This window comes from Amaranthus tricolor, chromosome 9, assembly GCF_026212465.1.
Source record: "Amaranthus tricolor cultivar Red isolate AtriRed21 chromosome 9, ASM2621246v1, whole genome shotgun sequence".
Lineage (NCBI taxonomy): Eukaryota > Viridiplantae > Streptophyta > Magnoliopsida > Caryophyllales > Amaranthaceae > Amaranthus > Amaranthus tricolor.
In genome coordinates, this window is record NC_080055.1 from 10,127,233 (window position 1) to 10,260,183 (window position 132,951).

The 132,951-nt window shown below is 32.5% G+C and overlaps 8 protein-coding genes and 1 non-coding gene across 12 annotated transcripts; 6 read left to right on the plus strand and 3 right to left on the minus strand.

Annotated features, from left to right (window-relative positions):
• Window positions 1–11,445: 11,445 nt before the first annotated feature.
• On the minus strand, window positions 11,446–11,553 carry LOC130824700 (small nucleolar RNA R71). Its single transcript, XR_009046791.1, has one exon. It is a non-coding gene; the product is annotated as a small nucleolar RNA R71 (small nucleolar RNA).
• Window positions 11,554–23,108: 11,555 nt separating this feature from the next.
• Window positions 23,109–24,700, plus strand: LOC130823130 (36.4 kDa proline-rich protein-like). Its single transcript, XM_057687750.1, has one exon. The coding sequence runs from the start codon at window positions 23,207–23,209 to the stop codon at window positions 24,446–24,448; it is 1,242 nt and encodes a 413-aa protein (XP_057543733.1). The 5' UTR covers window positions 23,109–23,206; the 3' UTR covers window positions 24,449–24,700.
• A 13,641-nt stretch (window positions 24,701–38,341) lies between these two features.
• On the plus strand, window positions 38,342–41,397 carry LOC130823226 (uncharacterized). The gene is made up of 4 exons (XM_057687853.1): window positions 38,342–38,356; window positions 38,473–38,565; window positions 39,011–39,711; window positions 41,205–41,397. The coding sequence occupies exons 1-4, from the start codon at window positions 38,342–38,344 to the stop codon at window positions 41,395–41,397; spliced, it is 1,002 nt and encodes a 333-aa protein (XP_057543836.1).
• Window positions 41,398–44,306: 2,909 nt separating this feature from the next.
• LOC130823131 (succinate--CoA ligase [ADP-forming] subunit beta, mitochondrial) lies at window positions 44,307–53,208 on the plus strand. Its single transcript, XM_057687751.1, has 12 exons — window positions 44,307–44,604; window positions 45,175–45,285; window positions 46,108–46,219; window positions 46,806–46,870; window positions 48,179–48,256; window positions 49,693–49,767; window positions 49,847–49,999; window positions 50,077–50,211; window positions 51,243–51,407; window positions 51,627–51,749; window positions 52,585–52,656; window positions 52,762–53,208. The coding sequence occupies exons 1-12, from the start codon at window positions 44,503–44,505 to the stop codon at window positions 52,837–52,839; spliced, it is 1,269 nt and encodes a 422-aa protein (XP_057543734.1). The 5' UTR covers window positions 44,307–44,502; the 3' UTR covers window positions 52,840–53,208.
• Window positions 53,209–58,241: 5,033 nt separating this feature from the next.
• Window positions 58,242–59,513, plus strand: LOC130823227 (LRR receptor-like serine/threonine-protein kinase RGI1). Its single transcript, XM_057687854.1, has one exon. It carries the CDS (start codon window positions 58,242–58,244, stop codon window positions 59,511–59,513), a length of 1,272 nt encoding a protein of 423 aa, XP_057543837.1.
• A 2,758-nt stretch (window positions 59,514–62,271) lies between these two features.
• Window positions 62,272–68,272, minus strand: LOC130823132 (RCC1 domain-containing protein RUG3, mitochondrial). Of its 2 annotated transcripts, none has more exons than XM_057687753.1 (6): window positions 67,676–68,272; window positions 65,644–65,790; window positions 64,428–64,622; window positions 63,263–63,391; window positions 63,003–63,158; window positions 62,272–62,796 (listed from the first exon to the last, which is right to left on the minus strand). In XM_057687753.1, exons 1-6 carry the CDS (start codon window positions 68,238–68,240, stop codon window positions 62,597–62,599), a joined length of 1,392 nt encoding a protein of 463 aa, XP_057543736.1. In that variant the 5' UTR covers window positions 68,241–68,272; the 3' UTR covers window positions 62,272–62,596. The 2 variants fall into 2 exon arrangements, with proteins under 2 accessions (XP_057543736.1, XP_057543735.1); XM_057687752.1 differs by having other exon boundaries at window positions 65,644–65,783; window positions 67,627–68,271.
• Window positions 68,273–72,740: 4,468 nt separating this feature from the next.
• Window positions 72,741–80,433, plus strand: LOC130823133 (pentatricopeptide repeat-containing protein At1g30610, chloroplastic). The gene is made up of 11 exons (XM_057687754.1): window positions 72,741–72,959; window positions 73,080–73,141; window positions 74,367–75,511; window positions 76,093–76,281; window positions 76,703–76,784; window positions 76,911–77,099; window positions 77,719–77,832; window positions 77,971–78,061; window positions 78,147–78,304; window positions 78,898–79,320; window positions 79,925–80,433. The coding sequence occupies exons 1-11, from the start codon at window positions 72,917–72,919 to the stop codon at window positions 80,258–80,260; spliced, it is 2,832 nt and encodes a 943-aa protein (XP_057543737.1). The 5' UTR covers window positions 72,741–72,916; the 3' UTR covers window positions 80,261–80,433.
• A 1,775-nt stretch (window positions 80,434–82,208) lies between these two features.
• LOC130823135 (DEAD-box ATP-dependent RNA helicase 3, chloroplastic-like) lies at window positions 82,209–89,743 on the minus strand. The gene is made up of 10 exons (XM_057687755.1): window positions 89,056–89,743; window positions 87,303–87,439; window positions 86,818–87,229; window positions 85,943–86,041; window positions 85,047–85,271; window positions 84,592–84,969; window positions 83,691–83,834; window positions 83,510–83,605; window positions 83,060–83,388; window positions 82,209–82,728 (listed from the first exon to the last, which is right to left on the minus strand). Exons 1-10 carry the CDS (start codon window positions 89,659–89,661, stop codon window positions 82,662–82,664), a joined length of 2,493 nt encoding a protein of 830 aa, XP_057543738.1. The 5' UTR covers window positions 89,662–89,743; the 3' UTR covers window positions 82,209–82,661.
• Window positions 89,744–99,781: 10,038 nt separating this feature from the next.
• On the plus strand, window positions 99,782–106,289 carry LOC130823136 (uncharacterized). Of its 3 annotated transcripts, none has more exons than XM_057687756.1 (8): window positions 99,782–99,972; window positions 100,251–100,358; window positions 100,440–100,615; window positions 102,181–102,254; window positions 103,357–103,506; window positions 103,676–103,961; window positions 104,760–104,993; window positions 105,540–106,289. In XM_057687756.1, the coding sequence occupies exons 3-8, from the start codon at window positions 100,469–100,471 to the stop codon at window positions 105,900–105,902; spliced, it is 1,254 nt and encodes a 417-aa protein (XP_057543739.1). In that variant the 5' UTR covers window positions 99,782–99,972; window positions 100,251–100,358; window positions 100,440–100,468; the 3' UTR covers window positions 105,903–106,289. The 3 variants fall into 3 exon arrangements, with proteins under 3 accessions (XP_057543739.1, XP_057543740.1, XP_057543741.1); XM_057687757.1 differs by having other exon boundaries at window positions 100,289–100,358; XM_057687758.1 differs by having other exon boundaries at window positions 99,791–99,972; window positions 100,258–100,358.
• The last annotated feature ends 26,662 nt before the right edge of the window (window positions 106,290–132,951 follow it).

Consider the following 132,951-nt stretch of genomic DNA (forward strand, 5'->3'; position numbering starts at 1 on the left):
TCATACTCAGGATCATACCTGTTAGGAGCCATTCCTCTTGTACTTCGAGGGGGCAGATTATATTTCAGGGGAGAACAACACTACTTGGCACAATATGGTCAGTGGATATATCAATGGAAGGAGCAGTAGGACTCGGTGTTACCTCTTGTTCGGCCGGATGCTCAGGGACTGGAGTAGTGGTCTGAGGAGATGATTCAGTAACAATGTCAGTGGTAATATCGGTGGTAGTGCCAACTTGCTCTTTGGGAGCTTGACTGTCAGCCAAGGGATGAGTCAACCAGCTGAGATCCTCACTCATAATCTCCCCCTGAGATTGAGGCTGGGTGTAGTAAGGAGATTGTTCAAAAAAGTCACAGTCCATGGTGGTATAAAGTTTGTGATGCACAGGATCATAACATCGATAGCCCTTTTGTGTAGTGCCATACCCAAGAAACACACATTTGACTGCCCGAGGTTCAAACTTTGTTCGGACTCTAGATGGGAGATGAATATACACAACACAACCAAAGATTCGAGGTGGAAGGGAGTGAGAGGAGGGAACAAGAGTAAATGTATTGAGTGTGGCAAGAGGAGTCTGGAATTTGAGGATTTTGTTGGGTAGGCGGTTGGTGAGATAAGTGGAAGTAGCAATAGCCTCAGGCCAATATTTGACAGGTACATGAGTGTCAAACATGAGAGACCATGCTACCTCAAGAAGGGTATGGTTTTTGCGTTCAGCAACCCCATTTTGTTGTGGAGTGTCAGGGCAGGATGTTTGATGAATAAGACCATGATCAAGAAAAAATTGTTTCATTGCCAGAGAGATATATTCGCCACCATTATCTGAGCGAAGGATCTTAGGTTTGGCATTGCACTGAGTGAGGATCATGTTATAGTATTTGACAAAGACTTCAAAAACCTCAGATTTGTGTTTCAAAAAATAAACCCAGCACATTCGAGAACAATCATCAATAAATAACACAAAATATGAAAAACCATGAGAGTCAGTTTGTGGGGCTGGGCCCCATACATCAGAATGCACTACATCAAAGGGTGTGGGAGCACGAGTATTACTAGGAGAATAAGAATGTTTATGACTCTTAGCTAGTACACAAGTTTCACAATCTAAGGATTTAGTACAACTATTAAGAGAAGGAAAAAGTTGTTTTAGATAACCTAAAGATGGATGTCCTAAACGACGATGCCAAGTCCTCAATTGGTGAGCAGGAGATCCATGAGCAAGCATTGCACCACTATTTGTAATCACCTCTTCGACATAGTACAGTCCACCTCGTTCAGTACCACGCCCAATGATCGTTGTGGGCACGTAAAATTTAATTGTTGTATTTGATTGTAAAATCATATGATCCTTTAAAATAACATAAATTTATTAAAAATAATCAATATATGTATAAATTATTTCATATTATGAGATCAAGAATCCTAGAAGTAAAAACTAAATTGATAATCTTATACAAGAATTATAAGATTATAATATATATTACAATTTTATTAACGTACATTAATACATTAAAAAAATATACTAACATAAAGAATTTGTCTATTTTAAAACTATGCATAATGTAAAAAGAAAAAACATTTGTTTCTTTAGACCAAATATTATTTTAAGATGTTAATATTTCATTAGGTATTTGTTTGTGTCAAGCACAGAGGGCGAAGATTTCTAAGATTTTTTGTACGAATCCAAGCACTTATTAAAATTAACATCGTTTGATTGAACCAAGTTTTAGAAATAAACTAATAATCTTTTGAGTAGATTTATTTAGTCTTTGACCTATTTAACACCATGACCGTCCATCAGTAACCGAGCTATCGACTAATTTTTTAAGGCCTAAAAATATCTTTTCATGTATAAGGTTTATATTAAATTGAATTAAAGTTAAATATATTTACATTTTTCTACCTAATATGAATTATTAAGACTTTTTTTATAAAAATAATTAAAATATTAACAATACAAAATAAAATAAGTACTATTATATTATTTATATTACGCATTAAATTTTTCAAAATTCACTTTTATCTTTCACTTTAAAAGTCAAAAATAACGAGACTGCCCGTTTAACACCCTTTTAATTATGTAGATATCAATTCACTAAGAGATATTATTACCTCTTGTAATGCAAACATAAAAATCTTCAACCCTATCAATTAAATCTCTGTTTTTATTTTCTTTGAATAAAAAATTCCAAATATTTTTTTTCTTTCTAAAAATCCTCCAATAAAGATACGACATCGTTTGATCTTACATACATAAACCAATGGTGTTAACTATAGCAATATCTTCCTTGACTTTTTTCAAATCACAAGATCAACCCAACATTTCCCACTAATAGTTGTTGCACAAGCTAGCCAAAGTAAATATGGAATTTGAAATAAAGTTAAAAACGTAAATAATTAAATAACATCAACTCAGAATATTATTATAATGACTTCATAGAGAAGTTCATTGAATACTTAATGTCCTTGCTATAATTAACAACATTCAATCATACGTTCTAATAAAATCATCATATCATACAATCTAATAAAAGAGTAGAAAAATTACACATGTCATTCTTATAAAAGCTCGGTTGGTGAAAAAATTTATTTGTCAATGTTGGCTTATTTGGCAAATATAATTAACTAACATGCTATTTTTGGCCCTACAAAAATTTATTAAACTAAGTAACTTACCATTTTAAAAATAAAATAAATTGAATTATTCTTGGTAGATTGAGCTATCATACAATCATACAATCTAAAAAATCATACAATCATATAATCTAATAAAAATGTTGGAAAATTACACGTGTCATCCTTATAAAAGCCTGCTAGATGGAAAATTTTATCATTCAATCTAATAAAAAGGTTGAAAAATTACACGTGTCATTGTTGTAAAAGTCTGCTAGATGAAAAAATTTTATTGGTCGATGTTGGCTTATTACTTGGCAAATATAATTAACTAACGTTATTTTTAGCCCTACCAAAAATTTATTAATCTGAGTAACTTACATCATACATCATACCATACAATCTAATAAAAAGGTTGAAAAATTACACATGTCATCCTTATAAAAGCCCGCTAGATGAAAAATTTTATTGGTCGATGTTGGCTTACTTGGTAAATATAATTAACAAACATGTTATTTTTAGCCTTACCAAAGATTTATTAAACCGAGTAAATTACAATTTTAAAAACAAAATAAATTGAATATTCTTGCTTAGATTGAGCTATATAAAATAAATTATTGATTGAAATTTATCACATACCATAAGATTACCATTTTTAAAAAAATAAATAATTTGAATATTTTTATAAAACTAATCAGCTAAAAAATTTTGTTGCTGCATAGAATGATATAAGCAATGTCATATATATATATATATATATTAACAATTATTACTTCATATTTAATATATAATGTGTTTATGATTACATACCTTTCAAAATTATACTTACATATATCTTCATATTAAGAAATCCGTGCATTGCACGGGGTTTTATACTAGTATTATTATAATGGATTAAAAGATAATTTGGATGCGATTTTACGTTTTGGTAAATTGTTCCATTTCTTTTAGTCGATGGATGGATAATGATAGAGTTTAAAAGACTTATAATCATATGAAGGAATCAAAACAATTGCATTCTTATATCCAAATCCAAACTCTTTTAAAACCACCGTTTGATATCGAAATAAACACGACTATGAACCTTTAGTTCATAACGAATCAAAATACGGCTATAACTTTACAAGTTAATAGCGAAATCAAAATACGGCTATTACTTTATAAGTCAATAGCGAAAAAATACGGCAAATGAAACATATGCTTTCATTGCGAAACAAACAAAACTTTATATACCAAAAATATTTATTTAAAACTCATTAAAACAATAATGTAGCAATAGTTTAAAACGTGGGAATATATGGACCGTCAGGAAGTAGGCTTGATCTAAATCCTGAGAACATGGGTGATCGTCATCACCGAAATACTGTTCTTGCAAGAATGTAACGGGATCGGGGGCTCGAGACCGATCCGAATAACCATTACCTATTATCAAGCTATAGGATTTCATAATAGTCCGGATATAAATATCCGTTGCCAATTCCCTAAAACGGAAATTTTCAATGTCGAACATTTCAATATAATGCGAATCAATAAATCACTTGATTTTCTTTGAAATCAATAACCATAACTCATTTTCATAGTACAATATATTTAAAAGCTCATATTTATAAAGCTATGAACATACAAAATATAATTTTGATCAAGGACTAGAAGCAAAGTCAAACGAAGTCAAATTCTAAAATTTCGAACACCAAAAATCAAATCAGAAAACCAAAGAACTTCATTGATGCATTTGAACAAACACCTTGTGTACATCAACTTATAATGCCAAAAGATAACAATCCAAGCTCCCTTTTTCATCATCATCAATAATACTCAACAAACTCATACTATCCAGAATTACCCAATTGATGTAAAAATTAATCTAAATAACCATTACTAATCAACATTAAACAAGAACCCAAAACTTGATAAAAACTCAATTTGATACTAGAACCCTAACTTGATATCATAATCAAAATTACCTAAATAAATCTAATTGATACTCAAACTATAACCCAAAAACAAGATCATAATACCCAAGTTCAATCATGAAGTTTAAACTCAATAATCTCGACAATAACTTAGTCATCACAACTCAAAGCATAATAAACAGATTTTCAACAATAACAATATATTGAATCAAAATCAGTCATAAATCAAATGAATTTGATATATAAAATCAATTACTCAAAATCAAACTTTAAAAGCTTTACTAACTGTGTCTAACCTCTTTTATGAGCAAATCTCCATTACAACTTAACATACAAGATTTTAGAAAATCATGAATGAATCACCTCTTCAATGATCAACTTTATTATCTTTCAATGGAGCTTCAAATTTAAAAAAAAAGGGGGGGAGAAGAGGGAGAGGTGTGCGTCAGGCTGGCGGCTGGGTAGGCCGTACTTCCACCTGCGGCTGGTCGTGAGGTGGTGTTGCTGGTGGTGGCTGCTGGGTTGTTTTTTGAGGAAGGGAGATGGGTGAGGAAGAGAGAAGGCAATGGAAGTAAGGGAGAGGGGAGCCTGTTGATTTCCTATATTTTTATAAAAAAAAATGAAGGAAGATGAGTAATTTGATATTGTTTAAGGTTTGACACCTCGTATGTTTATGTGTCTAACCATGACACACATACTTTTTACCCTATTTTCATCGTATAACTTATTTTTATCCCAAATTTAATACGATTGATTTCCTTAAATAATAAAATATTATTTCGTGTCTCAATAAAATAACATACTTAAAATTTAATAACCCAAATGTATTAAAATATTATACTAAGTCCTAATAAAATATCAACCTGAAGAAATACTAATCCCAGATACACTTAATTAATTACAATTAATTAAGCGGCTAATTTTTGAGCTATTTCAGTCACCTTTTTTCCAAAGTAAGAAGACTTGTTACTTTTGTTAAGATAAAAGTAAGCGATTTTCCTCTCATACAAGTGGGTATATAGTAGCTTTGTTCCATTTTTGTCATGCATTTGATATTACGTGCATTGAAAGATTTTGTTAATGGAAGGTGGGAAACCTAAAATAACAATTCTTAGATCCAAACACGTACAAACATAAGCAAAATAATATAGATATCAATCATAGGCAAGAATTCCTAAACAGGCAAAGATAGGTATCGATGGTTTGTGATGCTAATTTGACATCTCCAACTAGTTCTATCCTTAACTAAGTCCTCAGAATGGTGCAACGGGTTCATGTCATTCCTAATTTACTCCTCCCACCTTTTGTTACACATACCGCGACTTTCCTTTCCATCAACCTTGATGTTTTCAGCCCTTATAACAGGCGCAACAATGGTCTTCTTTCGCACATGTCCAAACCATCTCAATCTACTTTCATGCATGTTTTAAAAGATGTGTGCAACCCTTATTCTCTCTCAAACTTGGTTTTTCATTATCCATTTTGGTTTTTCTACACATCCACCTTATCTACTACTTTTATTTTATTCTTATCTCTTCTTAACTTGCCAACACTATGTCCCATAGGGCTGCACACGGTCCGGTCTGGTCTGGTTTGACAGAAAAATCAGACCAGACCAGAAATTCCGGTCTGAAAATTTTTCAGACCAGACCAGACCAGTCAAAAGACCAGACCGTTCTAGAACGGTCTGGTCTAGAACGGTCTGGTCTGGTCTGGTCTACGGTTTTTTTTTTTTTTTTTTTGAAATTTTTTTAATTGAGTGAGAATCTAAGATAAACGATAATCTGTAAACAAAATACATCATCAAATCCAAAATACATCATCATCAAATACATCAGCAATATCCTCCATCAAATACATCATCAAAATACATCTCCAGTAACATTAATAAATATGAAAACAAAAATTAATCATACACTTGATTCTACACTTGATGCAAATTTCATATACATCTCCAGTAATTTCATATACATCTCATAGTCAAAGACATAAATGCAAATTTCAAAGTTTAAATTCTCCAGCAACATTAATAAATATGAAAACAAAAATTAATCATACACTTGATTCTACAATTGATGCAAATTTCATATACATCTCCAGTAATTTCATATACATCTCACAGTCAAAGACATAAATGCAAATTTCAAAGTTTAAATTCTCCAGCAACATTAATAAATATGAAAACAAAAATTAATCATACACTTGATTCTACACTTGATGCAAATTTCATATACATCTCCAGTAATTTCATATACATCTCACAGTTAAAGACATAAATGCAAATTTCAAAGTTTAAATTCTCCAGCAACATTAATAAATATGAAAACAAAAATTATTATATAGAATAGCCCATACTCACAATCACAAAACCTGTAAATTTTTAACCAAAAAAATCAAAAACCCTAAAAATCAAAAATTGATAAAAAAAACCCTAAAAATCAAAAAAATCAACCAATATACTTACATTACGAGATTCTACACTTGATTCCGTGGTGAATGGTGAGATTGGAGAATGAAGAACCACTGAAGCCTCGAAGAACCACAGAAGCAGAGGCGTCTTTGAAGGAGGTCGTTTGTCGATTGGCGTCTGGCGTCTGTCGAGTGTCGATTGTCGATGCTTGAAGAGTTGAAGGAAGCGAGGCGAGGCGACTGTGTCTGTCGACTTCAGAGATTTCAGATACTCAGGCGAGGCGAGGAAGAGAGAAGAATGGGAGAAGGAAGCAGTCAAGCAGAGGTCGAGGTCTGATTCAGGAAATAAGGATTAAGGAATATAAGCCCTAAATCTAATCCCTAGACCATTAGAGTTTATTACGGTTTATTGGTCCGGTTTGGTCTACAAAATAAAAAACCGGGACCGGACCGTAAACCGTTTAAAAAAAAAAAAAAACCGGACCAGACCATTCAGACCGTATACCAGACCAAATAGTTAAATTACGGTTTGGTCCGGTTTGGTTTACGGTTTAGACCAAACTGTGTTCAGCCCTAATGTCCCATACATCAAGATGAGGCTAAATGCAACTTGAGAGAATTTACCTTTCAATCTTGTTGGAAATACCCTATCACATAGCACCTCAACGGATGCTCTCCATTTCGGTCATCCAGCTTGGCATCGATGCATTACATCTTAATCAATCTCCCCCATTACTATGATTTCTAACCTTAAATATTTAAACTTGGTTGATTTCGTAACAACTTCCTCTCCATCGATCACCAGAAGTTCTCCCACATGCTCTCCCCATTATAATTGCATTGTAAGTATTCTTTTTAAAATCACTTAATTGCATCTATTTTCATTCTAAAATCATCCATTAATCATCGACCGTTGCATTAACTTCTTCAATAGTTGTAGTTACGGTCATAATATCGTCAGCAAAAAGCATACAACAAGGAAACACTCACGAATAGATTTAGATAACTCATCAAGTATCATAGCAAATACGAAAGGATACAAACTGACTTTTGCCATAGTAGGCGCAATTACCCTTACAGGTGAATGACTGTTAGTCGTGATTCCATTATACATATCTTGTATTGCCTTGATATACCGCAATGATATTCCTTTAGCTTTGAGGTAATTCAATGTAATGGTCTGTGGTCGATTATCATAAGCCTTTTCTCGATCAATGAACACCATAGACGTACATATCCTTCTTTCTTTCCTTATACTCCTCTGTCAAGCTCCTTAGGACATGAATAGCTTTAGTAGTGGATCCTTCTAGCATGAATCAAAAATTGATACTCTCTATTTTCTATTTTCTCCTGATTTTCCTCTCTATTACTCTCACCCAATATTTTATTATGTGGCAGAGGATTTTTATCCCTATGTGATTCCAACATAATTAGGCATCTCCTTTGTTTTATATTGTGGAATAAGCGTGATTTTCCTTCATTTTCCAGGCATCCTTGTTGTCCTCAAAACAATAATAAAATCATCTTATTATTCTTTAACATTATTGTGATCGCTTCTCCTTTCATATTCTCCTATAGAACTTTTGCTCAAACTCTTTTTCCTCTTGACCACTTTATTCCTCATAGTGAATTCCAATACTAACAACTTGTGCTGAGATGCCAATTTTAGTCTCGATGGGACATAATAATCTCAGCACATAGATTGATCCCTTCTAAGTACCAAAAAATAATCTATTTGAGTAGTATGACCTCTACCCTTGTATATATGTAATCAAATGCTCGTCATTTTTACCTGAAGAAGAAGCTTTTGATCACCATAACATGTTGCTGAAGCCAAATCTAGTGATCGCCCTCCATTTTTGTTCTGCACCCCATAAACTAATTGTCCATGCACTAAATTAATTATATTTGTATGCTTCTCTTCATATATGTCCATTGAAATTTCCCCAGAAAAATTGCTTTTCATTCTCTAAAATGCTCTCCACAAGGTTATCCAAATATTAAACAATTATTAATAAATAGAGATATATTTAATTAATTTTCATATCATTATTTCTTATATAACACCTATATAAAATCAGTGGAGTAGTACACACACTAATTAAATAAACTAATAATTAGATAAGTCTATATCATCAAGACACTTGTACTTTTAGGATTCGATATAGTTTATTAGTACTACAAATACAATTTAATTTGGAGACAAAGTGGAATTCTGATGAAAGAGGTTTACCGACAAAATGCATTATCGCAGGCTTGCGACAAAACCTTTTTTGTCGCTATAATTTTTTTTTTGTAGCTAACTTTGTCGCCAAATTCAATTGGCAGGAAAAAAAATTAGCATTTCAGAAATATTATATTTGCCGCCAATGTTGTCGCCAAGTTCAATCTTTGTTTATAAACACAGTGTACAGATGAATGTAAAGTTCATTAGTGATGTATGCACTTTATACTATATTTTTATGCTCCTTTCCCTTGCATTTTATGGCATTTTGATGTGTGATTTCGCATTTTCCATGTGGTTTTACGCTTGGTTGGAGTTTTTGTGTGTCTTTGATTATTTCAGGCCATTTTACTCCACTCTTGTATTGGAAGCGGATCACTTCTGAGCATTAGGATGCGTGCTTCGAGATTTGGCAGAGTTCGAGACCGCACTACGGCACTTTTGTGAGCTCACGGGTCCATTCGGATATGCTTTTAGTCCCATTGGGTCTCGTTTGTACTTTTGCCGTGTTCTAATGAAGAAAAATAAGCACATGATGATGGGCCCGGCGGGTATTTTCATACCCGAGCGATTTCAATTGAGAAATAGGAATGTAAGCCTCCAAGCCCAGGACCCGGTCGGGTATACTCTAACCCGGTCGGGTCTGTCAATAATCACTTGCATGAATGCTCAGCTTACGGACCCGGTCCGGTCTTGCCAAAACCCGGTCGGGTCCTGCGATTTCTGCTCTCTGAAAACTTCCAGTATACGGACCCGGTCCGGTCCTGCTTTAATAACCGTTTTTCGCACGGTTTATATTTTATCATTAGGGAATGTAATAGAAGGAGGGACGTTGTTCCTTTTTCTTTTTTTCTCTGTTTTGAGGGTTTGGTATTGAAAGGGATTTATCATATTACTTGCCTTGAGGGATTGTTAATCAACGCTTCGACATTGTAATATAATTATATTGAAGGTATTAATTTCAATTCAAATTTCTTGTTCTTGGTTATTATTGTTATCTTTGAATGCTTGTTTCTCTATTAAATTTGAATTTGATTTTCTCCATGAATTTAATTGTTGAATCTCTTGTTAGTTTTAATATGCTTAGTGAGTAGTTTTATTTCTAGGGTTTGGTGAAACTATGCAAAAGGTCATGATTTTTGTTTGATTTTAGGATTTAAATTTGGTTTGTCTAGGCGATTCAATTGATGGGTTTTAGATTGATTGCATGTTTGGCCAATTTGCAAGTTTTATTCGCTCAACTCTATAAGCGAGAGTTGCGAGTTTGAGTGAACGATTTCCTTCTTTGAATAATTAAGCTTTAATCGCGATAGCTTGTTTTATTGTTTGATTGTCGAATTTGTTTGCGAGAGCAACATCTTCCTTCGCCTATATTCATTCCTATCCCAATTGTTGTTCATGAATCATGATCGATGCATAGTGAATCCTTTTAGCCCTAGGTTTTTAATTATTGAATTTTATTCATCTCTTATTTTTGCGTTCTACTTAGATAAACAAAAATCCAACATTTGATCGTTAGCAATAGTGAACTTGGTTCAAATTGTGACTTTATTTGTCCTTCCACAGTGGTTCGACCCTACTTTCCCAACTATACTAGTTAGGTGAATTAGGAATTATTTTTGGTAGTAAAACGACCTATCAAAATTTGGCGCCGTTGCCGGGGAGGGTCAACAATTTTACTTTTTGAATTCAGTGTTTGCTTTTGCTAACCCACTCGAGGAACAACTGTTCTTCGAGCGTATTTACGTTTGTTCTAGTGCTTTTGTGCATAACCAGGAGTACCAACAAGCAACCTTTGCTTTTTGATCCTGAGGTTGAGGCAACTGCTCGTAGAACACACGCAAGTGCAAAGAAAAAGAGGGCGGAGGCTCGTAAACAAGCTAAACAGGCCTCTCAATCTCTTGACATGGCGGCTCAGGCTCCCGAGAGAACTCTTAGGCAGTCTACACAGCCCAAGGCTAGCAATGTTACCGCGGGGATTAGAATGCCGACTACTAATGCTGGAAACTTTGACATCAAATCCCATGTTATGAATATGATCATGGGAAATCAGTTCTATGGTCTTGACAATGAAGAACCCGTTGATCATCTGCAAAAATTCCTTCAAGCATGTTCTTTACAAAAGATTACTGGGATGACTGACGACGAGCTCTACTTGTACCTCTTTCGTTTCTCTTTGGCAGGCAAGGCTCAATGTTGGTATAACTCTCTTCCCAACACCATTACTACTTGGGCGCAACTGTCTGATGCTTTTCTAGTGAAGTATTATCCCGGTTATAAGACTCATGACTACAGAGTTAAGCTCTATAGTTTCTCACAAGATGCGGGGGAGACTTTTCATGATGCGTAGGAGAGATTCAAAGATTACCAATATATGTGCCCTCATCACGGTATTGAGAAGGAATTTCTTATGCAATCTTTTTATAATGGTCTTGATAATGAGACTAAGAGGATGGTAGATGGTGCGGCTGGCGGCTCTTTCATGAACAAACAAACTTCTGAGGCTATTTCACTCTTGGATACTCTTGCTGAAAATCAATGGAATAGCTCATCTAGGCGCGCAGCTCAAGCACCAAGGAAGGGGAAGCATGAAGTTGAAACTTATTCCCTTCTATCATCACAAATCTCAGCTTTGAATGCGAAAATCGATGGGATGCGCATGAATGCTAATACATCTATGCCCGTCAATGCTATGGCTACCTCTAGCCAAGGTGGAGTTGCTTGTGATTATTGCGGTATGCATGGTCATTCTCTAATGGAGTGTTCTGTTAATCCCAATGGAGCTATGGGAGTGCCAGAGCAAGTCAATGCTTTTCAAGCTCGCCCTCCTTTCAACAACAATAGCTACTATCCTGGAATTCGGAATCATCCTAACTTGTCATATCGCAGCAACAATGTGCTAAATCCTCAACAACAACACTTTCCACCACGAGCACCACAACAACAATATGGGCAACATCAGCAATTTCAGCCCAATCAAGGACCACCCGGTTTCCAAAGGCCTCCTCAAGGCCATCAACAGCAGCAATTTCAGAACCAACAACCCCAATCCGAATTGGGGTAATTGAAAAACATGATGGCCCAAATGGCCAAACAGCTTGAGCAACTCGGTACTCACAATAAAATGCTTGAAACTCAAGTCGCTCAATTAGCTGCATCTAGCTCCTCTAGACAAGCAGGAGCATTGCCCGGCCAACCCACTCAACCACATGGCAAGGAGACCGCCAATGCAATCACTACAAGGAGCGGGTTGAGTTATGATGAGCCACCCATGCCTCACAATGAAGAGTCAAATTCGAAAGATGTGGGCATTCCTGAAGTGGTTATTGATGAAGCACCTTCTGAGGCAGTGCACGAGAAAGAGAAAGCAAAAGAAGAGGCATTGCAAGTGCCTCCCATCACACTTCCTTTCCCCAACCGCCAATTGAATAACAAACTTGACAAGCAGTTCGGTAAGTTCTTGGAGGTGGTTAAGAATTTGCAGGTAACAGTTCCTTTTACTGAATTAATCACACAAGTGCCTGCTTATGCTAAATTCATAAAGGACATATTGATTAGGAAAAGAGCTTTTAGTGAGGTGGAAACGGTTGCTTTTACTGAACAATGTAGTGCTTTGCTACAAAATAAATCCCCTCCAAAACTGAAAGATCCTGGTAGTTTCTCCATCCCTTGTCACATTGGAAAAATGTTTATTGATAAAGCTTTATGTGACTTAGGAGCTAGTGTTAGTGTGATGCCCTTTTCTGTCTGTTCTAAACTGAAAATGGGTGATCTAAAAGTTACTAATATTACTCTACAAATGGCTGACCGTTCTGTTAAATATCCTTTGGGTATTTTAGAGGACGTCCCTGTTAGGGTAGGTAAGTTTTATATCGCTGTTGATTTTGTTGTTCTTGATATGGAGGAAGATCGACAAATTCCTATTATTTTAGGAAGACCTTTCCTTCATACGGCAGGAGCAGTTATTGATGTGAAAAATGGTAGACTTACACTTTCTGTGGGGGATGACAATGTAACTTTCAATTTGAGCAATGCTTTGAAAGGTCCCATGCTTGAGGAAAAATGCTATGCTATTGATGTAGTTGATGTGATTTGTCATGATAACTTGCCCCTAACTCTTATGAAAGATCCTTTGGAGGCCGTTCTTTGTCTTGAATCTTCTACAGGTGATGCTAGCATTTGGAAGACTGAAATTGATGCTATTGAACAAGCCCTTTGTAATGAAGAGCTTAGTCACAGCAAGAGCAAGAGAGTGCAAAGGTTAGTCCGGCCTATATGCAAGGTTGAGGTAAAGAAGCCCGAACTAAAACCTCTCCCTTCCCAACTTTTGGATGTTCTGAAAACTCATAAGAAGGCCATTGGGTATAGTATTGATGACATCAAGGGTATTAATCCCTCATTCTGCACTCATAAGATGCGGTCCTTCTGGTTCTGGAGGTGGTGGTTCAAGCCAGTAATCATTTATTTGATCTTGTGCCAAACACTGAGGACCGTGCTTGGACTGGCTTGGGGGGGATAATCACTTCTCATTCACTCTCTCACTCATGCATCTGTATAATTTTATTATTTTCAGCATATAGAGTTAGGTTTTGTTTCTCGCATACAAAAAAAAAAAAAAGTGTTATGGCTTGATGAGAACTGTTGGAATCTCCTGTATACAAGTAACACTGTCCTTTCCCCTAAAATGAATTTTGCAAAATGTTTTGACTGGTATTTTGGCATGTGATACTGTTATCTGGATGTCAGAGGCAAACCGTAGACACTCCTAATTTGTGAACCAGTTAAGTGGCATTTAATTGCCTCATGAGCATGAGTAGGTTAGCTGGTGAGTAAACCTAATCAAATGTGTGTGCATTATCTGCTAGGATGCCCATTAGGGGCTAGACTAATCTTGACTTTGCTTTACTCCTCCTAGAATTTGACTAGATGTACCTTGTTGAAAATGATTTTCAGGCTTAGATGTTACTTGAAACCACATGGACTAAAAAGCCACCTTGCACTACTTTACTTTAGGTTTTTGCCCTCTTGGGACATAATAATCTCAGCAAATAGATTGATCCCTTCTAAGTACCAAAAAATAATCTATTTGAGTAGTATGACCTCTACCCTTGTATATATGTAATCATATGCTCGTCATTTTTACCTGAAGAAGAAGCTTTTGATCACCATAACATGTTGCTGAAGCCAAATCTAGTGATCGCCCTCCATTTTTGCTCTGCACCCCATAAACTAATTGTCCATGCACTAAATTAATTATATTTGTATGCTTCTCTTCATATATGTCCATTGAAATTTCCCCAGAAAAATTGCTTTTCATTCTCTAAAATGCTCTCCACAAGGTTATCCAAATATTAAACAATTATTAATAAATAGAGATATATTTAATTAATTTTCATATCATTATTTCTTATATAACACCTTTATAAAATCAGTGGAGTAGTACACACACTAATTAAATAAACTAATAATTAGATAAGTCTATATCATCAAGACACTTGTACTTTTAGGATTCGATATAGTTTATTAGCACTACAAATACAATTTAATTTGGAGACAAAGTGGAATTCTGATGAAAGAGGTTTAACGACAAAATGCATTGTCGCAGGCTTGCGACAAAACCTTTTTGTCGCTATAATTTTTTTTTTGTAGCTAACTTTGTCGCCAAATTCAATTGGCAGGAAAAAAAATTAGCATTTCAGAAATATTATATTTTCCGCCAATGTTGTCGCCAAGTTCAATCTTTGTTTATAAACACAGTGTACAGATGAATGTAAAGTTCATTAGTGATGTATGCACTTTATACTATATTTTTATGCTCCTTTCCCTTGCATTTTATGGCATTTTGATGTGTGATTTCGCATTTTCCATGTGGTTTTACGCTTGGTTGGAGTTTTTGTGTGTCTTTGATTATTTCAGGCCATTTTACTCCACTCTTGTATTGGAAGCGGATCACTTCTGAGCATTAGGATGCGTGCTTCGAGATTTGGCAGAGTTCGAGACCGCACTACGGCACTTTTGTGAGCTCACGGGTCCATTCGGATATGCTTTTAGTCCCATTGGGTCTCGTTTGTACTTTTGCCGTGTTCTAATGAAGAAAAATAAGCACATGATGATGGGCCCGGGCGGGTATTTTCATACCCGAGCGATTTCAATTGAGAAATAGGAATGTAAGCCTCCAAGCCCAGGACCCGGTCGGGTATACTCTAACCCGATCGGGTCTGTCAATAATCACTTGCATGAATGCTCAGATTACGAACCCGGTCCGGTCTTGCCTAAACCCGGTCGGGTCCTGCGATTTCTGCTCTCTGAAAACTCCCAGCATACAGACCCGGTCCGGTCCTGCTTTAATAACCGTTTTTCGCACGGTTTATATTTTATCATTAGGGAATGTAATAGAAGGAGGGACGTTGTTCCTTTTTCTTTTTTTCTCTGTTTTGAGGGTTTGGTATTGAAAGGGATTTATCATATTACTTGCCTTGAGGGATTGTTAATCAACGCTTCGACATGGTAATTTTAATTATATTGAAGGTATTAATTTCAATTCAAATTTCTTGTTCTTGGTTATTATTGTTATCTTTGAATGCTTGTTTCTCTATTAAATTTGAATTTGATTTTCTCCATGAATTTAATTGTTGAATCTCTTGTTAGTTTTAATATGCTTAGTGAGTAGTTTTATTTCTAGGGTTTGGTGAAACTATGCAAAAGGTCATGATTCTTGTTTGATTTTAGGATTTAAATTTGGTTTGTCTAGGCGATTCAATTGATGGGTTTTAGATTGATTGCATGTTTGGCCAATTTGTAAGTTTTATTCGCTCAACTCTATAAGCGAGAGTTGCGAGTTTGAGTGAACGATTTCCTTCTTTGAACAATTAAGCTTTAATCGCGATAGCTTGTTTGATTGTTTGATTGTCGAATTTGTTTGCGAGAGCAACATCTTCCTTCGCCTATATTCATTCCTATCCCAATTGTTGTTCATGAATCATGATCGATGCATAGTGAATCCTTTTAGCCCTAGGTTTTTAATTATTGAATTTTATTCATCTCTTGTTTTTGCGTTCTACTTCGATAAACAAAAATCCAACATTTGATCGTTAGCAATAGTGAACTTGGTTCAAATTGTGACTTTATTTGTCCTTCCACAGTGGTTCGACCCTACTTTCCCAACTATACTAGTTAGGTGAATTAGGAATTATTTTTGGTAGTAAAACGACCTATCAATTAGCACAAGTTTTTTTTCATTCTAGTATTTTCTGAAAATTTATGTCCAAATGTAGTATTTCTTTGCGAAAGGAGAAAAATTTCTTGAACTAGAAGGTATGTTTTTAATTTTATTGTTATTTATTTATTTATTTATTTATTTTATTTATGTATGATTAATTTGCATGTAATTTTTTTAAGGTATTTGTATAAAATTATATTTTTTGTGTTATTTGTTTTATAAATGTATGATTATTATATGTTATATTTTTTGGTTTTGATATGTAAAATTATATTTTTTTAAGGTATTTCTAGTCATTATTTGTATAATAGAAATTGAATGTATCAAAGAGAATTTGACGACGGGGCATTTAATTTAGAATTCATAAGGGGATTAGAAGAATTTTTTAAATTCACAATTTCAAAAAGTCGGTCAACGAAAATTAGATGTCCTTGTGCGAAGTGCAAAAATATTGTTTTTAAAACCTAAATGATATGAGAGATTATTTGTTACGGAAAGGATTTGTGGAAGATTATAACGATTGGAGGTATTATTACGATATCGCCGCTGGTGAAAGTAGCAGCGCAATTATGTGTTTGTTAGGAAAGAAGTACAAGTCCTTCTCCCACACATAACCCGAGGAAAAAATTACGTTCGTATGGATCATGATGCTGCTGCGAGTAGATTTCCAAACACTTACCAAAACTTATTTCCACAAAATGAGTACAGTAACGTGGAGGAACTGTCGCCTGTAGATTCAATACCTGAAGAGCCGAATCCTAAGGCCAAAAAATTTTTCGAAATGCCAAGTGCTACAAACAGTTCGCTGTATGATGGGTGCAAAAATTACTCTCATATGTAGATTGTAGGGAGAATGACGAATCTAAAGAAATATCATAATTGTTTAGAGAGGATGTACGGCGATATGTGCAGTTTGATGCGGGAGGCCTTAGCGACAAACATATTAGCGATAAAGGGTTTTATTGCCTATTTTGTCGCTAAACCCCTTTTGTGACGAAATAAATGACAAAAACCATTAGTCGCTAAATGGTTTTCTATTTGTTGCGTAGTTTCAATTGAGTGAGTCAAATTATTCCATATTACCTACTTATTTGTCCCTCTAAACTCTAGTCTATTTCGATAATTTTTTAAACATTTTAAAATGAAAATAATCCTACTACTTTTAACGCAATACTAAACTAATATTAAACGATCATTTCAAAAAAAAAAAAAAACTAATGTTAAATCATTCTTTCTCCTCAATAACACACCAAATGTGTACATAAAAACTAAGAACGGGAGCTATGACGATATGACGCTTCAATATAAGTGTTGTTGTGTGGATGAAAGGATATCATAGAACCGTATCCCGTAGCCTCATTGCGAGGAAGTTTAATGCACGGTGGTTTTTTTTTAATGTAGCAAAATTAATGAGACTAAAGAGAAGATTATCATAAATTCACGTGGCTTCTAAGACAATTTTAGTCACGGACTGAATAGTTCAAGTCTTTTCACTACCAATAAAGCACTACAAGATGAAATTCATGTCTGAATCATTCAACACATTTTCTTAAATTTATGTTACTAAAAAAAATTTTAAAATATTTTTTTTAATTGGTTGTTTTTTTTCTAAAAAAGGGTCTTGACTTTGTGTAACCAAGAGCTCTCCATTAGCAAAAAGCCAAATCTTGATTTCAACTTGTAACGCGTCTTATTAATTTGTAGTCAATAAAAAAATTAAACAATGGAAAAACACAATAAATATTAATTCTAATAAATCCAATGATGATAAGATAATTTTATTGGAATCCAAAAGAGGCATTATCTGTTTACTAATTTGATGTAATTTACAATTAGCGTAATAAACTACTAAATAATATAATTATATCATATCATACAATATAATAAACAAAAAAGTTAGAAAATAACAAATGACAAAATCTTAAAGTCTTGCCAAATTAATTAATTTAATTAGTAAGTAAATAAAATAAATTAAAAATTATATTATTAAATTTTTTAAAATTATATTAATCACCAAACTAACATTAAATTGTTCATTGCATTGGGACCTATACTTTTGACCGATAAAAATAAACACTTTTATTGTATGTCTAAACATAAAGTGAATAACTAAAAATTGAAATTTGGGTCAGTTGGAATATATATCACTTTTCTCGTTGTCCTTTATCGATAATGGCCAAAATCGCAGCAAATAATGGCCCAAACCGCAGCAAATAATGGCCAAAAAATCGCAGCAAATGAAGTTTTTTCCACTAGTGATCTAACCCTCAACTTCTCCCGGTCTGTCATGCACTTAAAAAAGAGATATATCTCCAATAACTTATATATTAAATTCAAGTAAAATGATACTTCTATAATTTAGTAATCATATTTAATAAAATATACATAACTTAGCAATAATGATTTATGTTTAGTTAATTATAAAGAAGAAAATATTAGAAGTCGATGAATATATGTTCAATTCGTTAATAGTCCAAGTAGTATAGAGAAAATATCCCTCGAAATATATATATATATATATATATATATATATATATATATATATATATATATATATATATATATATATATATATATATATATATAAAGTAAATGAATAAAACAACAAATAACCAAAACAAACCTTACAACACTTAATAGTATACTCATTTGTCCTCTTAGATTTACCATATGTGTTTTCATAATTTGTAATTTAGTTTGGAAAGAATATAACAAAATATTAAAATGAGTGGATGAAATAATATAACAATAGAATGCAGAATAATTTTCAAAATAGAAAATATATTAAATTTAATAGGAAAAATTACCTAGAATAATCTAATTTTTTCATGGATTTCCTACAATAATCTCATCTATTGATTAACCATGAATAATCCCAACTTTGCAAGGTATTTTCCTAGGGTAAACCTAATAACCTGATGACTTGTTATAACAAGTTTTTTTTTTTAAAAAAGATAAATTAAAATATAATATCGAAAAAAATGTTTTAAAAATTCTAATTGTTTTTATTATTCAGAACTTTTATGTAAATTTTCAGAATTTTTCTCTAGTTTTTCATTAATATTTTAGTTTACTTTTTTGGTGAATTACTTACTATAGCAGGTCATCGGGTTACCCAAGTTTATTCTAGGAAAATACCCTCTAAAGTTGGGATTATTAATGGTTAATTAATAGGTGGGATTATTGTAGGAAAATCATGAAAAAATTAGATTATTCTAGGTAATTTTTTCAATTTAATATGACAAATAAAAAAAGTTTAGTAAAATCAAAAAGATATACAATATATACTTTTGTATTATGCTAACATTTAGGGATCGCTTGGATTGAGAGCAAATATTTAAAGGGTTAAATAAAAGTCAAACTAGAAAAACAAAGTTAGTTAGATGATTAAAAGAATTTGATTGTTAGAGATGTGAAAGAATTAATTAGAAGGTAATGAAAAATAGAGAAAATAACAATTAGTTCCCTTATATAGGGTATAAATTTACCCTAAGGAGGTGGGGGAATTCTTTACCTTCAAATGATGGAATCAACCTCTTTTTTTATTCATCTTTATAAATTTACACTCATTCTATCTCTATTGCAATTATTTCTACTATACCTTTATTTGCATCTCTAATTACCTTTGTTATATTAATTAGACTTTTTTATCCCCTTAAATATTTATTCTCAATTTAAGGGATGGACATGAATATAAGATGACTCTCTAGACTCTACGCAAACCCTATCAAACGCAATCCCAATATAAGTGTTTTGAGTTTAATTTGACATACATTATAAAAGAAAAATTACCCATAATAATTTAATTTTTTACTAATTTTGCTACAATAATCTCAATTTTTATTAATCATGAATAATTTCAACTTAAGAAGTGTTTGCCAAGAATAATCCCAGGTGACCTTTAACTTGTTTTACATGTTATTTTGTAAAATAAAAAAGAATAAAAAATTAAAATTGAGAAAAACATCTAAAACTCCTTTCCTCACTTGCCCACCACCACCAATATCAGTACTCAACGGAAAAATTCTCAAACCTTTGTTCTACAACCAAAAAGTTCTAAAAATTTCTACTACAATGGTAGGATGGATTTGTTTCGTTCTCACCATCATCAACTCATATTATGTTCAAACCTCAAATAAAAACGACAATTACATAAATTCTACAACCAAAAATTATTTCCGAATTTAAATGTCATAGTTAATTGGATGGTGGTGGCAAGGGTGATCCAAGGATGAGGGGAAGAGGGTGGTGTTAGTTCTTAAGGATGGTGGTTGTGGTGGGTAGTATTAGAGTTTATGGTTTCGTAGTGCCAAGTGTAACCGGAGTCCGAAGGTGGGACTCGCCGTCGGTGAGGTAGGGGAGGGGACCATTCGTCGTCGCAAAATTTGAGAGGGGAAGGGTGGCAATGGTGGAGTGGAGAGGAAAGGTGGGGTGGCTGTGATAGAGGAGGGTTTGGGGTTTTTTTTTGTAATTTTATATATTTTTTTCTTTTTTTTAATCTAGAAGAAGAGGTTACCAATTGGAAAACAATATTTATGGGCAAATAATATAATAGTTGAGATTATTGTAAGAAAATCTGTAAAAGGTTGGATTATTATGGGTAAATTTTCCTATCGTAAATTCAGGTTCAGAATTGATTCTAAGTGGTAAAAAATTATCTATTTATCTCTTTGAGTTTGCATTTTAAGACTAAGAAATATTCTCAAATATTTGAATCTTGTGGTGCAAAATTAAATCACAAGAGAGAATATTTCAGAAAATTTCCAAATACTATGTTTGATAATAATGATTTCATTTGCAAATATAGATTTGACTCAAATTTAATGTTTTGCAAATAACAAAAATTCAAATTTGAATTTGAGTGAAATCCACTATTGTTATAAAAGTCGTTAAAGATGAAGATTTAAGAATGGCATTCCAAGCTTTCTCATTCTCAAATTCTTCATTATGATTTCATATTTGAAATCTATAATTTGAAATGAAATATATGTTCCCAATGCATTCTAAAGTAAACCCAAGTAATTGGATGACATACTATAGGAGGTAATTTACCAAAAAAGTAAACTGAAAATTAATGTAATATGAAAATTTAGAAAATTTATATAAAAAGTTTTTGATTTATATAAAAATCAGAAGAAAAATTTAACATTTTCAAAACATTTTTTTGACATTTTATTTTAATTTATTTTTTTTTAAAAATAAAACTTGCTATAGCAAGTAATATGGTTATCGAGTTTACTCTAGGCAAATACACCTTAAAGTTTGGATTATTATTGATTAACTAATAGATGAAATTATTATAGGAAAATCATGATAATGTTGAATTATTCTAGATAATTTTTTTTTAAAATCATTTTTCCAAAATGTGTTAAGATAATAAATTTTAACCTATTTTCGAACCTTAAACTCACAAATTCTAAGGGTATGTTTAATAACACGAGTTAAAATCGAAAACAAAAGAATTAAAGAGAATTAATTTACTATTACTAATATCAGCGAGGTGCAATTTTCTTTTTAATGAAGTTGATTTGCTTGAGCTTCTTTTTGATATATGCTTTTCATAGAATAGTTTTATGATTGGTGAAATTCGAATTAATACTGAGGACAAAATTCGTCTACAACCTCCTTAAATAGCTATCAATTGTATAGTTTTTAACGTGCTAGCTATAACTTAAAAATGGTATAGAGAAACCTTCAAAGTATTTATTTTATAAATTTAAAATTTTAAAATCATTAACTCACCATTTCAATTTATTAGTTATACCTCCATTTTCATCCTACTAAGTTTTCTTTTTAGATTCGCAAATAATTTAGAGTAAATTTTCTTGAGTGAAATCCATCAAAATACCCATGACTATTTATTAATCTTGACCATTACAAATAAATCCAAAAAAAAAAGTTTCTTATACGTTTTTTTTTTCCGACCCATAATTTAAGGTTTGTAATTGTAACCCATTTCATTTGTTGAGTTGGCACCATCATTAATAGTTATTACTCGCTAAAGGTTATAGTACTGAAAAAATTCTAATTTGTAAATCACTGTAAAAATACAAAATAAATACCTGTAAAGTAAATAAAAAGAAAAAAAAATAAATTAAAATCCTAAAAGTCTTACCCTATCAAAATTTTCCACATAACGGCGATTTATCAATACTACAAATTACCGTTATTTACTTAGACTACCTCTACACTAGCTAATATCATCGGTACGGTATCGCATGAATGGTTGTATGACTTGTATCGGTACATTTGAAGTATAATTCTAATTTTTAATAAAAATTAGTTATTTTAATTAATATTTCCTCTTATTTACTATTATTGTCTCATTTAATTTTGACACGTTTGCCAAAGCTTTATTTCCATCTTTAATATCGCTACTTGAGTTTGAGTAAATATTATAACAAGTTTATATTAATATAATTTACATTAAAACGATTTAAACAAGATTGCACTTTTCTATATTTTAATTTATAGATTAATAATAAAATACAAATTAAGAATAATCGATTAATAGTATTTAAAAAAACAAATAAGACAATAATAATAAATAGGAAGGAGTATCACTTTTAAAAAAATATATCTAGAATTTACATTAATTTCGACTTATAATTAATTGTAAATTATTTTAACTTAAAAAACCATCCACATGAGTAAATTATACCATGTACTTGCAATAATCCATCAATAGAGGCTAACTTTTTTTGATATGATTATTCATTCTTGGCTTGTGACTCCAAATTTCACGTTAGCTTTTCCCTATAAGAAGCCTTGTTATGCTCTTCACTTCTTTCACTCATTTAAGTGGTTTTAAGTCACATTCCCTACAAAATGGGGAGTTTTCCATTGGTTAAACTTCTTATTATTCTTCTTAACTTTGGCACCCTTTTCACTTCTTTGGCTTGCCCTACTTGCACTTACATTCCTCCTCCTGAACCACCAGTTGTGCCTTGTCCTCCACCACAGTCTCCTCCACACACAAAGCCACCGTATTCGCCCGTCGTCAAACCACCTTCTCACCCACATAAACCTATTGTCAAACCATCTCACCCTCAACCACCCTTTGTAAAACCACCTCACCCTTACAAACCTCCAAAACCACCTGTCATAAAACCACCTCATCCTTACAAACCTCCAAAACCACCTGTCACAAAACCACCTCATCCTTACAAACCTCCTAAACCACCAGTTGTAACCCCACCATACAGTCCACCCTATACACCAAAACCTCCTGTTGTAAGCCCACCATACACCCCAAAACCACCAATTGTGAGCCCACCTTACACCCCAAAACCACCAGTTGTAAGCCCACCGTATACTCCAAAACCACCAGTTGTTAGCCCACCATATAGCCCACCCTACACTCCTAAACCACCAGTTGTAAGCCCACCATACACCCCAAAACCACCAATTGTGAGCCCACCTTACACCCCAAAACCACCAGTTGTAAGCCCACCCTATACCCCAAAACCACCAGTTGTAAGCCCACCCTACACGCCTAAACCCCCTGTTGTGAGCCCACCTTACAGTCCACCCTACACACCAAAACCACCAGTAGTGACCCCACCTTACAGCCCTCCCTACACTCCAAAACCACCTGTTGTGAGCCCACCATATAGTCCACCCTACACACCAAGCCCACCTGTTGTGACCCCACCTACTCCAATAACTCCACCAGTAACCCCACCACACTCACCAACTCCACCTGTTGTGGTCCCACCTTACGTACCGGCACCACCAATAACAACCCCACCAACACCCGAAACACCATGTCCACCACCACCATCACCAACGCCGCCATCAACAGCACAGCCAACATGCCCAATTGATGCATTAAAGTTAAATGCATGTGTTGATGTGTTAGGTGGACTTATACACTCTGGAATAGGAAGTGGTGCTAAGGATGCTTGTTGTCCTGTCTTAGATGGTCTTTTGAACTTAGATGCTGCTGTTTGTCTTTGTACAACAATCAAAGCCAAGCTTCTTAACATTGATATCATTCTTCCTATTGCTCTTCAAGTATTAATTGATTGTGGAAAAACTCCTCCTTCTGGTTTCCATTGTCCCGCTTAGTGTAAATCTCGACCAGCGGGAGTCACTTAATAACATCGATAAAGTATGTTTAAAGTTTTTCAAAAAAAACCCTCTTTTTATTTTTAATTATATATGAATTTATGTGTTTTTTCAAAGTGTTAAAAATTGTAGTGAATGAAATGAATTTGCTATTTGTACTAATAGTTAGTAGAATTGTAAACTTTTTCAAGAAAGTGTAGTATGTATTATTATTTGAGTTGATGAAGTATGGATTGATACTATTTTTATTCACGTGAAGGAATCTAATAGTTAATGTGAAGCTTGTATGATTGAATCGTCTACGTAAAAATGTAAGGTCATTTGTAGTTTGTTGCCTAGCTAGGTTTAGGTACTTTGATGTATGATTGAACAAGATGATTGTGAACGTTATTTATGGAGAATCTAGCATCACATGAAATTTTACTCCTCAATACTCCCAATTTCTTTCCATCATTTAACGTTACATTATGGGGTGTATAGTAATTGGATATTGGCAGTTGATTGTTGGCTTTTTAATTGGCTTGTTTGAGAAACTTAAAATGTTGATTGTTTTTGTTGGCTATTAAGTTAGCTAAAAAACTCAGTTTTTTTTAGAGATTTTTGGTAAATTTAAGTATTGATTGTTGGCTGTTTACTAGAGAAAAAGTGGGTCAATAAGCGAAAACCCAACAAAAAAAGCTAATTGGAGTATTTTTATTTTTTTATTTTGGCTTAAAAACCATTTATTGAAAACTTCTTTTGCCCGTTTAACCAACCAACAAACTAAAAGCCAAAAGTCAACCAAAAGGTCAATGTAAAAGCCAACATCCAAATACACCTATTGTTTTTTGGGTGAAAATTTTAGTAGACCGAGGAATTAAGTTGTAAATTAAGATAAAAATAGTGAATAATAGAAATGAGTAATAATGATAAGAGGATGAATATGTAGATGTTACAAGAACAATACGACCATTGTAAAAAAAAATAAGAGTAGTAACTAAGACACAAACTAAAAAAATTGGTGCGATTGTTTCTGGCATTTTATGGGCCCTATGCAAATAAAAGAAATAAACCCTCTCTATGAAGGATTAATTTTAAATGTTAACGGGTATTTGAAAATAATAGAGACGGATCTTATATATTATAGTTATCCTTTTATATATATATATATATATATATATATATATATATATATATATATATATATATATATATATATATATGTGTGTGTGTGTGTGTAACATATACATTTTAATTGATAAAAAAAAATTTTAAATTGCAAATTTTTAATTGTATACTTCATTAACAAGAATTTTTAGATTTTAGAGCTCTTTCTAACTATAAGCCCTAGATAAATGTCTTTCTTACCTATGGTCAGGAACGACCTTGAGTGCGAAATTGGAGACATCCTCTCTAATAGTGGCTATCATTGTATCAATGTTTCTATCATTTCTTCTAATTCTGGTCTCTATTTGTATATAATTTTTGGAAATATTGTATTTTGCGATGTTTGTTATTTGTCTTATTTTTTGTTGGTATATAATGAAAACATTTTATAGTTATTTCGTTTGTCGCCGTAGTCGTTTATTTTTGGTCCTAGATTGAAAAATAAAAACAACTCCTTAAAACTTAATGTGTAATAAATTATATAATATTTCTTTTATTTTATATTGTGGAAATTTTAACTATTTTGTAAATTTAATTCAAGTTAATATCAACTTTGTATATGAAAAAATATTTTTTTAGCCCAAAAAATTTAGAGCTTAGACGATAGCCCACTTTGCCCTTACTAATCGATTGTCATGTTTGCCGGTTAGAGATTATCCTATCGATTACAATTCACACAAAACTTTTAAATGTTTTTTTATTAATAGGAGAAAATATCATTTTAATTTTTCGTTCAAATGCATGGACTATTGTTAATCTATTCATAACTATTCGCTTATATATAAACTAAACTGATTTATTAATGTGATATATATATTTTTGTGTTTATATATCATTGAATATTATATTAGAATATATATATATATATATATATATATATATATATATATATATATATATATATATATATATATATATATATTCATGATGGAAAATATCTGTATTTTCTTATGAATAATAAATTAATTGATATCAATGAAAACATATATAAATTGATGTTGATTTATTATTTAGAATTTGGATCGTATCATACCATATCATACAATCATACAATTTAATAAAAGATTCATAAATTTTAAACATCAAGTTATTAAAGCTCTGATAAATAGATTTACATTGTTGAAAAATTCTAAATGTCAGCTTATTAGCAAGTGCATCAATTTTATAGCCACTCCTTGGCTAAAATAGCGACAAGTCGAATTTTCCTGTTAGTCTGTAATTTTTTTTTCTTTTTTAAAAAATAAGCAGTGTAATGTTGGTTTTGTCATCAGATCATCGTTAATACAACAATAGAATTTGTAATAGAAGGTTGTTTGTCGCTATCGTATTGTAAACTTGTCAATAGTCACTTACTTTTTTTTTTTTATTGATGCTCATAATAAATCTAATACTCTATCCGTTCTTTTTTGATCTTTCACTTTGGGTTTTTCACACATATTAAGGAAGATAGAATCTTTGGGTTATAGTGGGTATTATTTTAATTAAATAGTAGTGTGAAGTAATGATTGTATTGGAAGTATGAGGTTGTAGTGGGTATTATTTTAATTAAATAATAGTGTGAAGTAATGATTGTATTGAAAATATGAGAGAAAAAATAATTATAAATAAAAGAAAAGAGGTACATTAAAAGAAAATGGGGGTTTTAAGGGGTAAAAGTGGGATAAAAACTTTCTAAAAATAGAAAGTATTCTAAGTGGAAAAACTTTTGAAACTACCCGTTATAATAATGTGGAAGATCAAAAAAGAACGGAGGGAGTAATATATATGATTAAATCTCATCCTCAAATAATATTTATGTGACTTGTAACTTGATCTTTGTATTGTTGTGTAATTATTGAGTGCAAACATTAATTACAATTTACAACGTCCCAAGAACGCAAATAGTAGGATTGAGTTGAGTCAATGGCTGTTTTCTGCTAAATTCTACTCACGAACGCGTTAAGTTGATACTTGATAAGATACCATGTCGATAAAGGACATGCACAAATATTCAATAAACATTTATTAATATCAATCCAACACATGCACAAATTAATTACTCAATTATATTAAATATGAATCAAAGACATGCTATTTTTTTAATTCTCTAGTAGTATAAAAACTCGTGCAATATACGCAATTGTTAATATGAAAATATATATGCAATATTCAAATTAATTTAACTATTTATTTTTAATAGATTATATGATATGATTTAAAAGTTCAATTTTATTATTCAAATTAATTTAACCATATGTTTTTTATATTAGGTAAATTAATTTTAATAAAGTATAACTCTTGTTATTTTTCACCTTATTATATCAAACTATACAACAAAATTTTCTAGTTGATTAGTATTATATAAATATTTAAATTATTTACTTTATAAAGATGGTAAATTTAAAGTATATAACAAATTCAAATTAATAATTTATCTAATATAGATCAATCTAAACTATAGTCATTCAGTTTTTTTTGTTTTAAAAAATGATAAAAACTCAATTTAATTAATTTTTAGAATAGCTAAAAATGACATAATGATTAATTTTATTTGGCATGTAAGCCAACATCAACCAATAAAAATATTCGATCTTTGTCAAGCTCTATGAGAATGACACCTAAAATTTTTCGTTCGTTTTAGTAGATTGTATGGTTGTAGTTTTAAGTCAATCTTTAATTTTAATATTAGTATAATATAATACTCCCTCCGAATCATTATAGATGTCCCATTTGCTTGGGCACGGTTATTAAGAATGGTGTGGGGTCCATTAAGAAGGGTAAGTAGTGAAGGGTAAGTATGTTTTGTTGACCCCATAATTCCAAGTGTGTGTACGGAGGTTGATGTATGAGGTTTGGATTTTGAGATGTTAAATAATTGTTGTCATTGAATGGTGCTAATTTATGATTCTATTATGATCTATCGCTCGACCATTTTAAAGTCGTTGGACCTGGTCGAGTGAATGTTCGAAATATTTTATTTTAATGCAATAAGCCGATATGTTCAAATCAGTTCGTCAGCATTCTTTTATCTTCTCTTCTGGTTTCAAAGCCTGTATGAGGCTCTTGTACATATCTCTTGAACATGCAATGTAAGATCATTTGATCTATAGCTACTGAGAATTGAGTTGAGTGCCACATTCAAATTCTTAGGGTTTAGTGAGAGGTTTTTGAGATTTATCTACTTTCTTCTCATAAACATTCTAAGGAGGGATTCTTCTTGTGGAGTCGAATTATAGTTTGTAATTACAACTCTAAAGCAATAATATTTATTTCATTATTCATAAAGTGGGGTTTTAAAGTCTAATATTAGATTGATATTAAGCATTTCCCCACCTCCCAGATTTTGTATTGTTTTCTTTATTTTGCATTTTTTATTTTTGATCTTTGTTAAGTTCTTTTATTATTAATTTGGATCAGACTCTGACACAAATTGCAGACTTTAGTTTGAATTTAAACTATATTAATTGTTGAACTTTATTTGATTTTTTTTATATTTAATTAGTCTTTATATCTGTATCGGTTAGGGTTGGAATCAAGTTAAAAACACAATGGTTCACTCGTTTGACAATCGACTTCAATTATTTGACAATCGAAAACAACTTTTAATATCAAATTTTTGAAACTATCCAAAAACTAGAAATCGAAAAACAACTATCAATTTATGGAATTATATAGCGGATTAACATTTTTGTTTTCAAAACTAGGTAAGTATAATGTAATGAAATTAACATAAAATAATATTAACATTTTTAATTTCAAACCTAGGTAAGTATAATTTAATGAAATTAACAATAAAAATAATCAATCTATCTATAATCTATAACTATACTAAAACAAAACACTGTTAGCATTATAATTTGATGGTTTATATAGTTACACATTTCTTTTATCCACTTACTAAAAGTGAGATAAAAAGAAAATAACAACGTAATTGACAAACACATGTATGAATTTAATCTTGAATAAACCTAATTGAACAATGAATATGTACATATCAATATCAAATGAATTGCACTATATGTCATTTTTTTAACTCAATACAGTATGCATGATACGTTTAGTTATATGTATCGAATGCATTACATTTTTCTAACTATAAATATGTACATGTCAATATTAAAATTTTAATGAATAAATTTTATTAATTAGCAAATACTTCAATATAAAAAAGCAAATATATGTTCCAAGAAATATTTAAAATAACATATTTAATAGCGATGTACCATACTTTAATACGTTTGGAAAGATTTATTTCATATGGAAAATTTTTAAAAGAATGACATGTAAAATTTTACAGTCTTTTTGTGAAATTGTATGGCAAATTTTTATAAGAATGCCATATAGAATTTTAAGTCTATCTATTAGATTGTATGATTTTTATATCTTTATCTTACTACAATCTAATTATTATTTTTACTTTTCAGATCACATTATTTAATGTATTAGATAATCATATATTTCATTTTATTTTTTTTCAATTGTTTATAAAATCTTTTCAACTTCATTTATTAAATGTGAATTATTTGATCTTTTGAGGTGATTAAAACATCAATTTTTTTTGTCCTTTGTTGTGATTTATTTGTCATGAACTAAATTTTCATTATTACCAATGCACACAATGCAAAATATCATACAATGTACGTAATATATACAAATGTTCAGATTGAAATGAAATATAAATTTAATGTAAAAATTTATATGTCATACAATTATTAAAAATTGAGCATCGCACGAGTACAATCTAGTTAAATAAATGTATCAAACTTCAGTTCAAAACTCTAAGTACATTCTTGAATAATGCTTCACTAGATTAAGACGTAACCTTGTCAAGTGGTCGTGGCTGTCTAAGGACTTTTTGTGGATGATTATCTTTTCATTATAGTAGGAGGGAAAGTCACAGTTAGCTGAGATTCGATTTTAGATATTTGTTTGAGATAGATGGCATTTGTAATTTCAATATGACAACATTTAATTCTCTTGTAAATGATTATTAATTAAACATATTTATGTAAATTAAAATAATATGAAACTCTTGTGTGAATTCCTACTTCTTTTCACTCTTTATTACATATTCAAAAGAACTGGAAAAAAAAAACCTTTTTGAAAAAAATAATTTAATTTAATTTTTTAAATTTTTAATTTTAATTTTAATTTTTAATTTTTATTAAATTTAATTTTTAAAATGTTTAAATTTTTAAATTTTAAATTTTTAATTTTTTCAAATTTTTTAAAAGTGGAGTGTAAAAGTATAAGAGTAGAGTGGAGTGAAGTGGAGGGGGTGAGTATTAGAGTCGAGTGGAGAGGAGTGTAAATGTTGGTCCATGCTAATATTTGTATAATGAAATATTTGCAACTGACTGTAACATAATATATGGGAAAAATCACTATCAGTTGCAAGTATAATTAAATGAAAAATTGTTAGGATAATTTAATCTTTAACTCATCCACTATGATTCTAGGAATAATTTCACCTATCAATTATTTTTTAATAATCTCATCTTTAATATGTACTTGCTTCCAATATACCCGATATGGGAGGAAGAGATAGGGCTGTAATGGTTCAAATCACTAAATATGCTGGAAGTAAATAGAAATACAAAACAACTATTAAATTATTAGATATTAATCTTAGGTAGAATTATGTAGCTGAAATACAAAGCAAATATTATATTGTCTACGCACAATAAAACTTTACAGCAAATTGCCTAAGTTCATCAAACTAACAAACCCCTCCCTCCCTCCTTTTATGGAAATCTCAAAAAAATTACTATGTGTTCTAATAATTGTATAGTATAAGAACATCTAATATGAAAAAATATTTATAGATAGGATGAAGTAAAATTGACAAATTCAATAAAGGATCTGTGTAATTTTTAAATTATAATATTTTTTTAACAATTTTGTATATTTAAAACCTTAACATATCGTAAGTAATTTAATATTAAGACCTCTAATTTTTCGAGTCTTGTGCTATCAAATATACTGAAAATGCTCAAAACCTTTTATAATTATGACAAGAAAATAAAGGGGTAAATAAAAATAAACATGTATTTCAATATTTTGATTTCTTCAATCAAAATTTTAAAACCTAAGTTGTATATCTTCAGTGCATTAGAGATTTATCAATTATTACAATTATTCATATTACTTTAAATCAATTAAAGAAACCACTTTTCTTTTTTTATTTGAAATAAAAATGGAGAATTACCAACAGGGAGAAGAGAGGAAAACTATATTGGTCGCTTAAATTGATTGCAAATATTTAAAGAGATATAAAAGTCAAAGTAGGAATTTAAAGTTTCTTAGGTAGATGATTAAAGGAACTTAATTGTTAGAGAGGTGAAAGGATAAATTAGAAGGTAATGAAAAATAGAGGCAATAGCAATAAACTCCGTTATTTTGGGTATAAATTTACCATAGGAGGAGATGGAAGGATTCTTTACCACTTAATGAGTGAAATCAAACTCTTTCTAGTCATCTTTTTTAATTTACTCCTATTATATCTCTAATAAAATTATTTCAATGACTTCATTTGCATCTTTAATTACCTTAGATACACTAGTTTGACTTTTTCTTACTACTTTAAATATTTACTCTTAATCTAAGCGACTTCTTAATGATCAAAATTATACCCCTGTCACAAAAGTGAAGGAGAAATTTATCAACTACTAAGCCAGCTTATAGTACTCCCACTAATTTTAAGGATTTAATTGATGTCTATAAATTTATTTTACTTCGACCGAGTTGCTTGTCTCAATTTGAGTAAATATCGCTTTCTATACGCAAATTCTCAAATTGAATCTCACGTAGCGTTTTTCTTCCCTAAACCTACCATGTAACCAAAGAAATTACTTTTACATAGCCAAGTGTAATTTTATATTATACCTTAAACTAATTTTTCTACGGCTTTTCTTTAAAAAAAATTTTAATCCACTTTTGTATCATCAACAACTAACTTGAAAACGCAAAATTATAAACATGTTTATTATTCAACTTATATTTTAACTGTTACGTATTATACATGTATCACTGTGCGACAGCGGAACCAAAGATCGAAAACAATAATGAAACAATAAAGATTCAAACAAACAATAAAGAAAATCACACTGAGAAATTAACGTGGTTCACTATCAACGTGATAGCTACATCCACCGGCACCGTAAATAAACTTTTCACTACAAGATGAATACGAGAAACCACAACAATGGCTCTCCAAGCTTTTTCTCTCTTAGTTTTCCTCACTTTGTGTTTTGCATTGCATCATGTCCTAATTCTAATTACATGGGGCCTTTATATAGTATACCTCATAATAAAAAGAAATTAGGGTTAAGAAAATACAAAAGAAACCGTCAAAGACTAAGAGTAACCGGCCAAAAACATGCTAAGAAACCGTCATTACGCGAGTCATGTAAACTACATGAGCCGCGAAATAAAGACAGAACGCACTCCGCTCCCGCGGACTGGGACAACAGATTCTCCACGCCCCGCGGAGCTTCCTCTGTTCGAGTCACTATATTTCAACAACTCTCCTTCTTGCAGTTCTAAATCATTTTTTATTTCAAGGTATGATGAGAAGAGTATGCTAGATGAAAGTCGAATTCATAGCCGCCTTAACTATATTTAGAAAATATAATACTTATTTTAAGTGAGACATTATATAATTCTTGCTTTTCTATAACATATTTAAACATTAACGTGAAGCCAAAACACTAAAGTTTGTCTTGCTGTTTTTTCTGAATATAAGTTATTTTTGATAAGTTTATTTATTTAGTTGGTCTTGAACGAGATGACCTCATAACGAGACCATCAATTGAAGCCGGCCTAATTCGCACGTGAAACAACTTGAGTATTTTTTTATTTTCTAGGCATTTTTCAATTTTGATCTTAAAGACATCACTTTTGACCAGGTTTTCAAGGAGAAGTTAGGGGTTGCACCTCTTTCCACTAAAATGCGGGATAACAGATTGAGATGGTTTAGACATTGCAGAGAAAGACACATAACACCCCAATAAGAAGGATCGAATGCATCATAATAGAGCAAGAGAAGTCGAGGAAAACCTAGAACGTGGGGAAAAACAGCTTAAAAGTGACATGCATAAGCTTCACATCTTCAAATACCTAATTAGGGATAGGGGTAGTTGGCGACACCTTATTTACATCTTAGTTTACTAAACCCGTCCCTTTTACCCATCGTTTGTTATTGTTCATTGCCTTTAATTACGGCTTCTTACCTCCTTTACTTTTATCTTTATTTTTAGGTATTTGTACATGTTCTATTTGCAAGTTGCAAGTTTCACCGCTTTGAAGACCTTTCTCAAGCCGAAGGACTCTTTGACCGCACTCTCCTCTTTGGGTATGAACTGCCGTAGTTCTTCCAACCCCAGACCCTGAACATAATTTTCGATGAGCGGAATACACTGGGTATGTTACCATGATGATTAAGGTCAAAAAAGATAAATGCCCAGTAAATTGAAATGTTGTTAAATGCGCATACTGACCGGCCCAAATTGACAGTCTAATAATGAGACCGTCTCGTCCACGTTTTTATGTTAGTTATTTATTCTAAACTAAATTTGATTTATTCCTGATTCTTATTTTATGTTTTTGACCTTAGATATTTTTACTCTAACATAAGTTCTTTTTGAACTTTTTTTAGCATCCACATATATATTATACAAATTATTAACTAAGCATGATAAGATTTTTCAAGCACTTTTTTTTAGATGAATTCATGTAGCCAAAATATAATTACCATTATTAACTATTATTTTGGTATTTGCAGACCGAGTTTCCAGATGCATTATGGAATTGAATAATTTGAATGTTTCAGAAGTCCTTCACAATATATTCCATTAACTATAATTCATTTTTGTGCATAATAATAATATTTCAACAAAATATGTAGTTTAGCATAATTTTATATATGAATTAGTTTTAGAAATTAATAAAACCTTTTAATATAAGTTAACTACTACAAAAGTCATCTTAGTTAAATTGTAATCATTATCAAATCAGAATAAAAACTTGCATAAAATACCAATGAATAACTTTCATTAATTATTCATATATATAAATATTAATATCTATAACTAACTTTCATTAATTATTAATAGGCAATAAATTATATTCATTAACGATTTTATTCGGAGAAAAATCTCTATTTGCATATTAATGTTTTTATATATTTTGAAAATTTTTCACTAATTTAATGACAATATTTCGAATATAAAAGGATTACTTAGAAGATTCCTTAGAGTGTTGACATAATTCTTAAATAGAACGTTTCTATAATAATAGACATATTAATAGAATTAAAAAGTTTATTATACTTACATTAATTATGGTTTATTTCTTCCCATTTATAATACAATCTTTTGTTTATAAATCATGCAAGTAGGTATAATATATTCATTGTTTAGGTAATTTAGATTTATTATATTGTTATTGTCTAAATATAAGTAAATTTGATTAAAAGTTTTATTTACTACTACAAAATAAATATACTACAAAAAAAAAAAAAACCAAAATCATCAACCATATGTTTTTCTATACATTCTACACATCTTAATTCATTAATTTTTTTTTTTGTTTTAAAAATTAGGGATTAAGCTCATACCTTGTGTCCTTATGGACACTATTGGCAAAGTAGGCGTTAATTTGGTGAAGTTTCATAACGTTAAAACATGATAAGTGACTTTTAATTTCTCATAACAAACAAAAAATTTTTAATAAAATTTGATATTGAACCCAATGTTAATTTGGTGAAGTTTGATGTTTTTTTAATATAATAAGAATAAAGCGTGATTTGAAATTTTATTTTGAAAATCAATTTTGTTTTAGCATGGAATATCATGTAGTACACTTTTGTGAGTGTAAGGAAAAATTCCAAGTGTTCATTTCGTTATTTTTAAAAATGATATTTTTTAGTAAGATATTTTTTAATATAATTACATGACTCGAAACACTTTAACTTATGAGAAGCAAGTCTTATGGAGAATTATATGTATCCATTTGATGATAAAACTATGATAAGTCTATGACAGTAGATCTACGGTGTATATTATGTTAAATAATGTAATCTAGAAAAATCTAGGGAGTAATGTATCAAGAAGTAAGTAAAAAAATTCTATGATATCTTAGAACTATCTAGACTAATACCCTAAAGCTAATAGTCTAGAACTATCTACAAGTTGTAGAAAAGACTAGAAACATAATGATGGTGAAAGCACCAACTAGAAGCACTATATATATGTGTTGCATGCTCTCATTTGTAACCAAGCCATATAATACAAAAAACTTTTTTTCACAAAAGCCATCAACTCTCCTCTTTATTTTTCATACTAGCATCTTCAATATTTATTAATTAAAATCAATAATCCACTGCAACTTCCGCATATTAATTCTAACATATTATTCCTTTCATTTTAACGGTGAGATGAATAAATATTTTCAAATGCAGGTATAGCTTTTGTGCCTTTGTGATATCTTGGCTCACATGACATCACCTGACTTTCCAGTACGCAATACATATGCAGGTAAACATTTTTCAATTCGTTTTGTTCTAACACAAATTCTTAAAATAGACGAGGTTTTGATAAGACTATTTTTATTGAGTTGATCCGTCTATAATTTATTCTATTAAAATAATTATTTATAATTTTAAAATGATTAATTATACAGATGGGGTAATTGTATGTATCCATTTGATGATAAAACGGTTAAATAATTATTTACTCTATTAAAATAATTATTTACAATTTAAATAAACTGTTAAATAAATTCATTTGATTTCTTATTTTTTGAACAATAAGATAAGTGTACTTGATAATAAACAATTTATGCTACCATACTTTTTCTGTGATATTTTTGTCAAGTAACCAACTCGATTAATATATGACGCTAACTTTAAATGATAGGTGTTTAAGATTAGTACCCGTTATCTATTATTAAGATGGCTTTTGATATCATGTTAAGAAATTAATTTAAAGGAAAGTTTAAAATGATAGTAAAGACTTTAAAATATGTTATGTAATTTTATATTTTTTTTAATGTTCAAACACAAAATAATTATTGGCACGAAACCGTTACGATGCTAAGAACGATACAAACAACAATGAACAAAACAACGTTTGACAATGTAAACTAAACAAAAGAGAAACAAGGATTTAAGGAGGTTCACCCAATGATGGCTACGTCCTCCGTGGTGTGTAGTTTCTGTTTATATTATATCAAGAATGAGTATAAACAACACTTCTCAAAGAAGAATTACAATTGAGTAAGAGATAAAAACAAAAGGCTATGTGTTTGGCTTAGGGGTTGTGTTTGATGTGTTTTAAGTGTGAGTATGCGAGCCCTATATATAGTACTAGATACTAGAATATCAATAGCTCACTTGAATACATAGTTAATATTGAGTAATGAATAATATGAAATAACTCCAAGAACTTGAAAGGTCGAAAACTAGCATCCCATGCACGTCATAACATCCGCTCGACCGAAACAGGAAGCTCGCTCGGTCGAGCGAGAATCAGCAGCATTCTGGAGCATTCTGTCTGACCGCTCGACCTACCAAAATGACTCGCTCGGTCGAGCGGGTAGGTCGAGCGACCTTTCTAATCCTTCTGTCAGAATTCTGATCGAGCTACCATAAATCAAGTCCCTTCTTCTTCTTCATTAATCTTCATTAACACCCATAATTCATCATGAATACTCACCACATAACTACATCCATTTGCATTTCACAACCAAGAGTCACACACATGAATACACACTTTAATTTGTGCACTCAAGTCACACATACCATTCATAAGAATTGGCACGAGGAATATTTACTCATACTACCTTTAGTTTGGTTGAGGTCTCCTTTAAATACCAACACTAATGTATTATAGTACTTTATAATAATAATCTCTTAGACATATTAAATTTTCAGCCTTTTTTTTTTTATGTGTTACTTACTTTGTATCATATATATACTATTTGACTTACTTTTTTAAAAATATCATTATATGTATATATTTCTTTTAAAAGAATTATTCCAATTTAAAGGTTTAAACGTCGTAAAGAAAAACCATATAAATAAAACAACACACAACAATTAAGTCCAGATACGAATGATGGTGAGTTTATTATTTATACATTTTAATGTGTGAATTTTTTTGTTTAACAACAAAGTAATTTGTTGTATTCGGTTTTGTCAGATAATTCAATAATGACGAAGATTTATTAGAAAAGAGTATTTACAAAACAAACGTCTGAAAAAAATATTTATACCCACGTTAGTTGGTTAGTCATTCATATTTAAAATGTATTTAAATTTTGAAAAATAAAAGAATAGTTGTTTAATTATAATTATATATGAATCATGCTCTAATTAAAAACTTATCAATACTATAAATCAATTGTCGTTGCACAGTGGATCGAGCATAAATATTATATCAAGTACACTTTTTAATGATGTCACAAATGTTTTTTTTTTTTTTTATATTTAAGTGTTTTATTATATTAGATTGCGTAATATTTAATTTAAGTATTATTATTTATTTTATTTATGTTTATATGAAATATCAAACTTAAAATTGGTATGGATGGTCCAAATAAGACTAATAGATAGTTTATTTACTTAAGATGTATTATGTAAATTAAATGAATTGTTGATTAATTCTAATCATTTAAAAATATTTCTTAATATAAAATGCATTGATATTTTAAATTAACAGTCGCCGCATTGAGGAATGAGCATGAGTATGACACCACACATGCTATTTAATGACGTTACTAATGGTATGTATTTGAAATTTAAATGTCTCACTTTATCAAATTGTGTAATTACTTTTATATATATTATTTATTTATTTGTTATTTTTATATTTATATGAAATGAAATATCAAACTTTTAGTTCGAATGGATTATCCAAATCCACCTAAACATCGAAGTGGGAAACCATGTAAGCAAACGAACACACGATAAGTCAATCCAAATACGACCAATGGTTGGTTATTTACTCTGCATATTTTCTAAAGATTTATGTTTAAGTCCGAAGTTGAATTTTTTTTTTTGGGTTTTTTAAGAGAATTCAATCTTATCAGTAGAGCAAAGTCGGGAGAAGTCAAAGTTAGCAAGATCCATTAGAAAAGAGTATATACGAATTAAGCGAATCAAAAACTCAGTCATTCCAATATTATTTAGTTAGTTATTTACGTGCAATTTAAATTTGAATCGTGAATTAATTTATTATTAAATATAATTGTCTAAAATATGGTTTAATTAAAAATTTACTATGACCCCATATCAATCTTTATCACATAATGTGGCGAGTACGAGTATGACACTGCGGGAACCTTTGAGTGATGGAAAGATTGAAGGACCTAACGATGGAGAAGCTATTATTGATATACCCGAAGATTTATTAATTAAAGAAGCATTTGATCCAATAGCTGCAATTTGTTGATTGCATATATCTTGGAATTCATGAGGGTTCAACTGATAGTTCGTACTTTAAAGAGAGGGCAATATTAGCACCAACAAACGAGATTATTGATAAGGTTAACGAACATGTATTGTCACTTTTTCCAGGAGAGGTGAGGACGTACTTGAGTTCAGATGAAATCGATAAATCCGACGGTAATTATGGTGGCAATGACGATGCATTTTCAATTGAATTTCTCAACTCAATACGTGCATCTGGAGTTCCAAATCATAATTTACTGCTAAAAATTGGTGCTCCAATTATGATGCTCAGAAATATGGATCAGCCAGCAAGCTTATGCAATGGTACACATTTATTAGTTGATCATCTTGGTGACCGAATTTTACAAGCAACTGTTATATCCGAATCAAACATTAGTTACAAGGTATTCATTCCAAGGATTACACTCACACCGACAGATAATTCTAATATCCCAGTTGCTCTACAAAGAAGACAATTTCCTCTGTCTTTGTGTTTTGCGATGACGATTAATAAGAGTCAAGGGCAGTCACTATCCCATGTTGGTTTGTTCTTACCTAAGCCAGTTTTTAGTCATGGACAATTTTATGTCGCAGTGTCTAGAGTGATTAGCAGAAAAGATTTGAAAATTCTCATATGTGATAAGGATGTAAAGTATGTCATCGCACAGAGAATGTTGTCTACAAAAAGGTATTTCAAACCCTCTAAATGTTACTTATAATTTAGCTACATTTCACACAGTTAATGTTTTTTTTTATTATTATATTACTAAATTTTCATGTAATATTTAACTTGAATAATTTTTCATATTCTATTCTCTTAGAATTTTAGTCACATATTAATCATTACACTTTAAATAAAAAACAGAACTTAATTATATTAATACATATTTGCCCCATTATTTTTAAAATCTTATTTTTGATAGATAATTACGCTAAGAAATCCGTGCATTGCACGGGTCCAATACTAGTAAACATATGATATTAAAAAAAGCCAAAGATATTATGCAGTAGAAACACTCAATTTCAACAATAATATGTATAAATTAACTTTATAATTTTGGAAATTGTCAACTATATATTATGCAGTATATCATATTCTCTAATTACTCAATTTAACTATAAATAAATATTAGTCAAAGATACTTTAATGGTAGAGATATTGGTTGATATCAAATGCCATTTCATTTTTATTTAGCCAATGATGTAAACTTTCTTTAGTTGTGACACTTAAAATTTACAAGTTTTTTAGTATAATATTTGATGAACTAAACAACGCGTAACTCTAATAAGTCAAAAGAGAATCATAGGTTGGTTGAGTGATGTAAGGTTAATTTGTCCACTCTTATGGGTATCCGTTCGGATGGGTATCAGGTTTAATATCTCGGATCAGATTAGTTTCAGATCTTAAATATATGTAAATGTTTTGACAATCTAATTTTAATTTGTATATAAACGAGTTATATCAGATCGAGTTGGGTCATACTCGGTCTCAGTTAATCGAGTCAATTTTAGACAACTCAATACACTCTTATTATAGAGTTTTTAATTAATTCTCACCAAATACATAAAAGATCAATTTCTGCCTTAATTTGCCACTCTAATTAAGTCATAACCTCATATTATTGGTCCAATTTCAAAGCTTAAATCACTATCTAACCCTAAACTCAACTACATTTGCTACTCTTAATAATCATCCTCCTAGTCTTTACGACAACCTTTTTAACTTCCCCCCACCTTACACACCAAAACCACCTAAAATAGCCCAATCTACATATTTAGATGAATTCAAAATAAAATCAAATGATCTCAATATATTAAGTATTGTTTTTGAAAAATATTATCATACAGTATGGCTTGATCTTGGGACAATGTTATCACACAATAATTTTTTAACCGATTTAATCAGTACACTTATTAGCATATTTAGAGATATAATTTGTTAAATGCTGTAAGTTCATAGCATTGAATAAGATTACATCCGCCCCTGCTTTCATACCAAAACCACCTATTGTGACTCCTCTGCCCACTCATCTTGTCAGCCACCACCATACGTGCCAAAACTACCTTGTTTGAGCGAATTTCCGACACCAACGCTGCCATCTACACAACCAACATGTCCAATAGACACATTGAAGTTGAAAGGATGTGCTGATGTGATTAGAGGACTTGCTCATGTTGTAGGAACTTAGGAAGTAGTCTTAAGGCTGCTTTTTGTCCTGTCTTAGGTAGCCTCTCTAGCTTGGATGCTGCAATTTGTCTTTGTACTACAATCAAAGCTAACCTATTGAACCTTCACGTTGTTCTTCCTATTGCTCTTCAAGTCTTGATTGATTGTGGTAAAGCTCCTCCTAAGGGATTCAAATGCCCTTCCTAGAGAGCCAAGCTAGCCAATTCATCTAAATACCTCTTTAGTGTATTAAAAGATTTTAAGATCGATTGTGAGAACATCTCATACAACAATTTGTGTTAAAAGTTCTCCTGAAGACCATCTCAAAATATCTATTACTTATATTTTTCCCTTCTTATTAAGAAAATTATTTATCTAGAAGGGATAGAGAGAGGAGCATCGACAATCAAACCAAAACCTTACATAGAGAAAGTTGTACATGCTTACTAAGACAAAAACTAATTCTCACAATTTGTCTCTTAAATTCATGTAAACAAGTAAAACAATAAAAATTCCTCAACTACTAAACAAAATTAATGATGTTTTTCGCATATAAACCTTATTTTATTTTTTAAGCCACACTTTGACATCATAAGTAGAGACAATAATTCCACCATCTTTTCTACTATCTCAACTTATGTGAAATTGTACTCGGTACAACTAAAAACGAAAGAATATAATTGTCAGCTTTAAACTCAAACCATAATTCTTGATAGAACTCGACTAGACCAAGAGCCAACCAAAGGGAAAGTCAGATATAAAAGTTAAAGAGGTTATGGATATCAAAATTTTCTTTACCATTATACCATTAATTTTCTACTAATCATATAACAATACTAGAAATTACACAATAATAATGTCAAAGACCCAAACTAAAAAAACTAAGCCGCACTTTGCACCATGAGTGTGAGTTGCGGGGGTCAGCCCCTTGCGGCCCCCATGTGCCTTCGCCGCCGGACTCGACCAACTTGACTCATTTTTCAAAACTTGGTAAAATTTTGAGTTCTACATAGATATCTTCAAGCTATAACCTTTTAGTTTTTTTTTTTTTTGGTTAATTTTTAATATTTGAGTAAATTTTTCATAACTAGAACTTGAAAAGCCTTTTTAATCTATATAAGATAAAATAAACTCATAAACTCATTTTTGGTTCTAATAAAAAATATCACATGGTGATTTTTTTAGCTATTTTATATAATGATAAGTTTAAAAATTATAATCAGTTGGATCAAGCATAATCGATTATTTTAACAGGTCTATGAAAAATGCTTGAATTACAATCATTTTGAAATTATGGGGTGTTTCACAATTGGCCGTTGGCCGTTAGCTGTTAGCTATTAGTTTTTTTAGTTGGTTTGTTTGACCATTTGAATATGTTAGCTGTTTTTGTTGGCTTTTAAGCTAGTTGAAAATACTAGCTGTTTGTGGACATGTTTGATAAATTTGAGTATTTGTTGTTGCCTGTTTATTAGAGAAAAAGTGAACTAGCATGTCATAAACCAACAAAAAAAAGCTAGTTGGAGCAGCTTTTTCATTTTGGTTTAAAAGTCAACTTCTCAACTACTTTAAAAATCATTTATCAAACACTTTTTTTTGCTGTTTGACCAACCAACAAGCTAAAAGTCAACCCAAAAAATAAGCGAAAAGCTAAAAACCAAACACCCCTAACATAGACGGACCTATGTTGTTGCTTTAGGTAGCATAGGCTATCCATACCCTTTTTTAAAAAAATTAATACCTTGCTTGCTTCTCAAAACCAACACATTTCATATTCAAATTCTTGAAGGAATTTAGCAGTAATCAGTGGGCAAACTTGGACAAGATTTTAAGGGAGCGAAGTTGACAAAATAAAATTAATACTTGATTAATACATCCAAAAATCATATATGTACACTTTGTCTGTTACAAATAATTAATATGTTGACAATTTGAGCACTAATCATCAATCTAACTTTAAATTATAGTCAAGTGAAATCTTAATTGATTTATCTCAATATATATTTTATTAATTTAAATTTTTTATATTTTTTGTTATTAACAAGTAAAGATACTAATAATTAAATTACTACAACAAAGAGCATTCAAAAGTAAAATATAGCAACAAATTTGTTGGTGAAGTATGTATAAAATTTTATTTTTGTGTTTGATGCTAAGAGAAAAAAAAAAAATAATTATGGGATTATATTTATATTTTATTCTCCGTAATTTACAATGATAAAGTAGTTAGCTTTACAATTTCTCATTAATACTTACATTTTTATTTTTTCTTAAAGACTCACATTATAGTCTTTTTTAGAGTATTCTTGTTCATCTTCTACCTTGTTTAATCAACAACTTCCTTGCTTGCTTCTCCAAACACCAACTTATTTGTCTTTTTGTCTAACATTAGCTTTAAACTCATCTTTGCTTATTCTAGTTTTGAATTTTTAGTCTTTGCGTAGAGATATAGTGTTGTCTACTTTTGTTTATAAAGGTTTGATAGGCATATATGGACTAGAGCGTAGAAACTACTTTAAAGATAATAAGGAGGGCACCGATTTTTTATTAAGGCCCTTTTAGTGTGAGACGAATTCAATTAGGTCGGCCTAAAAAATTTTTTTTAAAAAAACTGCTTCCTTTACAAGTGTAAAATGGGTAGTTTGGAAAATCAGCTTGTCTCATCAAAAGAAGAGCTGATATAATTAGCCTATTTCTATGATTGATCAATTTAAGATTGTAAATGATTATTTAAGACGGTAAATGTATATTGGATCAGTCTAATAGAGTTGGTCTCACGATTTTACTTTGAAAAATAGTTTATATTTGGTTGTACGCTTTTAATTTGTTTGTTGATCAAATTGATAAAAAATGTGATTGGAAAATACTTCATATTTTTAAGTAAGATTAAAAATCTTACTATAATTTATTTTTAAATAGGTTTTTAGCATGTAATTAACGCACTTTTTTCCCTCATACATTCAATTAAATTTTGGAATCCTTTATTTTACAAACAAAACTATTAAATTTTTAAATTTTTATTAGTTAAACACGTTAGTAAATAGTGTTACCCATAAGTGCCCCCTAATCATTATAGGTTGGGTATTGGAGTCAATTTTACCGAATCTAGTCGAACCATGTCTCATTCCATTTAGGTATGCTAGAATAATATAGCATGCCTTGACGCCCGCGAGAAGAGAAACAAAGCAAAAAGGGTCTATTGTTAGAGCCGAAGAATTTTCTCATTTCATTCGCACTTTCTCCAACCCGGCTAGTCTTCGCAGTTCTTACCTTTTGCCTCTTCTCTCTTCGTCAAATCGCCGTCGATCCAATACAATGGTGAGAGGATCTCTCAAAAACCTAATTTCGAAATCTCTTTCATCCGCTGGGAAATGGCAGCAGCAGCAACTTCGTCGTCTCAACATCCACGAGTATCAGGTTTCTCTTTTCTTGTCTCTGATTTAGTATTTTTTTTTTCTTCTCTTTTTTTAAAATCAATTATTATGTTTGCGGAATTTTTGAAATTGATTCAAGTTTATTCATGTTTCATTCGATTTGTATAGATTATTATGTGTTTTTGCCAAGATTTTTTGATATTTTGGATATTTTGTTGTAATAAATTTTTGCTAAAGCCAATGATATTTAATGTGTTGATGTAATTGAAATGAAAAGAGATAAGACAAATATGCTGATTGATTTCTTTAGGTTTGTGGATACTTCTATTTTAGTGGAATCCTTTGCTTCATTGATGTCAAATCTGTGTTATTTTGGGTTCTGTTTGTTTTTTCTAATAGATTTTGGCAACTGTTGGAGTTATCTACATTTCCGAATGCCCAATTTTATAAATGTGAACGAGGGAAATTAGGCTACTCAGTTTTCTACAGATTCTCACTTATTAAGTAGAAGTATGAGAATAACCTAATTTAGTAAATTATATGCTTTATTGGCGCTGACTTGGTGTTTCAACGTTGTTTGAATGTTGATGATGATACTTTTTCTGGTCTCTAGGGTGCTGAGCTCATGAGCAAGTATGGAGTCAATGTACCTAAAGGAGTTGCTGTATCTTCTGTTGCAGAAATTCAAAAGGCCATAAAAGAAACTTTTCCCGCTCATGATGAGGTAAATCCCACTGATTTATTGGTTCGCAACCTGTCTGGATAGTAGAAAATGGAGTCAAAAGTAGGAAGGGAAATAGAGGGTTGAGTTTTTTTTTTTTTTTTTTTTGTTTTTTTTTTCATTTGGATAGCAAAGAAGGAAGGGAGGTAATTTGAGGTATGAATTCCTTCATATTTTGTAGTAATTTCCTAATAGTAAAGAGATTTGGAAGGAAAACTCATCATTTGCCCTTTCCCTTCCCTTTACTTCCTTTCCATTCTCTCCCCTATGAGTACAAAGTTGATTTTGGTGTACTTTTGGTGTTGGTGTTGAGTTACTTAGGGATCCATCTAATTTTGTCGTCTGCAATGCTGAAATATGTAGCTATATTTTTAGTTGTGTTTTTTGTTTTAACTACATCAACATTGCCCTAATATATTTAAAGAGTTTCATACCTTGAACATAGAGTAAGAGGAAGATTTTCAATGATGCTTTTTATCATGTTGTTGCGTGCTCTCACTAATTTCAATTCCTTCCATTTTAATCGTAGTGTCATTGCTAGGTCACTTTATATACTTTTAGAGAATAAATATTTTTTTGAATCAAGACATTTAAGTGATAGAGTTCTTTTAAGTGCATTTTAAACCTTATTAATTTGGTTTTGATGTCATTGAGATTGTAGGCTTTTTGTGATGTATTGTTACTAGATGCCATGTTCTGTTGATAATGAATAGGTTTCTGATGTTGCATTTCTTAGTTGAGTGGTTGCCGATCTTAATTTCTCTTTGCTTGTGTCATTTTGATTATGAAATATTCATGGGATTATTGATGGATTTTTATGTGAAGGTGGTAGTTAAAAGTCAAATCCTTGCGGGTGGACGAGGACTGGGAACATTTAAAAATGGATTGAAAGGAGGAGTCCACATTGTGAAGGCGGATCAAGTGGAGGACTTGGCTGGTACTCACGAATTCCCTGAATTTTTTGTTGGTTTTAAATTCTGATCATTGTGTAAAAAAAAAAGTGAATTACTAATGTAATTTTTGATGTTGTTTGGTCACATGGAATATGAACTCCCCCATTACGTTACGTAACACTTGTTATGTAACCTGTTTGAGAGTTGTTGCGATGTTAATTTCTGTTATACAATGGTGCATGAATTTTCACGGTCAAAACACCGTGTTGACCGTTACAACATGTAACGCCATTATTTCACCGTTACGTTATTTGTCTCCCCGTTAAAAGTTCATTAATACCAATTAACTTAATTATTTTTTTTTTTGAAAAATGAAAAATTTTCATTAGTCCATAACAAAACAGTACAAGACAACTATATACTGCAATTATAATATGTAGGCATATTGCATAATAATAGTATTAAAAAAAAAAGCAATTATAATTTCAAAACTCCCCTTGTGGGTTGTTATTTTGATGTGCTTTTGTAGTAGCTCATAGTAATAAATGTTTGGGTTTATAGTGTTATTATCATCCTGAATATATTGTTCTAATTTCTTTGGGCTTATATGTTTATTTTGAATGTCTCCAGGAAAGATGCTTGGTCAAATTTTGGTTACTAAACAAACTGGTGCTCAGGGAAAACCTGTTAACAAGGTATAGATTCGTCATTACTTTTCATGTACCTAGATTAGCTAGGGAGTTCCAAAAATTATTGAGAGTTTATAGGTTCATTCAATAGACATTATCTTTAAAATTATTACTTAAATAGGTGTCCAACTATTTTTGTACTTTGCAACCTTTTCCTTCTCTTATTGTGCATCAAAGTCACTATTTTTACTGTATGTCGTAAAAGGATTTTTCTTTCATGTTATATACTCCTCTGTTCCACTCATTTTGCATTATTTCGTATACAATATAAGAGCTTTTTTACCTAGATGATGCAAAACAGAGTGGACTGAGGAGTATCTACAATTGACTTATAGATTGTTAAATTTTATCCTCATTTATTGAGAAGAATATCCTATTTTCATAGTACTTTCATCAGTTTTGCTTACTTGAGGCTATAATTTGAAGACCTCAAGGAAATGCAAACTTTGGTGGTTATCTATTGTTAGTTTCTTTGGTTGGTATCATAGAATATGGTGCTACACAAAGTTGAAGGATAAGATGTGTGTAGATATCTTGGATTTTGCAAGATGAGAATTTTTTGTCTTTTTAGTGGGGTGATATAACTATACTTTTAAAATCTAATGCATGCAATTGAGCCACATATCGTTGATTTGTGTGTTTGTGTGTGTGTGTCGATTTTCTTTTAAGCCTAATACCCCTAGGTAATGCAACAATATTAGTAAGCGAAAATAGATGACTATCAACTTTGATTTGCTTTTGAGCAAAAGATTCAAATGCAGTAGTATAGTGCTTCATGAGAAAGTTTTTCCATGTATTCATAATTTTATGCAATTTATTTGTGTCATCCATTCTCAATGGGGCCAAAGAGTTTTAGTTTTTGGTTTCAAACTATAATAGATTATAATACAATGACTCATTAAATCACGTGGACCTTTAGTCGACCCCAACAAATCCTATGCCTAGGTGAGATCTTAGGTGGAAGTCACTTACTGGTATTGGGGTAGTCTTATAATTATGAAGTTGATCGTTTTTTCTTTTTGATCTTTTGTTGGAATCTATATATTTCAATCATTCTTCTTTTAGGTAACCATCAATTGACTTGTATCACCTTTGCCAAGAAGTTTGAACGTATTGAATATTTTACTTATGTCAAAAAAGGAGAGTTATTGTACTCATTCGACTACATGTTTGTTGAGAACTGATTCTTACTTGTTGATGAAGTGGCAATATCTTGTTACACTAATTTATTTATCAACCTTTACACCTTTTATTCTCAAGTCTCTGATTATTATAGGTTGCTAAAAGCAATTTCTTCTCCTTCTTCACAAACAGGTTTATTTGTGTGAAAAGTTGTCGCTTACAAATGAAATGTACTTCGCCATCATGCTTGATCGTCAGACTGCTGGTCCAGTATGTCCTTGAACTCTTTCATTTCCACATGATTCTAATATTCTATTATGTTGTGTAATTGTTACCTTTTTTTGTTTTTCAACCTATAGTGTTAATTATATTTTTGCATAAGTTGACAAATTAAATTGTTAGTAAGTAAATTTCCTTCTATTTGCATAATTCCATGTTTTACCTATTTGAATTTCATTTTCTTTAAGCCCCCTCTCTTTATCATGAAAAGGAAAGTATGTATGATCTATAATCAGATTTGTAATTATTGTAACCAAGTTATTAAATTTTGTAGATTTTTTTTGTGGTAAAAATTGATATTGGATACAAAAGGAAAAACATTATTTATTTTTGTAGAAGCAGGACTTGGCTAAACATATATTGATCTTTTCTTGACTTTGATTGTTGATATTGTTCAGTTGACTTGTCATGTTCTTGAAGCAAACATTTTTTAAATACCTGTTGTAAGGGGAAATTTTTTATTATTTATCAAATAAAGAAAAAAGTTGCAAGATTAAGGAAAAATCAACGCCAAAATACAAGAAATAAGATTCTTCCGTCATTCCTACACAGATCATTAGATCACTTAAAGAGAAATTCGAAAACAAGCCATTGGCTTTGGCCCAAAGTGTTGCTAAGAGCTTGGCTCTCTCGAAAAATACGTTTTACAGAAAAGCTTTATCCTTAATGATATATTTCATTCTATCCTAACTGGATAGAAAGAAATTAGCTGTATGTGGATTTGGTCATCTAAGCGTGATTGTTTACTATCAAGTTTTTCTTTCCTGATTTTAGTAAGGGAGCTTTGTTGATACATCAACAACACAATTGACTGTTGTCATATAGTTCAAAATTGAGTCATCCTGAGTCTACATCGATTGTACTATTTCTAGTTTCATTGTTCTGTGGCCCTTACTGGCCCATTGTTCACCCAACCTATGTTACTTGAAAACTTCGTTAACTCGAACATAACAATGAGAATGGAAATATATTGTACATTTACGTAGTCAAATTCATGGACTTGTTGCCAAATCGGATTTATATAGCATGCACACAATCTTTGTCTTTTCTATTGAAACTCCGAAATTAATTAGCACCTACAATGTATGATCCAATTTCAAGTTGTTCGAATTTGGTTTTTTAATGAACGTAGTAATACGTATCTATACTCACTTGACCTTTTTGGTTTTCATTTGGATTTGCTTCTCTTTATTTGAACCTGTTTTTTAATAAATGTTTTAAATGTACAAATAGAACTAGTGCAAAGAAACTAAAAAAACATACTTTTGACTGAAAGTTGTGAACATATATGCATTAACGACTATGGATCTTGCGGAGTAGCCATCAAGTTGTATATTATTTGAAGTATTGGTATTCACCTTTTCTATATGAAGTTATAAACTTAGCTGCTATGTGGATACTTTTGACATGTTTCTTGCATTTTGTAGCTTATAGTTGCGTGCAGCAAAGGAGGAACAAGCATTGAAGACCTTGCTGAAAAATTTCCTGACATGATCATTAAGGTTACAGAATGTTTTTTATGCTCCTATTTGTGCCAGTCTGCCAGGGTTTGTATTAATATTTGTAATATTTCTGTTTAAGGTGCCTATTAACGTATTCAAAGGAATTACTGATGCTGATGCTGAGAAAGTGGTTGATGGTCTGGCATTAAAGTCTGTTGATAAACAGTCTGCCATTGAACAAGTGAAGAACCTATATAAAATTTTCTGTGAATGTGACTGCACCATGCTTGAGGTGTGTTGAACAATGTCAAAAACCTTCATCTTACTGTAATTTGTCTTTCTAACTGGTTATTTCTTTCCCTTGATCAGATTAATCCTCTAGCTGAAACTTCCGACTCCAAATTGGTGGCTGCTGATGCAAAGCTCAATTTTGATGACAATGCTGCATTTCGTCAAAAAGAGATATTTGCTTTGCGTGACACATCGCAGGAGGATCCTCGAGAGGTTTGTTTCAAGAATTATAACTTTACCGACTATTTCAGTAAAGTTGTGTTCAATTACATGCTATGTTAGTTTATTCTATCTATTCTTGTGTGATGTATCAGGAGTATGCCGGGCTGGGGGTGGGGGGGGGGGGGGGGGGGGGGACTGGATCCAACCCTTAAATTCAAGGGTTTAAAATGGGCAAAGCCTTAAACACACCGTGCTCTAAAAACAGCCCTCTACCTACATAAATGGATTGGTTATCGGTTAGGAAATAGGCTTGAGCCATCATTTTTTTCACTCTGAAAATATGCAAACTGCTTCTTGTTTTCATATCTGTTGTTCATTGCTTCATTCACGTGTCTTTTCTTTCTTTCTTTGCCCCTAATAAATACAACTTATTTTCTTTTTTCTGCATAATACTCTTCCTTTAATTTCATGAATTTGAAAATTCATGTGATAGCATAGTGGTTGAATGTTTTCTCTTCACACTTGTAACATGGGTTTGATACTCACCGTTTACCTTCCTGTAGGGAGTCTCTAGCCTACTCAAAATAAAAATAATTTCATGAATTAGAATATTGCTCTTTCTTTAATTTCATCAGCTGGACATTTCTATTGCTTCTATTTGTTTCTCTGTATTATAGGTTGTTGTTCCTTTTTGTTACATATTACAACTTGATATGGAGCTGTATTTTTGACTTTTCTTTATTCCATCTGATTTTCATTTCCCATATTGTTTGAGTATGATAAATTGGATTGGAATGAGATATACTAAAAATGACCTCAGATAACATATGCAGAGAAAATATACCAACCATATTTTCATTTGTTTCTGGGCGGATTGATTGGGCCCAGTCCATGTATGCTCGTTTTCTTTTTTGCAAGACCTCCGGCCCAAACAATTTTATTTGAGTCTGGCCTGTATCCGGTCCATTCACTGGTCTAAAGGAGTACTTGGTGAAACCTGCAAGCGTTTTTGCATATTTGTTTTTTTATGCCTGAGATTCCCAGTCTGTTGACAGTGCTGTTCAATTCTGGTTATTTTGCAGGTTGCTGCAGCAAAAGCTGACTTGAACTACATTGGGCTGGATGGAGAGATTGGTTGCATGGTCAACGGAGCAGGATTGGCTATGGCCACAATGGACATAATTAAATTGCATGGAGGAACACCTGCAAACTTTTTGGATGTTGGTGGAAGTGCTTCCGAAAATCAGGTAATTAGTTATGCTGCTTAAGTTATGTTGATAACTTTTTGTAGTAGTTAAATTGATTTGGAGAAGCATATAGTTATTGCTTTTCCTTGTAGGGTCTTGGTTGATGATTTGGCCTATAGAAACTTTTCTCATGTGGTTTGAATTGTTGCTTATAACCAATGTAATTGTTGCTGCATTGAGTCTTTGTTATACATTGCTTATAAGGATTGTGTGAAACAGGTAGTGGAGGCATTTAAGATATTGACCTCTGATGAGAGGGTAAAGGCCATCATGGTGAACATCTTTGGCGGAATCATGAAGTGTGATGTTATAGCCAGTGGAATCGTCAATGCTGCAAAACAGGTAAAAACGGAAACATGCATCATGAAATTTTTTATATGAAATTGTTTAGTAACAGAGTCTCATATAACCAACAACTGTACTAAATAGATTTCAGGAGTGAAGCTTGAGTCTTCTTACAGCTAGTTTTTGTGATGATTTGATATTACGTATGGATAGAAACTGGCAACTCAGGTTGTCTTAAAAAGTGGCATGGATTTAGACTAGAACCTTGGAAGTTTTTCTATGCTTTTATCTATTTTTGAAGCAGTCCAGGTTCCTGGACCAGTTTGAGTTAAGGTCGGTTTTATCTAATTTGCCAATAAAATCACTTTTTGATTTTGCGATTCGCTCAAAATTGCTCAAAAGTATAGCCCAAAATTGATCACTTTGCATTTTTTGATTCACGATTCGTGATTGGCGGGTAGATTATTCAGTGATCGGCTGGTCGCTTGATGGGATCCAAACTGTTTGTATCGTCACTGCCCAGTGCCCAGTGCTTATGAAATGACATACAACTATACAACTATACAAGGATTGGCCTTTTGTACGATGGCTTATTGGTCAGCAATTCAGCATCATATACTTGACAGGACATGGCCAATGCTTGCTAAGTGTGACAGGACATTCATTTTTGCTTCCGTCAAAAACATTCCATAAACTTATTTTGGCAACTTCTGAACTATCTGATTGATTTTGGGGTTGGGCGCATTCGGACTCATGGGTATTTATAGTTTGGTTACACAGTTAGAGAATGAGAAGTGATAATGTCTATTCAAATCTGTTTTCTTTTTGTTTAATTATTTTTCTAGTCTTGAAATATGTTTTTTAACCATATTTTCCCCCTACATGTGGTTAGGTCTCGTTAAAGGTACCTTTAGTTGTTCGACTTGAAGGGACAAATGTTGACCAGGGAAAGAGAATTTTGAAGGTAAAAGATGTTTTTAATCTAGACTTTTATTTTAAATAGATTCTTGAAAACGAGTGCTATCTCCGAGATCTTGTCAAATATCCCTCAACGAACTTCCATTTGCAGGAGAGTGGAATGACCATCATAACTGCTGAAGACCTTGACGATGCTGCGGAAAAAGCAGTAAAAGCAGCGTCAAGTTGAGAGTGTTAGTTCTCGAATCTCCATAATCCCCTCCATGAGATTTTGCTTTATTTTCAACAAAATTTTAGAATGTCTACTCCAGTGTGATGGAGAAAACTTGCATATAAATGGCAATTATGATCGATTGCAAATCACAAGATTAACAATGAGGAAAAGCACCATTTTTAAGCTAAATGGAAACCCATTATATTTTTTTAAGCTTTCTCATGTTCAAGCAGTCGGGCTGCAAGATTTTCCGTGTTTCAACCTTATTAGGTCGACTTTTTTTGGTGTATTAAGCTATTTGACTGGCTTTCACTACAATAAATTGTCTTCCTATTTCATCCAGAGAAAAGGAATTTTTTTAACCATTGGTGCGCTCGACATTAATGAGGTTTTGTCTGTTGAATGATGTTTATTGCTGCATACTCCAAGAGATAACAAATCCCCATTTTGGCAAACTTTTTTATTTTCATATTTGTATTTTCTGGGTGAAATACTGGAACTTGGAAGGTCTGTCAAATGGTCCCATTTTTTGGTAAAGAAGTAAAGTTTGGTTCGAATGCGTTTTTATTGGAAGCAACAATTAACCAAATGGTCAAACAAGAGCTCACGACTCACTAAAGCTGAAGTTGGTATAGATCCATTTGTGATGGTGACGGTGCTGCAAAAGATTACCTTGTTGCACACATTGTTTCAAACTTGTGTTGAACCAAAATTAGATTTTCAATTCGAATTTTCTTGCTACATCGTAGAGTTGAATAAAGTTTTGTTTAAACTACAATTCAAACTGAACTAAATACATTATCTTTGAAAAAAGATCTAAAAATAAAATACCATAAATCAGACTAGACCAGACTATTGTAAAATAATTTGATTCGGTTTAGTTTGTGTGTTAAATGGTCTAATTTGATCTAAAAACTTTTCAGACTGAAATTTCTAATTTGAATTGATTTTAATTAAACTAGACCAAATCTAACTATGTGCACCTAGCTAATTCGCTATACAACGATTGTCGCTTATTAAACTGATATAACTAATAATATAAGTTCAATTTCTTTAAGGTTAGTAGGATGAAGAGTTCTATTAGCTTGCTAGGATATAAATTATTAAAAAATAGTTTAGATTATTAATATTGAAAAAATGTTAAAGTAACTAAAAATTCAATATTAATAATTTATTCAATTTTAATTTTTAAAATTAAATAAATAAATACAATAATTAATTAAAAAAATGTTACAAATGGATTACTATGTATAAAAAGTGTTACTTATTAATATTACTAATATAAAATATGTTACATTTAGTGTTACCAATTTTTAAAGTGCATGTATTACTTATTAGTGTTACTAATTTATAAAGTGTTACATATCAGTGTTACAAATTCTTAAAGTGTTATATATTAGTGTTATTAATTATTAAAGTGTTACATACTAGTGTTACCAATTTTAAAGTGTTACATATTAGTGTTATTAAATTTGACAGTGCTACATATAAGTGATACTAATTTTAAAAATGTTACGTGATTGTGTTACTTAAAGATAAAGTGTTACAAAAGTGTTACATAATATCTTCAAGAAGTTGGATGTCAATATGTGTTACCAATATGTATTACCTAAAGTCATTTTTGTACTAGTGACATAATTTGGTTTCAATTATTTCAACCTTTACAAATTCTTGTATGAGATAGTTTCATTATGAGATACGTTTTATTTATGATTAAGTAGTCCAATAAGATAAATTATTAATATGTGAATTTTTTGTTTTGAAATCATCTCTTCAAGAAACTGTCTCTAAATAGCTGTTGGACATTTCATGACCCTCTAACCTCTTCAAGGTGGAATAAAATTACCTTCGCAAAGCAAACTTAATAAACTCGCAAACTCAATAAAGTCTCCGTTTCTATGAAATTGCGCACTTAATGAATGTGTATTTATTAATTTGCAATTGATTAATAAGATAATTTTATAAGTTATCATTTATATCCGGTATATTATTTTCATAAAAGATACTCCCTCCGAATCAATTTAGTTGTCCCATTTCCTTATTTGGCAAAGTCTTTTTAGTTGTCCCATTTCTATTTTTGTCAATCTTTTTTATCTAAATATTCTTAGTTCACACAAGTAATTACGAATATACCCCCATATACCTTACTTACCCAACTATCCTTCATTACTTACCCTTTGCTATTTACCCTTTTTAATGGACCCCACACCATCCTTAATAACTGTGCCCAAACAAATGGGACATCTAAATTCGTTCGGAGGGTGATTTATATATAAAGAAGCTTAGAAAACGGCAAATTACACCCATGAAATTAATAAATTACATTATTTTACATCCTTAATTCGCAAGACTTGCAATTAAAGCAACATGATATTGGTTACCTGGGAGTTGGGAAGAGTATTATTTGTCACGAATACTCATGATGTTGCAATACCCATGAAATTTAATTCCTAAAATCAATAAATTTGGTTTTATAAATCATAGGAAGTAGGATTTCTAACGTAAATTTTTACTTACCTTGGGGATCGAGGTAATAGAATTTTGTCAAATTTCTTGTTTTTGCCTGCCAAATAATAATAGATCATATATTTATCAATTAAAAATTATTTGGGATAATTCTATCTTTTATCGATTTTTCATGAATGATCCCAATTATATGGGTGTTTGCGATTTTTCTATAATAATTCAAACTTTTGGTAAACCATAAATAATCTCAATTATAGGGTATGTTTGCTAAAGATGCACCAAGATAACCTATAACCTGTTGTTTTACGTAAAAACTAGAAAAGTAAAAACCAAAATAAAGTTATAAAAAAATTGAAAAAAAATCAAATAGAGATACCAGTAAGTTTATCTTTTGACTTTACCTTTTAATTTTATTAACCTACAAAAATCGCTCATCATATGAGATTATTCATAATTAATTAAAAGTTAGGATTATTGTAGAAAATTAGTAAAATGTTGAATTAGTTTGGATAAGTTTTTAAACATTTTATCATACCATATTATCTTTTATTTTAAGAATACTAAATTTTTTTTCACATCGAATTTACTCATTAGAGTTTTTAAATTAAAATTTTTTTATGTCAAATATAACAAATTATATAAGACGAAGAAAAATAATTTTTATTCACAGTATGTAATGTATTATTTTTTTAACTTTTTTTGAAATAATCTCATCTCAAATCTGAAAGATAAAACTTTTTGTTCTTCCTACCTCAAATTCAACCTTGTAAACGGCCAAAAAGTACACAATACAGACATAAGGGCACATTACATTACTTTGTACAAGATGATCCGTAGCTTTCATTTCATGTACTCTCACTCCTCATAATATTCCTACATGAATACACATCTAGATCTGTCCTATTAATTTTAATGCTTTATTACTATCGTACTAAAATATAGTTGGAGTAAACACAAGAAAAAATAAAATAAACTAAAAAAATAAATGGGTGAAAAAAATAAGTGAATTATATGAAGAAAAAAATGAAATTGTAGATCAAATAAGGAGAATGTATGGACTCAAATAACACCTTTTTAATAAATATAGAAAATGGCATTCACATATCTAACATTATTTTTCATTGCTAAATTTCTTATTATGATGGGTTAAATAGCTTTTAGAGCCACCATATATTCCTAATTGTGGAATTTTGACTCAAAGAATAAAAATTCACAAAAAAATAATAGTTAGCAAATTGAATTTTATAATGTAAAACTTATTTATAAAATAAATTATAGGAAAATAAGTCGAGTTAGTCAAACTAGATTCAATTGAATTATGATATCTACCTTTTAATAAATGTAGCAAACGAATAATATGTATGATACTCCCTTCGTTCTTTTAAATTTGTTCAATTTGAGTTTTTCACACTTATTAAGAAAAATAGAATCTTTTATTGTAGTGGGTATTATTTTAATTAGATAGTGGTGTAAAGTAATGATTGTATTAGTATGAGAAAGAAAATTAAAGTAAAACAAAATTTAAAGAACAAAAAAGGAGTGAGATAGTGAATATACTAGAGAAATAAGGAAGTGGAAGAGAGAAATGAAGGTATATTAGGAAAAAAAGATTTCCAAAAATAAAAAGTATTTTAAAGTGAATAAATTTTTAAAACTACCCGTTATAACGTGAATAAACTTAAAAGAACAGAGAAAATATCTAATAGAACGAAAAGATATTATATTTCATAACTTAATTTATACTCTAATAATATTTCATTTCCAAATTTCGTGTACCTAAAAAAGATCATTATAGTGTACTATTTTAACATCATATTTGTAACATGCCATTATATTGGAAATTTAACACAAGCCAAGGCATGAATGATTAATGAGATATACCCTATGTTTCACTCAATTTACTTTATCTTTTATTTTAATCAATCTTAATAAATTCAAGTTAAATCTATATTTACATACCACTCTACAACTTTATTTTTTATATTTATTCTTATTTCTTAAAATTTAACTACTTTTTATCTATTATATTTAATTATTTAGTTTTTGTGCTAAAATCAAATAAGTGACGTATAATGGGTAGTTGCAGGGTGCAAGAGGGAGTTATGTCACTGAAAACGTTGAACGTCCAATGTCAGAAAGCAATAAAAGATAAAATTGGAAGCTTAGTAATTTAAGTTGTATGTCGTTGTCTTAGATCAACCGACCGTTTCTCCTCCTCCTCATGTCTTCTCTCTACTTTCACTGCATTTACATTGGTCCATATTCTCTTCGGTCTTTTGATTTACGAAAAATAGTAATATGTTATAAGGAAAAATATTACTATTATTAACGATCAGGTAATAACGTAATAGAATAAGTACTTCTTAACTTTACTCTACTGTTTAGTCGGTGCTACATTAATAAAATTTTTATGTTTTAGGAAACAATTATATATATGATTAGAAACTTTTAAACACGTTTATGATAAAAGTTATTTGATTTTATTTTTTTCTTCAATCAAACACCCTCTAAAAAGAGAAAAAAAGAAAAACCTCTAATTTTTTGATTTAGTCTATATTGGGAAAAGTTCTCTATATCATAGGTCTTCAAAAAAGAATTAATGATTTAATATTTGTTCAATCTTGTAATAAAATTTGATTTGACCTGACTTTAAAAATAGACTTTACAATTATGTAAAATCAGTCTAGATAGAAAATTCGAATTTAAATTGACTCAAAACACAAGATTCGAAATCAACCTAATAAGCTGAATGAATAAAGACTTATACTATAGCATGAAAATTGCTTCCATTTGTAGCAAATGGCAATGGGCATTATAATACTCAAATCCTAATGTGAGAGTGAGACTCATCATGGTCTTACAACATAGTAGGAATAGGAGTACTTCTCAACTTCTCTCTACTTCACTCCTTTTCTCCACTATATTTTTTGTATCTTCTTATCCTTCTTTACATGGATGCTTCTTGTATTCAATATTACAAAACTAGCTCTCTACTTTTGTTTCTCATATTTGAACTACTAATATGTCATCCTACAACACAACAACAAACTCCTAAGCTAAGCAATATTGATGAAAATGTGCTCATTCTCATCAAAAACTCCCTCATTGATCTCCCTCCCTCCACTTTCTTCTCCTCTTGGAACTTCTCCTCCTCGGATCCTTGCACCGCCTTTTCCGGCCTTACTTGCTCTCTTACTCCTCCCTCCACCCTTCGCGTCTCCACTCTCGAGCTCGGTTTCGATCGCTTTGGCACCCTTGGTCTCTCCGGGTCTTTACCCCAGTCAATCACTCGACTCACCGAGTTGACTCAGCTTATACTCCATCCGGGCCTAGTCACGGGCCCAATCCCCTCTGAGTTGGGTAGGCTCGTCAATCTTAGAGTCCTCTCCTTAGCTCATAACCGCCTCTCGGGTCTCATTCCTCCGTCTCTCACTCGTCTCCGATCGCTCCATACATTAGACCTCGGTTTCAACCAACTATCGGGCCGAATCCTGCCTACATTACTCACCGAGTTGACTCAACTCCGAGTTCTCATCCTTGCAAGCAACCGTCTCACCGGCAAGTTACCCGAGTTAACTCCGCGATCTCAGCTTCTCCATCTTGACCTCAAATCTAATCGCCTTGTGGGTCCCATCCCACCTACATTGCCGTTAAACCTCCGTTACATTTCCCTCTCACAAAACAATCTGTGGGGCCCAATAACTAACGGCTCTCTGGAGTCGTTATCGCAACTAGAATATCTAGACATTAGCCAAAACCTATTTAGTGGGCCCATTCCTTCCTCTCTCCTCCGCCCATCTCTCTCCACCGTCTTCCTCCACCGGAACAACTTTTCCGGCGTAATCTCAGGAAATTACATTGAATATCCCGAAAACTCAATCATCGACTTCAGCCACAATTCCTTTTCCGGTCAGATACCGGAAGCGTTAGCCGGCGCCGCCAATATTTACCTAAACAGCAACCGGTTCAGTGGCCCCGTACCCGATTACTACGTACATGGGCTGGAAGAGGGAAAGATAAAAACTTTATATCTCCAACATAATTTTCTAGATGAATTTCCTATAAGAAATCATTTAGGATTAGTGTCATTGCCAAATGGAGTTGAAGTTTGTTTGTCATACAATTGTATGGTCCCACCAACAGGGGTCAACGCGTGTCCCACAAGCGCCGATAATAACAAGTCTCGTCCGGCTGATCAATGCTCGGTCTTCCGCAAAAATTGACGGAAGTTTATTCTCCCATTCTTTTTAATAGTTACACTTTTTTTAGGAAATGAAGAGGTAAGAAGAGTATAGATGTTTAAAAAAAAAACATTGGATATTATCATATTATATACTAAATTTTTTATTTACCATCTGTTTAATAGTGGGTATTAAATATTGCCAATAGTAATAGAATTTAATGTAAATATATTTATTTTCCTTGAACAATCTCATATTCTTCACCGAATTCATCGCAATGTATTATCATCTGAAAATGTGGTATTAGGAGGTAATAGATTCTAATGAAAAAAAACTTTTTAAAGATTAAAGTTTCATTACTATGGAAATGACATGGTACATACCATAAGTATTTAACATTATTTAGTATGAATAACCAAACATATGAGTTTAAAGAAAAGAAATGTGATTATTTTTGCGCTAGATTGTGGGAGTAGTAGAATAGATTTGGTAAGGAAAGGGGGTTGTAAGAAGATGTACAAAATTGGAGGGGAAAAGGATTTGATAGAGGTTAGAGAGCATGTGAAAGATGTATAGTCAAATTTGGCATTGCATGGGATTCGGAAAAATTAATGTTTTACTAGTGGTGTATGTTTGGATTTTTTTTTTTTTAATAATTTGTTTAAAATATATTATATAGTACTCATGCATTATATATCACTAGAATTAATTTCTTTTAAAAGCTCTACAAATGTTGTAATGGATTTCTATGATTGTGCATTTTTTGAAAATTTATTATTTATACTATATACTAAAAATGTTAATTATAATAATACATATTATAACCATAAATTTAAGAAGCAAAAAGATATTTATTCAATAAATCACCAATTTTCTATTATAGATATATATATTCAAATATAATATCAATTTGATTTTTTATAAAAAGCTAATAGTTAAAATTGAATCAATTAAAAAATTCTAAAAACAATAAAAACAGAGTAAATTTAGAGTTTTGGATAGTAATTAACTATCCAAAACTCTAAATTTACTTAGTTTTTATTGTTTTTAAAATTCTTTTAACTTTTTATTAAAAAAAAAGTCACGAGGGTTACAAGCAATCCATACAACATAACAAGACTAATAATAAGAAAAACATAATAAGCCATGCATCTTTCCACAATAACGCCTTCTTGCCATATATCCAATCACCATGTAACTCCCGCTTCAAGAAGTTTTCATGAATCACATATACTTTTCAAGGCATAACCGAGATTAAAACTCACTTGTGTATCCACTTTGAAAGCATGAGGAACATTTCAAGGCACAACATGCACATGATCGTTACCAATGATAAGGTTGAACCCCTTTATTTAATACAATCCTTAAACATCGCCACCCTTTTTATTTTATCGCTACCCCTATTTTAATGAATTGACAATATTGCCGCTAAACTATATAATAAAAATAATATTTTAAAAAACAGTTTAAAAAAATTTTTTTAAAAATTTAAAGGGGTGCGTCGCGCGCAACTGAGCTGCGGCCGAGTCGCGGATTTTTGTGCGACTGAGTCGCACGCGACTCAACCCTTTAATTTTTTATTTTATTTTTATTTTCTAAAATTTTTTTAAAATATTATTATTATTATTATTATTATTATTATTATTATTATTATTATTATTATTATTATTATTATTATTACTGTTATTACTTTTTAAAAATATTATATTTATTTTTATTATCATTATTATTATTATTATTTTTTTTTTTTAAAAAAAAATATTATATTTATTTTTATTATCATTATTATTATTATTTTTATTATAATAATAATAATAATAATAATAATAATAATAATTATTATTATTATTATTATTATTATTATTATTATTATTATTATTATTGTTATTATTATTATTATTATTATTGTTATTATTATTATTATTTATTTTTATTTTTGTAAATATTATTTTTATTATTATGATTATTGTTATTTTAAGTCCAGGGGCATTTTCGTCATTTCATTAATATAGGGGTGGCGATGTTTAACAATACTCTTATTTAATGCGTATTCATTTTAATATGTTTTACATCTATTTTTCTTAAATTTATTGATTGAGATATTTCTTTTTTTTTTTTTTCTAATTGGTGTTGTTTCAAATATGTTTAATCAAATATTGACAGTAGAGACCTTGTTTTTGCTTGCAAGAAGCATGTCTGAAATGAAATCCAATGTAATTAGCAATCTCATCAGCCTAAACATGCAAATCAACTATTGATTTGAATTGCTTATCCTTAATAAATCGCAAAAAAAATTCACTCCTGAATATTATGTACAAATAAAGAAAGAAAAAAATTATTTTTTAAACTTTTTTTTTACATAAAAGTTAAATCATGAAATTAAAAAAAAATAGTTACGTTAGTATTTTGGGGATTGAATTCAACTTTCATATTACGTTGAATAAATAGTTGAATAAGTTTCAAATGAATTGAAAGAATTTAGAGAAATAATAACCAAGGTTGTTTTTGTTTTTTTTCCTTTATTGCTTTTTCTTTTTTATTTAAGTTGGATTACCCCAATTAGATCTTACAATTATTTTAAGTATAGTTCAATTGTAATATAAATATCACTCTTTTCATTGCTATTTGATGTTTTATTTATTTTTTACACAATTTTTTGATATTTTTTTATCTTTTGCACAATTTCAAAGGATATGTTTACGATTCACTTTCTATAAATACATTTCATAAAAAAATTATTAAAAATATATGAAAAAAATTATATACATCAAGACAAATCTAATAAGATCTCACATAAATATATTTTAATCTGTAGATATCAATAAAAAATCATGTACAAGTTTCTCCCTTCTTAAATAGAATATTCCTTGTAGAAACAACAGGAAACGGAGGAAGTAGCATTTTGTATTGTTATGGTCTTATAGAAACTTTCTGGGCAAAAAGAACAATAGTGTCATCCTGTGGGATTGATTACTCAAAGCTCAAAACACTCCAGAAGTTACTATTCACAGTACAACACCAGAAAACAAGTAGTTGCTGTTTGTAAATCATTACTTAAAGCTCAAAATATTTGTGATTTTTCGATTTTTCGTCATAATAATTGAATATCCACCGGAGTTTGTAAATCATTCCGTGGAGCTTGACCTTGAAACTAAGCACATGGTATGCGTAGCACCGATTGCAACGGAAAGAACATGATGTGACCCCAAGCCATCGTCTTCCCTTAGAAAATTCACTTCAACAGGAGACGGGTTTATCTCCGGCAAGCCAGGAACACCTAATTGAGAGTCTTTTGCATTTCCCCACATGTACAACTTCCCCGTCTCTGTCGAGAAGATTTGTATTACTTTTAGTATGAACTTAGCAAATGAAGGACATGAAGTGAACGGACTAAATAGCTTAGCATAATAATTACCATCAAATCGAGATGCTTAAGTACTAGAATGTCACCAAAGAAGCATGTAATCATTTTACGCATAGATAATTGTAACATCGTTACCTCCTTCCTAACAAAAAAGGGCAAGTTTTTACCTGTTATGGCTGCTGAAGATGAACCACCACAGGCGATTGAGATGACACGCTCATCGGCCAGAGCCTCAATTACTGTCGGCACCTTTTGATTTTGATTAGAATAATGACCCAACTGACCATGTCCACCATGTCCCCACGAAAGCACCTTGCCATCCTCTAGGAGTAAACATTACATATCGGAGATGATGATACTAAGCGATTTGCATGAAAAATACAAAAAACTAATACAAATTTTTCTATCATAAGATTCTTGAACTAACCGGTTAGAGCGAGAGAATGATATCCACCGCAAGCTATTTGAACCAAACGCACATCTTCAAGGCTAGATATCAGTCGTGGTTTCCAGCCACCCACTTTATCACCCGTTCCAAGCTCGTGGTTAGAATTGGCTGCCAGTTTAAAACAGAAAAAAGTGTAATCTCACTCTAAGGTTATGCAATAATGCGATGACATTTAACCATTAAATTTTTCGGAATTAGAATGAGCCTTTCAGGGTGACGGCAAGAATAATAAGGGACAATTTAATGACTGCTATTCCTTCATGTGATTTACCGATATGTTTTCACAACATTTTCCGGAATCTAGAGTGTGAACAAGCCAAAGTTGTCCTTACAGGTGCACATGCACATAGAATAGAGTTCTAGAGATCAGAGATGGAAGAAGACAAATAGTATAGGGACGGCTACAGGGAATACTAGAGAAATTACATATGTACTCCTAGCAATCAGGTAAAATTTCGATCAGTACATGATCTTGGTTTCTCCGAATCAATTGATGAGACAAGACAGCAGGGTGAAATTGAAAACTTCAACAGCAAGCAAAACAGTGGAATACACAACTGCATACACGGCAGCACTTTACACTGTCCTTAAACCAAACTTTACATAAATTTATGCAAATTGTTTAAGCTAAATAGGGAAAGACAATGCTTATATGTTGCATGAGGAACTTCATATGAAAAATCCATCACCCGCTACTATTTCAACTGAAGGGGTGTTTGGCGTGAGGGATTTGGGGGAAGGGAATAGAATTTAGAAAAAGAAAGTCCCAAGTCTTTGTTTGTTTACATGGAAGGGGAATAGAGAAAGGACTTAAATTAGATCAAGTCCCCAAATAATGCCCTCAGAGAGGGAGGGTACATAAGGTTGAGACTTTAAGCCCGAAAACCTTAACTAAAAGACCAACATAAGAACAAGGGACAAGACATTCTTTTTAGCCCCAAAAGTCTCATCTCAAGTCTCAACTAAAAGTCTCATAATTCTCATTCCCATTTTCCAAACACCTCGTAATAGATGATTGCAACCAACTTTCAGGAGATTTCACATAATTCCATTTAACAAAAATTGAGAACCACATGGATCAAGAAAAAGAGCAAGAAAGCGACATTAGGTCCAGATAGAGTTTTCAAGAAAACCAAAGGTATACCTCCCCAAGTCCAGAGCTTCCCTTCCTCTGTGAGCACCATTGTGAAAAAACCTCCGCAGGCCACAGAGGCTACAGGAACAGGCAAAGCTTTTACTTTACACGGGACACTAAGCCCACCTGTTTGGTCAGGACCACGTCCGGGACCAAGACCTAATCTACCATCTCCTTCTTCTCGACCCCAAGTGTATAACTCACCTACATTAAGGAAAAAAATGAATATTTAGGAAAAACCACAGTTGCACCTGCCATGCTATTAGAAGCATATCAAACACATTAACCAGAATGACAATCCAAACAGAACTGTTTCTATCTTTCAAACAAATATTCGAAACATAATAGAGGTGGGCATAAAAGGTGGATCACCACATGCCTTTTTCACGGTCTTGATATAACATACACACAAAATCACAAATATATAAACAACCAGAAAATGTAGTTCATTAGAAAACAAGATGCAGACTGATAAAATTTTCAGTGTGCAAGCATCTAGATAATCTTGCAATAAAGTACGTTAACAAGACCCCTTCCCCCAACCCGTCATTGCTTGTGAAAAGAAGTCCTTGGGCAGTTAACATACAACTCATTCAAATCTAATAATCAACAAACCTATTGAATTATATGTTTTGGACCATAATCATTTCGAGAAGAGAGCTAAAACTCTTCAACGCCCCTAATGGCTTCTGTACTTACTATTCTATTATAAGCCACAAAGAAGCTTGCTTAATTTTAAACTTAGCTCCTTTAAGTTCAATATTAATTTTGAAATACACAAAATTAGAATCTAATCGGAAAAAAAAAAGAAAAAGCATCAAACAAATGTTTTGCATTTTTCTACTTATCATAATACCCCTGTCCAGCTGCATAAAAACAACTTCTTTTTCTTTCTTTCAAGTAACAGCAAGGATGCAACTCAAAAAGATTTTAAGATTTTTTTCTGACAATACACATGCGGGCGCAACTGTCTGTTTGTGCACGCCTATGAAGGCATTTTATCACATTCATAGTGGGAGTGTGATCAATGGTCCAGAATTATATATACTTCATTATGAGCGCCCAATGTCCAAAAGTCCAAACAGCTACTTATAATAAAGTTTGCATCTCACTAGTGAAGGTTGCTTCCTGAACATGGATAAACTACAAAGAACAAGACAAAATTTTGAAAAACAATCCAATTTAAACCATTTCCAAGAAATGCTTCTGCAAGCCATCGACGAACCTGATTCAGTGATAGCAGCAGTATGTGTTCCACTTGTTGCAATATGTTTAATTTTCTCTTGCCAAGACCCTTCAACAAGTCTAGGAACTAATTCCCTTGTGAAAACAGTGTGACCAAGAGCGCCAAACCCACCATATCCCCTGCAAACTTCATTTTTTTAAAAGGTAAAACCATCAAGCTTTGGAGAATTTAGAACACATACATTGTTGAAAGACTCAAAACTAAACAATGATGCAATTACTATCTTTCTCTAGTGATCAATTCAAACTCCCCCCCCCCCCCCCCCCACCAACTAACACACACACGCACACAAAGGATAAATAATGTCAGCTCCAGGACCCAAAATTCATTATTGTTTGGAACCAAATTATAAAGATTGGTAAAGAGGATTCATATGAAAATAAAAGAAGAAATTGATTGTAAGATAACCATTAGAGAAAGACACTAAGAGATAGGACAAAAGGTTTGCGAATTCTCTTATTAACTTTCCTTTAAATTGGAGGAAATTATACTTGATAAAAGCTTTCATCTTTCAATCCATAAATTTTTCTTCCTCTCTTAATTTAGCCAACAAAACGTATAGCTCCTTCCATTCAGCCAAAATACCAAACATTCTAAATTTTAATCACATATCGTCTCATCTTCTCGATTAGCTTGAAAAAACAAGGAAGAAACACCAATAAGCTACCATCGGTATGGTTAATGATAAACTTGAAGACTTTTTCCATCTTCTAGGACTAATATAGCACATGAAATGCAAAAAGAAAATTAACGAAAATTAACAAAAATATTGATTTGCAAATAAGTCTTGTTATGAGACTTCCTAATGAACTACCCCAAAGTTCACAACCTAAATAAGTAATAAGTTCAATGCTACACTTTAGTGCTAACAAGTTTAGTTGAGTACAACTTGATTCTCTTCCAATAAATTTTTCCCACCACTTAAGGGAATTTTGGTTTGGTAAAAACATTTTTCCAATAAAACATATTCACTACACTTTTGTTGTTTGGTTTGACAAGCAAATTAAAAGGGAAAACTTCGGTTGAAAATAGTCTTTTATAGACTTGAAAACATTTTCCACTAAGGAGGTGTTTGGTTTAGAGGAAAACATTTTCCTAAAAACATGTTTTCTCCAATTTATATAAACTGGTTTGAGGAGGAATTTATGTGGAAAACATGGTGGAAAAATTTTTTATCACTTCAAAATTGGGAGGAAACCAACTTTCCTATACTTCTTCATTCTTAATACTTCCATTTCCTTCAAAAATTTTCTGTCAAACCAAACAAAAAGAGAAATGATTATCATTTGCCTTTACCTTGCTTGCATTTACCTTTGGAAATAGTGTTCAGGGACAATATATTCGTCGAAACCAAACACCTCCCAAAAATGAAAGGCAACCAATTTTCCTCCACCCTTCTATTTTCAACACCTTATTTCCCCCTTAGAATGTTCCATCATAGAAAACAAAGAAAAAAATTAATTATCAATATCATTTTCCATTTAAAAATAGTTTTCACTGTTTTCCCCCAAGTCCAAACCAAATCCCTTGAAAAATCCCCCAAGTCCATTGAAAAATTAATTATCAATTACTACTTGCAACTCACAGTGAAATTTTCTCAACACCATGATGTCACAATCAAATCAATTGCGAGTATTTTAGAATGTAAGTACTAAAAACCAACAATCAAGTCATCATCATTCATCAATCAAAAATTCACAATAATCACAACATGATTCTATGAAGACATGGATGGAAAAGTTGTTTCCATCAACTTCCATAAAACCAGTTTTCCTTCACCCTTCTTCCTCAAGACCTCTTTATTCCCTCGGAGTATTCCATCAAGCCAAACACCCCCTAAATTAATATGTAATAGCATACATTTAGTACATTTAACAACAACAATCAATTCATCCATTAATCAAAAATTCACAATAATCGATCAAAACTTGCACAAAAAAGAGAAGGAAGAACAAAACTGACCAACTAAAAACTTGCCCAGAAGAGTTAAGAGCAATAGAATGAAGCCCACCTAGAGCCAAAGCCTTAACATCAATCATATAAGGATTCAATTTTGGAACAAAAACTGAGTCTTCATGACCCAACCCAAGTCTTCCACCATCACCTTTTCCCCAAACCCAAAACTTCCCATCAATCAACACCGCAGAATGAAACAACCCACATGAGATTCCAACCTCCACCGTCGATTTTTCAACTTTTGGGAGAGAAATAGTTCCGGGTGATTGACAAAGTTGAAAAGATGGTGGAACAAGAAGAGAGAAAATAGGGGTTGGGTAAAGATGAATTTGTTCTGTTTTGTTGCCAAGTTGACCTGATGAACCTCTACCCCATGAAAGGAGTTGAAGAGAGATGGTGGAAGATGAAGGTGAGTCGGTGGGTTTCCATAGAATTGGAGGTTTGTTAATGGAGGTTGTGGTGGTGGGTTTTGGATATTTGGTGGTGGTTTTGAAAGAGAAGAAGGTTCTAATGGTGGTTAAGCGGTGGTAGAGGGTGGAATAATTTGTCATTTTTGATTGTGCATTGGAGGTTTGTTGGGTTGGAATGTGGAGTAAATGAGTGAGTTGTGAGATTCTCATGAGGGTTTTGGAAGGGTTTTCTTTTTCTCATTTTGCTTACAACATACATACAAATCACAAATCATTAATTAAGTCACAATTCTCATTTAACACATTCATTCGTGGGACAATTTTAATTTGTGATAAAAACTCGATTTTGATATGAAAATATATATTTTAGTTGTTTTAAATAGTTACTTTAAATTGACTTCACCATAAAATAGTCTTAAATAAGAATTGTTATAATTAAGTTTGAGAATTGTAACCGATTCTTGTTTCATTTAGAGAGCAGAAATCACTTTTTTCATGTAAGATTTTAGATTCAGTTCTTACTTAACATGTCTTCCCAGTGATCAAACAAAATATTAGTCAAGATCGAAATTATATTAATCCAACTTGACTTCAATCTAACTTTGACTTAAAGTAACATTGAATTAGGGATAGTCATTGGTCTAAACTTTTATTATTGTTTAAAAAAATGAGGATTAAAGGAATTGAATGTTACAAATTATGACACTAAATAGTGGTGTTCAAAATCAGATATCGAAAATCCAAATGTATGATTTTTTGATTTGATTTCGATCCGAGTAAAATCAGATATTCGGAATTTAAATCACCCAGTTTTTAAAGATCGAACAAATTATCCAGTTTTTAAAGCCGAATACATTGTTTAGCTCACATGGTTTACACTTAATGAATTCGTAGGTTTATGAAAAAGTAGTTTGTTTGAATTTATTGCAATCTAGGAATGGTATGTAACTATATACAGTCGCAATGGTTATCTATATATCCTCCAATTAGTTGCACAATTGTCATGTGTGAATGCCTAATGATTCAAGTTGCGCCACTGTTTAAGATAAGTGATCCATGATTAATTCAACATAAATGTGATCAAAACTTAAGCATTGTCCAACTCCAACTTGAACAAAATATGACGTTATCAATATACAATTGTATCTCTAAATGGCTCAACTTTACATCACATTACTCAATTTAAATATGTTTCTGTGTGAGTATTGGACACAATTAATATATGAACTAATTGATTGATTAGCTCAGTGATTTTCTTTAAGCAAGGGTTTTGTAATGGATTAGAAAGTTTGTCTTTACTATCCAGCCAGATCATACAATAAGACCACTCCTATGATGCCTGTTGTTCCTACAAAATTGAACAAGGGTTAGGAAGGCCCGAAATGGTTTTTTTGGGGGTCTGCTCCGACGTCTAAGTCAGTGTTTATATAAGATGAATTGCCTAATAGGTCCTTCCATGTAAACAGTGGCAGCAAGGTGGATTAATACTTAGGAATTGTTTAGCGTGAGGCTTTGTAAATTTTATTAAACAAGAGATTATCTTATTTAATACAATGTCTTTAATCTTCTTTAAATGTTCTTTTGAAGATCAATGTGAGTACTTGAGAAGAGTTTATATTCAATGTTTAAGTATTAATTGCTCTTGAGATTGTTGTTCTTAATGTATTTTTCTTTGTAGAAAATTAGTTACCTCATTCTTGGTGTGTCTTAGAGTATTTATATCCTACCATTGGATGTAAGGAATGTTCTAAAATGTCCATCAGTTGATGTCTCAGCAACCCTCAAATTTATGGCTTGTTAAGGTTGTTATATCCCTAGACGTGTCAAATCTTTATCTTTCCTCTTAGTGGTGCATTTAAGTCATCAAATGGTGCTTCTTTCCTTAACATCTGAAACGTGCCCCACTATCAAAGAGGTAGCTTCTTTGCTCTCCACCTATGTGGGCTACATTCGGTAGGTGTATTCAATGATTACCTTTTCATTAATAGCATTTTCATTTTTGTCTCAGTACTCTTATTTTACTTTCCAAAAACATTGATCTATTTGTTCCCAAAATCTAAGACTAAATTGTCCTTCTCAGATTGTTGACTACTCTTCTTTTAGAATGATTTTCACCCAGATTTCTCGAGACTAATCTTGACACATACAAAATCTAAATCCAATTGAGTTGTTTTTGATTTGATATTGGTTTCAATTGAATATGATTCATTTTCAACGCAATTTGATGTTGATTCAGCATAGAATCAAATTGAGATAATCTAAAATTACCAAGCTTTTTGATTCAATCCATGTAAACTAATCCATATGACTCAATTTGATATAACTAATAAAAAAAACACCTTTTAACTCAACACTCAATTAAGTAACAAAATTAGAATGCAGATTATATGCCCACCATCCATCGTGGACCTAAATTTTGCCCCATCATCCATGTAAAGTTTTATAAATGTCTAATTTAATCATTTTTTTTTGTTTGGTATATGTTAGAAATCTTGATAGGCAAAGAGGAAAGAAAATCAATGATGTAGATAGTGAGACAAATCTCTATCATACAGGTACTTTTTGGCTAATTACTCTCTTCGTCCCACGAATTTACATTAATTTTCATTTTAATTTGTCCTATATGAGATTTATTGGATTTCTATTTTGAGTCATAACTTACTCTTTATTTTAATTTTTATCCACACAATTAAAATAGCTTTTCATTTCATTCACATATTTCTCTATTTTTTTTAATAAATCATATTTTCTTATTCATCCTTTAGTCCTCCAAGTAAAGAGACAACATTTATGGATTGTTCGTTGCCTTTTCCCAACCACACTTTACTTTCGAGCGAAATTTTGAGTATGATCATGACATTTTTTTATTCAAATTTTTTTATACAATCCATAAAGTTCGCCACCCTTTTCATTGTATCGCCACCCTTTTCTAATGCAGTTACTAAAATGCCCTTAAATCTATTTTTAATTATAAAATCAACCATTATTATTACTAAACTAAATTTATTAATAATAATTAAATTTAAATAAAAAATATTAATTTTAAAAAAGAAAAAAAAAATTTTAAATCGGAATATAAATCTAATCACACGTTTTGTGTTAAAATTTGATACATGATAACTCTTTTGGCCAAAAATTTTGATAGAAAAATCACATTACTACAACGTTTGTGGCATTAGAACCTAGACTTCAAGATCTTTCCAATGATATATTATATGCCCGATTCCGATAACTGAGCGAGAAATGATGATCATTTCAAATTTGCTTGTGCTAAAATTTGAAATATGTTTAATCTTTAGGGCATAACGTTTTATACAAAAATCGTACTAATGCAAGGTTTACGACATTAGAAACTAGACTTCAAGAGCTTTCCAACGAAATATTATTTGCCCAATTCTAACAATCGATCGAGAAATGACGATCGTTTAAAGTTTGAAATAATTTTTAACATTCAGTCGCGCGCGTGACTAGACCGCACGATTCACGCGACACTTGTTCCACCTTTGGAAGACCTTGCGTTATGTCACCAGACCTCGATTTTTCATATATAAATGTAACTAATGTATCCCCTTATAAATGATTGCTCCATAATGACCATGAATTGTTGTTCCCGGAGTAGCCAAATAGGGCTTAGCCAATCTTATTACTACGAAGTCAAATTGAACAATTATAATTTGACCTAATTTTAAGTATGGTCCATTTTTGGTCATACATACATTTTCACAAACAAATTGTCCAACATAAATTTTTGTGGATGTCTCTTCACAAAAATTATAATGAAGAAAATAACAATTCAATTTCAATGGATTCAAAACGATGTTACTGCATGGATTGTGATTATAAATTTTTTCACTTTCATCCATTAAATAATACGGAAATTTAATTAGTTGAAAGGTTTGCTTTAAATTGTCAATTTGCAAATAAATAATTACAGAGATCTGATTATGAATTATTAAATGGTAAAATGAAAAAAATTAGAAATTGGAAGGGCTGTCCCTAAAGAACCAAACGAATTCCTAATTAGACTTAGGAAATCTTTTTGAATTGATTCTTTGTGAGATTTTACACCTTTGAATGGGAATGGACCTATTCAAAAACAATTGGATGATGACAAAATTATAAAAAAATGAGATTCTTTGTTTATACCCAACACTAACATGGTCAGGTCGTGCGCGACTAGATGTTAAAAATCCCTGCAAACTTTAAACGGTCATCATTTCTAGCTCGATTGTCGAAATTGAGCATATAATATGTGGTTGAAAAGCTCTTGAAGATTTCTAATGGCACCTTGCATTAATAAGATTTTTCTATAAAAAGTTATTCCCAGAAAATTAAACATGTATCAAATTTCAACACAAATAAACTTTAAACGATCGTTATTTCTCGCTCGGTTATCATAATTGGACATATAATATATCATTGAAAAGATCTTGAATTCTAGGTTCTAATGCCGTAAACATTGCAATTATGTAATTTTTATATCAAAAGTTATAGCCAAAAGAGTGAATATGTATTAAATTTCAACACAAGCATTTTTTTTAAATTAACGATTGTTATCAACGCTTTTCATATCATTTTGGTGATTATTTTTATTCCCCATAGTGTTTCGATATTAAATTTTAGTTCAGAAAGTTTTCTTTGAGAAATAAAGTTCTGAAATTTCATAAAGGACAATATTAAAATGTGGGGAACTATAATAATGCTAAGCAAATAGAATTGATAATTTTACAAGGTTAGCGCTTGAAAGAAGTATTCCCCAACTTCTATCCCTCCCTCCCTCCCTCTCCTGCACTCTTGGGATGAATTCCTGCTTTCTGACACTCCTGTCCATTTATCTATCCACCCGTTAAACTCCTCCTTCCTTTAAATTTGAAGACTCCATTATCATGACCTTGCTTCAGCAAAAATCTCTCCATTTGATTAACTTGAGTAAGACCCTTTACAACACTTTGAAGTTTGTATTTTTCTTATTACAACTATGAAATATAAATGTCTGTTGTTTATATTCTAATTAAAATGCTTAATTTTTTGTGGGTTTTTTTCTTTCAGGTGAGTTTTGTGAAGTAAATCCAATGCGTTGTATTTCTATGCCTATGGGGCTTGTTCTTCAGGTAACCCATCCATTATTTTGATTAAAGTTATTACTTTTTTGTGCAATTTTCCTGTTTAAGCTTCTTAATGTGTGAAAGTATAGTTATAAACTCAATACTTGTTCTAAATTGTTACCAATGAAGTTTCACATTACAACTTGTATGAATAATTTGTAAAGTGGGTTATTAAGATATTTATTTTGTCAATTATTGTTATAATTTGGAAATTATCTTATATAGGTGTAAGTATGATTATCCTTATTCATATCAAATGAATAATTTGATCTTTTTATGGAGGATTTGTGGGATTATTAATTTGCATATCAATATCAATAAATATGTTAATAGTGCAACAACCACATTCCATTACCTTAGGGTGTGTTTGGATGGAAGGAAATAGAGGGAAACGAAGGGGAGTGATTTGGAGGGGTGAAGTATTCCTTGTTTAGATAACAAAATGGAATGGATGGGATTTGGAGGGGAGAGATTTGAAGAGATTAAATGAATAATTTTTTACTAGGTTTCAGTCCCTCTAAACTTGGAAAAATTTAGCGGGAAAATTCTCATCTCTTCCCTTCCCTCCAAAACAAACAAGAGTTACTTTCTTTCCATTTCTTTTTCCTTCCTTTTTTTCTCTCTCTAAAATTGTCATCCAAATAAGAGTTAATGCCATTAAAGCTTTGTAGGTTCTAAACATGCTTGTAACTTGGAAATTTATCTTATATCAGTGGTAGTATAGTTATCCTAATTCATGTGGAATGAATATTTTGGTCTTACTATGGAGGATTTGGGGGTTTGGTTGTTGATGGCAATGTTTGATCCTAGAAACTAGAGTTTGTAGATTAGTTCTCCTTGCCACTAGTCCAACTAGGTAGTTGCTAAGGAGTATTTGGGGGTTGATTACACTAAACGTATCAATTTGCAAATCAATATCAAGACATGTTAATAGTAGACCTCTAAAAACTAATCCTCTTTATACTTTAGGGGTTTACTGGTCAAGTCTCCTGATATTGATTTATTTGTTATCAAAGAAGATATTTCCCTAATCATGTATGAAGGAAATTTGGGTTATGTATGTCATATTGATTTGCAAATAAATATTAGTGACATAAATGATAAGCTTTTAAATTCAAAGGGGTTGGAGTTTTAAGTTTTCACCCTTCATGTGTTTGTTGTTGACTTTTCCATATTAATTGTTGCTTTGATTAGTAATAAACTATTTTTTTTTGTCTAATTTGATTTCCAGACACCTTCGTTTGGAGTTGTTTCTAATTTCAAAAGAAAAGAGCATTCTTGTGTTTTAGTAAACAGACGGCGTAGTTATATTAAAAATGCGATCTCGGGTATCCAGATGGAGAGTAACATCGTTGTAAAGGAAGATGTTGAATTTAAGTCTTCATTTGATGAGTATTTGAAGGCAATGGAGTCTATTAGAGCTGATAGGAAGAAACAAGTTCAGAATGGGAACACTCATGGAAAAAAGCCTACTAATGTTGCACTCCGTAAAGATGTTTTGCAGGATCGAAAATGTAGTGAGACTGTTGAATTGTCTTTCAAGGTAGATAGGGAGAAGAAGAAATTTCAGAGAGGGAGTGGTCATGGACATAAGTCTATTGATACTGCACTCCGTAAGGATGTTTCTCGGGGTCGGAAACGCGGTGAGACTATTGAATCGTCTTTTGATAAGAAGAAGAGGCAAGTTCAGAGAGGCAGTGGTCATGGAAAGAAGTCTATCGATATTGCATTCGGTAAAGAAGTTTCACAAAGTTCGAAACACAGTAAGACTCTTGAATTCTCTGTGAGATATGATAAGGGAAAGAAGCAAGTTGATAGCGGAAGTGGTCATAGAAAGGAGTCTATTGATGTTGTATTCGGTAAAGATGTTCTAGAGGATTGGAAACATGGTGAGACAGTTGCATCGTCTATTATTGTTGATAGGGAAAAGCAGCAGGTTCAGGGAAGTGGCCATGGAAAGAAGCTTATTGATGTTTCATCTAGTAAAGGTTTTATGGAGCATTCTAAACGTGGTGATGCTGTTAAATTTAATAGGTTCAAAAGGTCAGATTTCGAGGAAGGATATGAACAATCCAAAAGGACTGAACGAGTTGCTGTCAAAAATATGTTGGGTGGTAGTGTTCGAGCACGATACAGTGTACAGTCTCAAGGATCCAAAAATGGTTCAAGCAAGCAGTCTGATGTAGAAGCCACTACTTCTAAAAGCAGCAAGGTTATTAAGAGGAAGAGCATGCTTATGGAGCAAATAAGTGATGACAATGAATTGGAAATGGAAACGTTTCTCTATGATTCATCTGATGTACTTAATGATGGCCTGGATGGTCCTCGAGTTTCACGGATGGAAATGGAGGAAAGAATACAGACTCTTGCTAAACGGTTGGTATTTGATCTTCAACTTCTTCGCTCACATTTGTACTTTTCTTTATACAATGTATTAGCTTATTTGTGCTCTTGCCTTGGCCCATGGCTATAAGTGTGAATTATTGCGTATTTTTTGTTCTTCCCTAGACTTTATTAATACTAGAAAAACTTAAACGTTGCATCATATGTCGACAATACTGTAGTATTCAATAAATGGTAACCATCTTTCGGGTTCTTCCTACTGTATGGGAATCTGTCTCTTACACCTTAATTCAAATAGGAGAACCTATAGAGAACATGTAATGGGGGTGAAAGAAAAGGAAAATAAATTTTTTGAGTCACCCTTCATAAGTCTTCATATTGATCTATTTTTTTGGTCTGTCTCAAATGGTATATATTGTTGACGGTGATTGATTGTACAACATTGCGGTTTCTGATTCATCTCTTTTGTTGGTCTTATAGTGAGATTGGCTCAAAGGTTCTTATGATTACTTGTAGTGAGCATTAAATTTGTAATTTGCATATGTTTTTACTTGTCCTCATAATACTATTGTGTGTTTTTTCTGAAAATGAATGTCAATGGCTTCTTGTACCAGTTTAAATGCTGATGTGGACATGCCACAGTGGATGTTTGCGAAGACAATGCGTAGTGCTAGAATTAGATATTCTGACAGTTCTATCTTGAGAGTTATTCAGATTTTGGGTAAATTTGGAAACTGGCAAAGGGTACTTCAAATGATTGAATGGCTTCAGATGCATGAGCGCTTCCAATCCCATAAACCCAGGTTTGTTTTTTCCCTTGTTTTCAACAATTACGTGAAAGGTTTTTGAATTAGTACTTGTTCTGTTTCTTCTTTAAATGGAAAAGTTTCTCAAGACAATTGAAGTCTTAATTATTTGTGTTTATGATCATTTTGACCTTTCTCAGCTTCCATAGACTAAGTGGTTAAGTCCTAATTGCGTAATCAGTGGTTAAGCATCTACTGCTGTTTCATTTGCATTTTGTTTTTGATTCGTTTCTGTTCCTTATGTGTCGAAATCAAGCATATGCCTTCTTTGTATATTTTCAAGCCAATTTGTTCAATATTCTGCCAACGTTCTTCTAGATAACATTATAGAATGTTGTGACTAGTATCGGATCTGTCATATGTAATATATATCTGATTGTAAAATTTACTTCTGTTAAATCATGCTCTTAATTTTTAGATATGTCTACACAGCTGCACTTGATGTCCTGGGGAAAGCACGACGTCCTGTGGAAGCACTAAATCTTTTTTGTTTAATGCAGGTAATTGTCTTCACTGATTAGCTTTTTCTTTATCTCCCCTGTGTTGTTTCTGGTGTTTCACTATAGTTATGGATATTTCTTTCTCAAGACACCGTAAATTTTGACTACACTTTCTGTGCACTGCAGCGACACAAGACTACCTATCCTGACATTGTGACATATAGATCAATCGCGGTTACTCTTGGACAAGCCGGTCATATGAAGGAACTTTTTGATGTAATTGATAGCATGAGATCGATGCCAACAAACTTCAAAATTGATGTTCTCGATGAATGGGATCCTCGGATTGAGCCTGATATCGTTATTTACAATGCTGTAAGTACACAATGTGATGAGTAGACATAGTTTATTGTTATTGTAGTAGTGGAACACCCTTGTTGCCTGTTGGCGAGGCTGGTATACATGTCAAGATGATTGGAGCCATTGTTACCTGGAATGACATTTGGTTTGGAGCGGAAACAGGAACAGGAACAAGGAACGCATCCTAAATTGACTCGGGAACAATTATGTACAATATACCTTATATATGATAAATATATTTTTGAAAACATAATTAAATCAAAATGTTTTTTTTTTTGCTTTTTTAAGTTGAATTTTTTTAGTTTTCAAGTTTTCATCTCGTTTTTCCTTCTTTTTTTTTAAAAAATTTGTAAATGAAGGCCAAAATACCTTTTATAAAAGGTCTTCTACACCGGGACGTCAGCTTGAGCGATATGGGTCGCGTTTTATGGTGATTGGGGACAGACGTTCCCAGATCGCAGAACGTAGCTACGTTTCACGTTTCATGTAACTATGATTGGAGCAATTAAATTAAAGATGAGTTGTCACTTCTTGACAAAAAATTGGTGCCTTGGGGTAGGGGGTGCCAGATTGTGACACCAACATAAAAGATAGATGAAGCTAACTTTGATTCTTTTCGTTATATTTCAATCAGGTTTTAAACGGCTGTGTTAAGAGGAAAGAATGGGAAGGAGCCATGTGGGTGCTACAGAAATTGGAAGAAATAGGCGAACAACCATCAAGTACAACATACGGACTTGCTATGGAGGTAATAGTAATACCTTTGCTTCATTAGCTGCATAAAATCATATAATCCCTCCGTCAAAATACATGTTCCGTCTTTTTATTCACGTGTCTATTATTTTCATCAAACAGGAATCCTGATGAATTTTTACTCTTTAACCAGGTTATGTTAGCTTGCGGGAAGTATGACTTGGTCCACGAGTACTATAAGCGATTGTTGGGATCGTCTGTGCCAAATGCCTTAACATATAAGGGTATTTATGCAGCTCGTTATATAGTTCTTTTGTATAATAATTCCTTGAATAATACCTGATGACTTGTTTATTGTCCATCTTGTAGTTCTTGTTAATACTCTTTGGAGAGAAGGCAAACCCGATGAGGCTATTGCAGTTGTTCAAGACATGGAAAACCGAGGACTACTTGGTTCAGCCAGTCTTTATTACGACCTTGCCCGCTGTCTCTGTAGTGTGGGAAGATGTGAAGAAGGATTGATGCAAGTATGTTTTAAGTCAAATTCTATATTTTACTTTTATTTCTATTGTAGCTAGAGGTGTTCAAAATAGACCAGATGACCCGAAATTTACCCGACCTTGTGACCAAACCCAATTTGACCCGACTTCAAAAATGATTTACAGATATGTAAAAAACAATAGGACACAAAACCCAATTTCAAACCAAACCGAAACGGCTAATCCAAAATCAACCTGATGACTCTAATGAACACCTCTAATTTTAGCTCACTTCCCTTTTGTTTTCCTTTCTTATGAATCTTTATTTTGAAACGTATCTGTATTCAGTGGCGGATGTTTGTGTAGGCCCAATAGAACCTGGCCGTTGAATCTTTTGAGTCATTATACAAAAGCAAAATGTTTATTACACTAAAACGTTGTTGCTTAGTGGTTAAGAGTATAGTTTTTGAACTGGGTGTTGGGGGTTCAATTCTTGCCCTCTCTAACTTAGGGTCCCAGATCCGCCACTAGTGTATATGAAAATTGCAAGTATCGTTCTATGTAAATGCGAGTTCTTTTCGGTGTTATAGTCAATCACCTGATATGAAAAGTTAACCACGCAACTTTGCGAAATATCGCAGGTTGACAAGATATGTAAAGTTGCTAGTAAGCCTTTGGTGGTGACGTTCACCGGTTTAATTCAAGCATGTTTAACCAGGGGTAATATTCATGATGGTGCATCAATATTCAACCATATGCAGAAGTATTGTTCTCCAAATACCGTGACATATAACATTATGCTGAAAGCGTTTCTTGGATATGAAATGTTTGATGAGGCTAAAGAGCTCTTTCGGAAGATTATTCAAAGTGGAGACAAACGTAGAAAGGTCAAGAGTAAGATTAAGCCTGATCGTTCGACATTTACGATGATGCTAGAAGCATTTGTCCGAGATGAAAAATGGGATGATTTTGAACACGCTTATGAACAGATGCTGCAGTATGGGTATCCTTTCAATACCAAGCACCATCTTTGGATGGTTCTAAAAGCTTCTTGTGCTGGAAAGGTATTTCTTTTTCGTTGTCTTTCGTTACTCAAGTTTTTACTTCTCCATTCCGTTGCCTTTGGTAGAGTATATAACATATCGTAAAAACTCAACTATCAGCTTAAGTTTTTGGTTGAATTGGTTACTTGACATGGTATTAAAGACTACGTAACAAGAGGTCACGGGTTCAAATCTAAACCACCTCTCATTTAAAATGGAATACTCAATGCCAGGTATGAGGAGGGCATGTGTTGAATCCACACTCCTAGCCCAAAGGGCTCGTGTGAGGTGGCGTATTAGAGTATATAACATTCTGGCCTCAACCATCAGTGTAAACTTTTGGCAAGTTGGTTCCTTGACAGCTTTAATATCACCAAATGGCTTTCACGTATGTGGGATCAGATATACGCAATTTACCCTTGTTAGTGATGACAAGTAGATTATTTTCGATAAACCCTTGGTAGTAATAGTCCATTATAATCTAAAACCAAAGTACATAGACTTTGGCCCATCGAAACAAGGGACATGTTTACTCGAGTCCCGTTTCATTTTTCTAAATTCTTTCTCATATATGGAATCTATACAGCACTTGAGTTTCTTAAATATTACCCAACATAATTTACAGGACGAAACGGTTGAAATAACATGGAGGCACTTGTTACGATTCAATCGTATCCCACCACCAAAACTCATCAAAGAAAGGTTCAGACTGAAAATGGAGAACAATGACTTGGTCGAAGCATTTTCAAGCGTTTCTTGCCATCCTTCGAGCCATCAAGAGTCATTTTCCAAGGAGGCATGGCTAAAACTACTCCAAGACAATGAACATTGCTTCAAGAAAGAAGCTCTTGAGCATTTGATAAGTGAGATCAACACTTTTCTTTCCAAAAGCCAATCACCAAACATCATATACCAGAATTTGCTAGACTCTTGTATGGAATTTGTTAATATGACTCAATAGTTCCTGATAGAACTTCGATGTCGAAATGCCCGTAAATTGTTAGGATGTTGTAAATTAGTCATTTATTGATTTCAAAGGCAGACCCAAGATTCAAACTATGATGGAGCTACATGTATTGCCCTACATGGTTAATTTTTGAGTAATTTTGGCTTTTATGTTGCATTTATCGTGAACTACTAGTACCTTTCTTTTGATGGGGCTTTTCGCTTAGTTTTGGTGCGGCCATGGATCTCCATACCCCTTTGTTAGTGCGGCATTGTTTGGTTTAGATTCCGTTATCTACAATTTGTTAGTGAATATATATATATATATATATATATATATATATATATATATATATATATATATATATATATATATATATATATATATATATATATATATATATATATATATCTTAAAGTGATTACTTACAGTCTTAAAGTAAAGTGATCACTTATAAAGTTACAATGTTGAAGTGATTATTTTTTATAGTATTCAAAAGATCACTTATAATCTGAAAGCGATTACTTATAAAGTTCAATTATCACCTTAAAGTGATCACTAATTGTTTTAAGGTATTCATTCACTTACAATCTTTAAAGTGAATAATTAGATAAATAAAGTGACTATATAAATGCATTTCATAATAAAACGATATTCTCATAATAAGAGGGTTTTGTACAAAACATGCAAATTACTAAATGGTTACATCTTACTCTTTTTATCTACGAACTTGCACTCGTCTTATTTCATATGCACACTTTTTACCTATTTGTTTATATCATTTTTCTCATTTACTTCAACAAGATTTCAATATGTGAAAAAGAAATCAAAGTGTCGAAATTTTTTGGGATATAAGGGTAACTTAAGTTGTGGAAAACATGTTAAGAAATTGGTTTCTAAAACACAATATTGTGATTTAATATTTTTCTCGTATTTAAGCAAACAATTTCTATTTTCCCAACAGTAGCAAATTCACCTCTAATAGAGTTAATGTAGAAAATTAACCTCAGAACTCAGAAGCATAATGAATTTATAGATGGCAAATTTGCTAATGAAATTTGACCAAAAAGATTTTGGGTCTTGTGAATTTCCCAAACATTAAACCCTCTTACGAGTAGGAATGGTCATGGGTCGGGTTTGAGTCAGATCCAATCAGACTCGAACCCTGATCAGACATATTAATTTTTGGTGAATCTATATTTGGACTCAAAACTCTTAGGGTATGAAAATTTTAGATTTGAATTCAAACCCGTTGGATCTAATGAGTCCTAAATGAATTTTGATTTAATCATACTTAACTTTTTTATCTACAAACTTACTGTTGCAAGCCTTTTCTAATTTAGACGTGGGCAGTCTGCTTAGACACTAAAAATCTAGAAGATAGTTTCAGGATGCATTTTGCTTTTAGAAGGTTTTCCAGTCAGTTGAACGTCTAAAAAGCAACAAATTAATTAGGTCAATAAATAAACTTGGAATAAATAATTTGTAACTTGCTTACATTGTGACAGTCGATCAGCCATTTATATACCAAAAAATCTAGTGTTTGATGATCAAACTAACCACATTAAAGAGGACAATCACGTCACTAAGGACAAAAGTCTTGGAAGGGTTGTTGCAACTATCATATTTTGCTACAATATGTCTAACAAAAAGGTGAAAGTTTTTTATGCATTTAAGTATAATTCAATATTTGATGTTATAGGTTGAGAGTCAATAAGGGTTGGCAAATCTAAATGAATTTATAGCTCAAACAGATGCATTAATGGTAGCTCGAGAAGAGGTCTTCTTAGCACAAAAAAGGATGTTAATGGTGCAAGCAAAATTCAGGGTTAATGGTGCAAACTTAAAGAGACAAATAAAATATTAAATGCCAGTACTGAGTTAAATAAAATCAATATCAAGCCAGATATAAAGCTACTATACAAATCAATAAAAAAATAAAATAAAATAAAAACTTGTAAAAGATGCAAAAACAGTATTTAACTGTTAGTTCAAAAAAGATTAGGTTTGGGTTTTTACCATACAACAATTTTTTGTTTACAATCCAACAAAATGTCAAAAAAATAAGATGGATTTTACCCATAAAAAGGGCCACCTTAAGCTTTTAGTTTTCATAACTGCAATATAGTATACACCAAAAATTGCCTGCATTGATCTACATTCTATCTAGAAACTTCCTCCTGTTTGTGAGCTCGTTTGTTTGCAGCGACGAATCAGTGAAGCTCTGAAAGTCTGAATGATCGAACGGGATTTCAAAACCGGGATTCCATTTACAGCATTTCTTGAATGACTCGTTACATTGAAGAGTGTATATTTCATCCGGAATAAGAGCAGAAACTGTGACGTACTCATCCTTGTCCGTTCAAATCGCAGCAACCTTCGTGTAGGTCGGGAAGCAAATCTTCTAGTATGATTGTTAGTTGGGGCAATCGGACGCCCTATGTCCAGGTTTTCCACAGTTGAAACACGCGCCACCAAAGTTCCTGTGAAAATGCGAAAAAAATTCAAGATGTTAAGGAACAATAGCAAGGAAAGGTGTTAATTTGGGTCATCGGGTTGATTTCGGGTTAAGTGTTTGGGATCCGTTTGAAATCGGGTTTTGTGCCCATATTGTTTTTTACATAATTGTAAACCATTTTTGAAGTCGAGTCAAATCGGGTTCCGTTACAAAGTCGGGTAAATTTCAGATCATCGGTCTATCTTGAGCACCTCTCACCACGCCCCAATATTTTTTCAAGAACAAAACACGCACGCCAGAGCTAAGGGGAAGAAATGAACGGGATGAAGGGAGTAGATACGAGAACGAAAGAATACCTGTCCCTGCTTCCAAAGGATGATGACGACCTATTTGATCGTCTACCAGCACCGCCAATTAGCCAATCATCCCCACCGCTTCTAGAGTTTGAGGACCACCTGTTGCCAGAATCATTTCTCGAGCTAGAAGACCATCCACTGCTAGACCTCGAGCTGCGACCACCACCACGCCTAAACATATTGTCATCATTATCATCAAAATCAAAGTCCTGACTCCGACCCCAGCCTCGTGGTGATCCTCTTTTATCTCTCGAACCTCCACGTCCTCCTCTGCCAGAAAATCTTCCATAGTTATCACTGGGAGGCGCATCATCTTGCAATGCAGGCAACTGCAAATTAGATGAAAACGATGAGAATAATACATTCCGCTAAGCAAACAAGAAGTTCCGCAAGTTGCTTTTCGTTTAACAATCAGAAACCGTACGAAAAATCACGAATAGTGGAATTGACCTTAGTGATTTTGGATAGTGTGTTTCCCGGAGGTATCTCTTTATTCAGTAGTTCCTTTGCGATTTCCTCGGGAAGATCGAAAACAGCACCTTGGCACTGGACGCAACCAGAAACCGAATATTAACTAAAAAAACACGAGTACAGACATTTTGACAATTGAATATATAGTTTAATCACTCACATTCTCGTCTGCAATTAATTGAATTTTTCCAACTTCATCCGCAGCAGTTACATAAACATCGGATAAAAATCCCATAACAGATCTAGCCGATAAGAATCCTCTTGAATAGCCGGGTTCACGGGTCAATTGTAATGTTGTCCACCCCTGCAAAATAGTATTTCAATGTTAAATAACAAATTTAATGCTCCTATTAAATTTACATGACGTGCGCATGGTGAAATCATTTATTAATAGTACCTCAAATGTAATCAAGATCATGGCCGTCAAATAGCAAGGACAAAGCAAGTTACCGCCAACGGTCCCGAATTTTTATGGGTTTAAAAATGTATTTTCGTCTACGAGGCTGATATTAACTTGAATTAAATTTAGATATAATTTACATTTTTTTCTAAGTAATATGAGTTATTAGTTTTTTGTTTTTTATAAAGTATTTCAAATATAAAAAAAAAATAGTATTAAATTGCAGCAAGTCTTTTATGAGACTGTTTCACCATGAGACAGGCCCATACAAGCATCCCATTAGTAAAAAAAACATAAGAAAACAATGAAATCTGAATTCACACTTGTACAGGAAGTAATTTTTTTAAATAGTTTGGGCTAATTCAACTAAAGCCGTCTTACGGTGAGATGGCCTCAATAAAGAATTAGTATTATACTACTCACTCGAACATAAATGTTTTAGGGCCCTTTTATTTTTTGCTCTGGCCCCAAAAATAAACGAAACGGCCCTGCTCAAGATTGTTCTATACAAAGGCTAGTAATAAAAGTCGATATAGTACTCGCTTAAGCATCTAATTCAAATTACTTTCCCAACTTAAGAGAACTAAAGTATTGAGGGACGAAATTTACTTTTCATGCTTGAGTTACGAAAACTTGTTCAAAATCCAAGAATATCAATTACCTGCTCATGACTAAGAAGAGATTTTGATGATGGAGGTTGGGAAAAGCCACTCAAATGAGCTAATGCCGCAGCAAGGGCCCCAGTTCCCTGCTCTTCAAGTAATTTCTGTGCTGTTGGAGTGAAGAATTTGATGGACTCGGGATGAACCCCACTTAGCGTAGCAACAACCTGATCAGCAGACGACTCCAAGACCTCTTCAACGGAAGGGGGACTTATATACGCAAACTTACACCCTACATCTCTTTCGAGAGATCGGACTGTTCTTCTTTGGCTGCTCGTGTACATTAAAATGGCTGTCCCTTCCTTACCTGCACGCCCTGTCCTACCCGAACGATGCACAAAAGTTTCCGGATCGTTCGGAAGTTCATAATGAATAATCTGCAAAAAGAGAAAATGCAATAACAATCAATATAAATATTATAAAAGTGATTTGAGATGTATTATCACCGGCTAACCAGGTCAACATTGGGTATATCAAGACCACGGGCAGCAACATCAGTGGCAACTAGCACGGAGAATTTTCCTTGCCGAAAACCATTCAATGTCCGCTCACGTTGGTGCTGGGATATATCTCCATGCAATGCTTCCGAAGCAATACTATTTGATAATGCCAAAGAAACTTCATCGGCATCTCGTTTTGTCTGTGTGAACACAATGGTTTTTCCACCCCTTGCATAGACCTGTAGACATAAAATACAAAGAGGGAATATAAGAATTATCACCCAAATTTGGGCAAATGCCAATTGAAAGTTTTTGTGGATATCATGAAATCTTTTCAAAGAGAACTTGTTGAGGAATCCTTTTAGAATTACCACTTTAAAAAATCACATAGTGTAAAAACAAGGTTGCATTGCATTGCATCGGTCGCGTTGTAAAGGTTTCCAAAATAAATGAAACGATATCCCCGCATTGTAAAGGTGTAAAAAAATGTTTTAGGCCGTATCAAGAGATATCTTATGGTTTCGTTACCGCATTTTTACAGTATGCAATCACATTCACAATTCTCTATATTTTGTACAATCCAGTTTTTGTATTAGAAAAATTTTAATGGAATAAGTCATGAAGATTAATCCTGAACAAATTAACTTTTGTCATCAATTGTTAGTGACTGAAAATTTACCAAATGTATCTGCAACCTGCAACTGTAATTCTATACACAGAAATGAATGAGTACATGAGCACCTAGACGTTGGACACATAATAGTTGCTTAGACAAACGTAAATTACTAGATAAGAGAATGTTTCATTATGAATTATTGATATTAACGACATCAAATAAAGCTAAAAATTTACAAATATGAAAAAGATAAAAGACTAAGATCAAATCTATAGGGTTCATTTTGACTCATACCGTGATAACATCACTAAGAATAGTACGCTTTGAAGTTGCAGTGGTTGAAATTGCATGCAATTTAATCCCTTCGGCCAACTTTTCATCCTGCTCACCAACCTGTAGAGAAGTTCCCCAGGAACACAGATGTCAAATAAAGATACATATATATATACACACACAAGTCTATAAAGCGTACAACACGTCACTTGTTTCCACCTTCTAGGGTAGTTGCGAACAAGTAAAAATTATATGTTCTTTAGTTTGGATGTGTTCCAACCTCCGCAACTATCTTAGCTATAGTACTTACTAAGCATTGAACTCAATTCCTCATCATGAAACTTGCGTGTGCATACAAGTTAAAACAATTCCTCAAACAATACATCATCCGCTCTTTTTTAGGAGCAAGGTTTCTCTCGAAAGCTCTAATGTAAAAGAGAGATACATCCCGATCAAACAAAACGAAGGAAGTATTTTATTTGAGCTAATAAAAGAGGGGAAATTATATAATACTTTCGTGAAAGACATCTATCCAACATTATCTCCTTGAAAATGTAAGGAACGTATGAATCATTCATAAACTTAAGTCACAATTCACACTAATTTCTATATATGATGGCAAAACCAACCTCTACAGTCTACACTAAAATCCAAATTAATTGATTTAAACTTTCTCTTCCCAGTATTCTCTTGTGGTATGTAAAAGTATGTAAAAATGGGGAAATATTTTAAAATTATGTAAAAATCAATGTGGACACATGACCCAATTTTGGATCAACCCGGAACATGTGACCCGAAGTCGAACTGATGACTTGAATGAACAACTTTAACAATGGCACATGTTGTGTAGATAGAGCAAACATGTGAGCTGAGAGAAACAAGAGAGAAGCATTTACCAAGTCAATTGTGAGAGGACTGTTCAAATATTTTCTTGCCAATTTTTTCACCCACCCAGGCATAGTAGCCGAAAAAAGCATGCTTTGCCTTTGAGCTGGAAGTTGTTCCAATATCACCTCCACGTCCTCCTCAAACCCAACTGCCAGCATTTGGTCAGCTTCATCAAGAACCAAAAATTCAACTTCTCCCAATTTGAGGCTGTTACCATTGACTAAATCAATGATTCTACCAGGAGTTCCTACCACCACATCAACTCCACGGCTTAGAGAACTTTGTTGGGCAGTATAGGAAACTCCTCCATAAACGCAAACGGTGTTCAAGTAAGGTGCAGACTCCTTCATTTCCTTCTCAACTTGTCTAGCCAACTCTCGCGTTGGAGCTAGTACTAGAACTCTTGGAAGCCGTCCACGTCTAGAATACAAAAATACAAGTTTTAGTAATTCAAATACATAGACATCCTTTTTGAGGCATATAAGATGATTACCTTTGAGAATTTCTTTCCTCGCTCCCTTCAGTAAGGCGTTTGAGTATTGGAATCCCAAAAGCAAGTGTCTTTCCAGTCCCGGTCTTTGCTCGAGCAATAATATCTCTACCTTCCACAGCAGGAATCAACACAGCTCGCTAAAATAAATAAGCAAAATTAACGAAAAAATTAGCCAGCTCGAGAATAACTCCATGACAAAATATTATTGTTCTAGAAAGCAAATAGGTCAACTCCAAACCCAGCCAAGGAACATATAATGTAGTAGCTTGCCACATAAACTAACATATCCAAGGCTCAAGAGGGATCTAAACATAGTAGATATATACTTTCCACACTTGAAAGCTCCATAACCACTCAATTCTATGAACTCAAGTTATTCTAGAAATCACCCATATGTTTTCTGTAGGGGAGCCTTGTCGTACAAGTTCAGGTGTCATTGTGTGACTGAAAGGTTACGAATTCAAGTTATGCTACCATTACATACACCTTTGTGGTGAGACCCTTCCTTACGCTTTGTGCACCATGTTGCCCTCTACCCATAAATTTTCTAAAATACTCTTCCATAGACCCCAAAATAATTTGCAGCTCAATATGTAGTGGAATTTCGTTTCTTCTCTATAATTTTTCTTAAATTAGAATATTATAAATCCCAAAAACTCATTGATTGTTCTCAAAGCAACAGCTTGTTGAACTTGTTACATGTTTGTTTTGACTTCAACAAATTACTTAGTAAAATTTTCACCCCATTTTCCAATGTATTACAACAATTCCAACCAATTATAAATAAACCTCTCAAAATACAACCTAAAATTGAAATTGATAAAAAGCAAAAATTATACAAATTTCACAACATTAAGAAGACACAAATTCTTGTAAGAGACGGCCTCTTTGAGAGACCATCTCTAATTGGGCTGGCCAAAAAGAAAAATATAGAGTATGTTTTACGGTGAGCACTAAAAATATTGTAAATAGGCATTTTGGTGATCTTGTAAGTAGGCATTTTGAGGGCACTAAGTATATTGTAAATAGGCATTTTGGTGGGCATTAAGTATATTGTAAGTAGCCATTTTGGTGGGCATTAAGTATATTATAAGTAGGCATTAAAGATATTGTAAGTAGGCATTAAAGAATGGTAAGTAGGCTAATAGGCTAAGTTTCTCGCTAGTCATTAAGAATATTATAAATAGGCATTTTGAGTACTTTTTCGGTAGACATTAATGGCTCGTCTGGTAGGGGTAATAAACGGTGGTAATGGGAATGAAAAATTAGTGTAATTTTGGTTGAAAAATCTCTTGGCTATCTTGATGAACATGCTTGTCCAACTTCAATCATATCATTTTCTTCATAAAATAAAATTTATTCTAATGCATTACCGTTGGAAGATGTACCCGTTGGAAGATGTACTATTAGGTGGTAATAAAAATTTGTAAACAGACAAAATTTGTAATCAAATTTTCATTATCATATGAAACTTTGGATAAAATTTACAATATAAATCATTCATACCACTAACCAAACGAAACGGGCTAGGCATTAAAAATAATGTAATCAAAGATAATGTAAGTAGCCATCAGGGATACAGTAAGTGGATGAAGGTTTAAAGGGTTGAGCCTAAGAAGGAGACCGGCTGCTAAAGAAGATAACAATATAGCATCAAAAAGTAGCAATACAATACAATTACCCACAATCATAGATTTATATAGCACACAAAAAAACTATCTTTTAATGCACATGACAGGGAAAAAAGAAGTACCTGAATGGGGAAAAGTTGAGTAATGCCTCGTTTGCTAAGAGACTCAACAAGCTTTTGAGGAAGACCCAATTTTGCAACATCAAGTTCATCCTCACTAACTCCAGAACCTTGAATTTCACCTTCATTCTCAAACTCCATTCCTTCTTCACCTTCATCAAACTCCTCTTCATCACCAACAGCAAACGAGCCTTTAGAAAAATCCCCAAGACCTTTAAAAGCTTCCTCACTCAATACAGAGTTAGGAGTTGCAATTGCAGAGGAAACCCACTTCAAAGTTCTCAGCTTTGACCCAGAAAGTGGGAGACAAAAGGAAGGAGGAATTGGGTGTTTTGCTGGTATTTGAAGTGAAGGTGTTTGGTAAAGTAAGGAAGAAACCCCAACAATGGAAGAAGATGCCATTGTAATGGGTACAAGTGAGAATTTAGAGGTAAAGTTTGATGGGATTACTTGATTTTCTCCCCTTTCTCTACAGAAATTTGCAGAGAGGATTGAATGGGAAGAGAAGAGGAGAAGAAGATAGGGTGGAGAAAGGGATTTTGAGTGATAAGGCAAGGTGGGTTTTTTATAATGTAATGTATGGATTTGGCACAATCCACATGGGTTCATTTGTGTTTTTACACTTGCATACAAGTGCAACTACACAAATTGGATATTTGCACCTACAATATTGTCTTTTTTTTGTTAGTAACTTGGAAAATTAGAAAATTTTAGTAAAATATAGAATTGAGATTTTAGTAAAATATAAATAGTAAATATACATAAAATATAATCAATGAATTGAACATGAACTTAAATATTACTCTTTCCCTTTAAATTTGCTATTTTAATCGTTTTTTATGAGAGTTTTTTGGGTTAAATGTAGCCAACTCAAAAGGATAGAGAGAGCAACATATAATTTGAGTTGGCTTGTAATGCATGTAATTTATAATGAATTGAACATGAACAAACCAAATTTAGCATTATTTGACTTAAACTTAATTCTAATTTTATGATCCAACCTAAACATAATATGAACCCTAAATGACACAACTCAAAACACATTTAAATATATAATCCACTCAAACTCGAATCATATTGATTCCATATGAAATGTGTTTGATTTGAAACTTGATATTGATCAAACAAAAGCAACTACACAAAGCTCAACTGAACCTAACTCGAGAAACGATGAAGCATATTTGACACAAACTCGACCTATGTTACATGTGAGTAGTGATTATTCACATACTTAACTGATTTGGATTTGAATTTGACTAAGCTTGTACTTTCCCTTTAAAGAAGTCCTACTTGAAATGAACTCAAAAATGTTGCTAAAACTTTACCTACACCAAAAGTGCCCGACCCAAACCCACATTCACATTTGACCCACATTATTTCCTTTAAAACTAAACTCTAAGTAGCCCAAAAACACAATTGAATCTAACTTATAATTGTCTCGGTCTAAAATTGACTCAGTAAAGTCCGACATGAATTTGACTCAAGTCTAACGTTGTGTAACTCAAACTTAAATGAAACTTGATATGACAACATCTAAAGACAACCTAAACCTAAAATGACACAATCCAAAATCAAATTGAATAATAATTAACCCATAGTAAGCCAACTAAAACTGAAATCATATTGACCAAATGACTTGGCATAAATTTGCCCCAACTCTAACCTAAATTTGTTGCCTTGCTATTAACCTAATATCGTCTTGAACCCATTATAAACTTGACAAATTGTGATATGACTCAAGCCTTTAAGTTGGCCAAACCAACATGGAAAAAAAATCAACATGACCTTACTATAATAGATTGTACCCGAGAATGACCTTCATAAATTATGATATGAATCAAACCTTTGAGTTGACCTGAGCAACATGAATGAAAAAATCAACATGACTCGACTAGAACAAACTCAACTTGAAACTCAATTGAGTTAAGAAACTAACAACCAAAATAGGTTTGTAAATGTCAATTTGTACTCAAATTAGATAGACTTGAGGTGTTGTGACCAGTAATGAACATGTTCCTTGCTTGATGTTAACTCCTGATATAACACTTTTACGACTACTATTTGTTTAATTGTAATCATCACCTGATCAAAGAGTGACGAAAACCCAAGATTTACCAAAAATGTGAATATAATCCAACATACTTTTAACTTAGTATTGACTCAAATCAAAATGATTGGAGAAAGAGAATTAGTGTGCTCGATTATTGTATAATAAATATATTGGTTATTATAGAATCCATATCATTTTGAATTAGGGATAGGCATGGTTGTTGTTCTAAATAACAAACAAAAACTCAAAAATGTCATGAGATTAGATTTAACTTGATTTTTAATTGACATGATCCATATTTGACACTACGTAAACTTGAAATATTTGACCCAAACATACTCCAAATCTAAAATTTAGACAAAGTGTGATAAAATTAAACTTGAACCTAAAGGAGACCTATTTAGCCCGAAAAACATGCAGGTTTGGATAATGTTTTTCAAAAAACTAAAATTCAGACGGGTAATACCCGCTTGCCAAGATATATGGACGGATAGCGATATCAAAAAAAATACCTTGCGGGTGTACCAGCTCTGCCACCCGTCCGCTTAGGTTAATACATTAAACAATAATTCTATTATTTTAAGTTTTAATTGTCTATTAAATTATAATTAGTCTGCATTACCTGCTTAATTTAATATATTAAACTACAATCTACATTACCCGAAGCAGTTATGAAATATAAAAGCAGGCTAACTTCCCTATTCACCATTTTTCTTTGCAATAGTAAGTTACACATAAATAATCAGTAAACCAATTTTTGTAAAAAAGAACCTAATAACTCATTGATAAAAATGTCATCCGGCATCTACAACCATGAGAACCTTTATAACCCAATATATGAATAAATCGAATCCGATAAATGGATAGAATAATTCCATAATATAGAGAGAAATGATTTTATTTGTAACTAAACATGAAAAAAACAAAAATAAAGAGATTGGAGGCTTACCATCAATCATACTAGCCCCAAAATTATCAATGGAGGTTAGGTTTTTTGAGAGAAAAAAGAAAGAGCGAGAAGAGAGGCAAGGGTTTATTTAGTTACTTTTATCAGTAAACCACTTTATAGCATCATTAATCCACCACGAAGACACATTATCCTTGCTTAAAGTTTATAATTTGTAACGTATTTTTGATTTTTATTTTGGTAATGCCCGCTTATCTGTGGGTTCCCCCGCTAAGAAAATGAGCGGATAACGATGAAAAAATATGTTTGCAAATGCAGGAGGACTTTTGAATATTTAAGCCTGCAAGTAGACTTTTAAGGTATTATCTGATCCGCTATCCGCCCAAGTCCGCAAATAAATAGTTCTAACCTAAAGTATTACTACAACAACCTGAGCTTTATCAACTTAACCTAGTTTTGATTATATTTGGATTTGAGAACGTCCCTTAGTTTATTAGTAGTTTAACCCTTGTCAAATGCACAAATTGATTAATTTGTGTGTTAAAAACGTTTTGGAAGATGAAATCATGAAAATGATTTGACGTATATTTTTTTGTATGTTGATTGTTGGTAAGGTTGTGAACTATGGTGGAGAGTTGTGCTGGGGGCGTGAGGCAGCCCAGTAGAGACAGGAGGAGGATTAGGTGATTCGGGAGAGGCAGGCCCTAGCTCGTGAGGAGCAAGCCTGAGAAGAGTGGGCTGACATGAAGAGGGTGGCCCAGAAGGAAGTGAAGTGTGATGGATAGCTTGGATGAGGGCATGATGCATGTTTTCATCAAGAAAGTCATAAGCAATGGATGGAGAGGAGGAAAGTTTTGTGAATGGAAACACTGACACATCAAACATCACATGGCGAGACAAAATAATTTTGTGGGAGGAAGGATTATAACATTTGTAGCCCCGATGAGAAGAAGGATAATCCAAAAAAACACATGGTGTGGAATGAGGTTGTAATTTATGAATTTTCGAAGAAGAGATGAGGGGATAACACAAACAACTAAAAGTTCGTAAATGGGTATAAGTGGGGGCTTTTCGATAGAGAATATGAGTCGGAGTGAGATTTCCCAAGAGTTTGGAAGAAAAAATGTTGAGAAGATATGTAGAAGTTTCCAAGGCGTGAGGCCAAAGAAAACGAGGAAGAGAAGCATGGCAGAGAAGAGTACGAATGACATTATTAATAGAGCGAATTTTGCATTCGGATTTGCCATTTTGTGAGGAAGTGTCTGGACAAGAGAAACACAAGCTAATACCATGTGGAGCACAAAAGTTATGAAACGGGATGAGAAGAAATGTCATAGACCTACGACTTTCGGATCAGAGGAAATGTCCACAAAAAAATTGTATAATTGTCAAGAAGGAGAACATAATACTTATAACCAGAAGGACTAAAAATAGAGGATGCCCACAAATCATTGTGAATAATATCAAAAGGCATAGTACTATGAGAATCGGAAGAAAAGAAAGGCAATTTAATCTGTTTGCCCATGATACAGGAGTGACATATAGAAGAGGGAGGTGTAGGACAATCAATGGACTGAGAGGCACGTAGAGACTTATAATATATCATTTCCCGGATGGCTTAAACGGGAGTGTCAAACACTAGAGGAAACAGTAGAAAAAGCGAAGTAGTGGTATGTAGTGTTCCAGAGGAAAAGGATAGAGTTCACATGTACTGTTACACCGAAGAATTTGATTTATCGTACCCAAAACTTTGACAGAAAAACCAAGAGGGTCAAATTCAACAGAAACATTATTGTCACTAGTAAATTTGCGCACAGAAATTAAATTTTTGATGAGTTTAGGATCATGGAGTACATTATCAAGCGAGAGAGAGGGATGTGGTTGAGAGTGCCCGTAACCACGAACTGGAATAATGTGACCATTAGCAACAACAATAGCATTATTATGATGATGCTTTAAAGGAAAATAAATATTTAATGTACCTCGAGAATGGCTCATGTAGAATGTAGCTCTGGTATCCATGTAATATTGAGCATCTAAAGAAGTAGTAAGGGATGGCATAACATGATGAATAACCGTAGATGAAGTATTACAAAGTGGAGCAATAGAACAGTAGACATCCAAGTAATTCGCATGGGTAGCACTAGAAATGGCCCAATTATAAGTGGCCCAAATATTCATTAGAAGAATAAAAGGAAAATTTGAAATAGATAAGATTATTAAAAAAAAGCATCAAACAAGAGCAAAATCAACTTATTTTTAAATGTAAGCGCCTAATTTCCAAACCTGAGGTATGCATCTGCTCGCACTTACTAACTGTGAACAAAGGGTTTGATTCAAAAAAAGCCAAAGGAGCTGTTCGCTCTTACTAATTGTGAAAAGAGTTATTGACTTTTTTTTGACCAAATACCTTGTTCGTAGTTAGTAACTGCGAACAACATCGTGCCTAAATACAGTAGCTTCTTTCTTCCTTCCCCATTTCAGTAAAAATTAAAAACCCTAAACCCTAAAAGTCGACTTCCCCCTTTCAAAAATCACTCTTAGACTACCTTCAATCCATCAATTCTTACATTCCTCTTCCAATTTAGCTTTCAATTTAGTATGGAATAATTTAGCTTGCACAAAGGTAAACTTTTATGCGTTTTTTTGAGTTTTTATTTCGTTTTTTAGGGTTTTAATGAAGTTTTCTTATATACTCAAATGTAGGTCACTAGTTCTAAAATCAACACTCTTCTAAGTCATCCACAACTGATCAAGGTAATGTTTAATTGTTTTAATAGCTTTATTTTGTTGTTTTTGAAGAATTGTTGTTGATGTGCAATAGAATTTTATGTACATTATATGTTATTAGAAATTTTGATGTTCTTATTAGAATTATTATTTATGAACTTATTAATTGATTTATTAGTTGAATTTTATCTACATTATATATTATTAGAAATTTTATTTATTAATTGATTTAGTTACATTATATGTTAGAAACACTATTTATTGTTTATTATTATTTTAATACTATACATGACTTTATTACTTTATATATCAAAAAGATTATAATCAAATGAATATAATGTACTTGTATTGGCATGAAGTTGATAATGATATTGATTTTGTTTGAGAAATGACATCATTTCGTGTGACTATAGTAAGTTTTTGGAATGGTTCTATTCAAGAAAGCTGTAGCAATGTTCATACGTAGGTTGTTTTCATGCAACTCGAACATGGATTTGAATGAGTTTAAACGTCTTATATGTTCTAAGATTGGATTGGACTCCACTATAAGTACCGTTAATATAAGTTTTAAATATGCCATAAGTGGACAATTTCTAGCCTTTCCGGTTGAGAATGATGAGGCTATAGATGCTATGTGGGAGCATTCAAAGTCTGCCCAAATTCCTTCTTTGGAGTTATACGTAGAAGAAGTACCCTTAGGGAATGTAGTTGCTTCTAATCCTACTCTTACGCCTATGCCTATATCAACTCAAGAAACTCAAAATCCTTTTGTTCCTTCTCAACCCCCACCGAATCAAGTTCCAATTGATTCAATGGTTAACTTAGGAGAAATTAATAAGGTGGAACCATGGGATGATGGTAATGAGAGCAACGAGCTTGTTGACGATCCTTCTGAAGATGGTGTGGATGTGGACGAGGATGCCCTAGCAAATGACATGACCTTAGGCAACATTCCTACAATCGTTGCTCCTACACCTTATGTCCTATGTCCACCTCTAGATGAGTACGTGGAGGACAACTCTTGGAGGACCTGGGCTTGTGATACCACTTACACCGAAGAAGGGGAGTTGGAGAAGGGTATAATGTTTGATAGTAAGGAAGCGTTGTTGGAAGCTATTAGAGTGTATCACATTCGTAGAAATGTGGAGTATAGAACGGAGACTTCAATCCAAACCGTCCTTACCTTGAAGTGTGAGCGGGGTTATTCGTGGAGACTTAAAGCTAGGCTTGATGCATATTCATCTTCATGGTGTATTGTTACATACAATGGTAAGCATGGGTCTTGTGTTTTGGGTAGTGACACTGTCTCGGCTGGACACATTCACTTGACATCTTTTGTTATTAACAATGTGATTAAAAACTGTGTTGCCAAAGACTCATCAATTAAGGTATCTGTCATTCGGCAGATGGTTAAAGATCGTTTTGGTATAGAAGTGAATTCTAAGCGAGCGTGGTGTGCTAAGCAACAAGCCTTGTTGCCCATATATGGAACTTGGGAAGGTTCTTACTCTCTCCTTCCGCTTTTTAAAAGCTTTGCAACATTCTAATCTAGGCCTAGTATTTAAGTGGTTTTTTAAGGAAGACAATGACGCGGGTGTATATGTGCGACCTAATATTAGAACCTTCAAAAGTGTCTTTTGGGCTTTTAAACCTTGCATTGAGGGCTTCAATCATTGTAAACCTCTTATCGACATTGACGGCACACACTTGTATGGTAAGTATCGTCATACCTTATTAATTGCCATTGCCCAAGATGGTGATAAGGGAATCTTTCCATTAGCGTTTTCCTTGGTTGAAAAGGAGTATATAGGTGCATAGTCGTGGTTAATGGCTTGTATTCGTAAGCATATCACACATAGGATGGGTTTATGTGTTATTTCAGATAGACACACAGGTATTTTAGCAACCATGGAAGAGCCGGAGTAGCAACCACCTTATGCCCATCATAGGTTTTGCTTACGTCACTTGCTTAGCAACTTTAATCGTGCTATGGGTAATGTTCAACTAAAGAAGTTGTTTGGTAGAACTGCTGAGCAAAGACAACAAGCTAAGTTAATGAATTGCTTGAAGGCATTCGGAACTGCAAAACGAAAGACAATTTTCTGGATTGATGACGTAGGTGAGATGTCTAAATGGTCGTTGTGTCATGATGGAGGTCATAAGTATGGCTTTACTAACACGAACTTAGCTAAAGTTTTCAACTATGTGATGAAGGGTGTACATTTCTTACAGGACCATTAGCCATATTACAAGTAATAATAATAATTTATATTTAGTGAATTACATACTAATTACAATTGCAATTGTTAGTTGTGAGCGTGGGAGCATATTCTGATCGGCCAACCTTACAGAAGTGTTGGTCATGGTGAAGTTGCTCCTTCGCAACAACCCCCTCCAAATGTTGCATATGGATCACGGTGGAATTTTGCACGCCGAACGCGCAAACACACAGGGACCGGTTTAGGATTCTTCCGAGATCACTTAGACCTGCTGCGACCCAACTAGGTAAAGATTTCACTACTCATTAAAATTACTGCAACTTATTAACACATCATTTACATTTTCATAACATATATTATAGTTTTTGTGGGACCCGTACCCTGCTGTAGCCTACGCAGCTGTGCCCGAGCACTTAGGGATTTAGTCAGGTGTGTGGAGGGCTTCTGTGCCACCCATATTCTTCGACATTGTCGAAGTACATCTACCGGAGCGCGTACTGCGCCAATATGGGTTGGTACAGGGCATTCTACAACCTTGCGACACTGAACCTGAGTTGCACCTTATTTCGCGCAAAAATCAGGGTACGGCGAATTGGACAGAGATCAACGGGCGCCACATCGCTTGTTAGGAATTAGAGACTGGAGCTGCTAGCCCAAGGTGCGCCGATCGATGCTCTTGGCGCACCTACTACACCTGACTACATGTCGTGGTTTCTCTCCATCACTCACCGATGGATGACACCACGTGGCATTATTGTAGCGGCACATTATGCTCCTACTGCGCCTACGATGACCCAATTTGTAAGTCTTCATTTGCATTTAAATGATTAAGTTTCCAATTACATAATATAATATTACATTAACTAACTATTAATTGCAGGCACAAGGTGTGGCAGCCGTGATCCGATCTAGCCACGACGAGCCGATACGGGAGATCGCGCAAGGCATGTTCCTCGGTACGCAGTTCCAGCACTTCATACCGAAAGGCGCTGCGGAGTCATCACCGGCTACCGCCGATGTGCACGTCTCATCTCCTCCTCTTGATGCTCATTTGGTGGAGATGGACTTGTCATACCCCGATAACGTTGTAGGGACCTCGCAGGCTGGGCTATCCCAACCATCACAGTACCAGTCCCCTCCCCTACCAGAGCGACACACGAACTCCTCGTACTACCGTAGGAGGCGTAGGAGACCAACTCAGTTGGATAAGGTAGATCAGGGTGATGAGCGTTAGGTTTTGATTGACTATGTATATATATGTTTATTTAGTTGTATATGTTAAACATTTGTATATATTTAGTTGTATATATATGTTTATTTAGTTTATCATAATCTCCAAGCTTTGACAAATTACCTTAGCTTAGGATGATAAATTTGTGAATATGAATGAATGAATTGAGTTATAAGGTTTTAGTATTTATAAAAGATTGGTTTAACGGCTAGTTTGACAATACAACGGCTAGTTTGAACAAGTAAAAAAATAGTAAAACAGGCTGTTCCCACTTACTAAGTGCGAATAGAGGAGCTTGGTCAAATAGGGTCAACTCCCTGTTTGCAGTAACTGCGAACAACACTTAGTAACTGCGAACAACACCGAACCTGAGTTCTGGAGCTAGAGGCGCTTGCATTTGGAAATAAGTTGATTTTGCTCTTATTTTATGCTTTTTTTTAATAATTAGTCTTATCCATTTCAAATTTTCGAATAAAAGGGCCTATACCCATCTAAAAAAGGAAAAGACCAAGGTGAATTATTGAAAAGTGATGTAGTGAGAGAAGCACCAGAACCTAAGGTTTTACCTCTTCTTGCCATTTTATTTTAGAAGAAAAAAAAGTGGAAGATGTTTTTTCCCACTTAAGAACGTGGTCTGACAATAAATTGAGGGTTATGCGAGAATGCCGTGAGGGCTGGATAGTGGCGACGACGGCAACTTCAACAAGGAGACCGAGTAAGGGAGTGAGAAAAAGTGGGGTTAGGATCAAAACCTAAACTCATGATACCATATTAGAATATTTTGGCTTGTGTTTTCTTATTATTTGAAGTGTATAAATAGATACAAGAATAAGCTAAATATGGCAACTAAAATAATTATATATTACACAATATATTCTAGGAATATTAACATTATAAAATCTAAATATATTATTCTATCAAATATTGAAATATCCTACTCTATCAAATTTATATAAAAGTATATTGCAATGAATGAATACGAAATATATAAAAATATAAAATTAACAATAAAACTTATTTATAGTAAAAATCAGTATGAGTCAATAAAAGTTAATTTTCAATCAGTTTCAATTAATTACAATCAATAAAACTAATTTTTATCAATAAAAATCATTTATAATCAATAAAATCAGTTGAATCAGTTAAATAAGATGAATTAAAGAAGTTTTTACTGAGCAACTAAAAATTAATTTTATCTATTATCTCTGCTAATATCTGACTTTATTACAATTGACTTAATGACTAATAAGTAACTACTAACAACTAACACCTAACACCTAACACCTAACAAATAGAAGTACTAGCTGTTAGGCTAATTAGCCTAGAAACAAATTAACGGTTATCAACAACCAACGACTAATTCCCAAACACTCATACAAACTCAAAAGAGTTGTTAATTATTATTCTTGTTTTCATATGTTATTTTCATTCACTTTTTGTGCATTTCTCAATGTAAACTTAAACGTTAAATAATCTTAATTGTGAGTTTTTAAAAATTACAAAAAATTAATATTTAAAACATATATTAAGATGTTTTTGTAAATTCTAGGTGAGAAAAGCATATAAAATAAGAGAAATTATAATTCATCAATATTCCAACAAAGAAAATCCTTTTGGTAAAAGTTTCCAAGGTGGCAAACTCATCTTTTCCATTACGCCAACTCCTTTCTTCGTCCCCCTCATTGTTTTCCGTTGTTCTATCGAAGTCGCCATTATTGCTTCTGCTGCTTCTTCTTCTTCTCACTTTCATTTTTGTATCGAAGATCTACCCTCCTCTTTTCAGGTAAACATTTATAATCATTTCAAATTCTAAATTTCTTCGCAACTTCATTAATTTTAAATTTTTTTTTTCTTTTTTTGTTGCATTTTATGAGAATTGTCGGTAGTTTGGTTGAGCAAAAAAATTGCGAAAGAGAAAATTATTGAATTCATCCATTTTGATGTTTCGATTCATGCTATTTGAATTATATCAGTCTCTTGATCATTTTGTCTTGATCAATTTTGCGCGCAATTAGTTTATGTATTAACTATTTACTGAGCTGTTGCAATTTCGAAACCTAGGGTTTAGTGATATTTGGAGAAATTGTGCTTATTTCCAGATTTGAAACTAATACTGCAATGCAAAGAATGGAAGTGGTTAGTAGAATTAATTGAGGTCAATCAATCCAGGTGTGTTTTTTTATTCGTGAATTTATATGCTTCTTTTGAGTGTGTTTGATTTATGGTATTTTGTAAAATGAATGTTTTCAGTTGACGAATTGTTGCTGGAAAAGAGAAAAATGGCGCTTATTTTATATATCATCATTGCATTGCCGTGTACGATTGGAGCGTTTGCCCTCGCAATTTTTCACATATACCGTCATCTTGTAAATTACACTGAACCTACTTTCCAGAGATATATTGTCCGTGTCATTTTCATGGTTCCGGTAAGTGCAATATTTTTATTGGAGGCATTTCTATTTGTTTTGTGGTATTAAAGTTGTTGTCTAATGATCTTTGATTGTGATTGATTGTTCATAACTATTTTTGTACTTAAATAATTGTATTTATAGTCTTCTTAGGAAATGCTTCTTGACTGCCCAAAAGTGTACTTAACTACTTTTATTATGGTGGTGTATTGGTGTTAAGATGCTGTCATGATCCGAACACTTTGTTAGTGCTGTGATTATTCGTAAGTGATGTTAATCATAGAAAATTTAGCTTGTCTATATGTCATTTATGGAACAGTGGCAACTTAAACTTTAATTACTTCTACAGATTATGTTTGTAGTGTGACAACTTTTTGAGAGGGTCTATATTATGATCTACACCTGGAATGGTGTTCTATGATTGATTTTCGTTCCTCTAAAGAACTTTGGTTTATCATTTTCTCCATCAATATTAGAAATTTAAGTTTGTGGAAGATACTTTCACTTACAGGAAGTTGCGGGAAAATTAAGTTAATTGTGCATTCAGTGTTATCATTTAATATGTTTTATGAGTTTGTCAAGTTTCCATATTGGTGTACTTTCCTTATTATTGTCCTTTCGTATAAATTCCTTGTCATGTTTATTTTGTTGATGGAGATTCCCTTGATGTTGTTATGGTTATGACTAGATGTATGTATCTTTTAGCATTTCATGTTAAGATGGACTACTAAAAAAAATGGCTGGTTGAACCTTTTCTGGATATCTAAAACTGTGCTGGCCTTAGAGGGTTTCCACTCTCTGGTGTCTCAGCATATGTTTTCTTGATTGAAGAGGCCTGGAATCTCTGTACCTTATTTTGAAATTTTGTTTGTTGCACATCCTTTTTTGGATGAAAGTGTAAGTTGCCTCTTCAATCCCCAATCTCTACATCAAGTTTCAGGGGAGGGGGCGGTGTTCTGTTGTCATTACTTAATTAAAGTCTTGAAAGTTGATTTTTTTATGATAAAAAGATTTCACCGGAGATTGAGGCACTTTTTTTGGTTTGATAGCAACAGATGAGAACTGGGTTTTCAGCAAGCAGCAACCTAAACTCAGTACAGTCATTGCTCATTTAAAAAGTTCGACATGCGATTTTATCAATTTAGTAAGAGATGTGGACACTTTAGGGGATGTCTACGGTGAAAGTCTTACATATTAGATTTTTCCCCACAAGTATTTGCGAAATTTGATTGAGTGCACTCCATTTTGAATAATCAAATGTCCACTTGATTTTTCTAGTGCTTTTATTATCTTCAAATGCATCATGCTTATTTCTTTTTTATTACCTTTATTCTTATTCTCTAATTTCAACTTTCAAGCAATCCATTACCTATTGAAACACTGTTTAGTTGTTTTGATGAATTTTACATATGAACTGACATTGTATGTTGAAATAATTAAAGTGTATGTGCTATGTTGCTTTATCTCTGCATTGTAGCATTAGTATTCATAATATTGTCCTCCGTTCCTTTGTCATTCTGTGTGCTGTTAATTTATATCATTGTAGTACAAGCCTAACATTATTGTGAAACATTTATGCACAGGTTTATGCATTGATGTCTTTCTTGGCCTTGATAATGCGGGATAAAGCGATATATTTCAATTCTCTAAGAGAAATGTAAGTCAAAAGGATATTCTCTTTCTCTTTCACTTTCTGGTTTCTAGTTATGTTTTACTCTTTAGCTTATTTGTTTTCTACATTCTTGCTCTTGTTAAGATGTGTCATGGCTAAGTTTTCTTTCTCAGATAACGAAAGATGCATTACTTATATCTCACTCCTAAAATATGTAGCGTAAGATTTTTTGACGACCAAAAGAATGTGAATGGAGAGTTTGAGACTTTTAAGAATTTTATAAGAATTAATATGGATTACTTTTGTATCATATGAGTTTTTCACTTCACTATTAAAGACAGAAGGATGTAAATAAATTCAAAGTGCAAAGTTTTGGTTCTAGCCTTCTAGGGCAGAGTTACTTTTTATTTTGTTCAGTAAAGCAATTTTTTCATTCCACACTTGATCTTGCTTCATGTGCATCACTCTCCTTGGCACGATTAACTTTTATCTTCACATCACTCTTTTCCCTTAATTTTTGACACTTCCTCTTTAATTACATTAATGGAGGCTCTAATGCTAACAAAAGAATGTTTATTTGAAGGAGAAGATGGGTTGATGAATTCTGTGGATGTCTTTAAAGTATGTTGAATGACTAAAGTTAGATGATTGATGTAGGTAAACAGTTATTGTGTGTATGATAATAGACAATTTCTAAGTTACTTTATTGTGTACAATGACCATTGACTCCAATAGTTACATAAGTAGTACATGTCTCCCGCCTTGTTTTATGAGCTAAGCTTTTTTTTTTTACCTCCTGATTCTACCAAGTGGCATCTGCTATTTGCAGATGATATTGATGTGCTTTGTTTACTTCTTAACTTGGATTTCTGTGACTGCTCTTGTTACTTCCTGTCAACTGAATGTTTGTTTTGGGACACAATATTCTTCCTGTTGAAATTCACGTACACAACGTACTTTATCACTACTTCTGTGTGCATATGCTTGATAAATTTATGAGTATGGTTTTTTATTCTTTGTTATCTTAAGCTCCGATTGTGGTGCTGCTTCTACATATAAAATTTATAGTATCCTATGTTGGACGGTCGCCATATGAAACATTAAATTATTTTTGTAAGTCCACTCCTGATGGTGTTTTCTATTTCAGGTACGAAGCATGGGTCATATATAATTTCTTATCCCTCTGTTTGGCATGGGTGGGTGGACCAGGGGCTGTTGTACTAAGTTTAAGTGGACGAGTTTTGAAGCCTTCAGTGTGCCTGATGACTTGTTGCTTCCCTCCGTTACCATTGGATGGGTGAGTAATATGTTAGAAACTTTCTTTATATCGTTGCTATAATTTTCATTGGGCATATTTTATCAAGAAGCTGTAAAATACACACTGCCGTAGTTGTAGGAACAAGATCAACAGTAGTGGTATCGATAGTAACCTGGAGATGAACTCATGATGACTTGGTTCTCTACAGGCGTTTTATACGGAGGTGTAAACAAGGGTGTCTGCAGTTCGTCATTTTGAAACCGATTCTGGTGGCTATTACATTCATGCTCTATTCAAAGGGGAAGTATGAAGATGGAGACTTCAGTGCAAATCAGTCCTACCTTTATATCACTATTATATATACCATTTCATATTCTATTGCTCTCTATGCATTGGTCTTGTTCTATGTTGCATGCCGAGATCTTCTCCAGCCATTCAATCCCGTTCCAAAATTTGTCTTGATAAAATCGGTTGTTTTCTTGACATATTGGCAGGTACTTTTTCCTGGTAATTATGAGTTATATTACAAAAATTTTTACATGGTTTTTTCAATTTAGGGTTTTTAATAAGAGGTGAGGTGGCTTGGTTGAGAAGTTTTCTCAACCTAGTCCTCGTTTCTACCTATCAGGGTTGGTGAAGGAAAACATGTATCATGAATGCATTAGAAAAGTCCCCTTTCCTTACCTCTCTACCTCTCATTCCCGTTTCCCTTTCGGTTCCTTTGTTGAAGTTCCCATGATGGAATGTGAATGATCTGGTTCAACCATCACTTAGGATTTTAGTAGTTCAATGATTTTAAACCCCGAAAAGCTGTACAAATTGCCTCAGTATATGTGGTTCTGAAGGATATTGAAACTTTCAGATTTTAGAGATGAACATTGTTAGTTGATTGAAGAATCCTTAAAGGCAAATGAAAAACATGATAAAGTTTTTGGTAAATGAGTGGAAACAGGGTTTAATATGAAAAAAAAGGCACCAGTTGCTTCACCGTTGCAAAAAGAATTACCGCATGCTGTACATATTTTTCAAGGGCAAACCTTTTTCTTTATCAAATAACAAGAGAAAACACTTGGATGCCCTTCCAATTTTATTTTGCCAAAATTCTGTGTGTAGAGGGAGCATCTTAATTTGGTTCTTTTTTTAATTTTATGAATCTGAAAGTTGGCTATTACTATTATTTACCGTATTAACCTTCCTGGAATGACCTTACTGAGATGCATTTTGTTGTGTAGAAGATCGGACCTGTGATGTGATTGGTCTATCTTTTTCTCACTAATTATTTCCTTTTGTAGGGAGTCTTGGTTTTTCTTGCAGCCAAGTCTGGACTCATAAAAAATGCAGAGGATGCTGCTGATGTTCAAAATTGTATTATTTGTGTTGAGATGCTCATGGCTGCCATTGGTCACTTTTTTGCTTTCCCTTCCAAGGAGTATGCTGGTGCAAATATTGGCATCTCTCTTGGTCTCACTGGAAGCCTCGCTCATGCATTGAAACTGAATGACTTCTATCACGATACTGTTCATCAGGTAAGCTAATTTTGTGTTTATGATCCATAGATTCTTGTCACAAACCAAAAGATGTTACTAAACGGCCAACAAAGGGCAAAATTTGTATAGTTTTGCCTATTTCACGCACATAAATGATAGTGCTATTCTATCACCTCTTTCTGAACTTAAAAGTTGGATAGCCTTCAAATATTAATCTTGTTGCTTTACTAGTGGGATTATGTCAAACTGTCTCCCAGGCACTATAATTTTGCTGGTTACACATGGCCTGTTTATAGATGGTAGTCATTGGTGGCTTGAGTCTAATTTTGTAATATAATTTTCACCTAAAATTTTCGTGCCAATCCAACCACATCCAGACACAATCTTCATAAATGTTGATACAAGCTTCATTAATATTCTAGCCTTTTACTTTATTAAATCTTAGATCAACTGCTAGTGCTCCTGTATACCAATTGCTGCCAAACTATGGGCTAGAGTTTATTGATTTAAGGTGATGTATATGAGGATTGAGGTTTCCAGCAATATGCTAACGTAACTGACTTCCGCGTATGACTAATGATGCAGTTTGCACCAACGTATCATGAGTATGTGCTTTATAACCACAGTGATGGAGAAGAAGGGCCTAGGAAGTACCGCTCACGTACTTTTGTGCCTACTGGACAAGAGATGGATGTTGTTCGAAGAAATAAACACATGTTTGGGAACAAGCTGGATGACACTCAACACTCAAGCCATTCATCCTCCACAACGAGCAGCCCCGAAAATCCCATGGTTGAATCCAATTCAAATTCAGAAAAGATGAACAATTTTCTCCTTGTTGATACTACAAATTCTGTAACGGTCCCATACGATGTGACTCTAATCGATCTAGACCTTTCCAATTACCCTTCAGATGTTCCTGCAGTAGGTGACACCACAAAAAAGTGACAACTCCCTCCCTCCCAAACAGGTTAGCCAGATATTGTCTCGTGTTGTAAAAACCGTATTTTTGGACTCTAAACCACCGGCGGCTGAAATTAGTTCGACGTTTGAAGGCATGTTATCGCTGCATATATGTTCTGCTGCCTTGGTTTTTCTAGAGTGGTGTATTGTGAAGTGTAAATGAAAGTAGGTTTTTTAGGGGAGTATAGTTTCAGATGTAAAGCACAGACCGCGCCGGTTGATTTTAACATGAATTTGTTAGATTTATCCTAAAATAAACTATTGTGGAAAGGAAATTTATGTTGCGAAATTGGACGTTGTTAATGATCAATGTGTTATCTCATGTGGGTGGGTTACCTCTTGGATAAATGAAGTTCTTTCTCTTTTGATGCTTTTGTTAAAGATCTCTTCTTCCTTGTCTAGATTTCCGAGTTGTTGGATCTTTGCTTATAATTTTTGGCGAAAAATCTTTGTTTATCCACCTAAGGTAATATTGAATATATGAAGATAATATGTATTAATTATTCACCTACTACTTATTAAAAGTATATTTATTTATTTATTAATTAACTAATCATTGGTTGTCACCTCCCGCGAGTGAACTACTCGGTAAGTAGATGTAGTTAAGCTCTAACTTTAGTAACATACATTAAAAATATAATAGACGACTCACAAATGTTTGCATGATCTTGAATGTTGAAAGTGAAACTCACAGCCAACAAAATTCATTAGAAATATGTTATTTGAGAGATAAATGAGATTTCAACACGTTATTTTAGGTTGTATTAACACTAATACCATGTCAACAAAATAATTCAACCACAAACTATTTTTGATGGTTGAAATTTTGGGATATCAAACCTACTCAATTAACTAAGGAGAGGTTAATAAAAATTAAATTCCTAATCTAATTTCTATGTTATTTTTGATATCATATTAAACTTAATCAAGTTCTAGTTGATAATTAGAGCCTCAAATTTGGTTGAACTAGATATTTGCGTATGATTAAAATTTTTCATAATAATTTTTGTGAACTATCTTATACTTCTCAAATGTGATCTTATTTTTAATGTTAAAATAAAATCTTAAATTCTTAATGTTGTGAGTGTTATATTATATTGTCTGTGTAAATACATTGATATTTGTGGGTCATTCTTGTCGATTTGTTTTGAAGATACAAGAGGCTACACATCGCTTGTCCACAAGATGGATGATTTTGATTAATGTTCTACTTATATTGTTGCATTATTTCTAGAAATAATTTTAGTGGTTTGTGTTCAATTTTATTTCAAGTGGAAAGTCATTGTATACACCTAAATCTTGTCCCAAATCAAGCTTCTAAATCACTATCAAAAACTCAAATTTCAGGAAAACCGGAAGAATAAAGAATTCATTCACTTCATTTTCCATTTTATTTTAAATTTTATGGTAAGGAGAATCCTTAAAGGCTATAGAAGAAGGATGATTAATTAATTTTTTAGTATTTTGTAAAAATTAAAATTTCTATCACAAACAAAAAACTTTCAATCATTAAGTCAACCCACTATTATACACTTTAGTCCCATTTAATTAGGAGTTATTCTCGTGAGAAATCGTCTCTCGATAAAATAACCTCAAAATAAGAAGCTTATATATTAATAATTTTAATTTTGGACTATCTAACCCATATACGAGACATATCTCACGTTGAGACCGTCTCGAATCTATGAATGATCAAAATGACAATATATAGTCGATTATAAGATGTAGCCAAAGATTATATGATTCGGCTATTATTTCCGTGTCAATTTTTACCATAAATATTATAATTAAAATTATCAAATTTCTAACAAACCCTAAATCACTAAGGATTTTGTGTACAAAGAGTTATTTTAAAGCGCTAAAACTAATGTTACTTACTGTTATTATATTTTTAATATAAACAGCTCTAATATTTATTTAAGTTTTTATTATTGTTTTTTAAAAAATATATACGTATATTTCTATTATTCTTCACATCCAATTCTATATATATAGTATCAAATTGTTATATTATTATCATTATTATATCGAATTTTATATTATTTTTTAATTCCAATTTTCTATCATCAAACTGTTATATAGGTATACTTGTACCATTATTTAAAATTCATAATTCTATACTTGTTAATAATTAAAAAAAAAAGAAACCCGTACATAATTTCATTCTATGCTAATATCCATATATTTGACTTGGTAATAAAAATATTTTAGGCAATGTGAATTGTAAAGAAGAGTTTGGACACCAAATACCAATAACCAATATATAAATCTTTCTACACCTACCCGAAATTATCTTAATTTTTAATATATACTCGTACTTACCAATTATTTAATTATTATAAGGAAAAATTATCATGAATTACACAACTTTTTGTTAATTTTCCTACAATAATATTAATTATTGATTAATCATGAATAATACCAACTTAAAGAGTTGTTTTCCTAGAAAATACCTGACATGTTAAAAATTAAACTATAGGTGATTATAAGACAAAAAAAATTTGGTAAATTAGTTAATAAACTAAAGTTCGTATTATTCTAGGAAAATATGCCCCTAAGTTGGTATTATTCATAGTTAGTCAATAATTGGTATTATTGTAGGGAAATTAACAAAAGGTTATATCGTTCATGGTAATTTTTCCTTATTATAATATAAAAGTATAATTTTAACGTTGTGCCATCTGAATCCTCGACACAAGAAAGGTAATTAATTAATTCATTATCTCCAATTTATTCATCACATAAATTGAAAATATTGGAATTGAAAATTGACCATTATAGAAGATAACTTGATGGTTACTCATCAATAATACGTTCATTTCTTAATTTGATCATTTTGAAATATCAATCTTACATTATTGAAGATAGATTTGTTAAAAGGTCTAGATTTTAGATATATTCATCCATTGTGACTTTTAAAACCAAACTCTACTCTTATGAGAATTTTTTACATTCATCAAATATGATGAGTCAAGGGTGAAAAATGAATTTAGCCTTATGTATTTACTCTTCTATTTTACAATTTAAGAATCAAAGTTAGTTTCAAGTCTATAAATTTGATTTAATATGAAAATATTAGACTCGTATTGAATTAATTTTTACAGGCTAAGACCCTTGATCGAAATTCATTGAATATAAAAAAATGATGAACAAAATCTTTAAATTATGGTCAAATATGTGTCAAAAGATTTGAAACGGGTGACAAATTCATGGATCATCGGCTAGGACTCAAAGCAGACTCACGATGGGGCTGACTCTATTGGTTGGGTCTATGTGCAAGTCAAAGGGAAATTAGTCACAGGCAGGTAATGTTTGAATAATTGAGTCCGAGTTGAAGGATTGACTCATGATTGGATAGAGTCTAAGGCTCAGGTACGATTTGAATACAATATGCCCAAATCCAAGAGAATACAATACATCCTTACTCAAAGGAAAATTAAATCAAGACCCTTCAAATCTAAAAAAAAAATGAGCCGTGTTAGTTTGGGTCTATATAGGATTCAAATCTACGATACGGGTATGGGTTGGATCTTGTTCAATTGGTCAAGTTTCATGTAAAAATAATAAAATTATAAATAACTTATTAGGTCTAAAAATAAGCCTTTTATGATAAAGTCTGATTTGACAGTCAAATTTTGGACATGTACAACTAGGTACTAGACCCATGAGGACATGACCAACGTTACAAAACCACAAGTTGTTATTTATTTATTTTTGTGGTTTTTTGAAAACTAAAAAAAAGTTGTTTCAAATGATTTTGCCAAACTAATTTTGGTTTATTTAATTTTTGTTTTTGAAAAAAAATCAAAACAATATTAAACGACATCTTAGTTTTGTAGTTATTTAGTTTTAGTTGATATTTAATAGCATAATTAAACAAAAAAATTGTATTATAAAATCTAAATTACTCATTAAACTATTTTAACGAACATTCTTTAAGTACTCATCAATTAGCTAGAGATGTCAATTCAAACTGAACATATTAATATAATTAAAATTTACATAATGCTAAAAATCTTAAATTTTAAACTCTTAGAAATATCAATCCTCACCAACTCAAAAATTCAGATCTTATCATCTAACCAAGTGGAAAATGTTCATGGCCAAAGAATTTTATTTACAAATATGGATTGGGCATTTCTGGAAGAATTCAGATCTTATGTCATCATCTATGCTAGGTTATCTTCAATATTTTAAGTCAAAGTTTTCCAAAGTCAAAGTCAAAATAGTTAAGTTTAAATCAATTCATTTACATATTTTTTAAATCAAAAATAAATGTAAAAAGGTCTAGAAATCACAAATATAAAATATTAATAAGGTCTAAAAGTTATATACTTCTTCATTTCATCATACATGCAATAAATTTCCTTTAAAAAAAACTATTAATTAATTAATTTACCTTTACTTTTTTTTTCTATACCTCACACTCATCTCCAATTCCCAACCATACTTTATTTTCCTTAATTTCTAAATAACCCCTACCTAAAAAAGAATTAAAATTTTAATAATTCAAACAGCTACATACTTTTGTAAGAGACCGTCTCTCAAATAGACAACCTTAAAGCAAGAACCTCACACTTTTATTTTCTTTTTAATTTATATTGATTAGTTATTTAGCTCATATATGTAATATATTTCTCGGAGAGACTATCTCTCACAACAATTTGTGTACTTTAAAAAATAATTAAATATTCAACTATCTCAATATAAATAAATACACACTAATAATTAATATATATATATATATATATATATATATATATATATATATATATATATATATATATGTATATACCCTTCTCTCAAGGCTTCCCCACATTTCTATAAACTCTCCCCCACCAATCCATATTAATTTTTCCTCTTTATTCTTTCTACTTTCCTTTCCTCCTAAACCCCATTTTTTCATTAATAGTACTATGAGAGTATCCATGACCCACTTAACTCCCATATTCGTACCCGAATCCGGATCCTGGTACCAAACCCATATTGGAGACGATCAAGTAATCCAAACCAGCAGCAATAACTACTTAGAAAAGAGACAACTTTTTCTTAGAAGCTACCAATTTAGCCGGAAGCAAAGCTTTGGGCAGAAAATTAAACGGGCTTTGGGTCAGGTCAAGCGTCTGTTTTTGGTTCGGGTACGATCAATTCGGAGGCTCCGTAAAATGATATGGTCTGAATTTAGGTTTGCTCTTTATTATAACTAGATACATACCCTGCTATGTATGGAGATTGAAAAAAAAATTTTGAATTAATTTTGTACTTGTATAATATTTATTTTAAAGATCATTTACATTAAAAATTCTAAAGAAGGTTATTATATCAATTTTTTTTTTCATTAGTAGTTTCTATAGATTAGATCTTATATTTATTTTTTTTATTACTATATTCACATAAATAAATTTAAATTAATTTTTTAAATTCAAATAAATTTGTTTTATAATAAAGCTAAATTTTATTTTATATTTAAATAATTGAATGATGTTTTGAACTGTGTTTAAAAGAGTTAAAAAAATATTATAAATTTGGTCTCATTTTAAAGATTTTGAAAAAATATTACCTTTCGTACAATTTTTTTTAAAAAAATTATTTATTTATAGGTGAAATTACTATTTAATAATAAAACTATTTTTTAAAGAAAATAGGAATATGAAGTAGATAAATAGCAATGACAGAATTTGCATGTCAGAGTAATTAGGAAGATATAATTATTCTACAGCTTGTTATATCAACATATTATTCTCTTTTATTTTGGAAATAATATTGGAAAATAATACTGGTTTACAAATTTAGTCACGTTTTATTTTGCTATATCAAAAAGTTATTCTATTTTACCAAGGTAAATAATACAGAAATAATACTGATTACCAAATCTTTTTCTGCACACTAAATTGTACTATATTAGGAGATGATTTTCACTACAAATTCAGCTTGCCACGTCAGCATAAAAATGAGCGGGAAAGTTTTCACTGAGAGTCTGACACGTGTCCGTCCTGTTTATTCATTAGTAGTTTTTATAGATTATAGATAGATTATAGATTTTTTTAAAAAATATCTATTTATAGGTGAAATTACCTATTTAATAATAAAACTACTTTTAAAGAAAAAAATGAATATGAAGTAGATAAGTAGCAATAACAGAAATTCCATGTCAGTATAATTATGAAGATATAATTATTCTACAACTAGTAAATATTAATCTTGAAAAATAATTTTTGTATATTGAGATATTATTCTCTTTTATTTTGAAAATAATACTGGTTTACAAATTTAGTCACATTTCATTTTGTTATATCAAAAAATTATTTTATTTTACCAAGGTAAATAATACGAAAATAATATTGATTACCAAATCTTTCTCTGCACACTAAATTGTACTATATTAGAAAACGATTTTCACTACAATTCAACAGCCACGTGAGCATAAAAATGAGCGGGAAAATCATCGCTAAGAGTCTGACACGTGTCAGTCCTATTTCTTCATTAGTAGTTTTTATACATAGATTATAGATAGATTAGGTATATAATTATGCTAGTTCATTAATTTTTTTTTAAATTTGGCCGGGGCAGACTAGAGAATACTACAAGCAAGGGAAGAAATACAATTTAATCCTTTTTTTAGGGCCGGTCCTAAGCAAGTCCAATTCGTGCCTATGCTTAGGGCCCTAAAAAATTTAAGTTTTCAACTAATGATAAGGTTTGAACTTTTCTATATATATACAATAGTTAAGGGCCCATAATAAGCTTTTGATTGGGGCTCCTAAAAACATAGGATTGCCCCAAATTTCCTTCTTGTAATTCATGATTTAGTACTATATTACTTCCTTCGTTCCAAATTAGTCGCAATATTAGCTATATTTGTGCTATTCATTCATCATTTTTAATTTGTAATTAATTCTTAATCTATATGTTAAAACATTGTCAAGTGGGATCTTGTTTGATTTATCTCGAAGCAAAGAGTATTAATATCAAAAATTTATAATTTTTTTATTATATATAATTAGAGATATTAAGGATGGAATTAGTACATTGGACTACATGAAAAAACAAATATTGCAAGTAGTTTAGAAGAGGAAGTATTATTTGATTATTTCCTTTTTTTTTATTTTTTTGGTTATTTATTCGTAGATTTATTTTGTAGTATGTAAAAAATTAATGTTGATATTATATATAATGCCCATTTTCTCTTATATTGGTAGTATGTTGAATATAATAATTTCAAGCTATATGCTGTATTTTTCCCATGAATTTTGTGTAATTAGTGTTCATTTTGAAAAAGAATACAAGTGTAATCCGTGTATACATTATTTGTATTAATAATAATATTTTATGATTGTATGACTCATTTATTATGTTTTTGGTCTTAGCTCGTCAAATTTGACCCAAAATATGAAGTATACAAGAATGTAACATTCAGATTTATTTTGGTTGATTTGAATTCTAGTTTTTTAGACCCGTTAAATTTAGATTCCTATAAATTATTATAGGAATTTATCAAATTCGTCTTAATTATTGTGATTTTCTACTAAAAATAAATTTATAGTTTTTTAACACTTTGATATTACTATGGTTTTTTTTGGGCTTTAATATTCAAAGGCATGCTATATGTAAATATGTTCACTGTAATGAATAAAAATATTAGTTATTGAAAACATTATGTTTTTAAAATTAACAACTAAAAAGTGAAGCTAAGTTTTAAGATTTTCTATTTTTAGTTTTTAGTTGTCATACAAATGATCATATATATATATATATATATATATATATATATATATATATATATATAATAATAATAATAATAATAATAATAATAATAATAATAATAATAATTATATCAATACTTTTATAAAATTCTAGTTTTTCTAAATTTGTAGTTTAAAAATAATTATTAAAAGTATATTTTTAAAAAACTTAATAGATGACGTCAAATAATATTTTAATTTCACCTTAAAACTTACCTTAAAACAAATAAAGAGAACAAATATAAATGATAATCAGTAATACAAAGCACATTAATGCATATCTGTAGGATCACACGATTCAATTCTACCGATTTCGATCCTACCCCTTCAATAATCCTAGATATAATCCCGATCCTAATAACCTTGTGTGTGTTTATATATATATATATATATATATATATATATATATATATATATATATATATATATATATATATATATATATATATATATATCAAATACTTCCTCTATTTTATATCACTCGTACCATTTTGACTTAACATGGCCCATGGGTGTTAAGAAAATAATTGATTGATATCAATTATTATTATTGTCCTTAAATAATATTGAAGGTATAATATAAAGTAGTGATAAAATAAGTTAATAATTAAATAAAGCAATGTATACTAAGTTACTTTAATTTACAATAAATGTAACAAATATTGTGAAAAAGATAAAAAAATATACTTAAGTATCAGTAAAGGGAGGAAATATATACAGTTAAAGAATAAAGACCCACTTCATTTGTAAACAAAGTGGGCACATTATTGAGAGTATAAAACATTTAGTTTTGGTAGCTTAATTGTCAATTGTCAATTGTCAATTGTCATGCATGCTTGTGTGGTAGTGGTGCCTCTAAAGCCCAATGTGTCTTCTAATTAAGGAATTGATATAAGAATAAAAACTATATCTTTTTTTTTGAATTGATATTAAATTTATCAATCAACACATAATTTAATGACAAATTTTCAATATAATCATTTTATTTTTTTTTATAAATAAATAATTCATTATAGAAACATCTCTTCATTTTTGTCGAGTCAAGGGACTCTTTGGCCGCACACTCTTTTATGGGTATGAGTTGTCGCCTTTTTTTCCTCCCCAGACCCTTATCGTAGTTTTCAATGGGCGAAATACACTGAGCATGACGATGATGAAGATGATGATGATAAAATAAATAAATCAAATCAAATCAAATGAATAAATAAATAAATAAATGAAAAAATAATTAATAAATAAAATTAAAATAATCATTAAAGATAAATTTATTTTTGAAAAAGAATAAATAGGGATATTGAATCGCTCTTTTTCAATTTAACTAGTAAAATTACTTAATGTTGCTATGAGCATCACCTTCATTTCTTTTACCTAGCTAGTAGCATTTGGTAAAGCAATTGTTTTAGTTGTACTAAATATTGTTAAAAAATTTAATGGATAGTAAATGAATATGAATATAAAACATTTTATTCATTATGAATAAGAAAAAATATGAATATAAAAAGTTTTATTTGTTATCGTTATAGACTTGTAGAATAGTGAACACCGAACAAATAGTAAATATAAAAGTTTTAGATAGATATAAATTAAAAGAGTCGTAAACTACCACCAACTAACAAATAATTGATTACTTTCACATTTCATTATTTTGTTTAATTCAATTTGTTGTGGTGTGATGTGTATACAAGGTGGCTATTTAAAACCATTCTTTTTCAGTGATTTGACCACGCATGAAGGTTTTGAGGATATATTTTTTTTACTGATAATTAGTTTTAATTAAATTAAGAACATTTTCTAAATTGGAGGCAATTAAGAAATAGTTTAATTGAAAATCGAACCCATGAAAAGAAAAAAAAAACATGATTCTTATTACTGATATATGAGCTGGAAGTTGGCTCTTATAACATAGAATAGTCTTCGATGTATATATATATATACCCTTGTATCTGTTTTAAACATGAATAATACTCAAGAATAGCAATCTCTGCAATCTCTCTTCCTCCATCTCTTCTAAGAACAATTCCTCAGCAAATCTGAGAATTGTATCATGGTATCAGAGCATTAAAGATCTGTTCTATCATACCTTCTTTTTTCTTTTCTTTTCAGCAATCACTGGAATTGCATCACGATTCAGATAAAAATTCAGAACTCGTTTTCCTTGTTTTCCAAATTGAATTCTCAGAATTCTGATTAAAGATTCATCTCCCTTCTTCTTGTTTTCTCTTTCTTCGTCAAAATGTTTGAATCAAGTTACACTTCACAAAATTCCACTCAAAATCCAATTGCAGATCCAAATTCTGTATACTACATTCATCCAAATGAAAACCCTACTATTTCTTTGGTCTCAGAGAAATTTAATGGTGATAACTACGCAGATTGGAAGAGAGCTATGATTTTAGCTCTGTCAATGAAGAACAAAATTGCTTTTATTGATGGAAACCTAATTAAGCCTGAAATCACTAATCCTCTCTTCAAAGCTTGGGAAAGATGCAACAATATGATAATCTCATATTTACTAAGATCTGTGGATAATACAATAGCAAAGAGTATTTTGTATTTCTCAACTGCTTATGAGATCTGGAAAGATCTTGAAGATCACTATTCAGTGATATCTGGACCGCAATTGTTTTCTCTACAGCAGAATCTCAGCAAGATTAATCAAGATGACAGTTCTGTCGCTGTATTTTTCACAAAGATCAAAGGCATTTGGGATCAGATCAGTGCTGCAAATCCTATTTCGATCTGCACATGCAATGGTTGTTCATGCAATTTCCTAAAGAAATTTCTCAAGAATCAGCAAGATGAAAGATTAGTACAATTTCTTATGAAATTGGATAGCAAACACAATGCAGTTAGAACCAATATTCTAATGATGAATCCTCTTCCAACTATTTCTGTTGCCTACAATTTACTAATACAAGATGAGAGACAACAGGAGATAGCAGAAGTATGCAACAAACATTCTACCATGGCTTTCACTGCTGGTGATGGAATCAAAGGAGAAACAAGTAGATCAACAACCTTCAAGAAAAACAATCTATACTGTGAATATTGCAAAATGACAAACCATACAGTAAACAAGTGCTACAAGCTAAATGGGTATCCAAAAAATGATAAGAACAACAAGGCCACAAGAGGAAAAAGAGTGGCAGCCATGACTTATGAAGATGAGTCAAATGATGAACAAGATCAAGAAGCTGCTTTATACAAGAAATTGATGAATCTAATCAAACAAAGCAAACAATGCGATGACGTTCAGGCTACAAAAAGGGGCAACATGGCAGGTAACAATGCTTGCTTAATCTCTTGTTTCAATTCAAGATGGATAATAGATAGTGGAGCCACTGATCACATCTGTTCTAGCCTGGAGTTATTTGATAGCTACAATATCTTTGACAAATCACCTAATAAAATAACGGTGGCTGATGGAAAGAAATTAAAGATAGAAAACATAGGAACTGTAACATTTGGAAATGGTATCATACTCAAAAATGTGCTACATGTACCAAGATTACAGTTCAACTTGATTTCAACACATAAATTATGTAAGGACATGGATTGTGACATAGTTTTTACACATGACAAGTGTATGATCCAGGATCATTCACAGAGAAGTACCCTGGTTCTTGGTAATCTGGAGTCAGGACTTTATGCAGTAAAAAATGATGATGACAGAACGAGAAATTCAGTCAACATTGCTGTTTCAGAAGAGCTGAAGTTGATGCATTTGAGGTTGGGTCATATACCATTCAATAGGTTGCAGTTTGTTGATGATAACCTAGCAAATAAAAATGATCTAGACTGTGTTTGCCAAATTTGTCCTAGAGCAAAACAAACTAGAAGTTCTTTCCCCAAGGTAGGAAGTAGAAGTAAAAATTGCTTTGATTTGTTGCATATAGATGTCTGGGGTCCTTACAAAATCAGAACTCATAATAATTGTACATACTTCTTGACAATTGTTGATGATTTTTCAAGACATACTTGGACTTTCATGATGAAGAATAAAAGTGATTCAGTTGAAATTCTTGATTTTCTTATTACATTCATACATAATCAATTTGATGTCATTGTAAAAACAATAAGAAGTGATAATGCCAAAGAGCTTTGTGAAGGAAGAATTTTAAATGTATATGAAAAGTTTGGGATTTTGTATCAAAGAAGCTGCACTGATACTCCACAACAGAATGGGGTAGTAGAAAGGAAGCACAGACATCTTCTTGAAACAGCAAGGGCACTTTACTTTCAATCTAAAGTTCCATTAAAGTTCTGGGGGGAATGCTTGCTTACTGCTACTCACTTGATAAACAGAATGCCTTTAAGTTCCATAGAAAATAAATCACCTTATGAAAAGGTATATGGAACAAGACCTAATATTGATCACCTAAGGGTCTTTGGTTGTTTGGTTTATGCCTCAACTCTAAAGGCAAATAGATCCAAATTTGACTCAAGAGCCATACCTTGTGTCATGATGGGATATGAGACAGGACAAAAGAGATATAAACTTCTGAATTTGGAAACAAACAAACTGTTTGTTTCAAGGGATGTCACATTTCATGAAAGACATTTGCCCTTTCACCTCTCTGATTCACCTCAAACTCCTTTAAACCCTATTTTTCTACCGAGCCATACACCCTTTAATCTACCGGAAGACCAGTCTTTACCAGATGCCTTCATTCTACCCACTGCCAAAAGAGATCCTCATACAGAAATCACACCTGAAGCAAAACAGAACATACAAACACCTCATACAACCAACACAGACATTCTTGAAGAAACACTCCTCACTCCAAACATACCTGTACCACAACCACACCCACCAAACCTTATCACCAATTTACCAGATAAAAGACCACATAAAAGGCCTGCGTTGATGGATGACTTTGTTTGTGTTGCTTATAACAACACACAACACTGGTGTAACATTGTTCAGTTTGAAGAAATACCAACACCCTGTAAAGCACTCATATCTCATATATCTGTTCTATCTGAACCAGCAACCTACTTTGAAGCTGCACAACATCCTGAATGGGTAACAGCAATGCAGAAGGAAATAGAGGCCCTCAATGCAAACCGCACTTGGATAGTCACAGACCTACCTAAAGGAAAAAAGGCTATTGGATGTAAGTGGGTTTACAAAGTAAAACTTAAGAAGGATGGATCATTGGAAAGGTACAAGGCAAGGCTTGTGGCAAAGGGGTTCACACAAAAGTTTGGAGTGGATTATGCAGATACCTTTTCCCCTGTAGTCAAAATGGCTACTATTAGATGCTTACTTGCCATAGCATCTAGTAAACAATGGCCCTTGTATCAACTTGACATAAACAACGCCTTCTTACATGGTTCACTTGATGCAGAAGTTTACATGAAAATGCCACATGGTGTTCCTAATCCAGAGAACAAAGTATGCAAGTTGCTCAAATCTCTCTATGGGTTGAAACAGGCTAGTAGACAATGGTTTGCCAGGCTAACTACTGAATTACAACAGAAGCATTTTACACAAAGCAAGAATGATTACTCTTTGTTTATATACAAAGATAATGTGGATCTGTGCATTGTTGCAGTTTATGTGGATGACATCATCCTCACAGGCACAAATACAACAATCCTTAATGACCTCAAATTACACCTTCACACTGTCTTTAGCATCAAGGATCTGGGTGAATTGAGTTATTTCCTTGGTATTGAGGTCTCCAGGGTGGCTACAGGCATCATATTGACACAGAGAAAATTCACTAAAGAGCTCCTTGAGAGTTGTGAAATGGATGTCTCTAAATCAGCAAAAACTCCTCTGCCAGTTAACCTCAGATTATTAGTAAATGAAGGAGAATTTTATCATGATCCTGCACAATACAGATGTCTGGTGGGCAAATTAAATTTTCTTACACATACAAGACCAGACATTTCTTTTGGGGTACAAACACTTAGTCAATTTCTTCAAAGTCCTAGAATCCAGCATGTCAAGGCTCTTTCCCACATGCTAAGATACCTAGCTGGCTCCATAGGTCAAGGCATTTTACTACAGTCCAGTGATGAGCTATCTCTGCAAGGTTTTTCAGATTCAGATTGGGCCTCTTGTCCAAATACACGGAGATCTGTCACAGGTTACATAATGCTTCTAGGAAAGAGTCCTATATCATGGAAATCTAAGAAGCAATCTACTGTTTCTAGATCCTCCTCTGAAGCAGAATATAGGGCTCTAGCCTCAGCAGCCTCAGAAATCACTTGGCTAGTGCGTCTATTGTCTGAATTGGGAATTCAAAATTTAAAACCTATTAGACTCTGTTGTGACAATCAATCAGCCATTCACTTGGGCAAGAATCCAGTTCATCATGAAAGAACAAAACATGTTGAATTAGACTGCCACTTTACTAGAGAAAAAGTAATGGAGGGGTTATTGGAGCTTGTATATATCCCTACCTCTGATCAGCTAGCTGACCTTCTAACCAAGTCTCTTGCCTCTCCTCAATTCCACAGATTACTTTCCAAGCTGGGTGTTCGATCACTTGATTCAACCACCAGCTTGAGGGGGGGTATTACTGATATATGAGCTGGAAGTTGGCTCTTATAACATAGAATAGTCTTCGATGTATATATATATACCCTTGTATCTGTTTTAAACATGAATAATACTCAAGAATAGCAATCTCTCTTCCTCCATCTCTTCTAAGAACAATTCCTCAGCAAATATGAGAATTGTATCAATTCTCGACAAGATAAGAATTTATAATCTTTACATCATCATACCTACTTTTTTTTATTAAAAAGTGAAGCAATGGAAAATTCAAAAAAAAAAAATAATCATAAGGTATATTTCTAATATTTTTCTTTTGAGGTAGGTATAATAATTAAGAGTTGTGGAGGATCTTTGTAAAGAATGTGAATTTAAAATATCATGCATATGAGAATCATCGGTTAATCTATGTTAATGAATGAAGCTTTGGTTTAGAAAACCTCCATGGATGAACACTATAATTTACAGAAGGAAAGAAGTAAATTTAGAGAGAAAAGATTTTCTGAAATTCTTATTTTTGTTTTATTTGCACACTAACTAATGTACAAAGGTAAACCCACATTTTATATTATGGGGTTGTTATTGCTAAAACAGAATTATAACCATAACAATGAATATTTTAACATAAACTAAAATATTACAAAATATTATATCAACATCCCCCTCAAGCTTGGGTGGTTGAAACATGCCAAGCTTGGACAACAAAGTTCGAAATTGACCCGAAGGGAGGATCTTGGTGAAGACATCAGCGAGTTGAGATGTAGTAGGTAAGTAAGTGAGCTGTAGGAGACCTTCCATGACCTTCTCCCGAGTAAAGTGGCAGCCAATTTTAATATGTTTGATGCGGTCATGTAGTACAGGATTATGAACAATATTGAGAGCCGACTGATTATCACAATGTAGTGTAACAGGACGTAAATCAGTAATACCCAATTCCTCAAGTAAACGGACGGTCCATGTAATTTCAGAAGCAGCAGAGGACATGGCACGATATTCAGCTTCGGACATTGATTTGGAAACAGTAGATTGCTTCTTAGACTTCCAACTGATATGAGATTTCCCAAAAAGAAGAAGGTAACCAGTGACAGAGCGTCAAGTATCAACGCAAGCTCCCCAATCGGAATCCGAAAAGGCTTGTAAGGACAAATGGTCAGTAGCATGGAGAATGATACCTTGCCCGGCAGTGTGATGCACATAATTAAGAGTATGCTGTAGAGCTTGAAAATGAGCTTCAGAAGGATTTTGCATATATTAACTGAGTCTTTGGACGGTATAAGCCAAATCGGGGCGGGTATGAGTGAGAAAATTAAGCTTGCCAACAAGAGAACGATACAGCTTTGGGTCAGAAAATGGTGTAGAGGTATCTTGCTGAAGTTTGAGGTTGATAGGTAACGGGGTGACAGCGGGTTTAAAAATAGTAATACCATTGTCCCGAAGTAATTCTTGAGTAAATTTGTGTTGAGTCATAGTAATGCCTTCTGGAATATAACCAATTTTAGTTCCAGGGAAAAAAATGCAAAAGACCCAAGTCTTTGACATTGAAGACTTTATCAAGATGTTGTTTAAGAGCATTGATAATAGGAAGGTGGTCATCGGTAAGGATAATATCATCAACATACACAGCAACAAGAGTAATGGAAGTATTATGACGTCTGATAAACAAAGAGTGATCATATTGAGATTGTTTAAAACCTTGTTGTTTCAGCTCAAAAGTGAGTTTGACAAACCATTGCCGAGAAGCCTGTTTGAGACCATAAAGAGAGTTTTTAAGTTTACACACCAAGTTGGGAGAACATTGGAGGCCGGAGGAGTAGTCATATAAACTTCTTCATTGAGGTCACCATGCAAAAAAGCATTATTTACATCCAATTAAAAGAAATGCCATTTGTTTGAGGCAGCAATAGAGAGAATGCAACGAATGGTAGGCATCTTAATGACAGGAGAGAAAGTTTTTTGATAGTCAATGCCATATTCCTGAGTATATCCCTTGGCAACCAAACAGGCTTTGTAGCATTCAAGAGTACCATCAGATTTGAGTTTGATCTTGTAGACCCATTTACAACCAATAGGTTTTTTACCAGGGGTAAGAAAACAAGGTGCCATGTATTATTTGTGTCAAGAGCATGAAGTTTAGATTGCATGGCTTGGACCCATAAAGCATCATCAACGGCTGCATGATAATTTTTAGGCTCTTTATGTGAAGAATTAGAAGCAAGCAGACTTTTATGAGAAGTGGAAAGTTGGTCAAAAGAAACAAGATTGCACCAATGTGTAGAAGAGGTGTTACAAATATAATCTTGTAGATAAGAAGGTGGTTTATGGTTTTTGTGGGAGTGTTAAATAGGTAGAGATGAGGTAGTAGTGGAAGTGGGAATTGTTTATGCTTGGGAAGGGTGAAATAAGGTTAAGTCAACAATTAAAGAGGAATTGATGGTATCTGAGATAAAGTAGAGGTAGGAGTATGTGGGTTAGAAAGGTTGGGAGTACATGTGGGAGAAGGAAAAGCACAAATGTCGGGGGTAAAAGTAGGGGAAGTACGGGTGGGTGGAGGAGCATATGACAAAGTATGGGATGTGATTTCTTGGGTAGGGGATCTTGGGAAGAGTGATTTTTGTCTTGAGTAGGAGTGGGACATAAAATGTCATGAAATGGGTAAAAGAAGGGGTCAGAACTAGGTAAGTAAATAGGAAAATTAGGTGTCAGAGACAATTGATTGTGAAAAGGAAAATAAGTCTCAACAAAAATAATGTCTCTGGAAATAAGAGTTTTATTTGTGGTGAGATTAAAAACTTTATAGGCTTTTTAGCAAAAGGATAACCCAAAAAAACACAAGGATCAGCTCGGGGTTGAAATTTAGTGCAGTCTTGTTTAAGTGTGGAAACGTAACTTAAACACCCAAAAGTGCGGAGATGATCATTATTAGGGGCATAACCATATAATTTCTCAAATGGAGAAATGAAATTGATAACCGAAAGTGGCATACGGTTAATAAGTAACAAGCGGTTAGAACACGATCACCCCAAAATTGTAAAGGGACAAGCGATTGGAAATATAATGCACGAGCAGTTTCAAGGAGGTGTTTGTGTTTGCGTTCTAAGACACCATTTTGTTGCGGGGTAGCTACGCAACTCTTTTGATGAATAATACCTCTGTCATGATAAAGTTGAAGAATGGAACCCTCACTAAGTTCTTTAGCATTATCAAATCGAATAAATTGGACCTTTGTGTGAAAGTGCGTCTCAACAAAATCAAGAAAGTGTCTAATATGAGAAACAGATTCAGACTTACACATATCCATGTGCACCGAGTAAAATCGTCAATTATAGTAAGAAAATAGGTACAAGAATTGTATGTTTTCATAGAATAAGGTCCCCATACATCTACATCAAGTAATTGAAAAGCAACATGTGATTTAATAAAACTAGAATGAAAAGGAAGCCTAGGTTGCCTAGCCTTGGGACAAATAGTACAAATGGAGTGTTTGAGTGTCTTAATATCAATGGAGTATTATAGTGAGTAGCTAGTGTTGCTTGGGAAGGAGAAGTAACTGCATCAGTGTGTTGCTGAGTGATATATGGAGGTGTGCAATATAAACCAAGACAAAGTTTACCAAGAACCAGTGGCCTTTTCATCGAAGGGGCCTGAATCAAACAATGAGTATAAGTGAAAAATAAAGTGAGATCATTATCAGTACAGAGTCTTTGAACAGACACAAGATTAAATTGAAAATGAGGTACATAGAGAACATTTTTGAGAATGATATCATCAAATAATTGAATGTCTCCAACCATGTTCACACAAACCTTTCGACCATCAGGTATGGTAATTTGATGATTATGGCCAGAGAGAGGTTTGAGATTGATAAAATACTCAAGAGAATGGCACATGTGATCAGTAGCTCCACTATCTATTATCCAACCATTAAAGTCGTGTTTAGAAATGAGACAAAAAAGTACCTGCCAAATTAGGAGCAGTGGAAAGTGGCGCAGGATGACACCACAGCAAAACGGTGTTGCAAAACGGGTTAATCAGACACTGCTTGAGAAAGTTCGATGCATGCTCTCTAATGCAGGGCTTGGGAGGAGGTATTGGAGTGAAGCTGTGATGACAGCTTGTTATATCATCAATAGGGGTCCTCGTTTGGGAATTGACTTTAAAATTCCGTTTGAGATCTGGAGTGGTAAGTTTCCTAGTTTCTCTAATTTGAAGATTTTTGGCTGTATAGCTTATTATCATGTGACTGAGGGTAAGCTGGATCCACGAGCCAAGACGGGGTGTTTTGTTGGGTACGGTGATGGTGTGAAGGGGTTTAGGATCTATTCACCTTTGGAGGGTCGGGTCATTCTTAGTAGGGATGTCACTTTTGATGAGAGCTCCATGTATTCCAAGAAGAGCTCGGAGTCTTCTGATCTGGGAAAGGAAGGGGAGAACTTGCTGCAAACAGATGGAGTACTTGAGGTACATCAGTCATCCATTGCTGATTTACCTCGAGTGCAATTTATTGATGATGATGCTGAGGTTCCAGTGCCGAATAGTCCTGAACCTGAGGTTGTTCCATCTCCTCCTAACTTTGGGGAGGAGGTGGAGCAGTCTAATCAGGGGTCATCTTGTCAATCTGACACTATTCTTGAGAAACCTAAACGAGTTATCAAGAAGCCTGTTAGGTTGATTGAAGAGATGGAAGGAAGAAATTGCTTTGTTGAGAATTTGACAGGTTATGCATTGTGTGTAGCTGATGAAGTAGAGTCATATGAACCCGCCACGTATAAACAAGCAATTAGTTGTAGTGATTCGGCGCAATGGCTTGCTGCAATGGGTGAAGAGATGCAGTCTCTTTACAAGAACAAAGTGTGGGAACTTGTGAAGGTACCAGAGGGGAGAAAGCTTGTAGGGTGTAAGTGGATTTTAAGAAGAAAGAAGAGTCATCTGAATCTGAGAAAGTTCGTTTTAAAGCTAGGCTAGTTGCAAAGGGGTTCAGTCAGGTAGAAGGGGTTGACTTTGTGGAGATATTCTCACCGGTGGTTCGACATACTTCTATTCGTGTGCTATTGTCAATTGTAGCACATTATGACCTTGAGCTGGAGCAGCTGGATGTTAAGACGGCTTTCCTCCATGGTGATTTGGAGGAGGAGATTTTGATGAAGCAGCCCGAGGGATTCGAGATTCCAGGGAAAGAGCACTATGCATGCAGATTGCTAAAGTCATTGTATGGACTTAAGCAATCCCCTCGGCAGTGGTACAAGAGGTCTGATTCTTTTATGGTTTCGCATGGTTTTGATAGGAATTCGTATGATTTTTGTGTGTATCATAGTAAGTTGGATAACGGTTCCATGATTTATTTGTTGTTATATGTTGATGACATGCTTGTTGCCACAAAAAATAAATCGGATATTGCTAGACTTAAAGAGTTGCTTAGCTCGAAATTTGCCATGAAAGATTTGGGTCCAGCTAAGAAGATTTTGGGTATGGAGATCTATAGAGATCGGACTAGGGGTAAGCTTTTCTTGACTCAGAAAAGTTACATCGAAAAGATTTTGTCTTGTTTTGGGATGGAGAAATCGAAGCCTATAAGTACAACAACATCTATAAGCTGCAAATTGTCTTTGTCTATGTCACCTCAAACTGAGGAGGAGTTGGCGTATATGTCTAGGGTCCCTTATGCCAACTCAGTTAGTTGTTTGATGTATGCTATGGTCTGTACTAGGCCGGATATTGCGCACGCTGTTAGTGTTGTGAGTAGGTTCATGGCTCGACCTGGGAGAGAGCACTGGTAGGGGGTGAAAAGGATTTCGCTATTTGAGAGAGACAGCTGATATTGGTCTTGTGTATGGGAATGGTAAGGAGTGTTTGGTAACTGGATATAGTGATTCTGATTATGCAGCTGATGTGGATACCAGGAGGTCGGTGACCGGATATGTGTTTACTTTGGGTGGTTCTGTGGTTAGTTGGAAGTCTACATTGCAGTCTTCGGTTACGTTGTCTACTACTGAAGCTGAGTACATGGCTTTCACTTTGCAGCTAAGGAGTCTATATGGCTCAAAGGCCTTGTAGGTGAACAGGGTATCACACAGGATTTTGCTACGATGTATTGTGATAGTCTAAGTGCCATTTGCTTAGCTAAAGACCAAGTACACCATGATCGGACCAAGCACATTGATGTCAGGTATCATTTCTTGCGTACTGACAAGAGGGTAAAGGTAAAGAAGATCGGGACCGCTGACAACCCAGCTGATTTCTTTACTAAGTCTGTTCCATTTAGTAAGTTTAAACATTGCTTAGACTTGCTAAATATTGACTACTATGTGATGTAGTAGGCACTTAGGGGCGGTGTTGGGGAGCTTCTGTTGTAGGCATGTTGGCCTTAAGGTGGAGCTTGCCCGAGGCTTGTGATGAAGGTGGAGCATTATGAGTTGTTATACTTGGTGACAAGTATGTGATAGGTCTTGGTTGGAGACTTTTCGGGATGAGTCCTGGTTGAAGACTTATCGGGATGTACGGCTTATGCATGAGCTTTACATCGGGTTTTGGCTTGAGAGATGTTCACTTTGTGTTGATGAAATCGTTTGTTGAATACGAGTTTTCGTCAAGGTGGAGATTATTGTTAATGGTGACTCAAACTAGCAAGCACCATTGAAGTAGATGAGTATGGGTCAAAGAGGCAGTCCGCGAGGCGCATAGAGGCTGCTGCCTCAGTCCGCGGGGCGCGGAGTGCATTCTGTCTCAATTTCGCGGTTCGCGTAGTTGTACACGGCTCGCGAAATGGCGGTTTCTTTTCACGAGAGGTGTCTTTTGGGACGGTTACCTTTATTGTGGTCGGTTATTTGTGGATACTTAGGCCCCAAGTTGTCTTTTAAGATGGTTTTATTATATATACCCCCTCTTGTTAGTACTAGAAAATAATGATTCACAAATTGAGAGAGATCACAAGAGAGCCATTACAATTTGTGAGTGTGATTGTAATTTATCTTGTAAAATCTTAGCGATCATAGTGAAATTATTTGTTCTCGGTGCCGGTGGACGAAGCTATCACATTGATAGTGAACCACGTTAAATCTCTTGTGTCATTTTCTTATTGTTTGTATTGAATTTCTTATTGTTTTATTATTGTTCATCTACTTTACTTCTGCTGTCGCACAACACAATGAAAATATAATACTAGGAGTACTAAACTACTGATAGTTAAAATGAGATAATTTGAATTTATAAAAAGATTTAATAATTAAAAATTATGTATTTAGCTGTAATGAATACTAGCTAGGAGTAACTATAACAAGACTTATGTGTACTATTTAATTAAAAAAAAAAAGAGAAATAAGATTTATTTATAATCAAAGTTATATCATAAATTAATAAATTCCCAAACTATCAAACAAGAAAAAAAAATAATTATCATTCTAATAGGCTAGATAAACACCCTAATAGTCAAGTTAATAATATATTGTTATATATACAATAATGAGAATCCAATCTTATTTCAGTTGAAAAGCAAATATCATTTTACATAAAAATTCATCCTTACTGATTAATATGAACAAATAACTATAAATTAGCAAATTATTTTGCATAATAATAACATCAAACTACTACTAGAAATTGAATTTATGGCATTTTCACCATTAATTACCATAACAAGAAAATACATTAATTTAAAAAAATAATTAGCAGTTTAGCATACTAATTAATTGATTATTAGTAATGAGGAAGTCCATTCAAGCTACCTTTAGCAACAAAACTAACAAGAAAATCAATGTAAGATCCCTTAACACTAAGATTATGAGAAACAACTTGAAGTTTACTCCTCTTAAACACCTTTGTGGATCTAACCAAATCTTTCCCTTTCTTCCCCTTAAACCATAATTTCATATTATTAATATTATTATTAATAATATTATTTCTTGAATTATTATTATTCTTATTATTAACTTCATAAATATTTTCTGGTTCTTCAATAATAGTAGAAAGCTTTGAGTTAAGAATTTCACCAATGCCCTTCTGAGAATCTGTTCTTAGAGCTTTTTTACTTGTACATGGTACTGCAATTACCCATCCTAATCTTTTGCTGTTCGTCATTGAGATTTCAAGACTTCAACCAAAAACTTAATTTGCTGATCGATATATAAAAAAAAAAACTTAATTTGTTTTTTTTTGGTGTTTAGATTTGAGGGTTGAGAAGGAAATGAAAATAATGAAATGGGTGTTTATGCAAGAAAAAGATGGTTACTTTACAGCAATGTGTATGAGTATGAAGTTAGTGATAAGGTTCTTAATTAAGTATGTGTACCTACCAAACGTACCTAACTAAGGGATGGTGTATTTATCAAATGCATGTGTAGTGGAGTTGAGAGTACGTACTTTACTACCTAGAATACTACTTTCACAACTCACTGTTTTATTAATTTGGAGTTAAATAATTCATGAATTATTACAATTTAATTTCGAGATAAATGGATCGAAGTCAGCTCTTAAAATCAGATTGTGAAATCGAATGGTAAAATCAATTGATTCTGCAATATTTTGTAAGTTTAAGACGTAATAGAAGTCTGTGTTTATTTATTATTTAGGCATTATCAATGTAAAAAAACACTTAGTTTTATTTCTTATAAAATCTTTTTTGCTATAATTCATAAAATACATATTTCTTACTTATAATACAATGTCATTTAGCAAGAAACACCCATATTGACTTGGAGTCTATACAAACCTAGACACATAGATTACACAAACTAATTTTCATCACCAATAAACATTTTTTTATTCGAAAAGAAAGAAGTTCTCACACGAGGCAAGATATTTCATAAAAAATGTCCTGAAATTTTAGTTAACGCATTCAGGGTCTAAATTTGTAAAGACACTCTTTGTAGATTGGGTGTTGGAGATCATAAGCCTAAATTTAATGGGGACTTGTTGGAAAATAAAATAAAATAAATTTAGAAATTTTTAGAAATCAGTGATATCATAAATTTTTTATGATAATTAGTTATATCCTAATTTTTGAAAATTCATTATATGTATTAAATTAAAGCCCAATAAACTATTATATTATAATAGCCTCTTAGTCAGAGGAGATGCCACATCCTTGAAGAATGCTACTTTATATATCTCCTTGTCATGTTGACTTGCCAATGGACTTCAAGTTCTTGCAATTAAGGAGGGTCGTCAAGTACTCAAGTGGTGTTGTCTTCCCACTTAATTTAACTTCATGTTCTATTTTAATTATTTACAGCGGATGGGATTTTTAAGAATGTGTGAGGTGATAATGATATTGAGTTCAAATGTGTGATTTCTTATTTTGCTTAAAACAGTTTTTTAATCCTCTTGAAATATACATACTTTAAATAAATACTTTTAACTTCTAAATTTAGTGTCAATTGGCCCTTGTCGGGGATAAAATTTAATTCCTCATTAAAGATTCAAGATCCCAACTAACATACTTGTCATAAGTACTCGTATTTCTATATTGATTATTGCCGACATTTATAATTCTCATGATCAACTTGGATTATTTTTGGGAAAAAAGGTTAAATTGATTTGTATAGCGTATTACAAGGAAACACTAAGATATCGAAGATACAATCGTGATAAATCACGATTTAACGTATTTTTCGCGGGAAAATTGTCTATTGCTATAGCGATGGACACTTTTCCGTCGAGAGTCCGTCACTAAATGCCTTTAATGATGATTTTTTGCAAGAAAAATGTCCAACGCTATATATCTGTTTTTTTGTAATGGTGTAATTTCTGGATTTAAATTAATTTTCTTTCACGCAAGAATTTGTGTTAAAAATATAAGCTTACAAATAAACACAAATTCGTGCCATACAAAATTGTCATGGACTCATAGTCCATGCCAAAGCGGGCCATATGTCCGGAAAGCCATATACACAATATTGTGTTGAAGATCCTTAAACAATGGCCTCTAACATGACTTGAGCATGCAGTTCGTGCCATGGGCCATGATACAAATTTTCTTTTTTTTTTGAACAAATTGCTTCAAAATATTATTTCCTTTACCCTTTGAGAATTAAAATGCATTTTTAAGTGTCAATATAATACCGATATTGTTTTAAAGCGTTGCTATTATATATTGCTATGTTCAAAAGCGTCGTAAAATGTTAAATAAAGTGTCACAAAATGCCTTATTTTCTTGTTATGTCAATATATGGTGACCATGGCATGTTGCATGTCTATTGCACACTACGAAACCCTATGTCATGTCTGCCTGCATAAAAACATGGCTTGCCTATGATATTTGGGTGTCGGTCTAATTTGTGCCCATCTATTTACAAGAAAAACAAATCCAAACCCTTATATTTGGATTTTAGTTTTAAAATTTCTTATGCAACACTAATATTTTCCTCCAAATTTATTAAATAAATCTATAATACTCTACAAACCTATTTTCAAATTATATTATTTTATTCTGGTATTCTTAATATATACATATACAAAAATTTACATACATATAACATACAATAGTTTAAATGTAATAAAATAATTAATAAAAATATACTTCCTTCATCTTAGCATAATATATTAATGTCATAGTTCTTTATTAGGGTAATTCACCCATAAGTGCACTATTTTTCTATTTAGAAAGTTACTTTTAGTTTTATTTGAGCTCTATAAAACTTTTCAACCATAATTTATACATAAGTTTTCATATGAGATCAACCGTCTCTTTAAAAAGCATCTTATTTTGGCCAATCTAACAAATTTTAAAATTGGAAAAAACATTTGAAATTAAAAAAAAAAAAAAAAAACTAATTTTGAACAAAAGCAAAAGCAAAATCAACCATAGCCACAACAAGAAAATAATTTCCTTCTTCTCTATCACCATTATCATCTTCCTTCCACTTTCTCTGCAACAACACACGTTCTAAGTTGTAATTCCTTGCCTAAACCTCCACTAAGTTCCTAATTAATGTTCGCCATCAAAACTCCAAAGATAGAGAGATCAATATGTTTCGTTTATAATTGGAGAAAATGGATACAATACGCAGCCTAAAACGAAGAGAAGACGAAAAAGGAGGTGGAAAACAAAAATGGCAAGGTTTATCCAAACTTAGAGTTCAAGTGTGATGCGATTATGCGTGGTGGTTGCAATGAAATGGATTTGATACGAAGATATTGAAGGATATTTCAAGACTGATATGCAGCGTATTGACAAGAGCTGGACTGCCAGGCCTCCTCTCAACACAACCCCGATGCTTTCCTTTGATCAATCAATGGAATGCTCAGCATTCTTGGATAGAATGAAGTGTAATCTTGAAGACTGATCAAGGGTTTACACGTTCATGAAGGGTAGACTGACCCTTAGTAACCCAATTGCAAGCAATTGAAAAAAAATTCAAACACTGAATTTTTTTCTGGAAAAATTTCAATTAACAAAAACGTGTCCTTTACAATGCTTGTATCTACTATTTATAAAGCTAGAAATCAGGATTAGGCTGATTACATGAAGGCTTAACGGCTAATAACGGTAATATACCTCACGTGCCTATACATGAGCCTAATTAAAACCAAAATAAAACAACTGGAAACTCATGTAACAGCTGATGTGCTGACTGTTGACTGGGCGACCTTGGACTCCGATTTCAGTCCTCCTCCGATGACTTCCAGAAGGACTCTTGGGCCATGGCAGCTAGGCCCATGTGTGGAGATTCCAAATCTACCCTCCACGTCATCCCATAGGCTCATGTCTCGTCTGGGCGGACCTGCCAAGGTGGCCTGGTCAGTGAAGCTGGTCAGACTCAACTGTTTGTCTAATTACTTCTGATCTTTGATTGCTGCTGGCTTCTTCTGTTGGTTTGGTGTTTGTATCTGTTCTTCTATGATTAAATCATCATTGCCTTGATAGTCATGATATGAATTAAGTTCTTTACTCATTAGTGCTGATGTTTTTAATGCAGAACCATCTACAAAAGCAGAATGATGGGAATTAGTGTTGTTGTCCTTTGGTTCCTTGTTGTCCTTTGGTTCCTTTGGATTGTTTCTTGAGTCTTGGCCTTCCTTAATTAGTTCACCCTTTCGTGGAATATCATGGCCTGAACTTAAATCATCAAGATTCAGTGTTGACGGCCTCAGTACAGAACCAAGTGCATTATCATCAGAATCAGAACCAACAACATTGCTTCTGTTGTTGTGGTCCTTGCTGTTGTTGTTGTCTATGGGTTTCCTTAGGTCATTATTGCTGTCTTCATATGAGCCCAGTTGGTTTGGCTCAAAGTGGTCTAGCCAATTCGAGCAATTGATATGTAACTTTTCCAAAATTATTATAATGGATTTTTAATTCAAAGTAGGTGTTTTAAGATAAAAATAGACATTTTATATTTAAAGTAAATGTTATAAGAGAAAGAAGGCATTTTGATATTTAAAGTAAGTGTTATAACTTCTAAGGAGTTTTAAGATTCAAAGTAGGTTTTTTAGGTTACTAGGTAGGCATTTGGATATCCAAAGTAGGTAGTGTAAGATCCTAAAAACGAGTTTTAAGATTTAAGTATGGTGTTTTAAGATAAAAAGTAAGCGTTTAAACTTACAAAGTAGACATTTTAAAATTTAAAATAGGTGTTTTGAGATCCAAACTTTGTGTTTTTAAAACTCAAAATTGATGTTTTTAAGATTCAAAGTAGGTATTATAAGACCCAAAAGTAGGTGTTATAAGACCTAAAAGTAGGTGTCAATTCATAATCCCTCTGTTTAATGAAATTGTCTCACTTTTCTTTTTAGTTCATTCCACGTCAAATTGGCCCAATTTATTTTCTTAGTAGGCATGTCAAACAAATTA

What these genes read in the sequence shown, in the direction of transcription:
- LOC130823130 (XM_057687750.1), top strand. Translation starts at nt 23,207, where the DNA reads ATGGGGAGTTTTCCATTGGTTAAACTTCTTATTATTCTTCTTAACTTT.
- LOC130823226 (XM_057687853.1), top strand. An exon ending in CAATCCAAATACGACCAATG is followed by an intron (nt 38,566 to 39,010) that starts GTTGGTTATTTA and finishes TTGATCCAATAG; the next exon opens with CTGCAATTTGTTGATTGCAT. An exon ending in AGAATGTTGTCTACAAAAAG is followed by an intron (nt 39,712 to 41,204) that starts GTATTTCAAACC and finishes CTCATGTTGTAG; the next exon opens with GAACTTAGGAAGTAGTCTTA.
- LOC130823131 (XM_057687751.1), top strand. Translation starts at nt 44,503, where the DNA reads ATGGTGAGAGGATCTCTCAAAAACCTAATTTCGAAATCTCTTTCATCC. An exon ending in AGGGAAAACCTGTTAACAAG is followed by an intron (nt 46,871 to 48,178) that starts GTATAGATTCGT and finishes CTTCACAAACAG; the next exon opens with GTTTATTTGTGTGAAAAGTT. An exon ending in GAAGTGCTTCCGAAAATCAG is followed by an intron (nt 51,408 to 51,626) that starts GTAATTAGTTAT and finishes TGTGTGAAACAG; the next exon opens with GTAGTGGAGGCATTTAAGAT.
- LOC130823227 (XM_057687854.1), top strand. Translation starts at nt 58,242, where the DNA reads ATGGATGCTTCTTGTATTCAATATTACAAAACTAGCTCTCTACTTTTG.
- LOC130823132 (XM_057687752.1), bottom strand. Translation starts at nt 68,240, where the DNA reads ATGAGAATCTCACAACTCACTCATTTACTCCACATTCCAACCCAACAA. An exon ending in GAAGCTCTGGACTTGGGGAG is followed by an intron (nt 63,392 to 64,427) that starts GTATACCTTTGG and finishes TTAAACTGGCAG; the next exon opens with CCAATTCTAACCACGAGCTT. An exon ending in TCATTCTCTCGCTCTAACCG is followed by an intron (nt 63,159 to 63,262) that starts GTTAGTTCAAGA and finishes GTTTACTCCTAG; the next exon opens with AGGATGGCAAGGTGCTTTCG.
- LOC130823133 (XM_057687754.1), top strand. Translation starts at nt 72,917, where the DNA reads ATGACCTTGCTTCAGCAAAAATCTCTCCATTTGATTAACTTGA. An exon ending in TCTCCATTTGATTAACTTGA is followed by an intron (nt 72,960 to 73,079) that starts GTAAGACCCTTT and finishes TTTTTCTTTCAG; the next exon opens with GTGAGTTTTGTGAAGTAAAT. An exon ending in GTGAAGAAGGATTGATGCAA is followed by an intron (nt 78,305 to 78,897) that starts GTATGTTTTAAG and finishes GAAATATCGCAG; the next exon opens with GTTGACAAGATATGTAAAGT.
- LOC130823135 (XM_057687755.1), bottom strand. Translation starts at nt 89,661, where the DNA reads ATGAACCCATGTGGATTGTGCCAAATCCATACATTACATTATAAAAAA. An exon ending in CTCAACTTTTCCCCATTCAG is followed by an intron (nt 87,440 to 89,055) that starts GTACTTCTTTTT and finishes TATTTATTTTAG; the next exon opens with CGAGCTGTGTTGATTCCTGC. An exon ending in TTCTTAGTGATGTTATCACG is followed by an intron (nt 85,272 to 85,942) that starts GTATGAGTCAAA and finishes TTATGTCTACAG; the next exon opens with GTCTATGCAAGGGGTGGAAA.
- LOC130823136 (XM_057687756.1), top strand. Translation starts at nt 100,469, where the DNA reads ATGGCGCTTATTTTATATATCATCATTGCATTGCCGTGTACGATTGGA. An exon ending in CCTCCGTTACCATTGGATGG is followed by an intron (nt 103,507 to 103,675) that starts GTGAGTAATATG and finishes GGTTCTCTACAG; the next exon opens with GCGTTTTATACGGAGGTGTA. An exon ending in ATCACGATACTGTTCATCAG is followed by an intron (nt 104,994 to 105,539) that starts GTAAGCTAATTT and finishes CTAATGATGCAG; the next exon opens with TTTGCACCAACGTATCATGA.